The sequence below is a fragment of the Rhipicephalus microplus genome, chromosome 1 (genome assembly GCF_043290135.1).
Source record: "Rhipicephalus microplus isolate Deutch F79 chromosome 1, USDA_Rmic, whole genome shotgun sequence".
Classification (NCBI taxonomy): domain Eukaryota; kingdom Metazoa; phylum Arthropoda; class Arachnida; order Ixodida; family Ixodidae; genus Rhipicephalus; species Rhipicephalus microplus.
Genome location: NC_134700.1, coordinates 170322106 through 170459047, shown reverse-complemented (window position 1 = coordinate 170459047; position 136942 = coordinate 170322106). Strand labels below are relative to the sequence as shown.

The 136942-nt window shown below is 46.9% G+C and overlaps 4 protein-coding genes across 4 annotated transcripts; 3 read left to right on the top strand and 1 right to left on the bottom strand.

Annotated features, from left to right (window-relative positions):
- Window positions 1-18235: 18235 nt before the first annotated feature.
- On the bottom strand, window positions 18236-66580 carry LOC119178423 (uncharacterized). The gene is made up of 3 exons (XM_037429623.2): window positions 66309-66580; window positions 25945-26267; window positions 18236-19176 (listed from the first exon to the last, which is right to left on the bottom strand). The coding sequence occupies exons 1-3, from the start codon at window positions 66547-66549 to the stop codon at window positions 18754-18756; spliced, it is 987 nt and encodes a 328-aa protein (XP_037285520.2). The 5' UTR covers window positions 66550-66580; the 3' UTR covers window positions 18236-18753.
- Window positions 66581-77171: 10591 nt separating this feature from the next.
- Window positions 77172-86507, top strand: LOC142766062 (uncharacterized). The gene is made up of 5 exons (XM_075867881.1): window positions 77172-77376; window positions 78942-79124; window positions 80632-81010; window positions 84532-84958; window positions 86499-86507. Exons 2-5 carry the CDS (start codon window positions 78962-78964, stop codon window positions 86505-86507), a joined length of 978 nt encoding a protein of 325 aa, XP_075723996.1. The 5' UTR covers window positions 77172-77376; window positions 78942-78961.
- A 713-nt stretch (window positions 86508-87220) lies between these two features.
- LOC142768996 (uncharacterized) lies at window positions 87221-95583 on the top strand. Its single transcript, XM_075871721.1, has 4 exons — window positions 87221-87727; window positions 90036-90193; window positions 92627-92960; window positions 94868-95583. Exons 1-4 carry the CDS (start codon window positions 87540-87542, stop codon window positions 95250-95252), a joined length of 1065 nt encoding a protein of 354 aa, XP_075727836.1. The 5' UTR covers window positions 87221-87539; the 3' UTR covers window positions 95253-95583.
- A 445-nt stretch (window positions 95584-96028) lies between these two features.
- Window positions 96029-103233, top strand: LOC119178561 (uncharacterized). Its single transcript, XM_037429769.2, has 3 exons — window positions 96029-96093; window positions 100076-100298; window positions 102826-103233. Exons 1-3 carry the CDS (start codon window positions 96029-96031, stop codon window positions 103108-103110), a joined length of 573 nt encoding a protein of 190 aa, XP_037285666.2. The 3' UTR covers window positions 103111-103233.
- Window positions 103234-136942: the final 33709 nt, after the last annotated feature.

Here is a 136942-nt window from a genome sequence, read left to right as displayed (position 1 = left end):
CCGTTCTCTGTCATGAACACAAAGGCGACGATGGCCGTCTTCGAGGTCGACCGCACAAGCCTCGGAGGGCAAGTCGCTCTCTCTTTCGGCGTTGCGGGAATCTCGGTCAACGTACCGCGTGTCATTTATGACATCGGCCTCACTGTCAATAAGCTGAAAACTAGCATTGACGCGCCGATTAATTTCACGCCGAAATTTGCGATCCGCGCTCTCAGCCATCTTGAACAGCACAGAGCACAGTAGAATGGTGGCTAGACCAAAGAACACCCACCACCAGAACACGTTGTTAGGCTAGTCAGTTGGTTTGTACATACATACATGAATAAGCAGTAAAGATATACAGCGCGAGGCTGAAAATCAACTGTCCTCTCTTTTTTTATTTATTTACCTTTGCGGCTTACAACTTCAATATGAAAATTTAACAGAAGACACTCACCTGGCATGCTTACGATTCTTTGAGGGCTTCTGCGAGAAGCTTCCTCTATGGCGAGAAGTGTTGTATTGGAATGTTGACTCGACCAATGACTCGACTTGACTTACTGCAGGCCCATAATGATGATGATGATAGTTGCGTCACTTTAAAATGGGTAAACAGTGTCGTAGACATCCAGATTTAAAAGCACCTTGACTGCGCATGGTGACCGCATTAAGGTACTGCTTTTTTTTTTGTTAGCACCACCACAACTTCAGTCGCCCATTCGTTTTCCCACAGCGTTCTAGTTCCAATGCTGCTCTATTCACGATAACCTAGGCCAGCCCAGTCGTCAGCATGGTCAGTTGTCGTCTGCTCGATGGGACCGTGCGGCATTGCAACACTGGACACTCGAGAATAACGTGCTCGCTATTCACAGTTTTCACGCCTGCATTCATTTTGGAGCCGACACCGTTTATACTCGCACCAAACTTGGTCTGCCGCACGTGCGTTCATTGGGGAAACGGGTCAGACCACAGTCAGTGCGATATAATTCCGTATGCACGTCGGCGGTAGATCACGACCAACGAAAACGTGCAGGCAGAAAGTTTGGCCTACGATCACTTACAAAGTAAATAAATAAATAATAAATAAAAGAACACGTCTTTCTCGTGTTGGCTTGAAGTGCTTCCTCGTGTAACTATCTCATTTTAATGATCGAGAAGTACTTTACTATTATGACTCGAAAGTAGGCATACGAAATCCCGTGGACTTATTCGTTAACAGCCAGAAAATTAACCAAACACGAATTGCGAAAGCTGCATGCACCTACGAAACATGCATATCCTCAAAACGTCCTCGAGCAGACGATATCAGGACAATTCTTCGTCCTTAAAAAGGTCTCAAAGGGGCATTTTGGGGATAATCCTGCAAGTGTCGACTAGAGGACCAAATGAGGACGTCCTGAAACTGCCGAGGACGTTTGTACCATATGAGGACGACCTCAGGTCGTCGAGTGTTGTCTGGGACTTGACTTTTTTTTTCTTTGTTTTTTTAGCGACATAACGTGTTCATTCCACACAGCGGTGCCTGTCTTGTCTTCCTGCATCTTCTTTGTATGGGCGCTCCGAGAGTACAGTTTGCATAAGCACTTCTGTATGATCCTTGATAGCTTACAGTATTAATGAATAAATTATTTATTTAATTAACAATGCGTGCTGAAAGAGTTTAAATACTGACGTTGCGTGTGTGCGTGTGCAAACGCCTGCCGTTTCCCCTATTATCATCCTGTGTAAAAATAATTAATTTTTGCGAAATAATGCAGTGCTGACAGAAGCACTTCAAATTGTACGCTTTATGGCAGAATTCACTGAGGACTGCCACTAGTTGCTTCGCAGTGGTCGTAAAGGATAAAAAACAACAATAATTGCGTAATGATTTGAGACAGGACGAAAAGAAAACTTCAAGGACAGGAAAAACGAAAAAAATTTTGAACTGCACACATTCTTATAAGGGTCATCACACCAGCATAGAAGGCGTACCTAAACAAGGAAAAGATTGTAGAAAGAAGGAACCTGCGTGGCTTTGTAATGGTTCGGGTGCTTGAACGGTCGGTAATCGAATTCAGGCCGCAGTGGCCCCATTTTGATGGAGATGAAATGTAGAAGTTCTTAAACTTGGGTGCAAGTTACATAAAAACGCCTGTTCAAAATTTCCGAAGTCCTCCAATGTATACCACGTCTCTCATGATCATACGGTGATTCCGGAACGTACACACACTCTTCAAACTTCATTGGGTACGACACCGCCGCTGCACAAAGCTAAATTCCCTCAAATGAATATTACAAAAAAAAAACAAGGATTTATTCTGCAGAGAAACACGTGTAATGTATATTTCTTGATAAAGTTCTCATCGCAAATAGTGAAACCAAATATTAAGGGCAGATACAGTACCAACCAAGAGCAGCAAGCAATGTTTACGAAGTGAAATACGCGGTTCATGTACACGAGAATCAAGCATACAGCAGTCAGCGTGTCTTTTGCTTACACAAAATCGGTGCCGGCACAAGTTACGCATGCGGAATACCGGCTGGAAACTTACGCTGTGAATGGATGATCTGTTTTTCGGATGCCAATTGTCGTGTTTGATTTTCACTGTTGAAAAGACCTTCATTTCGGGTCTCTCGGGAAACGATACATCTTCCAGAGTTTCTGCAATGATTAGTGCCCTGCGGCACGCAATACCCGCTATGTTGACGGTAGCGAGCGCATTGAACCGGAGAAAAGCGAGCGCCTGCACAATTATTCGGGCGCAGCGAACACGCAGAAGTGACTGAGCGGAGTCAAAATGGCGGCCATGCAGTCGCTAAGGCCGAGGAGGCGGCACCTGTCCTTGCAAAGGCTGACACGACTCTAAGCGGGGGCACGCGCATCGAGGCACTCTATACCTAAGCGATTCTTAAGATTGTGTTCAAATAAAAAAAATCACAGCATATCCACGCAGTGAATGATGATGAGTGGGGCGAAGCGTCCGTCTGCCCGTCCGTGCTTCCGTCAGTCCGCGCGACCACCCATGCATCCATTCACGCATCCGTCTGTCTGTCAGTGCGTCCATCCGTCCATACGTCCACGCGTCCGTCCATATGTCCATCCGTTCGTCCGTGCGTCCATCTAGTGAACACTCCAAGTACCGCCATCTCGCATCTACTGTGGCACATACCCGCACCACGCGTTCACTAATCCATCCGTCCATCTGCTAGTCTGTCTGTCCGTCCGTCCATGCGTCCATCTGGTGAACACTCCAATTACCGCCATCTCCCATCTCGAATCTCGGTGGCTACATACGCCAATGACGGAGGATGGGCAGACCCACGCCTTAAGGAGCTTCGCCTCTAATATGCAGATCCCAAAGGCTGTGCTTTTGCAATGATATGAGCGCTGAAACCGAAATTACTTCGTCGTAACATTCACTCTTAAATCTATTTTTCCCCTTTTGCTAACACAAGTGACAAATCTGGGGAGTTCAGTTCGCTGTTACTCGACGATCTGCCAACAATATTAACCTTTTTTTTTTTGTATAATGCCAATTCATGTACCAGCGATATTCATATACTGTTGGGTTCGAGTAGGCGGCCTTTAAGGGATACCGAACAAAATTTTTGCCGCCAATATTGTTACGTTATTGTCAGACTGCGGTCAGAGGCCGGAGAACGGTGCCGCAGCGGCCTTGGTATCTCGTGGGACGCGCTTCCAGGGGACGTTGGTGTTCGTGCAAAGCCAGACAGGCGGGATCTCGGTGAGCGGTCGTACTTTGGCGGCTGCCAGTAGTTGCAGTACCTGGCAATGTGGCCTTCGACGCCACAGTTGTAGCAGACGGGCAGGGGTCGTTCGCCGAACCACTGCTGAGAGCCGCTCCGCTGTGTAAGGTCGCCTACCCGAACGGAGTGGATCAGCTTGCTGAATGGGAACTGCCCGCCTTTGTGGAGCGGGGCCGGTACGAAGGCGTCGGTCATACCGCTGGTCAGGCGCGAATGAGTCTCAGCGTGGCCAAGCAGTTCCAGCTTCACTAAAGGCCGTCACACAAACCGATGGTGGCAGAGGAGCGAACGGCACCGGGTAGTAGGATGAACAGGTAGGCGGATGATGGATGGTGTCGTCGGCCAGTGTGTCTTGTCACTGTAGCTCTTCACGCACTATTGCCCTGATAGTAGCGGCAAGGTCGGCAGGTGGGCTTACGTCGACGCTGGCGGCCGTTGTGACATTTGCCAGCCTACCGAATTTCGGGGCAATACGACGGGTCTTCAGCTTCTCGAAAGTACGGCAGTGACGTTGGACGGCGGATACGGAAGTGAGGTCTTCCCTGTCTATCAAATTGTAGACGTCCTCTGCTAAACCCTTCAGAAACTGTCCGACCATGTCCTCTTCAGACATATACGGGTCAATGCTCTTGCAGAGCATCATAACCTCCTCTATGTAGGTGGTACACGTTTCTCCAGGAGTCTGGGCTCTTTGAGCCAACGTGCGTTCTGCGCTTTTCTTTTTCGAATCAGAGTCGCCGAAGCATTTCTTGAGTTCTTCGGCGAAACGATCCCACGTTGTTAAGGAATCTTCGTGGTTTTCGTACCACATCAAGGCAGTTTCCGTGAGAAACAGCGCGACATTTCCCAGTTGGTCGGTGGGATTCCAGCCGTTGTACCGGCTCACCCTTTTGTAATGTGTCAGCCACGCATCCACATCTTCCCCTGCTCTTCCCGCGAACGGGCGGGTTTACATATGGGGATACCGAGGTGCAGCCGGCACTGACCTTTGCGTGGTTCAGGAGCCGTGACCTTCGCTCTCGGTCATGATGGTTGTTGTCGGTGGCAGACCAGCAAGACGACGGCTCCGGCGAAGTTCAAACAGCTGTGGCTCCGTGGTTCGTCGACGTGCTGTACCCAGCACCTCCACCACTCTGTTACGTTTAGTAATGTATTTATTACGCTGTGGCGTACTGGTAGACTTCAAGGGGTCGTGCACCGGAGGCTTATCTCGTTTGTTTGTTTGTTTGTTTCCTTGGGATGATGGCTCATACCCACTCAGGTGGATTGGCCAAGAAAGTGTAGTGCAGTTTTTCTGCGATCATTTTAACTATGTGTAATGAATTTGTATTATAATAAGACTAATGTAAAAAACAACATAAAAAAGAGCTGACGAGAAAAAAAAATAGAAAAGTTAAGTTGAGGAAATTTGAGATTTAAGGTGTTATGATTACCACTCAGCTGCATTTACTTCACTTTGCCCTGGGGAGTAATAAATAATAATTTTTTGATTGAAGATCACAAAGTTATACGCTTGGTTGCCTGAATATAATCGCAAACGGCATTGAAGGCATCGCTGTGGCAATGTCCCAAACTGAGGCACCAAAGCTTAGCGCCGTTTCCGCCGTCAATCCAACGCCTATTTTCAGAAATGGATTAACTAGTAACCTTTTTCGAAGTATAGCGTATTGGCGACAATATGAAAAATAATGTTCTAGTGATTCTATTTCTCCGCAGAATGCGCAGAGGGGTGATGTTGTCTGACCAGCTCTGTGTAGATACAGGTTTAGGGGGGGGGGGGGGACACGACATCGAAATTCTCGCTAGCCAAACGTCCTCTTCTCTAATCTGCCTGTTCCCCGCTACCCACAGGCTCATACCCAAATCACATATGCAGTAACAATATTTTCAGCCAAATCGATGGATTGGATCCTGAAATTCGTAGAGACAACCTTCATTCCAAGCAGAAACTACGGGAAAATAATGAATTTAATGGGGCTGGCTGCAGTGCCACGCGGCGCAGGAGACGCTGCCTTTTCACAAACTGTCGCGTCTAGTGGCAGCGCCGTTAAGTAGAGGACATGACGTTGGTGACGTCCAACTCACCAAAAATTGGCAAGCCAACAATGCCAGTCATTACCAAGGCATTGAGCGAAAAAGAAAAGAAAAATTATAATTCAGATGACCCGAGAACATGATGTGCTTTTTCAAACGACGTGTTAAAAGTGGCATGCCTACCCCCCACCTCCTCCCTCTCTATCCATTCACTACTTAGCACACATTTCAGTTTAGTTTTAAAGCTCCAGCCTGCATGTATTGAAGAAAACATGATAAAACGAAAATGGTAATGGAGCGGGAGTGGCTAATTGGTGCTTTACAAATTAGCACATCAAGGGAGGATGAGAGGTTTTGACCAATATATGTCTAGCTGGCAGTGCCACGGCCGCTCGATCCCCCCCCCCCCCCCTTCAGGAAAGCAATGGCAGTGATTCTTTTTCTTTTTATTGATATTGACGCGTGTCTACATGTGGACGAAAACAACGATGGGGGATTCAGTGGACAGGAGGTAGTGGGCCTCTAGCTTCACTCGAGACCGAAGAAGACGATCTTGTGGCTCAGCTGTTGAAAGCACGCTGCTTTCGTTGCCTCAAGGTGTACCTCTGTTTTATTCGCGTTGTACCGCGACAATATTATTATTTTGTATGCAAAAAAGCCATTTGACTGTTATGGGCAAGCGAATGAGCGATCTGTCAACTGATTGATTAATTGATTGATTGTTTGTTTATTATAGTGGACGAAAGCTATCTTGCACGTCCACGCATCGTACGACAGAAAATGTGACAGAAGAAATGGACCCTGTCGGTCGCTTGTTGTCGTCTCGCTTCACACGAAATATGCCCAGTTAGTTATTACATGAACCCACATAAAATAGAAAGCACAGTAGTCATGAAGACCATTATGATCGTTTTTGGCTGTTTCACCATAAAATTATTGTTCCAAATTATTTATTGCCTACATCAAACTGGCATATTATGCCTACTGTTTTTTATCAATGCTAATGATGCGTTCAAAAGTTTGTTCCGGCAAGTCCAGTTGCCATTTATATTATACTTTTTTTGCGACACCAATGCTCATTTTGATGATGAACAATTGTAAAAAAACGTGATTGAGCCCTCTTTTTAGCAATCGGTATAACACGAAAGTGAAACGTGTCTTCGCAGGGGCAGTCGAGCATTCGTGTGCATTATTTCGCCACAGGGACGAAGCCACGAATGCTGCAGTAACAAATTGCAATGTCACGCAAAGAACGGCATGCAGCTCGAAACTTGCGGCGCCTACCTCAAGCAGAAAAAACACCCGAAATGAGCGCGCGCAGTATGATCGTGGGCAAACGACTTCCACAATTCTTACTTCGTGTGTAAGTGCGAGCAGCGTGCTCTTTTCGGAAACGCGGCCGCGGCAGCGAGAGAATTAACATCCGTGCTCTCTTTCACTGATCTAACTTCAACGCAACCTTGCGGTAGAAGCAGAAGAGGTACAAAGCACCCGAATCCCGAGATAAGCGCGCGCGTGAGTGAGCCACCACGCTAGAGAACACCTAGACGCACTTTGACCATTCCATGTGAAGGCGAGCGCGCACAGCGGCATGCGGGGTGGCCGGGCACGAAAACATTTATAGAGTGTGTGCGCCCAACGCACCCCCGTCGTGCCATCTCACTACTGATTACTAAAGTGCGCTGAAGTTTCCGAGCTCTGAGGACCCCCAGTGGTACATGGCGTATATAAATGGCTCGCCGGTAACATTTTGGAGAAGGGTTGCTCGGTGGTGTAGTGGTCAGCGCCTTGGAGTGCGAGGTCGCTGGTTCGACGCCTCGTTGCGGAACTTTTCCTTGTCGTTTTTTCATCGTAATCTGTCGGTAAAAATATTTTACAACCTCTTATCCGCGACGGAAATACGTCTCAGAGTCGTGGAGCACTTTGGTGTTATAAAAATACGTTCTTTATATTTGGCATATAACATGGTTCACGCGCATCACGAAAGAAGCTCACTCTCCGGTCACACATTTCCACCCTCGGCTGTTAACACGCCGCCCACAGATCTCTCGCCAGTGAATCTTTTTTTTATTGAAATAGAAAATAAACGAAGGAGTTTTTGTTACCGTTACTTGGCGATGGCTACCCCTTTCCACTTGATTCGTACAAATAAAGAAAAAAAAACAATAGCACAAATACGTATATACAGTCCTATATTGGTGAGAGCATAAGTTCACCTATGGGCAGAACAAACACGTAGACGCCACGCTCACTTTTAAGTTTTGTCCGCTCAGTAGTCGTCACAAATCTTCGTTTCTTCAAAGAAGTGTTGCAGCACCTTCATTGCTTTGTCATTTGTTTTGGATGGCCACGGACCTAGTATTTTATTCAACGCAGATGGCCGCTCGGGATCTAACTTATGGAGTTCCTGTTCTAGTCACCTTCGGTGTGTGTCGTGTTTCGCACAGTTTGTTTTCAAACTTTGTTTTCTTCGTCCCCCCCCCTCCCCCATAAATATAGGTGCAGTCATGAGCTAAACAAACATCACTCGTCTAGAGCATTTTCTTCTTGAGGGAACCCCAGGGATCAACATGTTTTTGGTGCACAACCACAAAACAAACTCAATATTTAGAATAGTCATCCAGATTTTGGTCATTTTAGAGGTACGTTTACATTGTTAGAATCCTGCAGTGCCAAAGTGCTTTCATAAGTCACCCATGCATAAGAGGGGAAAAAGGTATTTGAAATGGTAGTGTTGGGCATTTGAAACGTAGCCTCCTTCGTGTATGTTTTAGTCCCCATCCGGAGCCTATATAGACCATAAGATGCTAACACCATCTCATGTAGCCACCACCCCGTTCACATCAGACATCAAAAGCAAAAATTGAGCTCTATCAGCAGAATATAAAATGCCATTGTAGTTCACCGCCTCACTGAAGCCGATATTGATGTTGATGTTCGTGACTGCCTAAAACATGAGCGCGATCTTTTGTACTCTCCTGCTTGGGCGTGCAATATGCACATCCAGTCAGAGACCTTAGAGGCACGCCAGCGAGAAACTTGAAGTTGACGTGGAATGAGCAGGGGCATTGAAGGATGCGTGCAGTTTTGGATTGGTGTGCAAAGATAAGTTAACAGAGGAGATAAAGCGGAGACCAAATATCTCTTATTCAATGTCTTTCATCTCAGACTCAGTGCTGAAGACAGGTCGTGAAGAAAATGATTGCTGACAGTGAAATAGAAAGCGCCACCACACGTCACGACGCGTGCAAGTGGCCGCTGCTTGGCCACGGTGTAGTGAAGCCGTGGCTTTCATGATTGCCACGATGGATATGGTTGCAGACTTTGAACCTCGTAGCGAAGACCTCAACATGGAAGTTGGATGGCATTTCAGTGAGTCTGCGTTGATCCCCGTGCTCTCGGAGCGGCAGCAGCTCTTTCTGCGAACGAAGCGTGGCTCCGTCGATTTCGTCGACGGCATACGCGAGGCGTCCGATGGCCGTATGCTGTTCGTGTACTCGCGTATTTGATTTTTCGTTTTTAATAATGGCGTTTTCGTTTTGGAGAACTCCAGCACAGGTGCCGTGCCAGGAAGAGAGTCGCGTCCATGCAGAGCAGAGCCATGCAGGGCTACTCAATCTGCCCCTGGAACGCCGTATACGCAACCGAAGAGCAGATGGGAGGGTACCAGTGAGAATTAAGAAGTGTAACGTGAGATCAAAACCATCGAAGTCCTATAGCTTGCTGCAGCAATGGCAGAACACATGTGAAGTCCGACGCAGAATTGCTGTGAGGCTTGCTCGTATAAACGACGTCAACATTACTGGAGTCAGACTACACCTGAATTCTGTTATTGTCGTCGTGCTCACCGGCAGCAGGAATAAAAGAAAGTGAAACGAATGAGGAATATATCAAGACGAATTGCTCTCGACAAATCACGGCTTGTCTGCGTTTGTGACCATTGCAAAAAACGTCAAGAGAAATTAGTACTGTCGGCGTCAAATGAAACGCTAACAGCGGCAAGCATTAGCAATGGTCTATAGTGTGCCCCATACAGTCATCACCGTACACACTGTCACCCTTTATGAAAGGGAGCACTTGAGCGCATGGCCTGCGCTGGGCGGCTGCTGCCTACAGAGCCATCTTAAACCGAAGCAAAAGTAAGGACGTTGGCTTTTGGCGTCATCTATTGGCAAACAAAACAAATGAGTTATGGCTTCTGGACAAGCGCTGCAAGATACTGTAGGCAGCCGTTGTAGAGAGTAGGTCACGCGATCAAGTGTTACCTTTCATAAAGAACGACAGTGTACATGTGCAGCGATGCCAAATAAGGTTGATGCGCGCCGATCAATGGTGATTACCAGATGGTGCGCACTGCAAGATTTTAAATACCACTGTTCACATTTCATTGGGTGCCGGAATACCTATCCTTTAGTTTTTCGCAATTGTCTGTCTTGTTAAAGCCCAGTTCACATCAATAATAGCATCTATGTGATCACAATAGGATAATTTGCCACTGCAGTTCCACTTTCTGTATCTATTTAGTGATATAGTGTGCACAAGGCCCACCACTGGAGACACGGGCGCTGCAGTCAACATATGCCACCGCATCATGACCACGTGATGTCACTTTGCTATAAAGAAGGGCCACCGGAGGCCGGAGCGCATTAATTTTCCTGCGTTTCCCTCTTCAATCAGCCTAGTTTCACAACCAGTTAATGTGCACTGACATAAAGAAGCAACAAGAGCTTGGAAAGCATGGTCAAAGTCTTGCTGTGGCTGCGTGCCACAATTAGTGCACCACACATGTGATCCATCTTATCCTTAACACTTTTACTTAAAGGATAAACGAGCATCTAGGCGCATGGCTGATAAGGCTAGCTTAAAAGGATCAATGATGAGCCGAAGTCACGCGCATGTGTTTGCTAGAAGCACTTACGAGAAGGTGATTTTCTTTGCACACTAGGAACGCAAATGTCAATTTGGTGAGTTCAGATGTGACACCTCCCTCTCCACGTGAAGACGGAAACACCACCTAGTAAGTCTTCTAAAAAATTACTCGCGGACGTCATTCGTTATAGTCAACTCCATCCTATACACACGCTGATCCGGGGGGAAATGCCGTGGGGAAATTACCGATAAACAGAAAAAAAAAATGAGGAGAGATGACGCACTTTGACGGAAGAAAGCAGTATGTGAATGAGTTTCTGCCTTGAAGAAAAAGATAAATATGAAACATTACAAGAAAGCCTGCATTTTTTTTTTCGTCCTTTCATCCTGAAGTCTGTTCATGAAAGCTCGCCGTAAGCTTAGAGACTGACTTATCTGATGGATGGTAAAGAGCTTCTCGATTGCAACTCTTCAGCAACAAGACCGTGGGAAGTTCTTTCCCTTTCGAATTTTTACTAGAAATATATGTTCGTGTTGAAGACCCAGGGTGGTTTGGGTTAAAGCAGAATAAACTGAACCTTTCAAGTGATAAGTTAGAAGGAGGTTAGGGTGGTTCAACCTCCCACCACGTCAATTGTACATTTGTGCTTGTGTATACATGTATATGCGCACGCATACAAACGCATGTCAGATCCCAAATAAAGTGAACACAGAACCAGAAGAAAGTTTTTGTCCATGACTCTAGGTACGTTCATTCATGATTAAAATCCTGCTTATTTGGAAACAGGCTTACATCGACCTGTTTATCTCATTGTTTCACTCGGGTTTGATTATTAGCGAGAATTCACGGGCTCCTTGCTTATATGAGTCGCAGCTTCCCAGAAGCCACAGGCTTATAAATGATCGTGTTTCGTTTATTAAAAGGAAGAAGAAATATTTAACTTGTAAAAGGAGTATCTAGCCACCAGGGTGGTACCAGGGTAGAAGAAAGCGAGACAGGGGTGTTGGAACAGTGTGGCGACTTGCCCCCATTAGTTTTGAACCTGTGTTGCAAGGTATACTTTATGCTTGGATGCTAACCAACTATAGCTCACATCTCTGTCATTATATAGCTTAGGGATGCAGTGTGGCAGTATTTATAAAAAAAAAAAACCTCTGAACGTTAGGTGGCACCAACAAGATCACACCATGTACAAATACACGTTGACAAAACATCATTTAGCAGTACGAGAGAAGAGGAGAGACTGAAAATGCTTTCTTAAAGATGATGCTAGCACGTTCCAGCTGCCATGGACGTTCGCAGATTATCAAGCCTGAAAACCACGCACACTCATTTATGTCGAAAATGTCGGAGCAAAATGTATACGTATGCAAACACAAATCGCACGTAACTTGTTGCAATAATTTATTGTCCATTATTTCACAACCTCACACCACGTGTAAGCATGCATTTATACCATCATACTCGGTACGAACAAGTACGCCCGTGTAAGTTTATGTTGACATGAACACACGTCGACGCTTCTTTGACAAAAGTGGCTTATGACGAAGCCATGGAAGTTAATTACAGGGTTATCTTATAAAAACCTAAATATCTTCATCTTGCAACCAACCGTTCGCATCTTTCAGAACATCACTGAAAAAAAAAAATGGCACGTCTAAGCTTGCGAACGGAAACGATCGGGAAAGTCGGTTTAAGGCATGCACAGGCAAAATGCAACTCGCACATGTTTTCTCGCTTTAATTAACATTTCTGACATAGCTACGCTCATCCAGCGAGAAATATATGTTCGTACGTTCATAATGCTTTCGTAACAGCACGAAACATACCGATATCGTTACACTATATATGTGCACGAAACAACAGTTTTGGTCACTTTTATTATCGGCATCACCCGCGTCATACACAACACTGCATGTACAATGATATTATAGGGTCACAAATGATCTTTGTTATTTTTTTACCATTTCAATAGAAAATTTGGCAGTCTTGAACGCGCACACGTTCACACCCTTTCAGTTGATCATAGTATTCACGAAATCTTAAGCTGGCGTGGTTCTTAAGAGAAAATATTGAGCCAATCCGGAGTTGAAATATATTTTTAACAGAAGCGCAAGTACAATCGTAAAGAACACTTGCGAACTGACACATTTGTGAAATGATCCTGGCGCTTTCTGGTACACGAATATGAACTCTACGAGAGACCAGTCTGACCGGTGAGCGATCAAGACGTACCTCAAGATAGTTCCTCGCTTTCGCGAGATCGTATATACATTCTCTTTCAAACAGTCAACAGCTTCAGCTTATAGCAGTCTCCTTTACCACTCACCGCATTAGGCCAAACAACCATCTTATCGAATACCGAGACATTTCATGAGTAAATTGTTCACGAAAGCTTCTTCCTTTCACCCATGGAGAAAGACAATATTTTTTCTCAAGTTCGAGTTCCTGGCGTGAAAGCTGAACATTTCGAGGAAAACCAGATTGCGGTAGAGTTCTGCTATAGAGTGGTACATAATACGGATATGTAACGGTATAGGTAGATTTTACATTCGATTCGCGTTTAGTTATCATAAAAATTTGCGGGGATCACAGTAAACGTGGGTATGTCTTGCAGTACAGTAAACACGTACTGCATATGCGGCGTGAAGGGACGTGCATCGTCGGTATTCGTTTTTGTTCATCGGCGCAGCCCCGATGTGGACAGTATAGACCATAGCGTAGAAAGTCTCGGTGACTGCATTACTGCGTGACAGAGGGTTTGGTGGGGGACGCGAAAAATAACATGGCGAAAAATTATCTTCATGCATGAGCGGGCACCTCACTGCCCCATTTTCAAGGGTGGTTATTGAGCTTGCCGAGTTCAACTTCTGCTTTCAGCTACTCGCGGACGACGAATTCTTCCTGTGTTGCGTTCAGGCGATGAACTCGACTTGCGGATTGTATCGCCGATACAGTTGTTTACTTGTCATTTAATCTAGATCTGTCTGAATTTGCGTCATTTTTTCTTGGAGAAGCCACGATCTTGTCGCGCAAGTAGGTATATATACCTGATTGCGCGATCATTGCGGACAAGTGATCGAATCAAATGAGATCAAATCAATAATGAAATGAGATCATTGCAGACAGGTGGCTCCTCTGTACGCAATAATATCATTTAAATGGAATTTTTCATTTTATTATCTCTTATTAACGCAGCTGGAATGTTTTACGATACAACTGCTATGTTTTCCAATACAACTGCTACATCTTATGATAATATCCCGGTCATGTCGGCCGCACTTCAACGGAGGCTAATTTCTAGGGCTCTGTGTGCTTTTAGACTTAGATGTACGTTAAAGAACCTCAGGTGGTCGAAACTGTAGGAGCCCTCCGCTACAGAGTACCCCATGGTCATATCGCGGTTCGGGGACTTGAAGCCCCAGCAATTATCATTTTTATTACAGCGGCATATGCCACATGCAACAGAGTTCGGCTGCGATAGAACGGTGCTGGCGCGTAATAAAAATGACAAAAGGCTGGCGATGTCTGAACACTGCTTTGATAGAGTTTCACTGGCGTTAAAACGCAGTAACGAGGAGTGCAAACGCGAACGTGCACTATGTATATGGCGTCTCGATAGAAGCATCGGGCTGAGGTAAATAAAGGTAAACACAAGGCGCCGGAGGGGGGGGGGGTGGTTAACCCGTGGACAAGCCGTTGCTCGCTAGCCACAGCACGCTCTCAACTGTTGTCGTTCCGATAGCATGGAGCGAGGTTCTGAGGACGCGGTTTATACCATACAGACAGTACATGACAAAAATTTAGTTCGGAAGCGACAGATGCTGTGGTTCGTTTTCGCAAGCAGCTGCTGACGATACCCGAGACCATTACTATGTTTCGTTTGAAAATTTATGTTCTAGACAGCGGACTTGTTGACACCCCTGCGTGGCTTCCATGTGGGAGATAGAAAAAAAAAAACAAGAAAATAAAAACCCAAGAGAACGCTGCCAGCAGTGATTCTTCCGACTCCGTTTTGGCCGCACTGCAGGAATAATAGCGTGAAAAGAGCACGTACGAATTTCAATATTGAACAGTTTTTTTTTTTGTTTTGGTTTGAAATGACAGTTTAATAAAAACTATAATAGGGCGAGGAAAGAAGTACTATTGAAAGACAGCTCATTGAAGGGTCTGCGTGCATAACATAAAAAATAATGCTACATAACAAGAATTTTTTTTCCTTCGATGTGATGCGTTGCGTAAAGGACTAAATAGTACCGCATTCCCAATAATTGAGCAGCTTAATTATACCCTCTGTGATATTCAAACACCAACTTGGCTGCATTCCTCACTTCGAGACAATTTAAGAAGTCCTCATACAAACCTGTATTTAACGCGGGCGCCTATACGTTAGAATTCTTTGTAAGGGTAAACTGCGTGGCCATTTCTGATGCTGTACACATTGATATAGTGATGATAATGGGCTAGAGGTACATCAGGCCTAAAGTGTAGTCATTAAAACAATTCTTTTCAGGCGAAAATGCTGTAGGCCCGTGTGCTCAGATTTGGGTGCGTGTTAAAGAACCCCAGGTGGTCGAAATTTGCGCAGCCCTCTACTACGGCGTCTTTCATAATCATATCGTGGTTTTTGGACGTTAAACCCCACATACCAATCAACAATTCTTTTTCCCATCATTTTCACAAAGGGCACAAAATACAACATTGGAGATAAACTGACTACGTTATGCCTTACAGATAGGTGAGTTGGTTACCGGCGCTGTGTGGAGTAAAGGAGGACGAAAAGACCGGTGCATTTGTGTGATTTCTGCGTTCGTCCTATATACATAACGTTGGGCTCAACATTTATCGCAAGAATTTCGTGGTTCCCACACAAGTTTTACTTCATTACTACCCTTATCTAAATAGTGCAGTTTGAGGTTAAGAGTAGGTCCGCCGCGGTGGTGTAGCGGTTCTCGGCCGCTGATCCGGAGGGAACGCGTTCGATCATGTAGCCGCGGTGGTCTCATATTGATGGAGGTGAAATGGCAGAGACCAGTGTGGTGCGACGCCAGCAGTGCACGTTAGAGAACACCAGCTGGTCAAAATTTCCGGAGCCCTCCACTGCGGCGTCTCTCGTAATCATACCCTCATTTTGGGACGTAAAACCCCAGATATTATTATTATTGAGGTTAGGAGTGGCCATGTTTGCCACGAGAGCTGTCCCCAAGGTGCATATTGTAGAGGTCCGAAAAGAGCGCCACAGGTTGTTTCGCGCTAGTAAACAGTCAAATCAGCATAATATATCGCGTATTCATCAGGTGGGACTCTTGCCATGCAATTTTGATTTCAACAAAAAAATGAGCAAATACATTCATCTGCTTTCGTACTACGTATTCACCAATCACCTAGTAGAGCTTAGTTCAAGGCTGTGTTCTGCACAGGGTTGTTCGTTCTCAGACGAGCTGCAAATGTCGATAGATGCGGCCGCACCGCCATCTATGCATTTCATGCGTGAACCATCAGTTGGTATCATAAGCGTGCGCAGAGTTCCCCTTCAAAAGGTGGGGTGTGGGCAAGGTACATCGTCGGTGTATCCCTTTCCCTATTGAGTCAATGTATGGGGCAAATTTTGCGCCCCCTCCCCCCCTTCACAGGTGACTAGGAGGCCTCCCCCCCCCCCCCCCCGTGCGCACTGCTGTGGTTCGTATATTGATCTCCCCACCTGAGACATCACTAATCTATGCTTGCAATTATTCACCTTCTTCAGTTAAATATTCTTTCAGTGGAGGCTCGGCTGTTAATACTAGCGGAAAGACATAATAAGCACTTTCAGCTGACATACGAGCAGTGTTTCAGGCTATGTTCATTATGTATACATTAGACACGCAAAAAAACGAAATAAATAAAAGTAGGTATATTACTGTGAGTGTTCATCCCTTTCTCTTCTCGAGTGTTATTCATGTGGAACACACGGGGATTTTCTCATAGAAGAAAAGTACCGCGACGCTCAGCCCGGGTACTTGTCATGAGAACACAGCGTTTTTTGTAGGCATTGAACACTTTGCGCCGAAACGCAGCGCGCACCGTCTCACACGTGGGCAGCGCTTGAAAAAGGGCTTGCTCCAGACGTCATTTCCTTGCAGTGTATCAATTTATCAGCGTTGTAAGTGCGCCATTCTATTCAAATCAACCTGCCAGCCTTTCCCTCTTAAATATATACACGAAACGTTGGCAGACGTAGTCAGTTGTGTATGTGGCGGCAAATTACTGCCATACATGTGCTAGCCATACACGCACGAGGAATACATAAGCTTAATATAATCGAATCAGCTCGATCAACTGTAGGCTTACTGTTCTAGTAGCATGGGGTTGGGAGGTAGAACGATAACACGGAGGGGTAGCTAGGTGGATTACTCCATCTGGAAGTGTTTTCTCAACGCGCATCAGACGAGAGTGGATGTGAGCGGCAGAGCAGAGCTTTCACAGGTCCCCTAGCACGGCATCTTTTTGCTTCAGAGCATCTTAAATACTAAGTTCTGTCTTGCGACGACATAAATATATCAATAATTATCTCCTTAAATATATTTCTCTACCTCCTATCTATGACTTGTTGCTGAAAAGACTGTCCCTTTCACCGCAATACAAGTATAGCGCTACGGCCCACTTTCCCATTTCGAATGCTTATCGGTGAACCCACCATCTCAATTGACACGGCTATATACTGTATCAAAAGCTCCCCGCACTGGCTCATGCTTGAATGATATACAATAATATTTCGCTTAAAAGGACACTAAAGGCAAATGACTACGTCAGAGGAAAAGCTTAATGCATGATGTCTAAAACAGCAATTATGTAAACAGCAGTGCCTTAATTACCAAGAATTTAAGCTAAATATTTCACATGACGTGTGTCACGAGTGGTACATTTGCGAAACGACCCAGAAGATGTGAGCGCGTCTGACTACAAATAATCACTAGTAATAAAACTAGCGGCAATATAAACAACTTTCCGTGCATCGAGAGACGCAATAAAATGCTGTTGCTCATTTCCGTTTGATTTATATACAAAAAAAGAAACAATAGCCTGGCATTACTCTGGGGAATAACGCGAGTGGTTTAAAAGTTGTTTTCGGCTGGTTAGGCTGGATAGGTAGTGCCATCTAGAGGAACCCAACTCAACCAAGCAAGCAGAACCTTGGCTTCCGAGATGACAAGAAGCAGTTGAATGGCCGTTGTTGCTACTGTTGCTCTCACTACTTTCGCTCTGCTGCTTCTGGTGTCGGTAGCCGCGTAGTAAAGGCGGGCAACGTTGGGCACGGTAACAGTGACGTCTAAAAGGCCGATTTCAGGCGGGTGATTTGAAGTGCGCTAACGCGATGCGAATCATTAAAACGTGATTTTTTTTTAAATATAAGCACTTCATTGGCACAAAAAGTTAAACTACAAACTTTCTGGACCATCATTTCAACAATCAACGTAGACTTAATATTTGCTTTTAGTGTCCCTTTAGTACTTTCCTCTCACTTCATTCGACTATTTTGCGCAGGCAAGAATAGGTTTTGCCGCACTCACATCAGTAAAACTAAAGCGCCGATTACACTAAATGGTAGCGTAGTTGTCGATATTAAAACGATCAATAATTATTTATTTGGTATAGCGTTTCAACGGAAGTCGTTGGTGTAACCGTACCAGATATGTCGATCCGGGATATACATTAGCATCTTTTTTTTAGTATGCACGAGCTTTGTTAAACACAAAACAGGGATGCAGTAAACTATCCGCACAATATGCGCAGAATATATATGAACCAAATGCGCAAATATGCAATGACGAAGGATCACAAGGAGCGCGAACAGCGGGGCGAAGTAAGCTGACCGCACACGATCACGTCATTACCAGGGTAACAAAGAGTCGAATACTTGTCCGAACATACGTGCTCTTCCAATCGCTCCGCAAGGGTGTACGATCGATACGTTCTGGAGCTTGAGTAATACGCTCAGACTTTCTTTGCCGCAGTGACTGAGACCAACGGCTTTGAGAGGAAACGTGCCTTGGGCAACGTTACACGGCGAACTAAGCGGCATTGCGCCACGTTCCGCCGACCCCGCCAACAGACGTACGCGTGACGAACGCGACTTCGTCTTAGAAGGCCGAGAAGTTGAGGTCGTGCTGCGCGAATATCTGCTCGAAGCGGGCCGGCACGATGGCCTTGCGGTAGCACCGGGGCACGCGCATGTGTGACTCGAGGCCCAGGTCTTCGGCCAAGCCGACGCCGTCAGGGTTGCAGTCGACCACCATCATGGTGAGGCTGACGCGCGTCAGCGGGTTGCCGTCCACCAGAGCACGCAGCAGAACGTCGGCTGCCCGGCGATCCTCGGCGTACAGGGGCCCCATCATGGCACCGCCCAGGATGTTGGTGCCTATCTTGCCGAAGCCACACACCACCTCGCTGCCGTCGGGCCGCCGCCGTACCACGGCTCGAGCAAACCCGTCCGTGTCGTAGACGGTGTAGGTGACCGCCTTCTCGCGGTTGTAACAGTGTACCAGGGCGTCGTAAGCAATAACCTGCGACACATAAAAACCACGAAGAAAGAGGTATTTCTTTCCACAAAAATAAGCTTTTAGCACCTATAGCATTTGGAAATATTGTACTAAAAAAAAAAAGGTTCATCACACTAGAACAAAATTGATATGTGGGTACATATGTATCCCTCCCCCTTATTACTTCGGGCTCTTAAGGCACAATGAATGATATGAAATTTCGCTGTCAAAAGATAACTTGCATTCGCCGCTCCTCTGTCTGTTTGTAAGATAGACAAAATAAAGTTGATCAATTAATTTATTGATTTATGGCCACAAACGTTAGCCTATAGGTCATGGCGTTTGGAAATCCTGTATTTTTAGCTTTTTTTGAAGAATTCGTCACATTTGAACAAAACTGACCGTGGGGGCATATCTGGTTCACAAGGTAATTTGCGCATAGTTTTTATTTTTGTATTTTTGTTATTTGAAGGTTTCATAACAAAACTAAAACTGATTGTGTGGGCATTTCTGACTGTAAAAATAAACCTTTAGCGTTTTTAGCGTTTGGAAACCACCTTCAAATCGCACTCACTCACATCATACTCGCCCTGCAGTAGATGTTAGGACATGTCTTCATGCCGCCGCCGTAACTAATCAGCGTTACACTGAAGCACACACAGGTGGTGGCGGCGGCGGTTCCCCGCAGCACGCATATGAGTGTCAACTACGGTGGCTGCTATGAGGGTGCAAGCCACCTGCCTGAAGGCAGATGGAGCGTAGCTGGTTTTAAGGAGGCAGCAGGTCTGCAGCCACTCTTAACAGGAGCGCGTGGCAGTTTGGGCTAGTTGGTATGACATGACGATAGTTCTAGCGCGAGAACAGAACGACGACACAGAGACAAGAAGGACACGAAGGAGACGAGCGCTCGTGTCCTTCTTGTCCTTCTTGTTTAACAGGAGCTTCAGGTTTGCGTTTTCCTGGTCCACATGGAGCTGGGAAGATGCCCTCGTGTGTGGCCGAGGCTTAGTAGAGCTCTGTTGCAGCTTGGGACCAGCAGGTGGCTTCCGCTGTGTGCGCCTGACTGGCGTGAATGGGTAGAGTTAACTGCCACGTTAAATAGAGCTCCCACCACGGCAATGTAGCTGTTGCCTGTGGTCTGTTTTAGCTGAGGATCACCCGTCTCACTACGGGTTGCCCGAAAGGCTGCTTGAGCCTCGTGATGAGGCAGGTAGGTGGGAGCTGGCGCTTCGATGATGGTCAGGCGCTGCTCGCTTTGCCAGAGCTGGCAGTCAGCGAAGCCAGCTGAATGTGGCCTGTCGCAGTGCAGGTAAACTTACTTTACCGGTACAGTTGGCACCTTTTCCATGACGGCCACCACACCGCAGGCACGACTCTGGTCCTCGGCAAGCGGCAGGGATGCCCATAGCGTCCGCACCGCAGGCGCTGAAGCAGGTGATGTCAGGGTGGCCTCGCTTCGAATACCATGCAAAAAGGGCAGAACCGAGCGAGAGAGACGGGAGACGAGAATCGCGAGTACTGAGGTCCCTTGTCACCTGCCTGCCATCATTGGTATCTCGGACATCACTTCTGCGAGGAGGTTATCGTCGGCGTAGTCGCCGTCGACGCCTTGCACCACCCCACTGCTTTGTGAACGGTGAGCAGGAGGGTGGGCAGTCACGGTTATTCCTGCGAGCTCCGAAGTAGCTACGAGGTAATCCATTCATTCTGCAAGAGATGCGTCTGCTGCTACAATGTTCGTTTTCGTATTTATTCGCACCTCCTTGGCTCCGGGCCGCACAGAGAAAGCTTGCGCAAGGGCAAGGCGGGAGGTGCGGGGAAAGAAAGCACTGTCGTTTGCCGGTCAGAAAAGAACAATGCCTGAATCTAGCGACGACAACGCAGAGGGCAGTATGGTGTGTGCAGTGGCAAGTACTCCTGCAGGAGTGGCCTGAATAGCTGTGGCAGGCCTGGGAACCGTGGGCAGGTGTAGCCGTAGGTGCATTGGCAGGACGAGGACCAGTGTGCGCAGCGGGTCCCGGAGACGTCACGGCTCGCTGACAGCGCTTCTTCGACCTGTAGAGGTCGGTCTAAAACTCGGACTCGTCGGTAACATCCGTGTCGTGAGCGACGGTGTGCTCATTCGCAAGCGTGGCACATGACGGTGTGGTAAGCGACGAAGCCGTGAGACGTTCAGTCACTACTGCTTGTTTTCCGCGAGGCACCCTCGTCGTCGCTTCCCGACTCACTGGACGCGAGCGCTTTCGCATAGATGTAGTGTCTGGGCCGGCAAGTTTAGGTTCTGCGTCTAATGGGAGTGGTACGTCCTGCGAGTCGGTGACGTGCGTGCACGGGAAGCTCAACACAGCGCAAGATACGACAAAATTTGGCACGAGTGACGAAGAAGTCAGGAGCTTCCCAACTGTGCCGAGAATTCTGGGTTGAGCTGTATGAAGCGCATCCAGTGTAAACGAAGAGGCGGTGTGAACCAGTATAAACGAAGACGCCACTGAAAACGCCAGGTCTCGTGCAATTGCCTCGGCGTCGGCAGCAGACACCGGTGGGCGAAGTGCTGTAGGTTTTAGATGCGGAGCATCTAATACTCGAGGCTTGTAGTGCGGCGCCGTCCGCAAGCTTCCTCCTCCTTCTTCCACCATCTGTGCATCCCTTCCTCCTCTACACACCGCGTGCGCTTCACTCCTCCACCATCTGTGCACCCTTCCTCCTCTACACACCGCGTGCGCTTCTCCTCTTCACGAACATTCGCTAGCTGTATAATGCAGCGCGCATGCGCCGTCGCGCTTCGAGAACATCGGCAGCTGACGCGCGCGCATGCGCCGTTGCGCTTCTCCCCCTTCTCGAACATTCGACAGCTGACAGTGCATGCGCCGTCACGCTGTATATATACTCAAGGTCGGCGCTCGCTCGCTCAGTTGCCGCTCGTTGGTTGGTTTGTACGGCGCGTCGACGTCCAAGGTCGCGGTGAAATGAATTCCAACGAATCCACAAACACAATGATCGACGTCCCTTCGACCAGCACCGCCCTTTCGCATACGTGTGTACGTGTTCACTCCCCCCTCCTACAACCACGTTAACCAATTTAGCCATCGACCCAAGTAAGTCGCAATTTAACACCCCATTTCACAACCACGTTAACCAATTTAGCCATCGACCCAAGTAAGTCGCACTTTAACACCCCGTTAACTAATTATATGCTCCGCATCCTCCTCAGTGTTCCCCCGAGGGAAGCTGCGGGCAATTTTTTCACTGACGAGCTGGCACAGTCTCTGCGCCTGTTTATGACGCGACCATGCTGCGTCGCAGTTCCACAGTCTTTAACCCCAGATGTGCGCGCTGTACTAGCACTGCAGGTTTAGTGCATATGGTCTGGACCTGCCCTTCCTACAATGATCCAAGTAGAAACGTAGAATCTTGGGAGGTTTTATTACACAGCCACGACGCAGAAGAACAACGTCATCATCTCGCGCTGACCGCCGCCGAGTCCCAATGGATTCCGGCCGATGACTAGGAGCATGATCGGGGGCAGAGGCCGAAGCCTCCTTTCCCTGCCATTCTGGACGGGTTCAAATAAACGTTACTTCTCTATCTCTCTCCACAGCATGCGGGTGCACGCGATCGGATTCGCCAAACTATTGTGCGACGGCGTGCGAGGCTGCGAGCCAGAGAACGTGACGGTGTTCGACTGGCGTAGCTGAGAACACTGTCGCAGGACACAGGTCACCGAAAGCTGTGACAGGATTCCTAATGTAATATCCGTGAGGAGCACTCTCGTTTCCGAAACTTGAACAGGAAAAAATTCCTCCACCTTCCCGAAGGGAATCGTGAGGAAATGCGAATGCATTGCATAACCTCCATAACGCCGTTTCTCGACGTGGGAACACAGAGAGCGTTAGTAGAATAATGTTTTCTTTCTTTTTCTTACACCGTGTAGACAATAGCGCCTTTCGCCGCACTTGGTGCTTTTCTGCAGTGAGAAACGCGGTATGCATTTCCAGCTCTAGAAGCAAGCGCGCACGGTTAAAAATACCACGAAGGGAACAAAACAGCGTTCTCAGCTTGGCGTTGGCATTTCACAGCAGCGTCTCGAGCACACATTGTCGAATGTTCTTGAGAGGCGCCCAGGCAGCGTTCTCAGCTCGGCGTTGGCGTTTCACAGCGGCGTCTCGAGCACACATTGTCGAATGTTGTTGAGAGGCGCCCAGCCTGCGAACGGTCGAGAATGAGCAACACCGACTAAATTCCAAGGCCGAAAGGCTGCCGCAGTGACGTCAGAGGGTGGAGGCCCAGTTACGCCGCGAACGCTGCGGAAAGCCGGTGTTTCGTTCGCCTTTTAGGAGAACAAACGCTCCCGCTCTCGCAGCTGCTGCGGCTTGATTGGGCCGAATAAAAGATGTGGAAAAAAAGTCTTACTGAGCATGCTCAGTTGGGTAACTGGGCCTCCACCCTCTGACGTCACTGCGGCAGCCTTTCGGCCTTGGAATTTAGTCGGTGTTGGAATGAGGCGCTAGCGGACGAGAAAGTGAGGTGCAGGAAGGAGAGGGAGCGAGTGGTGAGAGAAGGAGCGGCGAAGCCCTGCACTTACCCTCTGCTACAGTTTTCGCACCCTTGCTTCGGTTGCTAGGGGCGAGTATATGCGCGCGCGCCCGCAGCTGTTGCTATAGGCGAGGGAGTGCCGCGGATGCCGCGGATAACGCCGGATGCCTGACATAGCCCGACTAAAAAATGCATTCGCATTTAAAAGTTCAAGAACGCGAGGAGCACTGCGCGGTAAAGCCCCTATGACCGAGAAGCTGTAGCATTTCTTGCGTACTCCAAAGCTCCGACCAACATATTGATTCAGACATGAAAATAAAGCAATGACGTGCTGCTTCACGAAGGCTTTCAAATAGTTCTCGGCTTTTTCGGGGGGACGGTGCGAAGCAAACAGGCGCCCTCGGCAGCCATTGTCTTCAACACCTGCATGACCCTAACCCTGCACATTAAACTGTGGTGGGCTTGACGCCCTTCTTAGATAACTTGGGAGATGACCACCCTCCTGCCACCCCTCTCCCCTTTCGCGCAACCCGACACATTACATAATCTATACAGATATCTTTTGAGTCATACATACAAACAAGGTAGTCATCGAAATATTAACAATCTACGTTATCTCACACAAATTCAAAGAAACGCTCCAAGTTACGGCACCAGACACCTAGTGGATTAGTTAGTACCAACACCCTTTTCAAACTACGGAAAACAAATACTTCACTACACAATAACTGCACTATTAAACAACTATAAATTGGTACAGTTGCATCTTTTTACGTCCTTCCTCACAGAATAACTGAAAATTATGCAGGTTTAGGCATAGATTCGTGTTGTAATGTATATACCTGTTTCATTTAGTTGCCTGTCAAGATGAAAGCGTGTGCTGGAACAGGGCAAGTATACGTTATATATATTTGTGGTTTTGTGTTTGTAAGATCAAGTATAAGTGAATTTGTTCATTGAATGCGAGGCATTTTTTGCGTACTGTAGACACTTTGAGCTTCTGTCTGCGTATCTATCTTTCTAGCCGCTTACGTCTCACTCCCTCAACTTAGATAAACCAAAATTAGTATGGGAGGTTAAATGGTTTGACGAATAGGACTAACTGGTCATGACATGAATAATGTCATAATTCTTTCACGTATGTCGTCAAACACTTTTCCAAAATCAGAGGCACACACCAGGGGGCGGGTATGTGTCACTGGTATGCGTCACAGGTGTTTGACAGTTTATATCCACACAGAAACGGCGAGGACACACATGGGTAATATTAATGCTTCCTTAAGAAAAAGCGGACATCCGCAGCATTGACTTGACGAATGCAATCAAAGCATTCCAGCAGCAATCAAAGCCTAGCATTGTGGGCATTATGCGTGGCAATCAAGTATCCTACCGCAGAGTCCCTCAGGTCTTGGAACTGTGTTTAGAAAAAGTTGTTATCGATTTAGAGTACGAGGTATACTCGACTATGTGAAAGCATAAAGCCGTCCCGAGAAAGCACCTTACAAATAGACCCTATAATTCGCGTGAAACGTCAATTGTGGTTGCAGCGCTGGCTTTCCACTTTTATAAACATTACATAAGCACTTCTGCGATACGGCCGTCCGGTCAGGTTGCACTCAGATGTCATCCGCAACGTTTATTTATGTAGCAGTGTCCAGGGCTACGATCCTCGCGAGCAGCAGCGCTTTATAGCAGCTTATACCGCTTCTGCTGTTGTTAATATTCGTGTTGCTATTGGCATCGTTACGCAAGCGCAAACAACTGGTTATATAAACATCTGGAATTGTTCAACATATGTCAGTGCGTGCAATATTGCTACAAATATTTAGCGTCATTTCGTAACGTGTCACTCAGTAAAAAATTGCAACATGGTCACCTTCTCTCCGTATGCTTCGAATAACGTCGATTCCCAAGGTACGTGGGATCTGCCGAAATTTTTTTTTTTATGTGTAACATTGCCTCACTTCTAAACAAAATCCAACTAGTCAAGCTGCCCGAGCACAGATTTTTTTACACACGTATTTCGTAATCTGTATTACGTAAAAGGCAAATAAACAATTCCACTAAGGTTGCACGGCGGGCTTGTTGGTTATTCATGTCGCTCGAGGTATAGCGCATCCAGGACGGGACAGAGAAGAAGACACAGAACTAATGCCGTGTATGTGTTCTGTGTCCTCTTCTCGGTCCCGTCCTGGATGCGGTATACCTCGAACAACATAAACAATTCCATTTCATTTCATCTCGCATGTTAGAATATACCTGGGGCAACAGGTTGGCGGTGACCGGTACAGCGCGCAGCTCCTCCGTGGGCCGCGCCAGCTTGTCGGTGCTGACGGCAGTGCCGCTGTAGACCAGCGTGTTCCAAGTGTCGAGGTGGCCAAAGCCCGCATGGTCCCGGTACGTGCTGAGGTGCTTGGGCACGGCGTTGAGGCCCGCGTTGCAGTCTCCCAGGCGCCTGGCCATGGCGCGCCAGAGCCGGATGCCTATGCCGCGCCCCTGTAGGTGCTTGCGCACCGCGTACATGCCGACGAAGAATAGCGTCTCGTGCTGGCGGACGCAGGCGCACGTGGCCACCACCCGACCTGCGCAGAGGGACGTGTAATTGGGAGACAAGGTTGTCTTGCATTCTGAGGGAAAAAATACACGAGCACAGAGAGAAGCAACACAAGGTCAAGACGGAGTGTAAATCATTCATAACAATACCGGTTTTAACAATATATGGCACATAACAATAAACACTGCTGCACCGTCCAATTTTGTTTGTTTTCTATGGTGGAAAAAGCCCGTTACTACATCTTCCCCGTGCTGAAATATTGGTTCTAACATTGAATTGCGGCTCTTGTGTGTTCATGCCACAAGTTAATGCAATGCAAAATCTTTGAAAAGGAAGAGAGAAACGAGAAATTCATGTTGTTGAACGCCCGCCTACAACGCCAACTTCGCCGAGCCTGCCTTTAAATTGGCACTAGGCTTTTCTGCATAGCGCAGTACCACTGCGAGAAATCTAACATTTAAATAACACCATGGCACGTGTTTAGCGGCAGCTCCTATTATTACATTTTTAAATGCGAAGCGTTTCTTAGTGAACTTCGGCGACTTTGAGCGTATCTATCTATCTATCTATCTATCTATCTATCTATCTATCTATCTATCTATCTATCTATCTATCTATCTATCTATCTATCTATCTATCTATCTATCTATCTATCTATCTATCTATCTATCTATCTATCTATCTATCTATCTATCTATCTATCTATCTATCTATCTATCTATCTATCTATCTATCTATCTATCTATCTATCTATCTATCTATCTATCTATCTATCTATCTATCTATCTATCTATCTATCTATCTATCTATCTATCTATCTATCTATCTATCTATCTATCTATCTATCTATCTATCTATCTATCTATCTATCTATCTATCTATCTATCTATCTATCTATCTATCTATCTATCTATCTATCTATCTATCTATCTAGCCAACTACGACTTTTAGCTCTCCTGGCCGTTTCGATAATGGTATCGATACCAAACTTGGTATGGCATAACATGACTGTATGAAGAACATATTTGTCTAGTAATAACATGAAAGTCATGACATGTATGTCATGAAAGTGATGATTTATGTTTCATGGTACTGCAGCTCTTGCGGTGGTTTCGTTCACATGGCATGTTGCAAAACTGGTATGGTATGGCATAATTTCACGGTGAACACAAGTGACAGACTCTAACATGAAAATCATGACATGCGTGTCATATAACAACATGACTACATGCCACGCTCATGATAAGCTCGCGGCCGTTTCGCTAGCGTCACAGAGACCAAATTTCGTATTACAGTGAGAGATAGAGAGAGATAAATAGAGAGGAAAGGCAGGGAGGTTAACCAAGCTTGGCTCGGTTGGCTACCCTACACTTGGGGTGGGCGAAAAGGAGAATAATAGAACGGAAAGAGATAGAAAACAAGAGGAGTAAGAAAGAGGAGCATGAATAGTCAGCTCGAGACTACATGGCGCGGTCTCGCACAGTTCTTTCACAAGCGGTCGTAAAGTCTGGTGGTCCTTAAAAAGTACAAGAGGGATTTCGTGGCTTTGCGCGTATGGGAAGGCGTCGGCCAAGGTCCCAGGATCTTCTCTTCTGTAAGCGGCCGTGAATCCAGCTGACAGAGCTTGGCTTCCACAATACGTCGTTCGGTCTGGTATGCTGGGCAATGACATAAAATGTGCTCAAGCGTTTCCTCGCAGGCGCAGATGTTGCATGACGAAGTGCTCGCCATTCCAAGGAGACGAGAGTACGAATTCGTAAATGCCACGCCCAACCACATGCGACACAGTTAAGTTTCAGCGCATCGTGGTAGCCCGGATGGCAAACGAAGTTGCAAGTTAGGGTCGATCGAATACAGGTGCATGTTGGAGAAACTCTGCGTATTCCATTGTAGGAGAGAAATACGGCGAGCAAGTGATTGTAGTAGCCTTGCAGCGTCCGTTCTCAAGAGTGGTATGGGCTTGCGCTGGTCTTGTTCATGAGCCGATCAAGCAGCTTCATCCGCGCGGTCATTGCCGACGATTCCGCAATGACTCGGCAACCACTGAAATACAATATCGTGACCTTCCTTGAGCGCTTCGTGGTAGTCGTGCCTTATCTATACTGATTGTTCATGTAACCCGTGCTGCATAACAAACCGTAGTGACTGTAAGGCTGACCTGGAGTCGCAAAAGATGGCCCATTGGTTAGGTTGCTGCCGAAGAATGTACTTTATTGCACCTTCAAGGGCGGCGAGATCTGCTGCTGTCGACGTCGTGGTGTAAGAAAACTTGTACTGAAGCAACACATTTTCAGATGGAACAACCACTGCTCCTGTAGAGCTGTTGGAATTAGTGGAGCCATCGGTGTAAACATGTATGCGGTCGAAGTACCTTTCGTCCAACAGACGCAAAGTCAATTGCTTCAGGGCTAGCGTTGAAATGCGTGCCTTCTTAAAGATTCCAGGAACTGATAAGCGCATGTCAGGTTGACGAAGGCTCCACAGCGCAGCTGCTGGATGCATTGCAAGTTTGAAGCCAGGCGGTAGTATGTCTTGATGTTTGGTCACAATACCGCAGTACGAAGAATGGGGCCTCCGAGCTGTCAAACACGCTAAATGATGTGACAGTAGCCGTGATAAATGCCGAATGTGCGCTCTCAGCGTCTCGACAATGATATGCGTCGTTACCGGTTGTTCTTGTATTACAGTACGTGATGAATGACGAAGGTATGTGACTTGTGCAAACATGATAATCATGAGATGCACGTTATGTAACAACATGACTACATGCCACGCTCATGATGCGCTGGCGGCCATTTCGCTAGCTTCACAAGTACCAAACTCGGTATTACGCGACGCGAACGGGCGACATAGGTAAATGACACATCGAAACATGATATTCACGACATGCGGGTCATGCAACAACATGACTACATGGCACACTGATGATGCGCTTGCGGCCGTTCCGCTAGCTTCACGTATGCCAAATTTGGTATCATGTGACGCCAGTGAATGACGAAGGTATGTGACCGGTGCAAACATGATATTCATGAGATGCGTGTCATGTGAGAACATGACTACATGCCCCAGTCAAGGCGCCAATACATTTCCACGTGACGCGGTGCGCGCCGCGCGTTCAGCGCCGTTCATTTCATCGCGTCACGCCAGGCGCCGATCCTCGCAGGCGCGCGCCGTGCTACGTTGCTTTGACGCATGCGCGTTTCAGCGCGTCCGGCATCCTGCCGTAACGAAAAGAGGGAGGCGCAGTGTTGTCTGGGTAACGCATCGGCGCGAAATGAAGCATGTCGCATTTCGCGCCGGTCGCGCCTGGCATCAGACTAAAGAGTGCTCGCGTTTTGCTAACGTAGCGTCGCTGTGCCCAGCGTGCGCGCATGTCAACTCTACATTGGAATATATTGGGCATTTCATGATGTGCGCGCGGCCATTTTGCTAGCTCCACATATGCCAAATTTGATATTACGTGACGTCAATAGATGACAAAATATATGACTTAACAAACATGATAATCCTGACACGCGTGTCATGTAAGAACTTGAGATTATACCACGCTCATAGTGGGCTCACGGCCGTTTCGCTAGCTCCACATGTACTACATTTGGGATAGCATGACGTGCATAGATGACGAAGGTAAACGACACATCCAAGCATCATAATCATGGCATGGAAGTCATGCACGGCATCATTTACCTCCACCTCGTAACGTTGTGCTGATTATAAAGTGACATGTCAACATTTCTCATTCGTGCTTCGCATATCATCGATTCTCACTGTACGTGAATCTGCCTATTTTGGGCATACGATTTAAGTAAAATGTTGAAGCTTGCGAGAGTTTCAGCATTACAAAATTCATCTGTTGTCATACAATGGCTCTATAAGGCTTGGGGTGGTCACGTAAAAGCTTGCTCAGAAGTATGTCGAAAAAATTGCCAGCAAGCTTGTTTTCATTATGACTGACGTCTGTTGGCATATCTAATCCGATATGATAGTCTACTCACAACGCATTGCATCTTTCAATTTAGCTTGTTTTCGTGTAACGCGTTTACAGCCACTATCAGTTGCAGCAACAAAATTTTCGTGGTAATTCAGCATGGTTACAAGTGGGTTCGACCGTACGTGTATGGCAACTCATTTTCCTAAAACAAGCCTTCAATCTGTGCAAAGTAATCAGAGCTCTTCCTCTTGTGCTGCTTCTCTTGGCCCCGTGTTTTCTGTGCAGAATCGCGAAGAAGACTTTTTTCTAACTAGAACGACTCGCAGTCTTCCTTAAGGTTGCCTTACGTGGTGACTAGACACCGAATGAATACTGAAGGCTTCAACATAGACGTGTGGTTGGGACACAAGGTTGCTTTATCTAGCAAGAGGACCCTGAATGTATATTGAGGGCTTTATCACAGATTTGTAATCTACCTTTATCACGATACCACCACGTATTCGCCCTCTGACAGTTGGTGAAGTCGCAGATGTCTTTTTCATATGTTTTTATTGGGACAACTAGAGCTTTCTTTTCCAATAATAGAGTACACAGCATTTTAAATCGTCAAAGATTTGGTCTAAGCACCGTATGGGTATCGGAGGCTTTCATTCTGATAATACCAATTTCCCGGCAGCTAACAAAACGCTTCCGAAACGACAGAACACAGAAAAATGTAAAAATGCGGATTGGGACATTCTTTGGTTTCGCTCACTCATCTGCTGGTTCTCATTGTGTGTTTTGTATAACAAAGAAAAAAATCAATGAGCTCCGCTTCACGGATGCCGATGAAGCAGCGAAATCAGGCGAAATTGGTTGCATCGCCTTCGCCAGGCTTACGCACTTCTTTGTCTTGGAAGTATTTCAGATATGTTCAATCCCTTCTCTATATTGTGAGGGCTCGGTGAGCTACGGGCATAAAGGCTGAGGCGTGGTAAAACGAGAAGAACGCACTTTATTCGAACGCACTCAAAACTTGCTGTCTGCGCCACAGGTAGGAGCCATACACCGGCCCTCACTTGAGCCTGGAGTGAGCTGCTGGAGGGGCGCTACTGATTAGCTAGGCCGCTACGCAACCGCGCGTGCAGGCACTGACAATATAACACACGCTTTCTTAAAGGGACTGTCTACCACTCGGAAAAAAAAATTTCTGATTGTAGCACAAATGAAAAGATTGTTCGTCACATAAATGGCAACTAGCAGTGCTTGCGTACCAGAAAAAAAGGTATATAATTTTAACTTAATGTTGAAAGTTGATGAAAAGTGACCGCTAGCGTCACCCTACAGCGAATGTGGTCAATCTTGACAGTCTATTGAATGGTAGGACAGTAAATCTTCACAGGAAAATTTAGTTTGCTTAGGAACAAGCACATAAAACTTGAAATTGTATTTTATACACTTTAAGCTGCTTTAGGTTGCGCCAGAGTCTAATTTTTGCTTTTTCCCCCCACGTGTTCAAATAGCCGCCCGGTAGCACTGCCGGCGGTGTGCTTGTTCACTTGCCTGCATGCCTGCCTGCAAACGGTGGAAAAAACGCGAGCCTGGCGTCTGCCACCGCCAATGAGAACAACAAAAACTTGTGTACCTGCCTAAAACGACAACTAAGGTATTCGTTTTATTAGTAAACAAAACTTGATGAAGCCTGCAAAAAGCGAGCGTGCAGTTTCAGTTATCGGCATTCATCCCACCAGCGAAAGGAGAGAGAACGTGGACAGAAAAATTCTGTTTTAAAAACTTCTACACACTTTCCAGAGAAACCATTTCAAGGTTAGATAATTCACATGATACGCTTTTTATTGCGACACAAAACACGAGAACAATCAAGGATGGTAGACAGTCCCTTTAACCTTTGAAGTTGGAGTACAGTCACTACATATATAACCAGAAAGTATCACGTGACAGTGGTGTAGCTATGGTAACGCGCATGCCATTTGTTGGTCTAAGTGTTGCCTTGTTTCTCTGAGGGGCGAAGCTCCTTAAGGGTGAGGCTGTTCCGTTGACGGTGTAAGCGTTTGCCGTAGCCGGAATGACGATGACGCTTATGACGATGAAAGAGATTATAATGATGATCGCGGACAACGAAAGGCTTGTGCAGTATATGACGTCCCGATATGCTTTTATGTGCATTTTGTATGACTGCAAACAACGAACAACCACCAGGGTGACGTGTACAGACCTCGTCTTTGCCAGCTTCGGTCTAGATCCGACGCCGATAAAGCAGTAATAAGGAAGACAAAACGAAATTCACGACTCAACATGACATACCATTCATGACCTCCTTGTCACTAACTTACACGCGGGAGTGATATATGACACGGGCGATTTACGGTAACGCCAAACAGTCCCACTGTTTCGCTCATTCATCTTCATTGACTTCGTGGATATGCCGTGTATTTTTTTAGTTAGACTTGTATGAACGTATATTTACTCAATTACTGGGGCATAGAAGTTTACGATGACGATAGTTTTCTGATGGGCCGCATACACTTCTGTGGGCCACAAGTTTTGTTGGGCTCATTGTTGCCTTCATTTTTAATGGTCAAGTGGTGAGTATAGCGGGTTTGCCCGATGTCTGTGGTTCATACCCGCTTATCATTCCCACAAGCGTTACCGCGAATCCTGGGCATTAAAGGCTCGACGAAGAACAGTTTTTTTAACGAGCTCTTTAATGAGCCCTCTTTATTTGAAATAACGTTGTTTTTCGTGATCACTATACCCTAATTAGATACTCTGGAGTTCAGCGAAATTCTGGAATTTTGACACAGTGTCATTGTGTTCGTGGACACTAGAGACTGAATGAATACTGAGACCTTCAGTATGGTATGCAAGTGGAACAGTGCTGGTGATTGGGGAATGCACTCAACTCATTTTGGTAAACGTTTTAAGGTCCGTTTGGTTCACCTGCACCAATCGGAACCGGTTCACGGCTGTGAACTCGAAGTTCAGAGACTGTGCCGCGCGAGTTCAGTTGTGCAAGCACAGCGCGACACCCGAAACGAATGACTATGTGCCGACAAGGTGCAGGCCTTATTTCTGTTCACTTAATTTACACCGTTCCACTAACACTGACCGATGGCAAACCGCACATGCGGACAGTTTATGAGGCGCAAACATCTTGGCAAGGAGGAGGAGGAGGAAGGGAAGAAATGAAAGGCAGGGAGGTCAACCAGACGCACGTCCGGTTTGCTACCCTGCACTGGGGGAAGGGGTGAGGGGATTAAAGGAGAAGAGAGAGAGAAGTGAAGGGCAACGTGTATGTTGGTGGGACCTTGTCCATTGCACGCTTATAAGCGGTCGCGTAGTCCGGTCGTCTTCAGAAAACTTAGCAGTGCCCGCGTCGCTTTGCTGGCCAGCGACGCGTAGAGCCATGAGCCAAGTGTCTTCTCTTCGGAAAAAGGTCTACTGTCTAGTGTCTCCAACGTTTCGCGTAGCAAATTGCGTTCGCTCGCAAAACGTTCACATGAACACAGTAGATGTTCTATTGTCTCGTCAGTGTCGCACGATTCACATCGGGAGCTATCCGCCATTCCTATGCGAAAGGAGTACGCCTTTGTAAAAGCTACTCCTAACCACAGGCGGCACAGTAAAGTTGCATCCTGGCGGGAGAGGTCCGATGGAACTTGAAGCTTTCTCGATGGGTCCAATTTGTGTAGGCGGCGGTTCCTGACACTGGGGTCACTCAGCCAAGTTTCCGACATGGTGTTAGCGAACGAGTGAAGGCCCCTTGCAGCGTCGGTTCTCGACAATAGAATTGGGGTTGTCTGGGCGTCCGCGTGGGCGGATCGGGCAGCATTATCAGCAAGGTCATTACCGATCTTGGCAAAACACACCGCATTAGTATAGAGGTGGTGACGGCACCTACGCCTAACCACTGCGTTGTATGCTCAGCTGCACGCACGGCTGCACCAAGCCGGCACCGTCAGCGTTGGGGGTGCAGGAAAATCGTTAACCAGTGCTGCACCTCTCCTGCACCTTTTCAAACGAATGGCAGGGTTCAAGGCATGGTTCAGAGGTCGCCAATGCTGCACCGCTGAAACTAATGGAAAGGTGCCGCACCTCGTGAACTGATTCATGTGGTGCAGGCGAATCGAACGGACCTTTGGTAGATCTCATACAATATGTCAACTGCACTTAGCCACGCTCTATATCTGCGTAAGCAAGATGGTGAAAACAGTGAACTCGGCGATAAGAGACTGATGTATCATCGCAGCTCATTACTGTTGTTCATCATTCGAAAATTTGCGATGTTTCCAGAATATGTATCGTGATTTAGATGATGTTATTATTATGCATAATTAAACTTAGGTGTTTTAAGAAGCCCGGTTGATACATATCAAGTGTCCGCAGGCGCTTGATGTGTTTTACGTCACTAATCTATACTAATGCTTTATTCTAAAAATGTAAAAAGCTGGATTTCAAATGAAAACAAGTCGAATACTTTCGGCAACGTTCATTTGTTTCTTGCACGTGGTCACGCTGAGTTGTGTCCTAGCTAATCAGTAATTGATCACAGTCGATTTCATTACGTTCTGTACCGACGTGCTTCCTCAGCGCTAAGAAACGGGGATAGTGAATAGGTTGTAGCCGACCATATCAATTGAGGGAAATGGAGCACAGGGAAGTTTATTGCATACTAGTAACAGCAGTTCAGGCGAGTAAACCTGGTCCGGGTAAAAAAATGACTTGAGTTGAACGTGCAATGATTTGATTTGATTTGGGGGGTTTAACGTCCCAAAACCACTGTATGATTAAGAGAGACGCCGTAGTGGAGGGCTCCGGAAATTTCGACCACCTGGAGTTCTTTAACGTGCACCCAAATCTGAGTACACGGGCCTACAACATTTCCGCCTCCATCGGAAATGCAGCTGCCACAGCCGGGATTTGATCCCGCGACCTGCGGGTCAGCAGCCGAGTACCTTAGCCGCTAGATAACCGTGGCGGGGCTACGTGCAAACAAGAGATCACAGGCACAATGCAAAATTCTATCACAGATCACTGAAGGAAGCAAAGTGAAAAGGGAACACAAAAAGTCGCCATAAGCTTGCACAGAATCACATACTATTTGTGAAGAAAAGCAACAATCGCACTCAAGATATGTGTTTAGCAAAAGTGTTCAACAATTTAGAGTACTTGGTACTCTACTATGGGAAAGCAGACACCCATCCCAGTCCGAAACGTGCACGCTGAACTCTATGAACAGCTCTACGTTGTTTGCAAATGGCACCGAGTGTGTTTAGAAAAAAGTGTTCAACGATTCAGAGTACATAGTTCTTTACTACGGGAGAGCAAAGCCGTCTCAGAAAGAACTTAGTGCTGATGGCAACACCTTGTGTTTAGAAAAAAGTGTTTAACTATTTTGGGTACTTAGAAAAAGTTGGTATAACAATTTAGAATACTACTATGTACTCTACTATGGGAGAGCATAAAGCCATCCCGTGGGCCTCACACTTGGTTCGGCAAAGACGGTCAGCGCTATGTGTTAAGAAAAGGTTTTTGAATATTTAGAGTACATGGTACTCTACTATGGGAGAGCATGAATCCGTCCCATGAGAGGCCTCACGATATTGTGTTTAGAAAAAGTAACTAACAATTCAGAGTACTTCTTACTCTACTATGGGATAGCTGAAAGCCGTTTTGAAAATGTTATGGCGCAGGAGCATCGTGGTGTAAAAAAAAGTCGGAGCCTCTTTGTTAGCCCTTTAAGGATTTAGAGTGCCTAGTACTCTACTATGGCAGAGCTAGGAATAAATCCCTGATTTCCTGGGCTTAGCATCAACAGCTCGTGATGTTTAGAAGAAGTTTATTTACACTATGTACACAAACAAAGGTTTCATAACATTCCCGTAAAAGGGCACATACACCGGCACATCTATGCACCACGACAACACTATGTTGCAAGGAAGACATCATTGCTCTAATATACATGGCAATGTTGGCATACGTGTACACAAGAACTCATGCGATATCATGATACAATGAATGATATAACAATACAATAGATGCAATGAAACACGATTAGTTACAAAGGAAATCATGAGTAACTACTCAACAGGCGCTGCTTAGCACCACGTCGGTCAAAAAATTAGTTTTGAATTTTCGCGTTCAACATTGACAAAAGGGCACGACCAATGCCGCGGAAACTCGTGCTCTCCGAGAAAGAAAAAAAGAACGCGAGGATCTCTCGTCTCATTCGGCCCATTATCGGCCACAAAGCACGCCGGCGGCAGTTCGCAGCCGCGGCTTAGCATCGGTTTCGCCAAAGGCTGAACAGCCCCGCAACTATTAAAGGAGCCGAGAAGCGCCCGCGAGGGAATCGACGGTTGGACACAATCGTTCGCACAGCAAGCCCTCAAAAATCAGCATGGACCGCACGCCAAAAAAGGCAGGAGACCACATATTCAATTATCACAAGTCCATTGGTCTCGACCATGACGCAGTTGGGGCAAGTGGAAGTGTGAACCACCTGCCACCGCTGCAACCGATCTCGAGAGGGAAGCAAGCCCCAGCCCAACTGCCAGATAAAGTCCCGGAGATGTCCTGGCAACACTGCTGCAGTTACTGGTTTCCAAGGGTCGTTCATTATAGATTGACGATGCTGGGGAACAAAGGGTCGTAGCAGGGTGGCCATTGTGTCCACCACTTTAGATTCGGCCACCTCTAACTCTGGGCACGTAGCCTCCAACCATCCGTGAAATGCCAGAAGGGCTCGATACAAAGATGGCAGTTAAGTTGATTGCGGACCCTGGTTAATTTTGCTAGCCGGCTGGAAGACGCGTAGTGATGACCCCATATGTTAATGAGCCAGTGTCTGAGCGAGCGTGCCATCATTGCTTAATTGATTTGATTGATATGTGGGGTTTAACGTCCCAAAACCCCTATATGACTATGAGAGACGCCGTAGTGGAGGGCTCCGGGAATTTCGACCACCTGGGGTTCTTTAACGTGCACCCAAATCTGAGCACACGGGCCTACAACATTTCCGCCTCCATCGGAAATGCAGCCGCCGTAGCCGGGATCCGAACCCGCGACCTGCCATCATTGCTTAGTATTCGCAATAGAGTGCGGATGCGCAACTAGAAGCCGTGACAAAAACGTCGGGGAACGCAAAACCGCCTCTATCTCGTGGTTGAGCTAACGTCGGACGAGATAATAGTTCTGTGCCACCAGCCCCCCCCCCCCCCCAAAAAAAAAAAAAGAACTGACGCAGCTGGGGAGCGATGGTTTTACAGAATGGCAAAGGTACCAAAATATTCCGAGGTAAACCGATTTAGCTAACTATCGGCGTTCCAAGAGGGGGAAATCGAAGTGTCTGGCTTCTTTTACGTCACTTTGAAAAGTTCGTACAACGGATAACCAGATGCCGTCGTGTACACCAAATGCAGTGAAGTAACGCGTAGTATTGCAATGCTAGGAAACCACTGTAAAGGCGACGTGATGCTGATACGACCGTTGGGGTTGTGAATAAAGAGATACTGGCTTTTAAAGAAGTTTAACCTAGCACCGGATGCCCCGCCGCGGTGGTCTAGTGGCTAAGGTACTCGGATGTGGACCCCCAGGGCGCGGGTTCGAATCCCGGCTGCGGCGGCTGCATTTCCGATGGAGGCGGAAATGTTGTAGGCCCGTGTGCTCAGATTTGGGTGCACGTTAAAGAACCCCAGGTGGTCTAAATTTCCGGAGCCCTCCACTACGGCGTCTCTCATAATCACATAGTGGTTTTGGGACGTTAAACCCCACATATCAATCAATCAAACCTAGCACCGGAGATAATGCCGAAATGAAGGAAAGTATTAAGAGCATGCTGCAGTGACTGTTCATTACGAGCGTATAAAGTGACATCATCTGCACATGCAGAGACCATTACTTGAGTGTTACCACGTAGGGGTAAGCCTTGAATCTGCAGCTCACGTTCAACGGCCTTTAAGAAGGGCTCTAATGCTAGGATGAACAAAACTGGGGAGAGGGGACACCCTTGACGAACCCCACGCATTACTTGAAAGGGGTGACTCTCATGGGAATCTATGTAAAGGCTGCTTTCTGAATTAGTGTACATTGCGTGAATTAGGTCGATGAACTTATCCGGAAATCTGAATGCATGCAAACCATTTAGTAAGTAGCCATGTTCTATGAAGTCAGAACCCTTTTCCTGATCTAAGGAAACCAACAGTCCTTGTGCACATCGGCTAGTGGTGTACTGAATGATGTCTCGCGTTAACCACGTATGGGTATGTATTTCTCGGCCAGGAACGAAACATACTTGGTGGGGAGCGAATAATCGTGCAAGAGACGGTCTGATTCGGCGCACCAGAACGCTGGCCAAGAGCTTGTAATCTACATTAGGCAGGGTAATAGGGCGCCAATCTTCTGGTCGCGTGGATATTTGGTCTTTCTTGGGGACTAGTGTTATACGGCCTCTGTGCAAAGAGGTCTGAAGGGTAATATCTCGGAAACACTTGCGAAACCCGTGACATAAATTGGACAATGATAGGCCAGAACTGTACATGAAACTCTGCAGGGAATCCGTCAGCCTAGGCCCGGGGGCCAAACCCTTCTTCATTGCGTCCAATGCACCCTTTATTTCTTCGTCGGATGGTGGTGATAGCAGAACGTCGTATGACTTATTCGGATCACGTGGTAAGTCTTTCAACACGGGATGCAAGGAAAGGGATCCTGGGTAACTGGCACCCGCAACAGGCTGAGCTATTGTCTGAAAGTGTTGAGTGAACGCATGGAAGTCACGTGTACCCGCAGAAGCTGGTGCAGTAAGGCTTAGCGAGTGGACAAGCGAGGCCAAGCTGCAGCGGAGAGCGAAGAAGCACGCATAGTACGCTGGTATCGTTGAAAAAGCTCTTCTTGCCATGCCCGCATAACGAGGGGAGGGCTGGGATCACGGTAAGCAATGCGTATTTTTTGGATTAACATTGGAGCATCTTTGTGTTTAAAAATATTTAACGATTTCGACTACTTCGTACTCTACTGGTTTAAGAGAGTTTTATTTCCGTATATGTCTTACATAGCTTATGTGCACACAGACAGATGGACAATGATGATCATGTGCATGTACAGTGCAAGCTGTTATATACAGCGAAAATAACTTTATTGTGTATGCAGTGATGTGTTTTTAGAAAAAGTTGTTAACAATGCAAAAATCACTATTGGACATACGGGCGCGAAGTGTGCAAAAAGAATAACAGGTACGATATTTGTGCAATGCCATATATAACAAAAGAGCGGTTTCTGTCGCTAGTCTGAAAAAGAAAACTCAAGCGCCCCAACAAACTTGGTCTAATACTCTAGCATTATTGCTGATGCAAAAAGATAGTTTTATTCCCAAAACAATGAACTCTTATTTTTCAATATGTAAAGCATAAGTATTAGCATACAAAAAATGCTTGTACTTTGAATGAAAATCAGCTGGTACATCCCTGACACAGGTGTGAAGTCCGGAGAACCGCAGTTGTGTCTGCAAAGACTGCGAAAGCACTTGATGCCTCTTCAAACGCAAAAATTAAACGTCGGCGCAAACACGAACGACGCAAGAAAAGTTGCGTATTCACACATGACATCATCATGACACTACAGTACCCCTTAACGTAATTAAACTGCATTGCTCTAATTTTGGGATCTCTGCGAGGCCCACAGGACGGCTTCATGCTCTCCCGTAGTAGAGTACATAGTACTCCAAATCGTTACCTACTTTTTTTAAACACATCAGTTACGCTGTTATGACGCCACTGCATCAAGTCACCGCTTCGCAAAAGGTGGGCCAATGCAGAAGGCAGTGCAACTCTATTCGATGTGAAGAAAACTTCAGGGGAAAAGAGGAATGAGTGAGATTCAACTCAATCGACCGAAAAGAAAAAGAAGTGAAAGAAGATGATTTTCGCCTTCTACTCGTCTGAGGCGAATGCATCAGGGGCCGTGTGATGTCTCGGCTGCCACTGAATTCCGGACGTGGGACCGGGCGTGGTTCGACCACCGTGGAATGATGGATAGTACACGGATTTGACAAGTCTTCGTGCTTGTGGGCTTTGAACGCACTTGTGGCTTTGATTATTGATGTGTTTCTCTTTTGTTTCGATTGAAAGAACGGACCATTGGAAGCTTCGTGAGCCTTTGTGAATTGGTGAGCCTGAGAAAGTCAAGGTGGCGAAGCATGTTTCCTGAACCTCCACCGATATTCGTCTTGCGGCAAAGCGAATTCCGACCACAAGGAACCAAACGAAGCCACAAGAACGAATATTAGACAAATTCCTGTACTACCCATGTACATGTATTTGTACATGGGTAGTACTACGCCAGGATTTCTCACAATACTTACCAGAGGAAAGTTCTGCGCTAGCGTCTATGGGAGCTGCAATGCACGGTGCTTCAGACGATCGGAAGAAGATGGGTAGTTGACAAACTTGTCTAATATTTGTTCTTTCGGCTCCGATTGACTTCGCGTAGCCTGCAGCCGCTTTGTTGCAATATGAAAATCAGCAAATTTTCCGAAGCTCTACTTGACTACATTAGCCTTTTAGTTCCACCAATACAAAACAGTACGCGAAGTTCACAATGATCCATTCTTTTAACCATAACACAACTACAGGCTGCAATAAACAAAGCCACAACTGCTTTCGAAGCCGTAAGCACGAAGACTAAGCAAATCTGTGTACTACTCATCATTCTCATGGTGACTGAACGATTACAGTGCCAGAGTTCCCTCTAGTGTTTTTATATAAAAACCTGTTGCCTTAGTCTGGTAAATGCGAAGAAGAATGACCGCGCCACGATGACGTCTACACGCTTTACATAGCAACCGATCACATAGCAGTACACCTGCTTCGCTCCCAATGATGCACCAATACTGCGCCACCGGCCCATCTGCCGGACACTGTGAGCAACCGCTTGGTCGCGCCATGCATGACGCCACAGCCAAGTGCGCATAAGTGCCTTGGTTTTGTGAAAAGCTGCAGCACGACGGCGGTGCGCGGCGTATGGTGACGTAGGTTCGCATAAAGGAAGATTAAAAAAATGCAATCTTCCTTAGTTCACAATGCCGATGAGGAAGCTGCTTACTGGGAACCGCGGCGCGTTGCCAAGTGAGACCTCTGGACTCGACTCGTTCTAGTAGTCCCCGACTAACCATGGCCTATGGGGTGGAAAGCCGTTGTGCTAACCTCAGCTGGAAGTCGGCATTACTTAACATCGCTTCGCATAACTTCACTTAGGACAAGCTAGAAACTGATATTAAGGCAGCAATAGGGGCTAGTTAATTGGCACGTCTTCATGCCTGTGATGCGCTGCAAGGTGAGACATGGACCAAAAAAAAATTACCGCATATTTGCGGACTGAATGATGATGAGCGGGGCGAAGCGTCCGTCCGTCCGCGTGCATTCGTTTGTCCGTCCAACCGTTGGTTGATCTGTCTGTCCGTGCGTCTGTCCGTCTGTGCGTCTGTCCGCCTACTGAACACTCCAAGTACCACGATGTCGCATTATATACAAGTAGCGCATCTAGCAGATATTACAAGAACTAAACGAGAGGTGGCTACCTACTACATTACACCGAGGACGAACGACCCATGGCTTAAGGAGCTTCGCCCCTAACAGTCTATCCCCTTTGGCATATACCCACTCTCTTGGGTATGTGCCAACGGTGGTTACAAACGATAACATTAAGCACGATAACACAGAGTCTAAAACCAAGGAGGTCACACCCAGCGAGTTTAACATAACCTTTTCTGGACAGATAGTACTCAACGTGCGTCCTTCTGTCAGTTTAAATGCGAAGCATTTTTTAGCGAACTTCTTCGACTTTGAGCGTATCTATCTATCTATCTATCTATCTATCTATCTATCTATCTATCTATCTATCTATCTATCTATCTATCTATCTATCTATCTATCTATCTATCTATCTATCTATCTATCTATCTATCTATCTATCTATCTATCTATCTATCTATCTATCTATCTATCTATCTATCTATCTATCTATCTATCTATCTATCTATCTATCTATCTATCTATCTATCTATCTATCTATCTATCTATCTATCTATCTATCTATCTATCTATCTATCTATCTATCTATCTATCTATCTATCCATCTATCTATCTATCTATCTATTGTTACGCTTCATTTTACGCGAACCCCTTTGGGCCCAAATGCAAGACCACGGACAGCGTGCGAGCGCTCCCGGGCCTGTAAACGTATCGGGGGTAGAGGCGCAGAAGTGTATGCCCAGACGCCGAGGAACCTGAAACGCTGCTGCCGCGAAGGTCGTCATGTGCTGTGCACGAGAACGCGGTGAGCTCATGGCTCATTCGCACCTGGCTCTTGAGTGTGGGAACGCCGGTGGTGTGATCCGTGGCGCGATCAGTCGTGTGATCGATGGCGTGACCAGTGGCGTGGTAGGTGGTGTGAACGCAAGGTGATCCATATTTGGTCATGTCTGGAGGCGCCTGACGTCACACAAGCGTCTGGAACCCTTTGAAAACGCGCAGGGAGAGACTGGGTGAAGCAGTCTGGATTGAGACTCTGCCGGAACTCTGCTCCTCGGCTTCTTACCTTTGTTTGTAAACTTGAATGTCCACTTTGGTCTAACTATGTAGTATTAAACTCTTTTGATTTGCTGTTCTGCGCCGTCTCGCCGGTACTTCCTTTCTCGTCGGTCCTGATGCAAGTTACGAGCACAACCTGCTGACGGCGGCGGTCAAGAGACACCCCATAACAACTGGTGGCAGCGGTGGGATGCTGCAGTCATTTCGACGACTCGAGGGCTGAGCTGCGACACGGATCCACGAGCCGTCTCGTCTGCCAGGCCGCAACCAGATGCAGTGTTTGCGAGGGTCTACGCGGAATTCTTGGCTGTTGAGTGGTGAGTGCGGGGCTTTGTCTACTGAGTTTTGCCAGGCTTTTTCAGTGGGGAAGCGTAACTGGTAATTCGAACTATTGTTGTCGCCAAAGTGGGCTGCGGCAAGATAGTTGTGTACAGTAGGAAAGGTCGCACTGAACACAGCCATGAATTTGAAGTTGCTGCGTAAAGCGGAGTTATTACAGCTTGCAAAGGAGTTGCGTTTGGATGTTTCTGACGCGCTCCGGAAACCAGAATTGATCGAGGCTATTAGCGCTCTGGAGGCTGAGGAAGATGAGCTGACGGAATGCCTTGAGATAATTTGAGAAAGGGAAGCCGTAAAAAGACAGGCAGAGGAGCGTAGAGAACAGCAAGAGAAAGAGCGTGAGGAAAGGGAGCTCGAATTAAAACGACTCGAGTTTCAACGTTCGAGAGAGCGCGAGGAACGCGATCACGCGCTCGAGTTAAAGCGACTCGAGGTTGAAATAGAGCGCGTGCGAACGGCAGGGCAGAGAAGCGAGGCAAACAGTGCAGGGGTGCACATATCGCTCAAAATGACAGAACTAATTCGCCCTTATAAACTCGGAGAGGACATTGGGTTGTTCTTGGTGAACTTTGAGCGGACGTGTGAGAAGCAGGGGTTCTCCCGTGAGTCGTGGCCACAGCGCTTGCTCACACTCTTACCTGGCGAGGCAGCAGAAGTAATCGCTCGTTTATCCACTGAGGAGGTCGACGATTACGATAAAGTAAAATCCAGTTTGCTTAGGAAGTACAGGCTGTCCGCGGAGGCATTCCGGCGGAAATTTCGTGAATTGGAGAAAGGAAGGAGTGAGTCATACACTGAATTTGCCTATAAACTGAAGTCAAACATGGTGGAATGGCTAAAGGAGGAGAAGGCCTACGGTGACCACGCAAAGGTTATTGAGTGTTTTTTACTAGAGCAATTCTGCAACCGGTTACCAGAGAACATTAGGCATTGGGTGCAAGACAGGCCAGATGTTAGCTCTGTAGCCAGAGCCGCAGAGCTAGCAGAGGAATTCGTCACACGTCGGGCTCGCGAAGGCAGTGACAGTGGTCGAAAAGGGGGTCCCGATTTTGGGTTCAAGCCAAAGAGAGGGCCTGTGAAAACGAAGGAAGAGCCTGAAATTGGGAATGCCCGAACCGTAAATACGTCGGAGTCGGAACGGAACACCGAACCTGCGTTAGAACAGCAAAGGAAGCTAGAAGCGAGGAAACCGTTCCTTTGCTATAACTGCCATAAACCCGGTCACATTGCGGCGCACTGTAAGAAACCAAAAGTTGTGTTTCTATCCATCAGTGGTAGGGACGAGAATATCGAGCTTCTCGAACCTTACCTGCGCGACCTTGAAGTGAACTGGAAGCCATGCCGCGTACTGCGCGATTCTGCGGCTACGATGGACGTAGTTCACAGCTCGTACGTTGAACCGCAAATGTTCACGGGTGAGTGTGCTTGGATCAAGCAGGCTGTAGAGTCGTGTAGTGCATGCCTTCCCGTCGCAAAGGTAACTATCAAAGGTCCTTTCGGCACGCTCGAGACGGAAGCTGCCGTGTCGCCGGCACTCCCTCCGCAATACCCTTACCTGTTTTTGAATAGATCTGACAAGATGCTGCGCGAGAGAGGGCAGCTGTTTGGGGAGGCAAATGTGATGGCGCTAACGCGTTCGAAAGCACGGGAACTCGCTGCGAAGGCAGTTTCCGAGTCCCCTTTAGCTGAAATCGGCCTGACGCAGGACTCCCCAGCAGAGGTCGAACTTGCGCCAGCGTTACAACAGCAGGGGGTCCAATCCGTGGAGGATGAAGCTACGGCACGGGCACCATCAGAAATATTGGAAGAGCATTCCAGAGATTTACTTGTAGCGCCTACGTCGGAAAGCTTACAGTGACTGTTAATGGTAGACAGCATGGCCTTGAGGAATCAACAAGATAAAGACCCGAGCTTGCGAAACATCCAGAGCAGGGTAAATGAAAAGATAGCCCCGAAAAACATAAGTTATTATGAGAAGGATGGCATACTGTACAGGAAGTATGTTGACAAAAAGGGTGTAATGTTTGATCAGCTGGTCGTGCCTCAAGCTTATCGAGAGGATTTACTGCGCTTGTCGCATGGAAGTTCTTGGGCAGGTCATTTAGGCGTCAAGAAAACGAAGGGACGGTTGTTGCAGGAGTATTATTGGCCAGGCTGTTTCCGCGACGCAGAGCGATTTGTAAGGACATGCGACACGTGTCAGCGTGTAGGTAAGCCGGGTGACAAGTCGAGGGCGCTGATGAAGCTGGTGCCTATCATCACAGAGCCGTTTCGGCGGCTCGTAGTGGACACTGTAGGCCCACTGCCGGCGACATCGTCGGGGTACCGCCACGTGCTGACCGCGGTATGCCCAGCGACTAAGTTCCCCGAAGCGGTTCCACTTAAAGAACTTAGCTCTGTGGAAATAGTTAACGCGCTCCTTTCCATATTCGCACGAGTTGGCTATCCCGCCGAAATACAGTCGGATCAAGGCTCTGTGTTTACTAGTGCTCTTACCACTACGTTTTTGGAAAGGTGCGGAGTAAAACTAATTCATAGTTCAGTCTACCACCCTCAGTCTAACTCCGTGGAGAAGCTCCACTCCGTTCTGAAGCGAGTGTTGAGGGCGTTATGCTACGAAAGGAAGACGGACTGGGAGCTATGTTTGCCGGCTACCATGTTCGCGTTAAGGACTGCCCCGCATGAAGCAACGGGGTTTTCGCCAGCCGAGCTCGTGTACGGCCGCTCGTTGCGATCTCCTCTTCGCTTGCTTCGAGAATCGTGGGAAGGCCGAGCCGAAGACCCAGTAGTGGTCGAGTACGTTTTGAAGCTACTGGAGCGTTTAAGAAGCGCTCAACGGCTATCAGAGCAAGCCATGGCTAAAGCGCAACATAGGTCAAAGGTGTACTATGACCGCACAGCCAGAACCCGTCGATTCGATGTCGGGGACAAAGTAATGATACTGCGACCGTCGCAGAAAAACAAGTTAGAAGTGCAGTGGGAAGGTCCCGCCAACGTAGTTGAAAAGCTTTCTGACACAAGTGCTTATTTGGGCCGGTTGGTACATGGTCAACGAAGTGAAAAAACAGCGCGTAACACAGGACACAGGACAGAGAAGAGCCTCGTCCGTCTCTTCTCTGTCCTGTGTCCTGTGTTACGCGCTGTTTTTTCACTTTTCTGACACAAACTACGTGATACGCCTGCCCGGAAAGCGAAAGATACAGCAAGTGTATCATTGCAATCTGCTCAAGCTATACCGAGAACGGGAAGCAGTGGTATGCATGATGGTGAACATCCCCGAGGAGATTCCAGTTGAACTTCCAGGGCTTGCATCAGTCATAAACGGTGAGGATGGTGAACCACTAATCAAAGAATTAATATCGAAAGCGCAGTTAAAGCCGGAGCAAAAGATCGAGCTCCGGGATCTTCTGAAAGAATTTCAGGACTTATTTGTAGATAGGCCTGGAAGAACCTCAGTTGTTACTCATGACATCGAGCTGACATCCTCAGAACCCGTGCGTAGCAAAGCTTACCGAGTGTCACCGCGCCAACGAGAGATTACGGATTCCGAGGTGAAGATGTTGGAATTAGGCGTGATCGAGCCTTGTGAGAGCGATTACACTTCGCCCTTAATCTTAGTTGAGGTGCCGGGAAAAGATTCACGCCCTTGCGTGGATTATCGCAAGCTAAACTCGATCACCAAAGATCAGATTTACCCTATACCAAACATTGAAGAGCGCATTGAGAGGGTTAGTGGAGCTCGATATATTTCCACGCTGGATCTCGTTCGAGGCTACTGGCAGGTTCCTCTCACCGAAAGGGCTAGCAGATATGCAGCGTTCATATCGCCGTTGCGTTGGGAACGTTCCGCCCTAAGGTATTAAGCTTCGGTTTGAAAAATGCACCATACTGTTTTTCAAGCCTTATGGACAAGGTGTTACGAGGACTAGGGGAATTCGCTTTACCTTACTTAGACGATGTGGCGATATATTCGTCCTCTTGGTCGGAACACATGCAACATCTGCGAGTGGTTCTAACGCGTTTGAGTGAAGCGGGACTAACTGTGAAGGCACCTAAATGCCAACTCGCTCAAGCTGAGGTGATCTACCTAGGTCACATAATCGGACAAGGACGCCTCCGACCTTCTGAGCTCAAGGTGGCTGCCATACGCGATTTCCCGCAACCACGCTCAAAGACAGATATCCGCTCATTTCTGGGGGTTGCAGGTTACTATCAACGTTACATCCCGAGATATTCGGAATTAGCTAGCGCTTTAACTGACGCGCTCCGGAAAACTGAGCCACAAACTGTCATCTGGGATGACCGTAAAGAGGAGGCTTTCAAAGCATTAAAAGCCGCCTTAACAAGTCAACCTGTGCTGAAATCGCCTGATTATTCGAAAGAGTTCATAGTTCAGTGTGATGCTAGTGAGCGAGGCATGGGAGTAGTGTTGTGCCAACGAGGAGAGGACGGTGAACACCCAGTTTTTTATGCCAGTCGTAAGCTGACTGTGCGAGAACAAACGTATAGCGCAACCGAGAAAGAATGTGCGTGTCTCGTATGGGCAGTGCAAAAGTTGTCGTGCTACCTTGCAGGCTCGAGGTTCATAATAGAGACAGACCACTGTCCTCTCAGATGGCTGCAGTCCACTTCTTCCAAAAATGGTCACCTCCTGCGCTGGAGCCTCGTTTTGCAGCAGTATTCATACGAAATACGGTACAAAAAGGGGAGTCTCAATGACAATGCCGATGGTTTAAGCCGAAGCCTCTCGGTCATGAATTGGCCTCGATTGTTTTTCTTCCTAACATAGATTTTTGTGTTATTATTTCTTCCGTAGTTTTGGAAGACCTGTGCGTCGTTAGGTGGGCAACGAAATTAGGGGTGTGTTTAGTACTTTGTACGAGTAATAAGATTGAGACTTTTGTGTTTAAGGTAAGCCTGGCGGGGCTCAGTGGATACGTGTCTCGCGCTTGCTTCTTCAGTGGCTTTGTTATCCCGTGTTTTCCCGTGGATTGTTTGTTCACTCGACCGGCTCTACCATGGCGAGGATCTTGCCCTCCCAGAGAGAGGACTTCGTTGTCATCTGGCATCTCTTCGGACACCACGTCGGTTCCAAACTCTTGGCAGGAACGCCGGAAGAACCTGTGGTTTCCCTTCTTGCTGATGAAAGACCTGAAGCGGTGGGGTGTGATGATCTCACCACCCGGAGCTGCCTGGCGACCAGCCCCACCGACGAGCCCCTGCGGGGTCGCCCCGGAAAGGAGCTCATACCATTGTCTTTGGCCACTTTTGACTGTCGCCATTTGCTGGATTCCATTGTATGGTTCGCCTCCAGCCTCCGGCGAACCTCGACAACATCAGGGAAATCTGGCGGAACTACCTTACGAGACGGAACAGGGCCTAGAGCCAGGTATCACGTACCGTGCTCCAGGTTAAGAAGGCTACGAGCTTCGACGACTGATCCCTGTTGACAGTGGATGCTGTCCCCTGCCATTCGGGATCTCCTTCCGCGAGGGGGCAGTCTGTTACGCTTCATTTTACGCGAACCCCTTTGGGCCCAAATGCAAGACCACGGACAGCGTGCGAACGCTCCCGGGCCTGTAAACGTATCGGGGGTAGAGGCGCAGAAGTGTATGCCCAGACGCCGAGGAACCTGAGACGCTGCTGCCGCGAAGGTCGTCATGTGCTGTGCGCGAGAACGCGGTGAGCTCATGGCTCATTCGCACCTGGCTCTTGAGTGTGGGAACGCCGGTGGTGTGATCCGTGGCGCGATCAGTCGCGTGATCGGTGGCGTGACCAGTGGCGTGGTAGGCGGTGCGAACACAAGGTGATCCATATTTGGTCATGTCTGGAGGCGCCTGACGTCACACAAGCGTCTGGAACCCTTTAAAAACGCGCAGGGAGAGACTGGGTGAAGCAGTCTGGATTGAGACTCTGCCGGAACTCTGCTCCTCGGCTTCTTACCTTTGTTTGTAAACTTGAATGTCCACTTTGGTCTAACTATGTAGTATTAAACTCTTTTGATTTGCTGTTCTGCGCCGTCTCGCCGGTACTTCCTTTCTCGTCGGTCCTGATGCAAGTTACGAGCACAACCTGCTGACGGCGGCGGTCAAGACACACCCCATAACACTATCTATCTATCTATCTATCTATCTATCTATCTATCTATCTATCTATCTATCTATCTATCTATCTATCTATCTATCTATCTATCTATCTATCTATCTATCTATCTATCTATCTATCTATCTATCTATCTATCTATCTATCTATCTATCTATCTATCTATCTATCTATCTATCTATCTATCTATCTATCTATCTATCTATCTATCTATCTGCCTACGACTTTTAGCTCTTCTGGCCGTTTTGATAACGGTACCAAACTTGGAATGGCATGACATGACTGTATGAAGAACGTATTTGACTAGTCATAACATGAAAATCATGACTTATGTGTCATGAATGTCATGATTTACATTTCGTGATCATGCAGCTCTTGCGGAGGTTTCATTCACATGGCATGTTGCAAAACTGGTGTGGTATGACATGATTGCATGACGAACACAAGCGACCGACCCTAACATGCAAATCATGGCATGCGTGTCATGTAACAGCATGACTACATGCCACGCTCATGATGCGATGGCGGCGGTTTCGCTAGTTTCACTTATACCGAATTTGGTACTACGGGACATGAATGTATGACGAAGGTATGATACTGGTGCAAACATAATAAACACGAGATGCGTGTCATGTAACAACATGACTACATTCTAGACTCATGATGCGCTCGCAGCCGTTTCGCTAGCTCTACATGTACCAAACTCGGTATTACACAATGCGAACGGACGGTATAGGTAAATGACACATCCAAACATAATAATCATGACATGCGTGCCATGTAACATCATGACTACATGCCACACTCATGATGCACTCGCGGCCGTTTCCCTAGCTTCACATGTGCCAAATTTTGTATTACGTGACGTCAATGGATGACGAAGGCATGTGCCTGGTGCAAACATGATAATCACGAGATGTGTGTCATATGAGAACTTGATTATATGTATACATACCACAGTAAAGGTGCCAATACATTTCGACGTGACGCGGTGCGCGTGCTCGCCGGCATTCATTTCGTCGCGACACGCTGGCGTTCCCACGCCAGGCGCTGGTCTTGCCATATACTCGCAGGCGCGCGCCGCGCTGCGTTGCTTTGACGCATGCACGTTTCAGTGCGTCCGGCATCCCTTCGTCCCCAAAAGAGGGATACGTAATGTTGTCCGGGTAGCGTATCGGCGCGAAATGCAGCATGTCGCATTTCGCGCCGGTTGCTGACGGACGCTGGTCGCACCTGGCATCAGACTATAGAGTGCTCGCGTTTTGCTAACGTCGCGTCACTGTGCCCAGCGTGCGCGTGCGTCAACGCTACATTGGAGTATAATGAGCCCTTCATGATGCGCTCGCGGCCATTTTGCTAACTGCACATATACGAAGTTTGGTGTTTCGTGACGTCAACGGTTGATGAAAGTATATGACTGGTGCAAACATCATAATGCTGACAACATACCACGCTCATGGCATGCTCGCGGTCGTATTGTTATAGCTCCACATATACTAAATTTGGTATCATGTGACGTGAATAAAAGACAAATGTAAACCACCGATCCAAATATGATAATTGTGACACGTAAGTCATGTACGGCATCATTTACCTCCGCCACGTCACATTGTGCTGATTTTAGAGATATCAACCTTCCTCATTCGTGCATTGCATATTATCGATCACACTGTAAGTGGAATCTGCCAATTTTTTTTCAGTAAGCATCGAACTCAAGGCACATTTTATTGGAGATTAAGCCACCAATACTCGTCTGTGGAGCTTAGTTCATCAGAGACAACTATCTTTGTATTTATGATTAACGCGTGCGGGTTTCCTCCTCCTTTCAAAAAAAGTGTGCGCATGCCGCTCCTCTATTTCAGCCGTGCAAGTATATAGCTACCTACTGCTGCTACATACATACATACATACATACATACATACATACATACATACATACATACATACATACATACATACATACATACATACATACATACATACATACATACATACATACATACATACATACATACATACATACATACATACATCGCGGACGCACGATCCCCAGCTTAAGGAGCTTCGTCCCTAAAACGAGAAACAACACAGGCTGATACGCGCCTACCTGTGTTGCTTCTCGTTTTTTTCTCGTTCATGCCTCACCTTTCAGCGCATCCCAGTTATGAATATCATGATACCATGTGTCTTCAGCATCGCGCCAGCAATTCAAGCTGCGCTTGGCTTTTAAAATATTTTAATGGCGATAGTCTTTCTTGGGATACTTCAACACTGAAATTTTGGTCTGTCTGTCTGTCTGTCTGTCTGTCTGTCTGTCTGTCTGTCTGTCTGTCTGTCTGTCTGTCTGTCTGTCTGTCTGTCTGTCTGTCATTCGAAACGATTCAGCCACTCAGTTTAGCTTTTTTTAAACACCCTTCCATCTTAATCTGGTGGCTGCGTTTTTACTTGTGAACATTGTCGGTCATATTAAGCATATCTGAGGCGCAACATCAACATGTAAGTACTAGGTAGTAGGTTTCTTTAACAAAAAATGCATAGATATGTCATGCTAAAGACCGTAGTATTTCTTATGCTGCGCCGACAATGGGTTGCTATGAACGAAAAAGCTGGTTAGTGTCCACGAAAAAGTGGTTTCGTTTCCCAACATTACTGCCAAATGGCATCTTTATCTCAAGCAGCGCCTTTAGACAGAAGAATATCATCTTTAGACGACATTTGCAGCAAAGCACGCAGTTAGATGGCAAGCTTTTTTTGGATGTGAAGCAGCTCTTTGACTCACGTGTGTGATGCCATACGTACGTGCGTCTGTACGAACGCGCCGCAACGCGTTCCCCTCGCCATAATCGTTGGAGCGGTGCCAAATAGGTCACACCGCAGCTGCGCGTGGACGTCACGCTTTCCTAGCCCATTTTCGTCGCAGGTGCGTGCTGACGTAAATCTCTCTCACTCACCCACAGCACGCTCGCCGCAGCTCCGGCAGCTGCCGGCTCCTCCACTCGCTCGCAACACACTTCTCTCTCTTCGCCCTCTTCACCGCCCGCAATGCTCGACTGCACGTCACGTGGAACCACTTTTTCGACTCGTTTATATGCGATAAAACTTACAGAAACCCAACCCGCCTCCCATGTCTTTGAGTTTCAAACAATCGTTTACTCGAGTAAACGCTACACCGAGTTTCGTTTCAAACCGTTCCTGCACCCGCGTCGACGCCGTTTCAACCAGGTCAACGCCGTGCACACCGCTGCAGCTTCGCATCTCATCAGGGTTCCCTTCGAGAAGATGGTTCATAATTTTTTGCCGCAAGAGCACCGAGACGAACACCTTACTGTCTTCCAGAATACACTGTCTAGCGTTGCAAGAGTTGTCGGATGACCCTTTAAAAGGTTAAAAAAATAATATTAAAGACATGAAATGGGTTAAGCTAAGCCTTCGATATGCAAAAGTAGGTATAACGTATGTCAGAACTTAAAATACGCTTCAGGAATGCGAACATCTGGAGTTCTGATGCCACCACCTCCAAAGCTCACGCCGGCTCGCGCTCCTCCTTCCTGGTGCGCCATTTGTACGCTGAGTGGCACAGCGTTCGCTTCACGTACATGGTGCAATTGCTCTTTACACTGTAGATACTTGGCGCTAAATGTCATTTCCTCAAAACAAGTTCACATGAACTGCGTGTGGGGTATGTATTATTGCATGGATGCGTGTGCAGATGTGCGCGTCTCTTGAGGAAATGTCAAATTGGGCCAAGTATCTCAAATATGAAGAGTTACCAACTAGTCCAAACCTAGTTCTCAAATCTACTTCACTCGCCTGGTGTCGGTCTCTCTCCACCAATTTCTTATATAAGAGCACTTTCCTTACGTCAGGTGTGCTGTTGTGTGCTGTGGTACAGTTAACTAGAAGGGCATGCTCCTTGGCGTCGAACGCGTGGCGCCACTGACGCCTTTTTGAGCGCAAGCATTGCTCGTAGATGCTACATTGATCTCAATGGTTGGTACGCTTCGCGGACAGCAGTGTGAGGATTCTTCGTTTCTTCACGTCACGTCTATCCTCTAGCGCTGCTTCACACCATGTTTCTCGACGGTCGAAAGCAATGTAATACGCGACCCCAGGTAACATCGGCGGCCATGCCTCCACCGTTGCAGCTGCCGCCTAGCGGCTTGGAATGTTTCAAGCCGGCAATGTCATCTTACCCAAGTTTACCCAAGAACCGGTGCACAACAGTTAGAGTGTACAATCTAACCCAGGTAAATGTATTACTAAGTTACATGACTTGTATGCGTTTGAAAAAGAGGGACGATTTTCTAAATTTTGTCAGACCATGCATGCCATGACCATGTAGCGTTTTTTCAACACGTATAACCTCGCTGTATTTTTTTCGCTGAGCGACAAGTAACTCCGACAAAAAGTGCTTGCTTAAGGTTATAGTAACCGGAACTAACGGAAGACAATTCGGCTTTTCCACGATGCCGTGGCGCATGCGCTCATTCCTAGCGGAAAAGTCGCGAAGTGACTCCTGGTCTTGGAGGCCTTCGTTCTATAGTGACTCTAGTTCTCCCCTCCCCAACAAAACCTCCCCAAAACGCCAGAGCACCGCACAGGAAAATAAAAAAGGCAGATTGGGAAATATACAATGCAGAGCCTCGTATATTAACTCTGTGCTTCCCAAGTTCCCGTTCCCTGACGTACCCTGGATTTCACAGCGAACCCACGTCTTGATCCTTCTTTGCTATCCAGTGGTTCACTAACAGAGTGTAGATCACTAACAGAGTGTAACAGACACACATTTTTATTGCGCATTCACCCGATAACGAACGAAACAATGGCCGGATTGTTTCAAGGCATGCGCTGTCAATTTCTAAACCTCGTTCGAGCTTTTATGCTCCTGCAGTTCGATATTACAAGCCTGTGAAGTGATAACCTAGTACCCTGCTTGTTCTTTTTGGTTTTTCTTTGCCGTTCGCTATTACTCGGCCTTTGCTCAAACATAAGGGAAGAAATGAAAATACTACGAAAGCATGGACGAAATAATAATTTCTACCCGTTCAGCGGTATCCTCATACTGGTGCGGGGCACCGGCATAAAACGAAGCACCCTTTCGCTGGGCTCCGCACTCATTTCCGCTGCTGCTGACCGTCGGCGGACGACGTTCAAGGAGAGAGGGTAGGGGAGAAGAGCTTCCCTGCAGACATACCGCGTTCCATATTCTGCGAATTAATCTTCGACTGGGAAAAGAGGAACGGGAGCCCGAGGGAACGGCTTTGGGAGAGGGCCCCGCATTCCTTCGGTGGACAACCTTCATAGTTCGCGATGGACCGATAAAGGGTGCAGTAAAAGAAAAGATAAAAGGAGATGCGCGGATAAAAAATATATATTAAAACGGGTCAACTGACGGAGCTAACTTTGTTCAGGGCCATATTGGAGTTCGCGCACGCGCCATGGAACGGTGTTATGAACAGGCACGCACGACTAGGAAGACAGTGAAAGAATGAACAAAGGGAAGATGCACAATAAATGTGGGGGAAAGGAGAACACCGGCTGAGTGACTGCGTTCACAACGGACACCAGCAGTGCATAAGCGAGCGCAAACTGTTGATGCCGTGGCCTTCCCCGTATGCCCGCGTAAACAGGCACACACACACACAAAAGAAAAGAGCGTGGGATGTGAAGGAGAGGGCACTCGAAGCTTTGAGGATATGTGCCACGCTCAGGGGAGGACGTTTGGGACCTGCCTGTGCATGCGTCATGGTGGCGCAGCCAGCCTTTCCAACCTGTCCTCGAGTCTCGCCTCCGTTTCGTCAGCGCGGACCCTCCAGCCAGGAATGTTGGCCTGCTAGGGCACGTACCCGTCGTCGTTCTTCTTACCCTCTCTCACATCTCCCGGATCACTTTCGGGCAGCTTTCCCGTGGGCCACGCCATAATATAGTATTCGGTGTAAAGTACAGGGCATCGATTATATGGCTCACGCCTTTCTCCGAAGGCGTCACGCCCTCCCCGAGTTTTTTGTGTGCCCGATTTCGATTTCCGTCTTTTCTTTTGTTTCTTCGTTCTTCGTCTCGTCGTTTTGCTTACACTTCCTAACAATATTATCCCATTCTATGGAACGGGCAGCCCGTAGAGTTCAACCGTTCGCCCTTTCATCACACTTTCCACCACGCCACCTCTTCTAGGGAACGGCGTTTAATTTGGCCTCCCTTACCCCAAGGTCTTTGTCATTGCGCTCTTTCGAGGGAGGGGGGCGCTCCTTATTCGGCTTCGGCTTCAATCTTCACAGCGCCCAGCACGCAGCAACACACCTCAAAAGCGAGCCAGAACCGACCACGGGACTCCTCAGGGAGATTCAACTTTCTCCCTCTTTCTCACCCTGCACTTCCTTTTCTCGAATTCGCCCTCAGTTTCCCCTCTGCCCTTCCCTTCCAATGCTTCGTGCTCCCGACCTGACCGTGCAACCGACATCGGCATCGTCTTACACTATACAGCTGGCCTCGCTTCTCAGCTCCAGTTCCCGCGTGGCACTGGCTCGGTCTGTGGGGACTCGAATTGCAGTTGACAGCAGAGGTCGGCGCATGCGTGGTACGGTTTCGGGGCTTGCCCGGCAGCCAGGTTAGAAGCACAGAGAAGAAAAAAAACGGCTTTCTTTCTTCAGTTGGTGACTTCTTCACCGAGATCTCTCGGTAGTTCAGACAGCGTGCAGTCTCCCGACTACCTACCTGTTAGACCGCACGCTTTCGAAATCGTCAGTGCCAACCAATGTAAAGGAACGAAATAAAAGACAGGAGAAAGGCCCTCTCCGTCCTCTTCAATTTTATTTTTTTACATGCGCTCTGTAATTGCACAAAGGCGCCGAGGACAGTCTGTCGGATCATTTTATTTAGTTTTTTTGTTATTTAAAAATGTGTTAAAGAGTGCAAGCAGGGCAAAGAATAGGGAGACTGCGTGAAAGGCACGCTTGACAGTTATTAGTCTAAAAAAACTTGCCGTGGCAATCTAGGTATTGTAAGTGCCGTAGAAAAAAAAACACTTATCGATCACGCTGAATATGAAATATTTGTTACATTAGCGCACGATTTCAATACAGATGTAAGCCTATACACAAATAACAGGAACAAGCAAGCGCTTCAGAAACAATTAATATATCACAGAGTATGTTGGCCAGTACATTGACAGGTAGTGTGTAAGAATAGTGGTAGTTCAATAAGGACAATAGTCGATTATGTAGTAGAGAAGGCGAAACCGCAGTATATTGTAGACGTTGGGTTTAATGAAGAAAACCAAACAAAATTAGGACATATGAGCATTAAGTAAAAAATTGATTATTAAAGCTGCCACCAAATTAGGTTGGTTAGTGCTGAGACATGATGTACTTTGTAAGGTGATTTCTTTGCTGGATCACCCGTGGCATGCGGTAGAGCGTTATTGATTAAACGCACACGTATTTTCGCAAATGAGCGTGATCACAAAGTAGAGTATACTAAAGGAAGCGGTGATGTCTTACGGCTTCCAATGAAGTTGTGAAACTGTGATACTAAAGCTGGGTCGCGTGATGTGTCTCTGAGGGCTGATGTGGATGATGGCGATGTTGGTAATCATGTTGTTGATGAACGTGGTGGTCCATGACGCGAGGGCCATGCCCAAATAATAAAGGGCTGCAAGAAAACATCTATTAAATTTATGTTATGAGTTATGATTTCTTTACAGCCTCCTTCGATCAAGAAACGATAATGTGGATACCGGATGGTACAAAAAAATGTGCGCTCAGAACGAACTATAGTTTATTAGTCTTGTTCAGTATGCAAAACATATTCACGTAGGTTTCGACGTAGGCACGACTTCTCACACGGAATCGTTAGCATGCACGCATGGATATTTTATATGAGGAAACATTCAGATTCGTGTTTAACAGCTGCGTACTTTTACTCCTCGAATCTCTAGATTATCTTGCTTCCAATTTGCTGATTGCAGTAGACACTGCAATTCTTTCAACTTGAGTTTGCTACTCAACTACTCATACATTCAAATTCTGATTGAAACACTTCATAGTCACCGCCGATATGATAGTCTTCATCAATGTACTATGTTTCCGCATGAATATGTAATGAAAACGAAATAGAGGAGCACGTATGATACTCTATAAGAACTGCACACGTCAATAGTTGTGTACAGCTGCATGTAGTACAACAGCACGAGTCTGGCTTTCCAATTGGTACGATTATGCATGACCCATGATCTAAATGGTTGAGAAGGCGTTACTCATTCCGCATCAGTGCGGATGATAGAACAAAGATGCCAAGCTCAGTAAAGTGTTCGAAAGCATGGAGAGACGTGTGTTTCACTGAGTGTATTTTCTAGGAGGGGGCACATATTTAAGCACGAAGGTTTTGTAAAGCGAACTCGTCATCAACGTGTGAAGTTTTACGTCACCGGGTGCCACAAAGCAGATCATTACTTGCATGTGAACAGCCTCGGCTATCAAATATTGTGGAGAATGGTTTCCCTATGGCATCGTATGCTAACAGCAGTAGGTCAAGGGATCAATTCAGGTTAAATTGGGGCCCCGCGGGGCACTGTAAAACAACCCACGGACTCCGTAATTTACGGACGATTTATACAAGAATGCGCCAACTAAGGAATGACAAGACAAATTACAGGCTCACTGTTTATAGAATATCGAGTTCTGATGACTGATTAATTGGCTTATGTACGCCTCGGTAAACCAGTGGCTATAGGGTGCTCGGCTCCTGATTTGAAAATCGCGGGTTCCATCCCGGCTGCGGTGGTCGCATTTTGATGTAGGCGAAATAGTATAGGAGCCCGTGTACTGGTTGATGTACGTTCACGTTAAGGGACACCATATGGCTGGCCAAAATTTCCGCAGAACTTCACTACGGCGTTTCTCATAATCATATCGTAGTTTGGGGACGTAAAACGACACATATTTTACTATTATTAGTTCGCTTACCTACAGTGCTCTGAACTAACAACAGCAACCACGTAACCAGTCTCTCATAACAATGACTACTGAATTCAATAGATGATCAGCAAAAAAAGCAAACATTGAAAATAAAAAAAACATTCGACAAAAAGATACTTATGGCAAACAATACTTTGTGTATAAGCACTCCCATGTTTTTATTATTAAAGGTTGAGAATTTATTTTGTTGATGGTGCTTAACTACGGAACAGAAACCGGGAGGCTTACAAAGAGGGTTGAACATAAATATAGAGTAACGCAGTGACTCACGAAAAAAGAAAAAAAGGCATCTTTGCACGAGGAGTGCCCAGCCCGAACGAATTTCGAAGCCTCCTCTCTTTTCTTTTTTGTCTCTCTTTTTTTTTAATTTCATGCTTTTTTTTCTGTATACATATTGCGAATTTTCTTCCTATATATTCAATTTCCTTCTGTTTTTCGCTTGCTTTCTCTTCTCTTTTCTACTTTTATACCTGATTTCCCACGTTTTATGCGCCAGGCCACAGCAGTATACAACACGGTCCCCTAAAGAGAATAGCACAGAATATCATCAAGTCATTCGAAGAGCAAGAGGAATAAGACTTATCCTTGGCTAAAGCGCGTGCTCAATGGGCTACAAAGGTTTGGTCTTGCCTGCGTTACGCTAAGCGATCATACCTCGGGCCCCTCAACGGCTCCATATTTAAGATGATAGGTGTGAGCTTAACGACCAGGAAGATAGCAGAGTGGTCGAGAAAAAAAATAGGCATTTGTAAGGCACGTCGAACAACTGCGAATAACAGCATGAATTCCTAAAGAAAGCTATAGCGTGCGAGAAGTACGCAGAAAGTCGCATGAGCAGATGAGGTGGCGAAGTTTGTGCGTATAGCGTAGCCACAGCGAGTGTGGGACCGAGTGGGTTGGTGTTACATGAGACAGGATTTCGCCCTGCAGTGTTGTTGTTGTTGTTGTTGCTGCTGCTGCTGCTGCTGCTGCTGCTGATGATGATGATTTTCGCGGCGTATTAGGTTTAGGATAGTAGAAAAAAAAATCACACGCTGGAGTCCTGCTGCCACATTGCATGTGGCATGTAACCGCGTAGCTTTGGTGTGTCTGCAATATATGTGAGACATGAAATTGTCCACAAGTCCAAGCTACGGAACAGCGAAAACGAAAGGTGGCTTTAGTTTTGTAAGCAGGTTACGGTGTAACCCCATCCAGCAGGTATGTTACTTTCGAGATGTAGGTATGTGACTTTCGAAATGTGAGCAGCCATAGGTGAGCATGCGCTCTCGTTTATGGCTGCAATAGCAACTCACGTGCGACCGAGTGATTGTTTGAAATGCGGGTATTCGTAGAAAGCAAACCGTCTACACTAATGCCCGCGGGCTATGTATATCGACGCTTACTTCGCTAAGCTATGCCAGTTTGCACTCATCTTAAACATCATGAAATAGGTTATCGTCATATAGCCGCCGTCGATGCCATTTGCACTAGCGAGGTGATGAAAAATGTAAAAAAAAAAGCGATATCGATTCTCAGCGTGTAGATATCTGAAAGTGTTTTGGCGCGAAAAAGCCTTTTCCGTCGTACTTGCGACGTGAAACGTAGCCATTGCATCCCTAATTCAAATGCATGATCGAGGACGTCGCTTGTTGCAGTACAAATCGATAGATGCAAATGAGGCGTAGAAATGCGCAGGCTGAATAGTCGTTAATGAGATGCTAATGACTTTCCGCTGATCGCAGACGATGTTTCGCTACGCCTTGCTGCTTTAGACTCAAGGCAAGCCCTAGTTTCATTTCTATATCATTTAGCTCATGTTCGTCTCTCACTCGCATGAAACTTCCCTTTTGTTTCACTGCGACGAGCCCCCTCAGCCAAAACGGTCATTGTTAGGTCTCAATAAGCCTCCCTTGACACATAACAAAGACGTTGAGCTTGAGCGAGTGATAACACTTTCAATGAAAACTCTAGCTTAATTTATGCACTTGCGTGCGTTGCATTCGGTATAACAGACTGTGTGCTGTCAGCGTGCTGTCAGCGTGCTATAGCGAGAATGTTTCCGCAAGACATGAAAGGTTGCATCAATTTAATGCCTCTTTCAGCACACGGTAAATGCACTGCATGACTGGCACGGCATAGCCTAAATCAGCGATTCGAAAATTCTAGGAACGCAAATGTTTCCTGCACTAAAAAAACAAAAAAAAAACCAACGTGCATCGACACATCAAAACGCAATGCTAGCTACTCGGGGAATTCATGCACAAAACTACCGTAACATCCTAGCGGATAATGATATTCTGGTTGTTCCCCACTGCAAAAAACAGTCATTCCTAGGCAGTTGACATAACTTGTTGGCCTTCTAGTAAGCAAGCGTTACCACTGTCCACTAACTTTCACAGTTGTCAGTACTACATATGTCTGTTTGCAGTTGACGGCTTAACATTTTATGAAAGTTTTAACGATAATGAACGACTACTTCCATTTCGATCGCACTTTTTCGCACCAGTTTTTCACCGTACTGCAGTATATAATGGCCGAGGAAGAAAATGCCGCAAAAATAACCAAAACGCGGCCAAGTTTGTATGTGTTCATGTTAATGACTGAGGGCTCCCAGATCTGGATGAACGTTTGTCCTTCATGATCACCCATCGTCCTTTGACGCTTAGTTCTGAATATGATGAAAGTGGGGTTGCAAATTAAATAACACAAAAATAAGAAACTTTTAGGGCAAAATGCCTGCATTCCATGACGCATATTATACAGCAGATTGAAAAATTGAGAGCACTAAGAAAACCAAAAGACACGGGTTAACAACCTCTGATCGTCCTCTCGAAATGAGTCATTTCATTAGATTTATCTAATGTAACATCTGCCTGAGTAAAATGTTTAGCAATTACTTGGTGAGCGAGGAAGAACAAAGCGACCACGCCTGCACGCCAGGCCGGCTGTTCTTATTCTGTCTTCTACCTCCTCTTTCTCTAGCTGTGTACGGGCCCGTGCCCCAGTGGCGTTGTAATCTTTACAGAGTAAAGCGGCACCAGGTAATGTTACAGATAGGCGTCTGGGTGCTGCTAGGTGCGTAATTTTTCCTTCGTGAGTGTTAAAATTTCTACTTATCAGTGTGAAAAGTAACACGTTAATTCATAGTCAATCATTTGTTAATTATTTCAGATAACCAAAGTTTATGGTATCTTGCGGATTGAGCCATTAATTTGTGCAAACAATAATTGCCGTAAATAAAAAAACTGATACTTCATCATCATCATCATAATCATCATCATCAGCCTGACTACGTCCACTGCAGGACAAAGGCCTCTTTCATGTTCCGCCAGTCAACTCGGTCCTGTGCTTTCTGCTGCCAATTTACACCCGCAACCTTCTTAATATCATCTGCCCACCTAACCTTCTGCCTCCCCCTAACCCGCTTGCCTTCTCTGGGAATGTAGTTAGTTACTCTTATTGACCAGCGGTTATCCTGTCTACGCGCTACATGCCCTTCTTTCAGTGTTAGTTAAACATGCGTAACTATGGCTAACTCTGATTGTCACCCACCACCACTCATTCTCTTCTTATGCTCAGCCCGACGTGTGATCAGAGTAAATATGCACATTATATAAATCAAGCGAGCCAGAAATTCATCGTAATGTGCCCCATTTTTTCGGTTAATTAAGCCACACATTCTTTCAGTTTGGTCCATGCAGCTTTATTGAGTTGGTGTAGCTATATTTATCCACTTTTTGGTATCAGTAATAAACAAGACGGCAAAATAACTGTTATGTTAGTAATATTGAACATGAGCAAGGTTTTCTGGTGTTTTCCTTCTTCCTGGTGCGTATAGTGAGTGCAATGAATCTGTTTGCTTAGAACATGAAAAACATCAGCGTTGATTCGGCGCAAGGAGATTGCGGTCTTCATCGTGAGGCCTGAGTTTTTTTTCCTTCTCCTTAACTGTTAAGATATACAAATATAGTGACAACATCACCTAACTAAAGTGAATATCAATAGTTATATTAGTAACGATGCTTGCTCAAGTCTCCACGCACGAAGACACCCAAAATACTGTCAGCTGTTGTTTTACGTAGAGCTGGCTTTTCCACACAAAGTCTCTTATTGCGGTGAAGCGAGAAAGGACGACTGCTTCACGTCATCTTTAGCCTCACCATGTCTATTATCGCACTTGACAATCAAAGTAAAGAAAAAAATGTTTATTGTTGTAATATCCATAGTATGGATACTCTAGATGCATTAACGCCGTTGAAGTCAGCGTCAGTGTCACTGTGATGCGTCATATAACGTACAATGCCATAAAATTGACACGCACGTTGTATATGTTTATGTGCTACTGAAAGCATGAGAAGGAAGCTTCTAATCGTGGCTCAAACCTACAGGAAACACGCAGGACGCCTTTCGTTGCCCGAAATGTTTATGGTGGTCCCGGATGGGCTATGTGTGGCTCAGGCAGCAACTGAGTAATTTCATAAGCCGGGCACGGTCACGTACGTCCCATCTTGACAGGAATCAGCGGACGGTTCACGCATTTGTACGTGCTTTCTCACCACTGAGCTTGTGGTGAAGCAACAGACAGCAGGAAGGCAGTGCTTTTTTCTGCCAGAGTTCTGTTCATACACCAGGTCGGATAATTGACGAGTTGTTACCAGCAGGGATAACTACGCATGATACTTCAAATGTTTACACTCGCATAACTTGCCACGCCATTGTGGGGAAAATAAAGCTCTCTAAAGCTTCACTTGGAGAATGTGACAGAACCCTACAGAAACGTACATCCGAAAATTGTATAGCCAAATACAACTGTGTGGTAATTGGTTAATAGGCAATGTATTTACATATGTCGGAACACTGAGTGTTTTTGTGGTGTAAGAAATAAACTCAACTAAATATGTGTAGACGGAAAAACAACAAGACTAGTGCATAGCTGTTCAATTACAAGAGAACTCTAACTGTGACATTTGTGCTTGTACCACACATTATTATGGCAATAATTCACGTATTGTGAAGCACGTACACTGGATGCGTGTGTTTATAAAGCATAAAAGTTACTTTCACTGCATTTCCAAGCAAATGAAGTTATTTTGACTGTATCTACAAGCAGATGCATGACTGTGTGTTGGAACATCCGTTTTCCACGCAAACGACCAGGTTTCAGCCCCCACTCAGACCCAGAAGATTTCTTTCAATATTTTATTTGCATATTTCTCAATTTTTTGATCACGCAAAGATAATTTTTCACTCACAACGAATTCCCGCGAAGCGAGCTCTCTGTGTTTTTTGTTGCTCGTCGTTGCCTTTGCGTCTCGTCAACAAATAACCTGAGCGTCTGCAGAGAAATCTTGCGCCTCCAAAAGAGGGAAAACGACGATGCCGACCCAGTATGCACTGAAATTTCGCAAAGGTTTCCGTTCCTTTGCTTATGCGGACATATGCTTTATTTGCGATCCTACTCCTAGTGGCTCAGCCAAGCGTGAGGAAGAGATGAGTATTTTAAGGAAAAAAAGATCTGACAGTCGGCATGATCTAGAACTCTTAAAGCACAATGTCTCACAGCTTGTCGTGGCAGCACTGACACTATGACAACTGATGAAACCTTGGGGTTTCCTCTCCAGCAAGTGACCCTGATGGACGTCTCGAGGAGTGAAATTGCGTTTCCGACACGTGCTGACTGACAGACGGGACAGGGCTGTCCACAACGTGACACCATCGCCGAGAGAATGGCTCCGAGCTCGGTGCATTTGCACCGATTCGAGGTTGTGCCTGCCTCGGTATGGTATTTTAGCTTCTTCTGTTGCTCTGAGCGCTAAAAAGCGATGGCAGCAGGAAACAGGAACTGCGACCTTGACACATGTGCAGGAGGAGTCAACTTCCGAACCCTACAGGCGTAAATTTTCTTTGCCTTTTTTGTTTTGTTCATTTACACCCTGTCCGCTTCCAACGACCCCAATGTCTCTCCAACCTTGCTATCACAACGCTCGAGTAACACTCTCAACGGCGGTGCCAGAGAAAGGTACACATATAAATTCTGTAAGGAACTCGGGGAGCAGAAGAAAATCGGGAAGCAGGAAGTGATTTAGGAAGGTAACAGCAGCTTTTTTCTTCCTGTCACGTGTTCTTTTTCTACGCATCGATTGTCGGTGTGCAGGAAGTGAAGAAGAATAAACGGAACCGGCAAGAAGGAAACGAGCTGCGAACACACAATGTCAATACCGAAGTGGGAAACAATCACTCATCCGCTGCGCGTGGATTCCTCCGCTCCCACTGTGAGGTTTATTCGGCTGACCGAGCAAGTCTACAGTTTGTTTGCCACTACGTTTTCTGCCGCGATGACTTCTAGTTTACAGCGCCATTTTTTTTGCAGCTGTAAGTGTTCAACATATAACGGCTAAGGGAGGAGACATCACAAGGAGAGATGAGAATAGTGGAAGAAAGAAAGTATCACAGGCAGTTGCACATCAATCAGTCAGTGGAGATTTACGCTAGCAAAGCTGCACTCTTTGGGTTGTGTTGGGAGACGGAAAAATTGCTGGAGAGTGCTTTCTATTACATTTAGGTATCCGCTTCAACTGAAACCACTTGAAGGCCGCAAATGAATAGCTAAATGCCTTGTTCCGTCCAAGATTTTGTTTGTACGCATAGTAACTGAAAATTCTGCTCATAACATCTCATAATTCATTTGTACTGTACGGAAAATTACTCAAGCTTTCAAAACTCGTAATGACAAATATTTAGAAATGTTTTTGAAAGATATTTTGAAACAATATAAGGAAACATTACCACATGCTCAAAAATATGCTTCGAGTGTATTCCAGATGTAATGTCCCTAATTGGTCACCCTAACTAGCCAGACGCTGTTTTTTCTCTGTCTTTTTAGCATGCTGGATAATAGCACGATGAATGATCCGTTGCATCCTGTTTTCCCGGAGATGAAGGAAAAGACGCACACTCGAAAAAGAAGACAAGTGGTGGTCAAATAATAGTGATTTCCAATATATGTCCTGTAGTGCCAAGCCGCTTCTGATAATATTGCTTCTCCAGAGAACACGTGAGATGTTGCTTCTATTTTCTTAATTGTATTATTCTCCCTGTTAAGATATATATATATATATATATATATATATATATATATATATATATATATATATATATATATATATATATATATATATATATATATGTGTGTGTGTGTGTGTGTGTGTGTGTGTGTGTGTGTGTGGGTGTGTGTGTGTGTGTGCGTAGGGGGGTGCAATACTTTAGTAAGAGAGGCTAATAATTTGTTCCGTCATGTCTATAATAAAGGTAAATTTCGTCATAGAGAAGGTAGCAGCGATAAAATTGAAGTATCAAACTTACTAACTATGAGGCATTCTCAGTAATACGTAAAACTTTTTTTTTCCTATCCGAACAATTGCGCGGATTATTTCCGCGTTCTTCTTCGATTCCTCCCAACATTCATAACTTATTGCGCATGTTTGGAGACATTGATGTAGTGACATCAGGTGCTAGAGAAACAATGTGTTGGCGTAAATGACGTTATAACCGCGAAAACTCAAGTGCACTCCAGGAAGTGCATTCTCACCGTCGACTATCATCTGGCAGAAGGTTTCTCGCCGCTCTAGCTTTATTGCACGTTGGGAGCACTGTCAATTAGAAGTGCAAGAGAAATGTCGTATTTTTTCTTTCGTATCTTTTTTACATGTAACCGGATGTATTCAAGGGCTCTTCATTCTCGTGTGATGAGAAGGAATAGATTGTGAGTTTATATCTCGCCACTAAGGAATAATTAATAAGTTTATATTGAAATGAAGGAATGAATGAAACTGGGTTGTACACGCGAACACCTTTCAAGACGACAGTAGGTACTTTTCTGTTTGCGACGCAACACGAGTGTCTTGGATGCTGCAGATGTCATCAAATATGAAGTGCGTGAATGCGATTCCCTTTACAAAGTGCCCGACGAGCCGACAAAACGCCGGTATTTCACAGTCGGCGACAGCCACCACCGATGCCACAAACACGTGCCAGTGCCGGCGCGCGCGCGCGTGACGCGCGTTGAAACTCCCATCATCTCGCTTCTGTGTAGTACTCGATCTTCATCGGTTACCCATATCTTCCGACGCTGCTTCCTAGGATCTTTTTAGACATCTCACCTGTCCTCGTGTCGACGGTGACGAAGAAGCCCTCCGGGTCGACCTGGTAGAAGGTGCTCACGTTGTTCTCGCTCTCCTCCAGGCCCTGCTCCTTCCAGATGTCCATGGCCTGCTTGAGCTCGTCTGGTCGCATGTGCCGAATCAGCAGGTGCTCTTCCTGTTGATCGTCGTCACCGGTGGCCTGGTGCCGGCGTGTCTCCGTTCCCGCCGTTGCTGTTGCTGCCGCTGCCGCGTCGGCCATCTCGACGAGCACTCGAGCGCTTCCTAGGGCCTCTCGGTGCTGTTTGCCGCCGATCCAGGGCCGCGCGTTCGTCTTCTATCTTCCCAATGCCGCTCTCTCTCTTCCTCCGTCTCCCTCTCGTTCCGTGCACTCCACTTCGTCACCTTTTTCATCTTCGACAGCAGTCTTTCTACCCTCCTCCATGCGCGGGTCGTCTGGAAAGAGACAGAGAGAGTGAGGAAAGAAAAAAGAGTGGGGAAAGTGGATGGCCGAAGCTCGCACTCCTTGTCGTCGAGCGATGCATCGCTCGCTCCTCACCAGTGGTGGCGGGTTTTCGCCAGCGCGCGAGAAAAGCGATCGATCTGCCTGCCTTCCGCCGCCGGAGTCAAAGCTGCCTTGCCACTACAGCGCCTGCGGCTGCAGCTTCTTCTTGTGCTGCTGTCTGGGTGTATTATCTTCTGCCGGCCGCGCGCTCCGCTTGACGATCGCGTACCTTCCTCTCTCTCGGGCACGCCGCCACCTTCGCTGAGTGACGGACCAGGAGAGTACGTCGCTCGCACACCGAACGTGGCTTGGAGAGGCGCAGGAGCACGCGCTCTCTGTGAGGTCACTTGCCCGCTCGTTCCCTTTTGCGAGGGCTTGTACTTGCCTCGTGTAATAGAATTGAGGGACCGTTGTTGAAAGTGCGTAATCTCTTTAAGTAAGTGCGGGACAACAGGGTTTGCTGGGTTCTCAGGGATGAGCCTTCTTGAGTGCAACTGGTGTGCATAAAGCTTTGAAGAGCGTTATAAGACGGCTGACTTCTTTCTGCAAACACAATTTCTCGTTGTAATCTTTCATATTCAGTTCATACTTTGCTGAGTATTTTTTTTTTGTTCTTAACGGGGATGGAGTGGGGAATCGAGGAGAAAAAGTGATGACATGAGACCCGGCGCAGATTTGCAGAATACAAAAAATTGGGGGCCCTAAAGCTTCGCCTGCAGTAGTTGAACGCGATAGCGATATTTTGTGCCTAGTACGTATTTCAAACACTTAGTGCATGAAACCTTTTCGAATTTGCTATGCCCCCCCCCCCCCCTTCGTTGTCTTAAGGGAAGAGGCGCAGTAGCGTGTGCTTTTTGTAGTGGGGTACTAGTTTTCAACCACGAAAATATAATGATAATCACATGTTCTGTGCCCCGCTGGCAATGGGTGCTTGTACCACCCTATATTACGGCAGTATTTCTTGTTGCAATGTGAAGCATATATACAGGACGCGTATGTTTATAAAGCATGAAAGCTAGCTGCACTGTATTTCCAAACAGAGGTTGTTCTTTTCACTGTATTCACAAGCACACACGTGGCCGTTTGGTCGAACATCCATTTGCCAAGCAAGCGACCGGGGCTCGATCCCCACTCGGACCCAAACGTCTCCGGGTAGGCCGCCACTCTGATGCGGGATTTTCGTTATCGTTTATATTCGAATCGTCCTTGATTTTTTCGGTCACGCATAAGGTAATAATTTTTCACTCGCAACCAATGAAGCCAGTGCCAGACTTTCTGCGGAACGAGCTCTTCCATGTTACTGCATTAAAATTAAAGCGGTGTTTTGATGGGCTCGACCAGCGATACAAACTTATGAGGAAGCATTCTTACTCGCATTACCAGGTTTGTCCTTCTCCCCTGAATTGTGTGGAGAAGCGCATTGAGATTATATGTGCACGTTTTCTTATGTAAATGTGGGGAAATTACATTCGTCATATCGGCGGTTCCAAAAGGTGGCTACATTGGTCGTGACACAAAGGTTACACGTGGTAGTGTAGCCACAGGGTGCAAAACACTCAGCATTCAAAGAGAAATTTTGCAGCACCCTGTAGTCACAGTCTTTTTTTTTAACGTTAAAGAACATTAGCCAGCACGAATAATCATTTGTTACATTCATTCGTGTGATAACTGGATGGTCGTAATGCTAGGGGCGAAACACTCGTGGAGCCTCACATGCTTCACAATGCAACATGAAATACTGCCATAATATAGGGTGGTACAAGCACCCATTGCCAGTGGGGGTCAGAACATGTGATTATCATATTTTCGTAGTTGAAAACCGGTACCCCACTACAAAAAGCGCACGCTACTGCGCCTCTTCCCTTAAGACAACAAGGGGGGGGGGGGGCATAGCAAATTGCGTGGATAATAAGACATTGTTTGACAGCCACTGTTCAGTTCATAGGATAACGGGGCTGGTAAGAGGCCTTGACGCGTCGTGAAAGTATAGAATGCAATAACGAAGCTCACTGGATTCGACAAAACGTTCTACCAAATCAACAGCTTATTGAATTTGGCACCAGAGAACTTAACTAAACAGTCTGTGTAAACAAAAAAAAAATACATGTGAACCTAAACCACTCCAATGAGTCATTCATATGAGATTGTAATGCAGCCTGAAAACCTCAAAACACAGTCTCCGAGAGCCGGAACACGAATTTTGCATCGCAGCTGCGATACTCTTGAGAGCTTCACTTTGTATACAGCACTGCATGAGCATCCAGCAGCGCTTCTCGCTGAACTCTAAAGGCACTCGAAGCTCCACCTTGAAATCCACTAGCATAACCAATAAGCACACGAGCACAGATGACACGCAGTAAGCATGGGCAGAAGTATCGAACAATATTATGCCCTGAGCTTGGCGCCCGCGAAGGCAAACTGTGACTGAAAATACTTTGTCGGTTAGACATCGAAATATATAATCGAACAATGCATAGATAACTAACAACGCGTTCTTTGCAGCAATATAAAAATCTCACTTGGTCCAACCAGTTTTTTTCTTTATCCTGATAGACTTCCTGTGTGATATTTGCGCCTCACTTCTTTTACTTTGTCTTCAAGTGTTAACTAGATGAAAAAAATGGCTCATATCTGCAGACAGCCCACTGGGTTGATAAAATTGAACAGCACCGTATATGATCATAAGGTTGTGCCCTCCCGTGATATTCTTTGCATGGCACCTAGGCGATCTTCTTTATTTTGTCAAATGTCGGCGAGGTTCAAAAACACTGCTGCCATTAAGATTGGAACATACTTCATCCCGTGCTTCTTTACATTTTTTTCCAGAGTGCGCACTTTGGCTTGAAATACGCGGGAAACAGCCTTGTCCAGGAAATGTCGGAGATGTCTCGCATTATCACGAGGAATGCTATTATCTGCAAACACAAAGATTTAAAAATTTCGCCTTCCTCGTGGGCCGCATTGATTCAGAAGCAAGTGATACAGACACTATGGAATTGCAGAGTTTGAAGCACCAGACAGTAAGGATACTTGGGAAGTATCCAGGATAAAATAAGGTAGGTGTGTAGACAAGGATACCAAAGAGGATAAAGACAACACCAGGACTTGTTGTCTCGATCATTTTCTCTTGGGTCTGCATCTGCGGAGCTTATGCTATGCGGGACAACTTGACGCCACGTCAGCCAGTGGACAGATAAAAAAAAATATCACTAGCACATCAGTGAGTGAGTGGACACACGTCGGCATAGCGTCCCTTATTGAATTGCTTTGCAAAGTCTTCTCCCTCATATTATGGCGTAGTTTGCTGCTTTGTATGGATGTCTTTCCAAACGCAAACCCCTCAAACGCAAACATTGGCTTTTCTGTACAACATTGTAGCTTAGCGGCTGAGCTCCTCGAGTACGGAAGCGTACCATAGGAAAATAAATAAGGAATGTAAAGGTGAAGCTTCATCCTATGCATGCGTCAGAATATAAAACAGATTGGTTTCTTAGGGGAAGCATTAGCTCGTGGCTAACTCCGCTGCCTCATACGTAAATATATGCAAATGTGTTAGTCGTTTCTCTTTCTTTCTATAGGAATCCTCTGTGCCACTCTTGAATAATGAAGGGTAAAACATTTAGGAGAAAAGCTTCAATTATAGTGCCTGTAGAAGCAGATTGTCAATATAAAGCTCCTCACTTTTAAAAAAAAGTTCTAGACTATCAAGATGAAAACAAAAAAAAAAAAAACGCGGGAAGTTCGTCCCGAGTTCGCTTGGTACAACGAAGCTGGTTGACTCACTCATGCAGTTTGTCGTACTAAAGCACGGGAATCACCACGCCGGTGGTGATTGAATCCGGCGTGCTTAACTGAAAAAACGGCAGCCGAGAAATGGCGACAGGCGGATCCGGAATGCGCGCAAAATCTGCCACTCTGAATGCGTTGAACTCACTGTCCTGGAGCTACAGTGTAAGAAACTGTGGTGATTGATATGACAACAGCTCCGTGGCGGCTTGGATATATTTAGCACAGGTGGAGCCTAGCTGCGATGATTGCTATGGCAACGCACAGTAAGATTTTTTTTGTTAACGGACGTCTTATTACCATCTTGACAGCTTCACTGTTAAAAGAGAAGCTCCTAAAACAGAGAAGCTCTCTGCCGTTACACTTTTGTAAATGTGCGCCAAGAGTAGATGTTACAATTAGTAAACAGAATTGGTAAACAGAACCCGTTGTGTAAACTAAGAGGGAATACTTATTACATGAATTTAGAACTTCGGTGAGTCTATTCAGTTGTTAACATGAAGATGAAAAACTCGTGCTGGCATTTTAGCAACCAATTTTGTAAATGTGTGCAATGTATGTGTGCCTCGTTTTTGGTAGATAATTAGGTGCACTATACAGCATTCTGATATTATTCTTTATTTACGATTTCTCAGTCTGAAGCAGTTTATATTTCAATATTGACTGCACAAATTTTCAAGATGTCCCTACTCTAAGCCCTAAACTAGAAAACTTCCTTTAAAATCTCATATTACAAGTCACACTGTGGTACACTGCCCAGTTGCTTTTGAGAGAATACCTTTTCGCGTTCACAAACATGCACGTATACGCAAGAAATCCTAGTTTTAGGTCGTTTGATGCTATTCACTGCATGCCCATATGAAATATTCGAAATCCCAGGCATAAATGATTTGAAGAAATTAAATGCTTTAGTGTGACTTTTCTTTATTATATTTTCAACAGGATTAATTTTTATTAAATGAGAGGGTCGAATTCATCTTTAGGGAATATTTATTAGTTTAGAAATACAAAGGAAAATATATTGCAACGCACTTTGTATCCGTCGTTATTGTGTAAATATCTTTGGCTCTGCTCTAAACTCTTGAACAGCCTCGTATACTTTCCCGTCTCCGTGCCCGAGAGTCTGTGCACCCATGGATAGTCAGTTTGTTGGAGTTGAATCTAATCTGAGGATGCGCAATTGCATTTCTACAAATCACTTCCTTAATGCGTAAATCCTGCGACAACAGATCAAAAAGTGTTTCTTGTTTCATCTCTCACAATAAGAACAGAATAGAGAAGGTGCCAAACGGACACTGTATAAGTAAAAATTCAATGATGGTACATGACAGCGCTGTCTAGTAATTGTAACTTCAGAGCCTCTATTATGAGATAATGTATTTTCCAGAGAATCAATAGGTGATGAAAATCAGCGAAATTGTTTAGAGCCGGTTCAGAGAATTCTCGCATCATCGTTTGCCTTCGAAATTTATAGCCGCTATGGTAAAAGCTAATCAAAAGAAAAAAATAATAGCTCATACATCTAGCGACGTCTTCAACAGTGCCTTAAACTTTTCATTTAGATAGCCCTGTATGCCCATGTACCCATGATAAGCGAACATACGCTATGTTATCGGATATTAATGTTTTGATTTCATTCAATACTTTTTTATGAAAAGCTGTGGACGCAATGCACGAGGATGAAATTTAGATAGTGAAGATTATTGATGTTGTCCGTTTACAAGGGCCGGTACTACCACTTGAGGTTGGGCAATAAAATGGGGTAAAATCTGGAAGGTGGGAAAAAGTAAAGTTCGTTCGAGAATAGAGCAGTATACCTCGATTCCACTCTTTTCTTCTCTCTGCATGCGAAGTGACAAATTGTGAAAAAACTAAAATAAGAATTATATATTGAAATAGCTTCTTTTAGAAATAAATTTCTTTAGTAAACTTGCACCCTCACGCAATAAATGCTTGTACAATACGAAGCACACATGTTCGAAAAGCATATTGTTCAATTTACTGATATGCGGCTGTTACACACCCTTTAGAAAAACACGCTACACGCTAACTAGTTGTCCAATTGCAGAAAGTTCTGAATTCTTTTTATCAAGCCCCGTAAAATACTAACCTATGACAAGGAAACGTTCATCGAAAAGGGCCAGCCTTGTTCGGAACACAAGATTAGGGAAGCGGCTTGTCCACGTCCACCTTGCAATTTTAAAGCTAAGCAGCGCTCTCTATTGAAGCCCCACTGCTATCCTTTGTTGTCAGAGTTTAGGGGACCAAACTGAATTTCAAGCTTGAGTTGCCCCGAATGAGGCCGCATGTACCGTTGCGGAAGAGGAGTGGCACCGGTTGAGCGACCTCGAACAAACATGTTATGTAATCCTTGTAGTGCCTGTGCAGTATCAGAAAATAAAAGTTAGTGGTAAGCAGGGCAGCCCCAGCAAGTTGGCGGAAGTAGAAACTTACGCATTTTTGTAGAGCAGTTCTGAGAAGTAAGGTAGAGTAGAGAAGGACCCCCCAAAAATGGCAAGCACCCACCCTAGAGAAGTGGCAAAAATTCTTTAGTCAAGTGAGATTTTGCATCTTTAGAGATTACAGAAGTGAAATTGCAACAAACAATGATAGTATTACAAATATATCAATAGGAAGCACGCACATAATAACGAAGAGGAGAAGTGAAATAAAAAATAAAGCAATTTAGAGAAGTACAAAAATAGGAGAAAAGATCGACTCTATCATTGAAATATCTTTGAACCCTCATGCGGGGAGGAGACGGGAACAGCCTAAAATATTCAACGGTGCTGATATTTCCATACACTTTTCTGACTATTCATGTTTGTTTGATTTTGGGCGAGTTAGCCAGTATAGTTAGTCAGCCACCGCCACTGTCGTTCAATTGGTATAGCATAAAGCGTGGAATCGGCGTATACATGAGGAAGGTAGTGGCCAGATTCCCTACCAGGTTGGCCAATCCTTCCCTGGTGGTCCACCGGTCATTAAGGATCACAGACTGTATTTCAAGGAAACTTAAGCGGGTTAGGGGCAGACATTAAGTATGGTGGGCTGATGAGATAAGGAAGTCTGTACGTATAAAGTGGCAGCAGCAAGCATTGGACCGAGTTGACAGGCGGAACATGGGAGAGGCCTTCGTTCAGCAGCGGGCGTAGTCAGGCTGATGACAATGATGATGAAGCATGGAAATTTGGGAAAGTTCGTAAAACATAAGTGAGTGTAAGAACAGTGCATCAGACAAAGACTGACGAAGATAACACATGAAGCACGGTGCGTGTTATCTTCATCAGTCTTTGTCTTGTGCGCTGTTCTTACATTCAATGGTATAGCATCGGATACGTTATTCAAAGGTTGCAGATTCGGACCCTGCATATGGCAAGTTGATTTATCGTCCACTTTAATTTCTTTCTATTTATTTCATAAGAAGTATAGTGCAGGTAAAATATGCAAATATTCCCGTATAGCTTAGCCTCTTTGTTTCCTGCTTTCATAAAGAACCAAAAAAGCCATTCAACCGTTTGTTCTTCCCATTCTGAAGTGATTCAAAGGGCGATCGCCAACTCACAGTTCAGGTCAGCCCTTTTTAAGTCTGGTCCAAGCTAGTTAGCGCAAAGCCAGTCTCCAAAAAGCATGGTTGCAACAAGCAGGTTTCACCCGTACACCCCTTCAAGCTGTCGCAGAAATGTTGTCAAGCAAGTTTCCCAAAGAACACATGGTAGAGGTTCCAGCCGTTTCTCCGATTAAGAATGCGTGCATATGTGCATAAATTGTCACAAACCTTAAATGAAGTAGCAGCTAAACATAGGGTCGATCTCGTTTTTTTTCTGCACATGCAAATTATCCAATTGATGCAGATGTGTGATACGTGCCCAACTAAAAAAAATGCCGCATAATAGCATGGATATCGGTATGCCTGGTGATCTGAATCTGTTGTGTACCGAATTCCAGCTGGGGTTGCGTTTGCTTGCGGCAGATCAGTCAGTGTCCTAATGATGGGCTATCAGGCTATGTTAGCACTGCGGGTGCTTGAAGCCAGGAGAATGGTCGAACATCGCTTTATATTGCAGAACTTGCGGTTGATAGCCATGGCTGATGAATATAGATGTGGTAGGCTGTGGAAATGACAGATTATAGCGAGAGATATTAGAAGCCGTTATAACTTAAAATCGTGAACACGGCATGTGCACTGGCGTGGCTTCACTTGCTCTTTAAAGCAGGAAAGTGCAAGCCATGAGTGGGCACATTTTAGGTGTTTCTTTACCACTTATACTTTTCTGATTTTGTATTTTTTGTTTCTCTTTTATTTTAATTTAATTTATTGTCAGCTGTATCTGGTAAACTGCGTACCTACACCTCACCTTTTTTTTAGCATCACCTTTTTTTTTCGCACACTTTTGTCACGGGTTATAGTTGTCAGGGGATATTTCTCACCAGCCTTTGTTGATGTTCTTATTTTTGCTGTTGTGAGAGGGTCTTGTGCTTACGCGCGTATTGCTTACCTGCTGTGATGCTTTACAATAAGTGTTCACAGTTGTTTGTGGCAGCCTCTCAGTTTGTTTCCCTTTTCTGCCAAGTGCAGTGAGCAGGAAGGCCACGTATAGAAAAATGAGTCTTTACGTCTACTGATATGTTCTCTCAAGAACGACCTTTACTTCTGTTCTCCTTAGAAGTAAATACAGTCATAGAAAGACGCTAAAACAACGTTACTATTGCGTAAAGGACAACGATTGTGTAAGTCCTCAAAGGGGCCCAGCAACACTTCTTCAGCGTGGTGAGAAAACGCTGCCGATAGGTATTCGAGGCTCTTGAGAACACGTGAGTGAAACTCTATAGCACTGCTGGCGGCCTGGAATTCAAAATTAATTCTCAAATTAACTTAAAAATTGCTCTCTTTTCTCTCTATGAACGATGCCATAAACACAAATGGCTGCGCAATATGCTCGAATTCAAGGCCATTGGCTGTTTTGAGCATTTTGAGTGGCATAGTTACCGTGGCCGACGTGGGAGGCCGCCACGTGTCCCGACCCACACTCGCAATCACACTCAAAATAAGCCATGCGTTAGAATAAAAAAAAGGTGCTCAAGATGATGACGTGCACATGACGTAACTTCTTCCACCGTGTCATCCATCGTCGCTTAGCTTTCAGTGCGCTCGTCAGAACGAGAGAAGAGAGAAAGGAATCACAGCGTGCGATAACTGTTTTAACACCACTCTTACTTCACGGATTCTAACAATGTTACCTCAGTTGATTCGTAAGACATTAAACTTTTTTTTCAGTGAAGCCATTCAATGGTTGCTTGGAGAAGTGCTGCAGGGTCCCGCGCAAGGCTTCCGAACCCGCCAGGGGTGATGCTACGGAGGAAGACCAGAAGCTCGCAACATTCGCTGAAGGGAGCGGTTATAAGCAATTGAAGAAGACCACTCACCGGGAGAAGCCTCATGTCGCAAATGAGGAAAAAAAGGCATGCGGGTAAAAAAGGCTCGTGAGACAGCTGAGAGCAAGGATACAGAGAACCCAAAGAAGGCCTAGCACAACTTTGTTGATTAACAGCACAGCCTTTCCTGCTACGTGATGTGATGAGCAGGTACTGTCACACAAAGAATCTCGTATTTTTGAAAAGTGCACTGTTGAGCTAGATAATGGACCACATTTTTTTGTAGATGCAGTACAAGACTCTTGCCTACAAAGGCAATAGGAACAGACAGGGCAAGTAATTTATTGGAGCTCGTTCGGTATAGAAGGGCAGCTTGCACAAGCGTCTCCATAACACATGCGTGACGACGAAATAAACGGTTAGTGTTTTCTTGCGCAATATTTTACCCAATGGTCTGTGCCCTAGAACACTACTGTACCTTTATTCGTACATTTGTTTATCGGTTAGCATATTTCAGCAAGCACAGGACCGAGTTGACTGGCGGAACATGTGGGAGGCCTTCGTCCTGCAGTGGACGTAGTCAGGATGATGATGATGATGATGTTTAAGAGCATCTAGTATCTTTACCATTGCCACTTCATAAGGAACAAGTTCAAAACACTGTTATTTGAAGTTTCACTTTTTTGTAATCATTTTGTAAAAAAAAGTTATGTTTGCCTTTGTATTCTGTCTCCATCAGTAGAGGATTGTACTGGAGACAAAGCAGACAATGTTCTGTCTTGCCAATCAGGAACATCGTCGTCTGTAACAAAACCTAATTATAAATTAGAATTAGTTAGGTAAATGGTAATAATTGATCCTCTTCTATTTGCTCACAGTATTTACGTTCAGATTGCTTCTATTTCTATTTCTTGATGTTGTTAGTGGCAAGTTGCTGTAGAGGGAAGCCATCAATCCAAATACAAGCTAACCAAACCATAACGAAACTCTATAAACTAGAGTGCCTCGATGCTTGCTCCTACTATGAACCAACCGACCACGCCACCCGGGATTCAGTATTTTATTTTTGAGTTTATATATCTCTTTTTGCGTATAACTTTTGTCTCCTACATCTGCGTCGGCAGATTTCTGTATCTTCTTTAATGTGTGCGTGCCATATTATTTAATACCGGCACTCATCATCATCCATCTCGCCCAGTGTCGCTCGGTCGCTGTGCGTAGCAGTCTGCCCGAAATGTCGCCGTGGCTGTGCGGGGAGGTGAGTTGGTGACGAAATGGGAGGAATCGGCGAGTGTCGGCCCAGCCGCACGCGGCCGTCTCCGAGCTCAACGACACGTCCACGGCCGTCACGACTGTCTTCAACGGGTGTGTTGAAGTGAGCGCCCCGTATTTCGGGTCTTTTCATCGTCGCCCTCGCTAAAGGTATGAATGAAAGAAGGAAGTCTAAGGGCCTGTTTCTTTACCTGACACAACTTTTTTTCTTGAAAACTAGCGGACAATGCAGTGAAGGAAGGTATAAGGGGTGTTGATTGTACTGTTTTAGTGTATTTGTAGTAACCTGCATAAAGGCGTGGAGAAAGTAGAGTGAATGGAAGGACGACTTGCCGCCGGCCGGAACTGAACTCCAGCACTCGGATAACGCGCGCCCATGCTTTACGAGTTGACCAACGGTAGTGGCCGCCCACTTGTTCATTTCACCCTTGATTTATGTGCGTGCAGACCTGAGAGCCTTGTTATAAGGGTGAAGGTTCGGCCTTTACCATCGGCAAACTTTCTTTCCGTCATCTTTACTTTCTTCACGTCTACGTTGCGCTTACTTTAATACACCTAAAGCAGTGCAATCAGCATCCTCTATACTTTACTGGTCCTCATTATCGTTGAATGTATAGATTAGAACCTGAATGAAAGCGTATTTGTGCTAACACGCTTCTAGCTGGCACCGTAGTTGGATAGGGAAGAAAATGTCAGCACTAACATACCTCAAAGAAAGAGTAAATTCGTAATTAACACATATATACCTAACACCATTACGTTTAGCTAATGTTTAGCAAAGTGAAATTTGTGGAATAACAAGATACCGTCACTCGGACTCTTCTGTGTGGCCCGTCCACAGTACGTATCGCTTGTTCGTTATATTGGTTGTACGCAAACTTATGTTAACACAAGGAGGATACAAGATTGGGGCTTGAGTGTATCGACGAATGGCGAACAAAGAAAATATTTCAAAATCGTTGTTTGTATATTCCAAGACGACCAGTGCTCGCGACATAGCAACGTACTTTTTATTATCAAATGTTTCAGGGCCTGTAGACAAATAAAAAATTTGTATGTTTTTATCGCTTCGGACAGCAGCCTGAAATTCAGATTTCCAGCATGGTCGAGCAACACGTATAGGGAATGCCAAGTCAATACCGCCATAAAATCGGTGGAAGTTTAAAGTTTTATAAGACCTAGTGGTCCCTAAATTTTTCACGCTGATGTATGTACGTGCTGCATTTGTCGTTGCACTGGCCAACACTGATTCGTGGTGATATGTAGCTTATTTCCTGAGTAAATATTAAAAACTCTGCTGTGGTTATGTCTTCAGACTGCAATTCGTCTTCCGTGAAAGTTTCCTTGTCAAAGTTTTTTTCTGCTAAAGGCACAAAGTGCTGTCTCGTGAAAAAAAGATTGGAACACTGTAACATGTCCAAAAAAAACTTATAACATAAATTAAAGCAGCTTTTTGTTATGACATTACATGTAGATTTTGAAGAACCTTCCTGATGAACTGACAATATCTGTGAACTCTAACTGACACAGCAAGTAGTTCTGAATAACTAAAGCGTTTTTGTTCCATGAAAGAAAATTGGCCCCGTATCTGAATGTTACAGTGCAAATGTCGTCGAAAAAAACCTGCAGCATTGTTTATGGGAGACGCACCGGGTGAGCGTATTAGGCTCGGCGGCAGGTCGCTACCGAAGCTTAGAAGCGACCAACTAGTGCAGGTGTTCAGTCGGCCGAGGGGATGTTAGCCAACACCTCCGCTCGCATCAGAACGGCGAGGCCCGAGGACATCCCGGGGCTGCTCGACATCAAGAGGATGCTGAGACAGTTGTGCGGGGAAGCCACTCCACAGGCGCTTCAAACCCTCGACCCGCGAGGCTTTTTGGTCGCAGTCACGGACGCAGGCAAGCGGAGATATTCTGTAGTGCTTCGATAACAGTTGCACGGGATTGTTGCAAATTCAATACGTAATGGCAACAAGAAATCTTTCAGAAAGTAAATTATCGATCAAAGTTTTGTGCCTATTGAAAAATTATTTATTTATTTATTTTTTATATACATATACTGCAGGCCCGTCCATGCAGGAGTGACTACAAATGATATAAGCAGACAATAAATACAGATACACAGTATATCTTGGCACAGCTTAAAAAATAATACATAACAAATTAACAAATCAAAGGAGATATTCCTCAGCAACACACACACACACACACACACACACACACACACACACACACACACACACACACACACACACACACGCACACGCACACACACACACACACACACACACACACACACACACACAGTTTATAAGTAGCGCATGGTGCATTATTCAAGGCTGACTAAAACTGTGTCTAGCGTTTGTAGAAGTTATAATGACGCAATTTGTAAGTATTTATTGTGTAAGTGCATATATCTTTACTGGTTCAATAACCCTGATTTTGAGGTCGCAATAATTTAGCGCATCAGTTTCAAACTACAGTGAACGATAGTCCGCTTTCAAGGACAAAATGATGCAACCCGAAAACCTGTGTCTTTCTTTTTGTGGACTCATGGAAATGTTCCTGTAGTGATTCATTTTTCTGCCTCAGTTTGCCACTTCTTTCTTTAAAAACGTAAATGAATAGCCCGTTTCTAATAGTTCAGAAGTAACTTAGCCTCCAAATCCAACTCAGTGGGTGTCGCACTTGGAATTCATAAAACACCTGGTAGCGTTGAAACTTGTTGACATTTGTGATGGAACTGGTCATAACTTCCAACTGGAAGAAACAGTTGGCCAAGGTTTGCTGTGCTGAAATAGGCCAAATGTAAAATTGATTGATTGAGTTGTGGGGTTTAACTTCCCAAAACAACCATATGATTATGAGAGACGCCGTAGAGGAGGGCTCTGGAAATTTTGACCACACGGGTTTCTTTAACGTGCACCAAAATCAAAATGTGAAATAGAAGGATAAGAAACAAGCTCATAATTTGATAGGAAAACTCCGTATCACCTTCATAAAATATAACTCTCAAAATGTACAAACCTACAGTGTAGAGGTCAGCGTTCCTTTTTATGTCTTTTTCTCGTGCTTTGACCTATCATAGTTTTCAGCGCTACGTACAGTGTCATTCATTAAAATTTTCAACACGGGGTCCTGTGGCCTTACAAGCTTAAAAATTGAGCATGGCTTCAACTAGCTTTTATTTCCCAAAACTAGACGATGTGCTGTCCCTTGGGCATAATACCCGACAATAAATTATAAAGTTATGGAAATAAGGGCAACTTGAGGCATTGCGCTTTCTTTGTGCTCATGGGGGCACTCGCTTCTGGTTCGCAAGTGATATTGAGTGCCACAGTACCCGCTAGTCTTTATACAGCAACTATAAAGCCCTCCCATAAGCCCTCTCACCCGGCCCACGCAGGCGAATTGTACGGCGGCTGCTCCATCAGCATCCTCTCCGAGAGTGTGGCCATGGTGGGCTTCTGGTGCGTGCGACCCGAGCTTCGACACAGCACGCTGCCTGAGCAGCTGTTGCGTGCTGCGCTCAGAAGGGCCGGCGAAAGAAACGTGGTGCTTCGCAGCGACGGCTGCACCGTACGGCAGCTGCAGCACGCCGAGCTCTTCCCGTGCGTCGGTCGCTGGCTGTTCCACAAGGTGGGACCCGAGCTTCCACGCCTGGATGCGCTGCCCGCGAAAGTCGAAGGCGTGCGCGTCATGGACTTCAATCCCTACACGCACACCGACCCCGTTGGCTGGTACGCTACGGACGTGCTCAAGATACCCATGAAAGAGTACCTAAGGTGAGCTTCGGGATAACGTGTGCTTGTACACACGAACCACCTCAGGCCAAACGTATAGATGGTATGTATAGATGGTATAGATGGTATTTGTATAGATTGTATATATGTATAAGTGGTAGAGCCACGTATATATGGTATGGGCGCTACTCCTCGCGTCAGTTTTTCTCCGAGTCTCTTCTTTGCATGAGTGAAAAGTGAACCACTGAGCGCTTCGTGGAGAGAAAGCTAAACACTTCTGCATAGAAGAACCGCCATTTCGATGCTGATGCCGCCACCACGGTAAACACGCAGGCTAACGCAACTGCCGTGGAGACGCCGGCGTTCAAGCTACGAAAACTCGACGGTTGAAAGAATGGTGTTGGGGCACAATACTTCGCACGTAGCCGGATTGGTCTGAGCTGAACCGTGAACCAATTTTAGAACGAAAGTTCTACAGCATGCCTACGGAAGAACTGGTATTTGGGCAAGTTGAAATTGGTAATGCATATTCAAATGGGCAGCGTGAAAATAAGGATGTGTCGAACTTATCGTGTCCCTGTTTTGGCGCTGCTCTTTTTCAAAATTCATGCGTTTTTTTTCAAGGTCACTCAACCAGTCGCAATGATTTTGAGCCACTGGTGTTCAGGTGTGGTAGACATGACATTACGCCACGTGATACGCTGCGGAGATGCGTTGAAGCTGCGGTTTCACGAGAATAGGCAAAGGTAGACAACCCGCTATTCTACTCACCCCCACCCCTCCCTCTGTTTTATTTGTTTTTTACTGTCTTCCCCTCCTTGAGAGGCAACATGTTTCATGTTCTATAGTTTCTTAGCAGCACCAGTGTATTACTGAAGTCTAAGTGAAATTGCGTGTAGCATTTGTATAGGTTATACTGACGCAATTTATAAGTATTTTCTGTATAAGTGCCGCTACTGTTAGCGTACACAGTTTTAATATACTTGTCTTTGTGAAAACTGAAGCAATAAAATAAGACTTTGGAGCGTATCACGGCAGTTCGACCCCTGCTGAATTTGAAAAGAGCTGTGGGAGTTCTTAGAAGGATATGAGTAGCAATTTTCGTCAAAAAGCAGAGGCTACGGCTGCAGGGCTTCGTGAGATGATGAGTGAACATGGGGAGGCCATTCCCGGTATCCTGCGTTATCTGCAACAGCAGCGCTGCTTAAGCGTGGCTTACTCGTTTATATGCGGCATAGGAACATCACTAGTTAGTCACGGATGGCATGGTTGTTCATACAAAAGGCTGTTCTTGACGTAGCATTCGGCGGTTAGTCGTTATTCTAGACGTCGTATTCCATCTGCAGAACTTTCATATCCAATTGTAATGGGATTCATACTAATACAGATAGAAATATTACGGTGCCTCAGTGACAGCAACGTACTTAATAAAAAGAGGGAACCGTTTTCTACCCTTTTTTAAAACTTTACCGAACAGACCACGAACATAAGACACACAACAATTGATACTAATAGTAACAAAACAATTTTGCAGTGAACCAAAAGAACTCACACACATAAGCAAATTAGTACAAGCATAGTAAAAAAATTGGGGGACCTTTAAGCTTCGCCTTTGAGAGTTGAACGCGATAGCGAAATCCGGCCCCTAGTGCACCGTTCAACCTCTAAGTGCATACTTATTCATATGTTGTGGTACATACACATGCACGCACAAAAACACGCACTCAGTAGATTGGACCAGCGCGCGCTATTACCGCCGAATGGACTCGTTTTCGTCGTTACACCCATCGAACTAAATGCGTTAAAGGGGCCCTGAAACACTTTTTCATGTAACCATAGAATGAATTCACTAGAGCTTATTATCTCACAAATTTAACGCCGCAAAATTTCAAGAATCCGTCCAGTGCGAGTTGAGTTACAAAGGTTTGTCGCATGCTGCAATTGCATTGTCTCTTCTCTCGTCCCGACGAAAGCGCTAGAAGCTAAGCAGGGACGGGTGGCAGGGCAAAGAAACTACCGCGCCTTGTGACCTTGAGCACTTTTTTTCTTCGAATGCGCGGCCTTCTGAGTGTGATCGCGCGAGCACGCGTGGAAAAGTAGTGGTCTCACGCGGCTATCTCGGTAATTTGATTTTTCGGTCACAGACGCACAGACGATTTTTCGCTCACAACCAACAGGACCGACGCCGGCGGCCGGTTTTCTGGGACACGAGCTTTTTAACGCTATCGTGTTAAAACAGTCTCATAGGTGTGCGCAGCTACTGCCGCGAGAAACGACTAGGCAAAAGATGCGAGCACGGTGATGCTGTCGTCGGATGAATTTGGCGAAGAGAAGGGTGACGCTCAGGTGCACCGACGAAGCAGGTAGGTGCTGAAGTCAAGGCAGGCAGTCTTCTCGGACGCGTGGACCAGAGACCACAGCCAAGCACTCTGGCCTACGTCCGACATTGGACCTGGGGGCTGTGGTAGCTTTCCGCCGATTCCGTGGACCGTCAAAGCTTGAGATCGAGTGAATCAGGCTGCTCCGACTCTTGGCCTCCGCCAGGCACTCGGGACAAACTCCGACCATGATGCTGGCGCACCGCCTCCCCCCTGCTTTCGCCCGAACACCTTGGCAACCACGTGACACTGCATTCCACGCGCCCTGTTCCCTCTTTTGTGGACTCCTGTCCGCACGTGGGTCTTCTTCTCCTCCCTTTCCGACACTCGCCACGTTACCACCGTTGCACACCAGCACAGCCGATATCGTCGTCTCCTATTCCACATCACGCCGGAGCACTGCAGATCTTTCGTGCGCACACCACATCACACTGATACACTTGCTCGCGCTTTAGTCATATGAACAGTTTTCTCTCTTTTCGGATTGGTGAGACGCGGGAACCTACCACCGGCGTGCAGCACGGCTCCGCCAAATGAACCGAAGATGACCAAGGTTTCCACGCGTACACTTGCGACTCGCTTGTGTGGGCGAAGCAAGACGAACTTTTATTTCACGTATTCCATAGCTACTGCTGCAACAACCACCGAAAAGGTTACGTTATGATCGACAATAATGTCGGTTGCTGACCACAAAGTCTTTCCGCATTCTAAATATTTTCAACTTCCCTTTAAGTACTTTAAAAAAACTTGACAATGGGCTAGTTTGTTAAAATTTATCAACGTTTTTTGCACAAACTTTACAAAAAGAACTGAAGACCATGACGAAACACGAAAGTATCCCAATGCGCTGCTTCTTAGCAAAACACAGCAGGTGAATGAGGTAACACATAACCCACATGACCTACGTCACTATGTTATACCGTGACGTCACCACTTGCGTTCATAATAGTGTCATGCTGTTATGTCATCGCATGATGACATACAACATTTCGGAACGTCATTAGATGATATCATCGTTTAGTAAAAGGGGAGTCGACCTCGGAGCAGAAAGCCTGAAGGTGCGAGGAGGGGAGGAACAGTGCAGTTACCTGAGAACTTCGATGCATTTCAATGCATGTATGTCATTTAATGCATGTTCAGATGGAGTAACACGTCGTAGAATTTCCTTTCTTTTCCCGCCCGCAGTGCCTTGTCCAAACAGCCGGGCATCGTGTTCAAGGTGGCAGTCGAAGGCAGAGCGGTCTGCGGCCTGGGCACCATCGAGCGCGACGTGGGCGGCTGTGCCATCGTCCGCCACCTAACGGCCAACAGCTTGCGTGTGGCGCAGCTTCTGGTGCGAACACTGATCGTCGAATTCCCCCCGGCAACCTCGGTGGGTGTATGCATGGTGGCCAGCGGCAAGCGCTTCTCCAACGAAGCCGGTCCTTCCGGAGGAAGCAAGCCAGCCTTCTTCTACGAGCCGTTGGGACTGCAATACGTCTCCACCATGCTCATGGCGTTTACGCAGCGGGAGCCCCATATCGATTACAAACGCGTCTTTGCACTGTATGCAGTATGCTCTCTATTGGTGGTCGTCACAACTATCTCTGGGGCTATGATTCGGCTGTTAAATGTATGTTCGTTAGAGATATTAGAGAGTATGAGTACTGCGTACCTGGCGGGCTTGCGCCCCGTTTCGTGTAGTGCACATGCGCATACCGTGATAATACCGCGACGAGCACGTGTCATGATATGTTCGCCGCCGCGATGTACACGCCCGTGCGTAGGTATCAAGTGGCCGTGCTGCCCGTAGCTCTCGTTTGATTGGGACAGTGCCAGAAAGTTTCGCAAAAGGGTGACGTCGAGCATAAAGTTTTCTGAAACTAACTAGAGGGGACACTGGCTGATGATGACATGGGGGGTTTAACGTCCCAAAACCACCATGTGATTATGAGAGACGTCGTAGTGAAGGGCTCAGAAAATTTGGACCACCTGGGGTTCCTTAACGTGCACCCAAATCTGAGCACACGGGCCTACAGCATTTTCGACTCCACCGCAAATTCAGCCGCCGCAGCCGGGATTCGATCCCGCGACCAGCGGGTCAGCAGCCGAGGGGACACTGGCGCTGCGATCGTGCAGGGATTGTGGGAATTATGAGTATGACATGGTTTTGCCTAGTCTTGATGCTTGCGAGAGGTGAACGCACTTATGACTTCATTTATTGCGGTGTTTTGGTTTTGTTTTGAACAAAAAAAAAACAAGCTGTTTTTTTGTGACCTTGTGACCCGCTTTGAACCTTGTGACCCGCTTTGTGACCCGCTTTGAAGTGGCAAGTCTAATAAAATATTAAGGTGGTGAAGCGTAACTGCCGAACATTTGCCGATTGCTGCTTCGTGGCAAAGCAGCTTCAAGTCACGCGAAGCCAGAACGAACGTAAAGTACGATGAATAGACAAATCCGTGTCATACCCATAATTCCCATACTCGCTGAAGCGCTATATGTTGTAGCTTCCTAGATACTACTACTGCTCCTCCTCCTCCTCTTCCTACTATTACTACTGCTGCTGCTGCTGCTAGTGGTAGTAGTAGTAGTAGTAGTAGTAGTAGTAGTAGTAGTAGTAGTAGTAGTAGTAGTAGTAGTAGTAGTAGTAGCAGACACTACTACTGCTCCTCCTCCTCCTCCTCCTCCTCCTACTACTACTACTACTACTAGCAGCAGCAGCAGCAGTAGTAATAGTAGGAAGAGGAGGAGGAGGAGCAGTAGTAATAAGAGGAAGAGGAGCTGTAGTAGTGTCTGCTGCTGCTGCTACTACTACTACTGCTACTGCTGCTACTTATACAATTAAACTACTACTACTACTACTACCACTACTACTGCTACAACTACTGCTACTTCAACTACTACTATTATTACTACTACTACAACTACATCTACTAATTCTACTTCTAACGACGACGACCCTGGATTGACCAAGGCACTTTGTGTCTAGTTCTGGCCTGGTGCCATCTATTGGTAGTGTGCTAAGAGCAGGAAAATGTTGTTTTATTTATTGACTTGGCGTATTTCACTAGCCACAAGGCAAAAACGTTTCAAAATTTCGTTCAAAAACCTAAATATAATATTTAGAATTCTCAACCTATTCATTCCCCTTGAGGCGCTTTTTCTGGGTACAGCAACAGTAACGTCTGCTTAGTAATACATGAATTTCTATGGCACAAGAAAAAAAAGTCTTTAATTTATTCCCAACCAAAATTCTTGCACTTCATTACCCCTCTCTCTATTGTTGCTTGTTTCACATATCATTCCGACCTTTATAGCTATATAAAGTACACATTCTTTAATTTTTGGTAATACACTAAGCGACTGATATATTCCTCATCGTTCGTCTCTATTCAAAATTTCCCCCGTCGTTTCATGGCCAATCCCCCCTATATAGTGAGTATCGGGTATAAAGCAAGCAACTATAACTATATAGGTACCCAAAATCGGGCACCTGGCTTAGGGTAAGCTAAGTACCCAGGTCAAGCAGCAAAGAAATTAAGGCTGCCACAAGAAATATTTTAAAAAGAAAGCTCTGTTCAATGTACGCAGCAATCTTCGTAAACGTAGGTCCTAAACGAAACATGGTACAGCTGCAAAAATTGGAGCGAAAGAGGCGTCACGTCGAACGAGAACGACACAGACATTCTTCAACGCCGCGCTTCGGTGGATGTTTTTCGATTCACCGAGAGCACAATCTAGTTTCTTCAAGATTTCTTGTTACTTCATTATTTCATTCTTTTTGATGAAATGTTCCTTGATAATAATAATTCGAATTTCAGTAATTCACGTACTTCTTAAATAGCAAACTGCAGTGAGAACGTGCCTAGTGAAAGAAAACGAAACGAGGCGCCACGTGAGAGATCACGTGCACGAGGGCTCGGCTGCAGACGCCGAACTCGGCGTTTACGTCGGGACCACCGTATTTTTCTAAATCTACGAACGGGGCAGGTTCGTTTAACCAGCCCACAGCTTGACAAAGCTGGCCCACAACGCTCCATATTAGCGTCCCACCAGGAACAAGATCTGCGCGAGGTGACTCGACGAGATTCCTCGCGTCCACGACACCGGACGGCTTCAGTGACGTGGACTGCATATTTCGACGGGTCAGTGCCGCCTGAGGAGACGAGAACCTCGCGCCAGGGCTCGCCTGTTCTTCCTTCGGGTCTCTTCGAATGAATCGTGTAGAACGAATCGCGGACATGTTCGATTGCTGCTACCGTGGCCTCAAGGCCAAAGAGTCATCGGACAATGTGGTCTCGAAGCGGACCTTCCTAATGAGAGGCACTGGCTCGAAGCCGTCCATCGGTCAGCTCTCTGCCGCCACGGTCGAGCACCCAACAACAGAGGAGTCCGAGGAAAAGTGAGTGCCGAGGAGCGTGGTTCGATTGGCTTTGTTATGATTCGAGTAGTAGTGCGGACTGAGGCAATAGTGATCTTACGTATACCCTATATTGAAGGCAAACATCATATACAGTAGTTCCGATCGCATAGGATAGGGTCTCAGCCTAAAGGAAAGATAGTTGCCTGAACTGTAGTTCAATTGGCTTCGTTATGATTCGAGCAATCGAACTGCAGCGCTTGTAATTGTATTCCACGTGCTAGAATTCTTTGTATTAAAAAATCGGCATAATATGCATTACTTTAAACGGCACAAATACGGATGTATTAGCGTTTGCACTTAATAGCAGTTAGCTTTACGGTGGGTGGAGGGTTGATGACGGAACGCAACCTTATCCAGAATACTTCGTTCTTGCGACTTTTGCTTCTCCACCGCAGTCTCTGTGTCAAACACTAATCAAGGTTTCCCCGAAATGACTTGAAGCAATCATTCGCTGAAATGTTACTTTCTAACACCTGCATGTCATCCGTGTTAGACCACCAATATTTTAAATAAAGTGCCTCGTTATTTATAGTAGATGAGCGCAGAACACCCACTACAAAACATTTGCTTCAAACGTAAACCTATTGGACGTGTTTATTTAAGCGTATATCGCAACCCCTTTGGTAAGGTAAAGAATATTTGGAGGACCTATTAATCATATGAAGCCAATTCACCAAATTAGCCAGGTTACCTTTATTATGGACATAATGTTAACAATTTTTGTCTTAAAGATATGAGACGTAAGGATGGCAAATATTGTAGCGGTGTAGTGTGCGCTCTTGAGGAACGAATAAATAGGCAAATATTTATATTTTGCAATGTACAGATGGCTCTTTGAAGAAATAGTCTCTGTTTAATTAATGTTTCGAAGAAAGTTGTTACAGTAAGTTCATGTCGGCAGTTTCGCGAAATTGGATAATGCATGACAAAACACTTAACCCACTGTGTTACGGCACAATTAGCTGGGTAATAGTGACCTATTGTATTCAAAAAGTAGCGAAATGGCACTAAAAGTAGCAACGTTTTCAAAAGTACTGCATGCAAAAGACGTCGATATGCAAGCTACCAGGGTTGCGCGCGTGCATGTGTGTGCAAGTGTGTTAAATATTGCTTCGGGTTGCCCGAGATAAACTCGATAGCGAAGACGACGACGTTTGATCACTCGTGCAAACTGGGCTCCATCTTGGACGCCCGCTTGTAAACCCGCTGCAAATATATTCTCAGACGCCTTTCTCCACGTAACAATATGTACAAGCACTTGGGGTTGATAACTCTGTAAAGCGAAAATAACCCTCCTCTTGTGATGCCTTTACCAGGGCCTTTACATTGATGAAGCAACAGCCCATGAATTAGTTTACGTAAAACACGCGCACGCGATATGAATGCCAGTGTTTCAGCTCGTAGCTCAGCGGTGCACCATCGTAGCTCTGCCGTCGCTTTCCGAAGAGCTACGGGAAATCAACAAGAAAGGTGGCGCAAGTGTTCTTCTCGTTCTTTGAAGTTTGCGGCTGTGTGCTAGAAAGGCAGCTCGGACGTCAGCATGACGTAACGTGACAGGAAAATTGATTTTAGCACCAATCCAATATTCTTGGAAGAAATATTACCTGAAAATAAGTAGGCTATACAGTCACCCACGTTCTTTTGTCCTTCCATTTGCATGACTTTAAATATCCGTGCATCGCTCAAGCAAGAATATTTCTAAGTCAGTTGCATGCTCGTTACCTTTCTGTCGAGGCTACGCAACGCTAATGCTGGCTTATTCATACAATAGACACTATCTAGCCCAGTAAAGCAATAATCTCAATCTAGCTGCCCTGCAACAAATGGACAGTTTGCGATAATGTGCAAGTCGGCTTTCCCGTAAGGCTTGTTTTCCAACCAAAAACTCTCGTTAACAAGCTGCTTTTTTCGCTCATTGTGCAGCGATGGCACGCGAGCACACGAGTACAACACAATGAGCGAGAAAAGCTGTCTGTGAACGAGAGTTTTTGGTTAGAAAACAAACCTTAATGGAAAGCCGCCTTGCAGATAATTGCAATTGATATGTGGGGTTTAACGTCCCAAAACCACCATATGATTATGAGAGACGCCGCAGTGGCGGGCTCCGGAAATTTACACCACCTGGGGTTCTTTAACGTGCACCCAAATCTGAGCACATGGGCCTACAACATTTCCGCCTCCTTTAGAATGCAGAATATTGCAAACTGTTCATTCAGCAGCATCTGTAAAGGGGCTCGTAACTATTCCGCGGTGCTTTTTTTTTTTCATTTTGGACAACGGCACTCAGACTTCAACGGAACTTCGTCATTCGGGCAATGCGACCTGAAGAGCTGGAGGCGGCCTATAAAATTCGACTCCAAACCAATTACCTCTTCTCCAAGAACACTCTCGAGACGTCGTGGAAGATGCAGCCCGACAGCTTCCTGGTGGCCGTCAGCGATGACGGTAAGCATCTGCACGCAGCCATGCGTCTGTAAAACCTCTGCATCTCGGACGGACTTCGAGATCGAGTTAACACCGTTTCTCACTGTTTCGTCTAAAACGCAGACACAAACACATGTCATATTAAAAAAAAAAAAGAGAGAAGTACAAGAAAGCTAGTGAATTGTGCGCATTCTTTTCTTTATGTGCCGTCTCTCTGCTGTTGCCTCGTACTTCAACGAGGGAAGCAAGACATATATCGCCAATATGACTGAACTGTCCTACACGGCCAGAACCACAAAGAGTTTCATAGTAGTACACGAAATGGAAATGTAGTGCTGGTGTCTATGAGAACGCTAAGTCATTTCAAACCAGCATGGGAATGATGAAGCAGAAAGTTGGTCGTCTTCATGTAGTATGCAGACACTATGTCGCAAGTCGAACTTCACGCAGCTCAGCAAAAGTTGCTCCAGTCTAACTTCGCCACCTTGACTCTTGAGGCTGGCATCAGTTGAAAGCCAGCACGTGAAGTTCACAGCAAACCATTATTTTATCCGCAACGAAAGCCAAAATGCATTACTGGTAGGTGGCAGCACCATGTCGTTATAACGAAGCGTAGCAAACACCCACCTTTTTGTCGTTCATAGCGTCGCATTGTCCGCGCAGAGTAATAAGCAGTGCTGTTTTTAGAATTACGTATCAATACATTTTAGAAATAAAGAAACACACTACATGATACGTGCGTATTGATGTTTACCTCAAGTATGCATAATACTTGCTTTTTGAGTGAGAATGTTCACTAGTATGAACGTATACCCCACAGATAGAGATAGCTGGACGCTGAGGAAGTGCTGTAGCTTTCATCGAGTGGCTGAATCGTGCGAAAAACAGACAGATAGACAGAATTACTGCGTCGATGCATCCCGCGCAGACTATCGTCCTTGAAGCTTGTACCGCTCATAATTCCCGGGGTGGCTGAATGATGGCAGGCCCATGGTTTCCTCTATAGTATCCACGGGGATACTATAGAAACTCTGTGGCCAGGACAACACGCTGACGTGGTTGCTGGAAATCATACAAGCTATAGGTGCCAGTTGAAAATATTTTTCTCGTTTTGCGCTGTCCACACTAGGGTTCTCAAACACGTGGGCCACGTTTAGGCTCACATGACTCTCCCATATGTTTAAAAAAAGTTCCTAATTACTATGTGCATCAGAATTGGAATTCTTTCAAGTGCCCCCGTGTAAAGAAACGTTCTTTGACTTGAACTCACCTTGCCACCGCCTTCGATGCAGCACAAACGCGTTCTACACGCGCTGCATTGAAGGCAGGGGCGAGCCAAGTTTAAGTCAAGGACGGTGTTCCTAAATGCGGTGTTAAACTTCGTCACTGCGGCTGAGGTGATTTCGAGAGCCGTGGTCCACAGAATTCCTCCCCCATTCCCACTTTCAGTGGTACTGCATGTGTATGCCTTTCATTCCTACAATGAGAGCAAATGGGTAATCCTGATGAAAGCAATGTAGGCACATGTACTCGAAGCAGCTGCGTGTCGCGGTGTGCCAAGGGTGATGCCACAATATGTTACCTTAAACGCAAAACAACATCACGATCATCGTGGATCGAACTGAAGTGACGAGCTGAAGTACCGCCCGTGCGTTTTCGCAGTTCGACCGTGGTCTAAGAAAACCGAAAAGAGTGCAGTGATCGACTATACTCGCGGACTACTTTTTTTGGCAATGAAGGGAACCCTATACGGAGCCAAACTAGGCATGTACCACCGCTGAAGAATATTGAGTCTCACTATCTCGTCCGTATTTTCTGCGTAAAATTATCAAAAACAACATTACCTTCTTTTATAAGGATGTTGCTTATAAGCCGACACCGCACACAGCAATGACATATCCATAATACATTTATTTCATGCAGTGTCACTTCGCTTTTTTGCACGTGTAAGAACAACGCACGCGCTACGTACACCTCACAGTAAAAATGGCGTCTTCGTCTTCGGGGAAGCACTCGTCGCCATCCCGCTATGTTGACGACTCGCTGAAAGAGCTTGTGACACATTCCACTCGCAAATGGCTGTCTAAGCAGACGTAGCTAATGCCATGCAGTGTTCATTATTCGAACACGACCGCCATTCGAAGCGCGAGCCGAACCGCACTGCTTCATACCCGAACATGTGCAGCAGCTCTTCCCCCGTAACTTTCCCTTCGTTGCCAAGGAATGTTCGCGAGTATAGTGATCCTGCGGAGGGTGCATGGATTCGCTTAAACCTTAAAGCCCACAGCAATGTTCAATGTTCAAAGCTGTACTCGAGAATTCCAGGGTTAAGTTGGGTATAGTAGTTTGCGTTTCCGAGGCAATCACACGCATGAACTGCGCGTTTCGGGGGTCACCAGCGGCCACATTTTAAGAGACTACGTCAAAACTCAGGCATCGGGGAACCTATCCCAGGTGAAGTGTTCGGCACCATATCGATGGTGAGGTACAGCGAAGACGTGGTGTTCCTGGGCCTGCTGGATGTGAGGGAGGATATGCGCCACAGGCGCATCGGCACCGAGCTTCTCAAGGCGGGCCTCGACAAGGCAGGCAGCAAGAACAAGTTCATGCGCTGCATCCTGCCACTGGAGCCCCTGTTCAACCGCATGAACTTGTTCATGGTGCGCTCTACCGTGCTGCTCGGACGCAACGAGCCCGTCAAGGTGGACGCGTCCAAGATGACGGTGATGGACACGCGTGGAGTGAGCGTCAAGCCCTTTGAGAAGGCCTTTTGGGACCGACTGCGAAAGTGAGTAAAAAAAATTAAATCGGGAGTGGTTCTCTGTAAGACTTATGGCCGGATACAACTTTATAAGTCCGTGACCCCTCTTCAAAAGCGGCTGCACACAAGCCTGCACCAACGGGCAAACACTAAACAATGATGTCATAAGCCGGATGACCGGGGTACCCCACCTTCAGTGTATACATTGCCATGTGCATGAACAAGGCTATTTGATGCGAATCAGCTCTTTGCCTCACGGCTGTGTCGCCATACGTACGTGCGTTCGTATGAATGCACCGCAACGCGTTCCCCTCGCTGCAGGTGTTAGAGCGGTGCCAAGTAGGTCATGCCGCAGCTGTGCGTTGACGTCACACTCCCCTCGCACGTCGCACGTTTCTTTTGCAGGTAAGCGCTGACGTCACTCTCTCTCTCACCCGCAGTACGCTCGCCGCAGCACCCCACCCGCAGCTGCTGATTCCTGCACCCGCTCGCAACACACCTTCATCTTGCTTCACCCTCTCCACCACCTTTAACGCTCAACCGCACGTCGACTGGAAACACTCTTTCGGCTCGTTGATCTCCAACGAAACTTACACGAAACCCAACCGGCCTCTCGTGTCTTTGCGTTTCAAACGAACATTTACTTATGTAAGCGCTACCCCGAGTTTTCCTTCAAACCGTTTGTCCAGCACACGCGTCCACTCCTGTTTCAACCGGGTCAACGCCTTGAGCACCGCTGCTGCTTCGCAGCCCAGCAGGGTTTCCTTCTGGGAGATGGTCCATAACGTTTTTTCATTAGAGGTGCGAGTTGGGCTCTTGGTTTGAACCATTTTCAGACGTGACAAATTTGCACAAAAAATACAATCAACAAAATAAAAAACATGTCCTGTCTGTTTTTTTTTGTTCTTCTTTTCCGTTATTTTCCTCTCCTTGTCCGTTCTCAATTTTTTCTAATTTGTTACTTTAGAAGTCTACTTCTTTAATCATTTCTTATTTCTTACTTCAGAAGTCTACTTCTTTATTCACGGATGCCACGCTGGGGTCGCTTAGGTCCAGCACGAGAGATTTTTCGACACGGAGGAAATAGTTATATTCAGAGACATATTAAACTACTTAATCTTCACTATCGGTGTTCGACTAGAAAATCACTTCGTTGGAATTGCGAATAGAAGTAGTGTAGTGAGAAACTGGCAGTAGGGATGCCGAGGTGTATGAATAAACAGCAACTTTTGAAAGTAGTTGACGAGAAGCGAAAATCCCCCCCCCCCCTCAAAAAAGAAAACTTGTCTCTAGATGAAATATACTCTAATCGCGCCAAGAAAGAAGCCTGAAAGTGAAGGGTAATGAAGCATGATTGTAGCACAATATCTTGACCCAGGACTGATGCACCCGGACCACCACATGCCGCGAATGTGGTGGTTCACGGGATAACGGACAAATTTAGTTGACAGTCTGCAACAGCTTTGCGCACGCAGCCTGCCGCAGGCTGCATTCGCACAGCTGCTACGGACTGTCAACTAAATCTGTGCAATGATGCGGAGGTATAGGAGCAACACATACGCATGCGCGCAGATTTCATGGCAAGCTGAACGCCTTCACAGCATTTGAGCTCCAGTAGCACATACACAGCTGTGACCACTCACCCACAAATACATGTGCGCACTGTCCAAAGGCTTTCTCTTATTCCTTTTACTCTCTTTTCTTGATATGCAACGTTCTTATTCTAATATACTTTGAACATTCTTCCTTTTAACACCTTTTCTGTATGCAACAGACAGTGAATATAATGCAAGAGATATTTGTAATGCACGACTGAAATCATCATGGCTCGTTACACGGGCGATGCATAAGTTAAACAGCTATCACTGAATTCAATGATGCAATCTGGAGACAATCAATTCGCTCAAACTTAACTTGCTTGACTGATGACGCAGGTACGACGACGTCCTGACGACCGTGGACAGGTCGGAGCTGCTCCAGGCCTTCATGGAGGAGGAAGGCGCCATCAGCGACGTGGCGCTGAGAGAAGACGGCTCCGTGGCTGGCTACAGCATCGTGCAGCTGATGTCAGACGGCTCGTGGTGCTTTTACATGCTAGCCGCGGACACTCAAGACTTGGCGCGCATGCTCATAGGCAACTTCCTGCAACGCTGCCCGACGGCCAATGACAAGGGCGTGGTGCTCGTGAGCCCGCTCTGGCCCACCGAGGAAGAGTCTTTCCTCGTGCGAACCCTCGGCTGGAGCGTCTCCAAACACTCAGTCTGCCGCTTCAGCGACAACGAACTCAAGTTCGACTATAGTAGAATATTTTCTATGTAGACGTGCGTGATGCGGCGCCTACGTCGCCTCGGTTCAAGCTGACGCGCCCATCGCGCTCGAGACGAAAAGAATTTTCGAAACAATCCCCCAAAGTTGCATACGTGACGCACACCCGATGGATTAGTAGACGTATGGAGAGTTGTCTCAAACACAACCGAAAGAGCGATCTTTACATTGCAAATACTCTTAGCGGCTATCATTGATTGGACGTGAGAGCACTATCTTAAAATTTGAACTTGTGTGATTTGCACCGTGTAATCTTATTGACCCGATACCAGAATTCTTCTTCCATGCCGGATAATTTGAAATAAAGGAAACTTTTCGGAAAGCATTCAGTCTTCGTTGTCTTGCGTTTGCTTGGAAATAGGCGCCTACACGTAGCATGCAGCTGCTTCGAGCATAAAAGTAACGTTGTACCTCAGTAAGTAGAAACACTCCAAGTGAGCGGGATATTCAAGTCGTGCAGTCGGAGTCTTGTTCTTTTTTCTCTTTCTCGGCAAGGCATTGCAGCCAATGTGATCGGACGCTCAACCCCGCGCTTTACTGCAGAACATTGTAATCAGTGGTGTCGCCTTGACAGACCCACGAATGACACACATGTCGCCTCGCGCACGCTGTTTTCTGTAGACGAGGTGTTGGGCAGTCTGTCCTGGCGCCAGTTCGCCGATGACCTGATTATACTGGATCAGCTGACCGTAGACCGCGGCCACCATGGCGAAGGTGTTGGTCCAGAGCTAACAGCCGCTTTCGTCGACTTGCTCTCCTCACAAAACATCATGGTGCGCCTACCAGAGCACATCGAGCAGCAGTTCGTGCTAGAGATGCCCCCTTTCCCCTACAGGCGAGTGGAACTGGCAGTGATGTCCTGTAGTCGCACGTGATTATTACGAACGTAGAATAAGGATCAAACTCTTAATTTAGACTACGACTTCCTGCAAAGACGCCAACAACACAGTGGGGAGGAGTATCAAGCAATCTGTACGCTATAATTGACACTGTGAGAGTTATTGCTTCTAGAAAGTCCTGAAGTATTCGTAGGATGACCGCCACTCCAGATAATCTCTAATGAAGAAAGCTTGCCAGTGGTACTTATACGTTAACACGCATACCATGGTTGATCTGTTTTTGCTGCTCACGCCTGCTAATCCGCAATTCTCGGCTGAGAGTTATACCGAAATTGTAACTGCAAATGCGCACTACTCCAGCTAGTGTCACTAACTTGCCAATACTGAAAAGTAATGAAAAAAAATTGAGCACAATTTTTATATTTAGGAACAATGTATTCCTTATGAATCGGGACGTAACATAACGTAAAGATTTCGGAAAGGACATATGGACTTTAGTGTACGTACAAGCACATCCTCTGAAATGAATGAAAACTAAAAACTTCAACTGCCTATTCAACCTCCATGTTCAAATTTGAACATAACGCTGAAGGATGCTTCTTATGTATAGTGACGCGAGATGGTGGAAATTCTACATCTACCGTAATTGTTCTATTTCAGAATATAGAGTACACGTTCATCCCGTAGAGTAACGGGATGAACGAGTCTGATAAGTAACGTCCACATCGAATCTTAAAATGTGCAGCATTCGCTTCTTGCCGTCCTTGTTTATCACCCTGTTTCAACACAAGTTCAGAATGACGGCAAGCAGAATTGCTTTTGTCTTGGACTTAACAGTCTTAAGGCAGAACATTGCCGACAATTTTTTCGTGCTCGCTGGAGGTTACGGAAGGACAGAAAGTGCGAATCGGCTACAAACCTTGTGCGAGTGAAAGGCCTAGCTCTGACAGCATTAACACAATAGCTTCTTGCATTTCGGAGCTTTTTTGCAATGCCTTTTCACAAACATGGTAAGTTGCCGTGCCATAGTCAGAGCCTCACGTAGGGTTCTCTATTAGCAGGCCGAGTTTCAACTTGGTGCTCTTCCCCCCTCCCCCCTCATCATTATCACCATTAGCCCGACTACACCCACTGCAGGGAAGATACCTCTCACATGTTCCGCATTAACCCGGTTCAGTGCTTTCTTCTGCCACGTTATGCCTGTGAACTTTTTAATCTCATCTGCCCACATAGCATTCTGTCTCCCGTTCGTGCGTTTGCCTTCTCTTGGAGTACATGCAGTTACCCTTAATGACCAGCGGTTATCCTGCCGATGCGGTTCGTGCTCGACCCATGTCCATTTCTTTTTGATTTTAACTATTATATCCTTGAACCCCGTTTGTTCCCTGATCCAGTCTGCTCTCGTCTCGTCTCCTAAGGTTACACCTATCATTTTTCTTTCCGTTGCTCGCTGCGGCATCCTCAATTTGAGCTGAACTCCCTTTGTCAGCCTCCACATTTCTGCTTCCTGCAGGCAAGTACTGGTAAGGCATAGTTGTTATACACCTTCGTCTTGAAAAAAAAAGAAGACAGTGGTAGACTGGTTGTGTCGGGGTCGCAGTGTCTGTGACACCAACGAACAAGAAGCCGCAGCGCACCGACGCTGTCATGATTTACGATAGTAGTAAAATCCCACCCTCACCCTCCCTTCTCATTTATTGGTCAATTCCGACCGGAAACAAGCTTGTTATTGGATGCAAGACTAAAAATCAGCCATGACATGCTTTTCGCAATGACCTGCTTTTTGTCCCTGCTTCAGCTGGCTAAAAGAACGTAAGGGTCCCCAGCGGCCATATTAACGTGGTAGCGCTGAAGAGCTCGTTACGTGGAAATTGCGGTGTCGGTGGTGGCGTCAGTGGTTGTGAGAGAAAAATAGGTGCTATTCATGAGCCGGATATATATAAAAAAAGGTAGCTTTACACTGTGGGTGGCCAGCATGAAGAAAGTGTTTTATCTCTGTTTTTCAGTTTTTGTCCTCCTTTTATTCATACTGCTTTCTTTTCATTGCTTTTTTACATTTTTTGCCTCTTATAGCTTTGATCCTCTCTCTATCAAACTTGCTTTTAATTTCACAGCGAAAGCTGTAATCAGATCACAACAAGTGTAGCGTGCACTGTAGTTGGCCATTGCCGATGTCCGTAACCCCTATCGCACCAAATTAAAAGTAACAGCAACGACACAATGAGATTCGAACCAAGGCCCAAAGCTTGAGTACGCGTCCGCTATATGGGATCCCGTGCAGCAAAATTTAATTAACGCGTTAGAATCTGTTCAGAACCGCTCAGTTCGGTTCATTTGTTCTAATTATTCCCGTACTGCTAGCATATCAGAAATGAAATCTAACCTTGACCTACCCAATTTAACTGTCCGGAGGAAACTGGCGCGACTGCATTTTTTTCATAAGATATTTTTTCACAATCCATCAATGAAGCGAGACCTCATTTCACAACCATCATACCACTCATCGCGCATTGATCATCAGCATAAGGTTGCCATTCCGTTTTGCCGCACCAAATTCTTTTCAGCAGCCTTCTTACCGAAAACAGCAGCCGATTGGAACCACCTTCCCTCTTCCGTTGTATCAATAACAGACCCTTTGTTATTCAAGACTGCAATTTCTCAGCAATGCTTGTAACTATACGCAGTTTCCATTATCTATCTTTGTCTTGTATGTGCTTGAATTCTTATACATTTTTAGTTGACTTATGTTGCCTTCCTGATTTGCGCATCTGATACTTGTTTCTTTATTTTGTCTTTTTTTCTTGTGTGTTATATATGTTGTACCCACCCCCTCTGTAATGCCCTACGGGCCCTGAGGGTATTCTAATAAAATAAAATAAAAAATAAAAGGTCCCCTTAATGCCAACCCAGTATTCTACCACTGAGACATGCCACTCCCTTGAAACGTTGTCACAAACTGACCCTAGGCAGGCTTCTTGTCAGGAAAGGAATCTAGTTAGTATGAGTGACAAACCGTTTTAGAACAGCAAAGGAACAACTAGGCGCCGTACAATGCAAATTGGTAACGAGTGGGTCATCGAATGCTCCAGCCCATTACAAGAGCCCGAGCCATAATTCTTCATCGTCGTCAGCCACAGCATAAAAAGTGCACCAAATTCATTACACGTTGGTGCTGGACACCACGCTTCTCCGAAGAGTAAAGGAAGATGGCATTATGAATGCTTATATTGTGTCGTATAAGCTACTACAAGCTGTCTTGGCCAATTCCGAGGTGGGTACGTGCCAGTGCTCGTAGACAATAAAACTGATAATGCTTCCCTACAACGCAAACGTTATGATGATTTATGGCGTAGTGGGTAGGTACGCTGGTGTTCTTGTAGCAGTTAACTAAAGAATGTTTAAAAAAGGTTCTGTAGCTGAAAAAAAAAAACGCCTGTAGTCATATTAACTGATAGGACTCCGCTAATACTGAAGCTAAGGACACAGTAGCATCATTATCAAGAGCGCAGAATGTGGGTTGCAAGTACGTAAAACCTAAGGCATACCCCGGCACACTAGTTTCCCAGTTAGGTCAATAATCGAAAGAAAAAATGGGTCACGAATTGCCCCTTTTCCATATTTATCATCAAAGTCTTGTTTCAACGTTGTGAACGTGAATATGGTTATAGATTCAACATTTCTTCACCGAACCAGATGTGTGAACCTACGCGTCATGTACCATGAATACGTACCTAAAGTGTACCTTACCTTTTCTTTTACCGGGGTGCTAGAACAAATACGCATACGTCTTATTCAATCAGTTTTTTTACTATTTTACTAATAATTTCTATTTGCTTTGCACTGGTGCTTCGAGAGAACTGCCACCCATGGTTCCCGTTCTTTGAATATTCGCGAAAATTGAGAGGTTCTGACGCTCAAGAGGTGCTTCTGCCGAGATTATATTGTCTTTCTTTTTTTGTTGTCGTTCTTTCGTTAAAGGCATTCGACACTACTGCTGAGCACGAGTCCGGCATCGCCGCAACTCGAGCGCCTTCAAGCGGATGCTGCCGGAGTGACCGTGAAGCGGTTCGAGAGCCAGTACTTGGAAAAGCTGCTGCAGTATGACATGGACGTGTTCCACTGCGATCGCGCGTCACTCGTCAAACGCCTCGTAGAGGGCGCGTACAGCGTTAGCCTTCTGGCCTTCAACGACGACATGGAGGTCAGTGCGCGCAGTGAGGTCAGGCTCTGAACTAAATATTCAGAGCTGTATAGGAATGATGCGTAATACATGGTTTCTCGTATAAACTGAGAATTAGATATATGTCCATCCTTGCGGTTTCAAAAATTTTTAACGGCTCAACTTAATATACCAAAGATTTCGCGGAGAAAACTTGAATAGGAATATTCTGTGCTACTTGACAACCAACCGTAATGTACACAGAGCCAATCCCTTTCGAACGCGCACAAATTTTGCTGGATAGAGCAAACACATGGTAGGATAAGAGAGCATATGTTCTGCTCCTTATATTGTCACCTTACTATGGGACGGAGGAAGTCGGGCTTCTTTGGGCTCGAGTCGTAACTGCGGTGGCTGTCCCCTCAACATAAAATTGGTCGCGTTTACCACTGGTTACTACGTGTCCACGCAACGGCGTTTCAGTGATGGAAGCAGATGCATATGCCATCCGACATGAACATACCAAGGCTTACGGTCGGAACGCTCGCGACTGCCCTTGCAAGCCGTCTTTCCGACAGTGCCGCAACGAACACAGGCCTTACAGCAGACATCTAATGCACACACGAAGTATTTTTATTGGCTTCGTTTTCTGTCTTTTCGTTTTCTCTGTAACTCTCAATGAAATCTTGTATTTTTATACATAGGAGGCAACAGAAAGAAAGGGTTGTTGTTGGCCCTGAGGTGCAAGTGAGGCTGAGCGGCTATTCTCAAGGTTGTGTACTGAATGTTTTCCCAGATTAGACGCCATACCAATGCTAGCAATCATCTGTCACACCAAGTCTGATCACTGCCTTATCAGCACCAATATTGTGCGTTAGAAACTGCCACCATGCGTATCAACATTACTTCAGCATTGCTAGAAATCTTGCGGGAACGGAAAACCTCCCAAGAATGGGCATGTCACCACAGATACTGGCCCAAACGTTTCCTGCAGTAAACTTGTTGGAATATCTATGCTCCTTCTTCATGTGGGGATACGTACAAGAAAAAAATTTAGCCAGCTACACTTTATGGAATCCGTAGAAACAGCGAATATTATGCCCCCCGTCACTTGGCTATTGTTTGTTTAATGCTTACGTTGGGGGTGCTTCTTCCTCGCGATTACAAGCCATCTTGGCCACTCTAAAAAGCCCGCCCGCCCACCCGTCTGTCTGTCTGTCTGTCTGTCTGTCTGTCTGTCTGTCTGTCTGTCTGTCTGTCTGTCTGTCTGTCTGTCTGTCTGTCTGTCTGTCTGTCTGTCTGTCTGTCTGTCTTAAGCACTAGCTCAACGTCCAGCCATCTCGATCTAGTGGCAGCGTTCATACTTGTCAATATTGCTGATCAAAAAGCAAACATTATGCATATATGAGGTGCAACGTCAAACGTAGGTATTAGTCGGTGTTCCCTTACTAGAAAGGACGTGCGTAATTCTCAAGACGTCAGTATTTCGTACGCTGCGCTGAAAATACGATGCTATATGCACGAAAAAATTGGGTATTTCTTACGAAAGTTATGGCACGAGAACAGAAAAACGACACAGGGACAAGAAGGACACGAAGGACACGAGCACTCATGTCCTTCGTGTCCTTCTTGTCTCCGTGTCATCGTTCTGTTCTCACGCTATAACTATCGTCATGTCATACCAACTAGCCCTAGCTGCCACACTTGTATGGTATTTCTTACACTGCGCTGAAAATGCGATGCCGAGCATGGAGCACTCTGCAGACGATATGGTGCTGCCACCTGGCAGTGGCCTTGGGTTCTGCACAAGTTCATGTTTCCCGACCCCACTGCCAGATGGCATCATCTCACGTGGCGCCTCCTTTATTTTATCAACGCCAACCAGATGCGGCCGATGTAACATAGAGGAGGCGCTGTCTGAGGCAAGGCAAAAACATAAATGGCCGCTTGGCCGAAAGAGGACCATCGTCTTTCGACTATATTTGCAGCGAAACACGCAGACACACGGTCAATTTCTTATAGTTCACTGAGCCATTTACTGAAATACTGCTCGCAAGCAGCTGGGTTCTGATGCTCTTGCCACCAAGCCTCACCACTCGCCTCTCTTGGCGTACTTCTCATTGGTTTGCCCTTTCGGCCGAGCCACACCCTCATCCCTCTTGGTGAACTTACAATTTGTCTTTCTTTCAACCAAACTCCATTCACGTCCTTCTCGACAAAGCCCTGCATTCGCTCTTTTCCACCAGGATTCTTTGGACATGGCACATCTCTAAACCCAGGCCTCTCTATTTCCTACGCAGTCTCAATCACTGCTGCAGTAGGCCACGTGACCAGCGTTACGCCGTTTGTTCTAGTAAAGGGTCGACTCCAGACAGCGTCGCTGTTAACGTCCATCTAATCGCATAAACGATTCTAAACTATTATATATATATATATATATATATATATATATATATATATATATATATATATATATATATATATATATATATATATATATATATATATATATATATATATATATATATATAATTCCATTTTGGTAACCATAAGGTATGTGTGTGTGCAGCTCTTGGGCTACGGCGTGGTCCAGGAGATGACCGACGGCACCGGAGACGTCTCCGTACTACTTGCCGATGAAGAAGCGATCGCGGTCACCCTGTTGCGAGCGTTGGCACTTAACCCGGCCACGCCGAGACTGCTCAAGCTCACCTCTCCCGCTCCTTCCGAACAGCGTGACCACTGCTTCGCGGTGCGCGTCGGCTTCAGCGTGCGCCAGGCCTACGTTTGCCGCTTTACGCGTTGGAAGCAGATCATCGACGTCTCACGAGTATTCTCGTTCGGCGCCCTTTAGACTTTATTTTGTACCCGAAACATGGCGTCATCAGTGTGCACCAGAAACACTTGTAAACACCTGGGAGAACTTCGTGCTAATTTCTGGCATGTTTTTTTGCTATGCATTCAAACGCATTAGTAACGCCTTCTCAGAGACGCTGGCAATGATACCGGTAAACAGTTCTTTTAGATATCACAAAAATATTCAATGTTTCGCAATGAATGGTCTTCACTTATAAAATCTATGAGCGTACTCAATGCTCCTGCGGCAATGCCTTACAAGTTTCTCTTTCGGGCAAAAATATACAGCCTGCCATTAGTATTTACAAGGTTTAATTTTCTTGGGAAAAAACCTAGGTCGATCTCTTCGTCACAAGAATAGGCATAACGCGAACCTGAACTGTGTATTCATAGGAGTATAGTTTAATGTACATTGTACATAGATGTGAGAACTTGTACTATGTCTATTGTTGTTTGGCCTCAATGGCGCTGTTTGGCATGCATTCACCCGTTCACGTTTTAACCTCGTTGCTGATCTTCATACAGACGATTAAAGCCAAAGATTATGATTTAATTCTTGTGGCAGTTGAAAAGGTCTACACGCACTGGGGCACATCATATGCCAAATTCCGCCTGTTCGCATGCGCATACCATGTGCACGATCACATGAACGCGAGAGGCAGAGTGCGTAGCTTGAACCGCGAACGCGAAAAGGCGTTGCACTTCTGGCTCACTGGCGTGTACCTCTTGCTGCACCGAAGGCTGAAGCTACTGAATGGCTCCCTGTCGGTACTCCTTAATTGATTGAGATGTGGGGTCTAACGTCCCAAAACCACCATATGATTATGAGAGACGCCGTAGGGGAAGGCTCCGGAGATTTCGACCACCTGGGGTTCTTTAGCGTGCACCCAAATCTGAGCACACGGGCCTACAACATTTCCGCCTCCATCGGAAATGCAGCCGCCGAAGCTGGGATTCGGTCCCGCAACCTGCAGGTCAGCAGCCGAGTACCTTAGTCACTAGACCACCGCGGCGGGGCCGTCGGTGCTCCTTAGTGTCATGAGGCAGTCATGACAGGTGCCGCGCACGAGCTGCCTTTCATCCTCTCTGCTTATTTGTGTTACTGCTGTTAAACCATTAGTAAGAAATAAACATCAACCTACCTGCCCAACTTGGTGTTCTTCATGATGGAGCACTTCGCTTCTCCGCTCCACGATGAAGACACCGCCCCCTTCAACCAAGGTTTTCCTGAAAGGGAGAAGGTGTGAGAGACGTAAGCCGGATCTATGGAGCACCATGCATGAGTTTCAGTAGCGCTGTCCATAGAACACCCGGTGTTTTTAATCGCGGAACTAGACAGTTCGATTCACAGGGTATACAAGTGGAGAAGAGAGAGAGGAAACCTTATTAGAACTTGGCCGGCAGCTTGGTCTTGGTGGCCTCAGATGGCGGCGCTGAGTCCCTGAACTCGGGCGGCATCTTCGGCCTGCCGGACAGCCCAGAGCTGGTCGTTGAGCTCCGAGCTTCTGAGCGCCGCCTCCCAGCGGCGGCGTCGCCGACGGAGAAGGTCCCCCGCGGCTCCCGCAGACGGGCGGCGGCGGGAACGAGTGAGCTCGAGGCTTCCCGTTGCCTGGTATTGGCAGCCGCCATAGGCGCATCGCGAACGGCGGCCGTTTCTCGACCATTGTTATCGGCGCATTCCCAGAGCATGTGGCGCAGCGTTGCTCTGTGCCCGCATGCTTTACATAGATCGGTAATGTGTAAGTGCGGGTAGCAGTGGCGTAAGACGACCGGGCTGGGGTAAGAGTGGGTTTGTAGTAAGCGATAGCTTACGGCATCGTGTCTGTTTAATTTGTCATGCGGTGGCGGGAACTTTCGCCTTTCCAGTCTGTAGTGTTGCGTAATATCTCGGAACGTGATGAGACGATCACCCCACGACCATTGTGGTATGTGTTGTCGCTGCGTGTCTGTCAAAGTGTCTCGATCCGGCAGATCAGAAGCCCCGTTCTCGGGAGCGGAGGCGGCGGCCACGGAATGTGCCGCGGCTCGGCGAGTGAGACCTCGAGCCGCGGCGTGGGCCGCCTCGTTGCCCGGAAGCGGGACATCGGTGTGTGCCGGGGTCCAAAGGAGGAAGACTGTTAAATTTTGTTGTGGCGATCGCGACGCTGAGTCACCATCACCGCACCTCTTAAGGATGCGGGCCGCTTCCCGCGAGACGCGGCTGCGCGCGAAGCCGCGGATTGCTGCCTGCGAGTCGCTGATTACGATCGTAGCGTTCGGCACCGTGGCGATTGCTAGGGCTATCGCGGCTTCTTCGGCCGCCTCCGTATGTCCCGTGGTCACCGTGGCACTCGCGAGGCATTTGCCCGCACGGTCAACGACCGCAGCGGCGTGTGCGTGTCTCCCGTCCCCATATCTCGCGGCATCTACGTACACAACTTCGTCGCTAGTGCCGTACTTCTTTTGAAGGTCACTAGCTCGCTGGTTACGGCGCCCGACGTGGTGCGTCGGGTGCATATTCTTAGGAAGCGGCGGAACAATTAGGCGGTCGCGAACCGAGGCAGGAACATCCGCTTTTTCTCCCTGCTGAGTGTGGTACCGGATGCCAAGTGACTCGAGGATGTGTCGACCCGTCTTAGACCCCGACAAGCGTTCGTTTTGCGAAACGACATGGGCCTCAATTAACTCGTCGAGTGAGTTGTGCAGTCCAAGTTCTAGTAACTTTTCAGTGCTCGCATTCAGTGGAACTCCAATTGCTCTCTTGAAAGCCTTTCGTATTATACATTCGATCTTGTTTTTTTCTGAGCCTAGCAATTTGAGGTAGGGGGCAACGTATGTTATACGGCTTATTGCGTACGCCTGCACTAGACGGATCGCGCAGTGTTCGCGCATACCAATACGTCTGTTCGTGATACGACGTAGGAGTCGGATCGTGTCGTCTACCGAACGACGTAGTCTTCGCACCGTCTCACCATTATGGCCGTTTGCCTGCAGGTGTAACCCCAGAATTCTAATTTTGTCTACGTGTGGAATGGGAGTGCCATCTGCCAATAGAACTCTTATTTTGTAGCACTCCCTTTCCTCGTCGCGCGGGGTTTTGCGACCTCTACTTGTAGGTTTGTAGATTAGAAGTTCCGACTTGGTTGCCGAGCATTCGAGGCCCGTTCCTCGCAAGTACTCCTGAACTTCGTCTACACCTGCCTGGAGCGTACGCTCGACGTGACCATCACAACCTCCGCCGGGAACCCAGAGGGTGATGTCATCCGCGTAGATACTGTGATACAATCCTTGTATGCCTAATAATTTCTCGGGTAGCCCCAATAGAACTAAATTAAAGAGTAATGGCGAAATTACGGAGCCTTGTGGCGTGCCCCTCGAGCCCATCTCAAATTCTTGCAGTTCCACATCTCCAACGACGACGCGTACGCGTCTGCCGGCAAGGAAGTCACGTATGTAATTATATGTTTTTTTGTCCTAGTCCTAATGTTTGAACTTTGTTTAAAATTGCTTCGTGTTTGACGCTGTCGAAGGCCTTTTTAATATCTAGGCCAAGGATCGCCTTGGTTGAGCTGGTAATGTCATCAACAATGTGGTGCTTCAGCTGAAGCAACGCGTCTTGTGCGGAGAGATTGCGGCGGAATCCTAGCATGGTGTGCGGAAATACATCGCGGACTTCGAGAAAGTCAGTCACGCGTTTGAGGACTGCGTGCTCCAGAACTTTTCCTACACAAGACGTGAGCGAAATTGGCCTTAGATTATCAAGCGCAACCTGCTTGCCCGGTTTAGGAATCATGATAACTCGAGCTCTTTTCCACGCTTCAGGAAGGGAACCGCGTTGCCAGCACTCGTTGATATAAGTCACAAATCGGGAGATTGACTCGTCATCTAAGTTGCGGAGAGCCTTGTTCGAAACCCGGTCCAGGCCGGGCGCAGATCGGGTGTTTAGTTCAAAAAGGACTGCCCGAATTTCCGCTTCGCTAAATTCGGCGTCTAGTTGCTCATTAGCAACGCCGTCATAATCTGGGTGTTGGACGCTCTCTGCCGACTTAAAGTAACGGTCACGTATTGCACCGAGCAGGTCATCGCCTTTATGATCGTTCACAAGTCTCCGAGTTCTATGGCCTTGAGCGGCACGAGTATCTTCCGGATCCAATAGGTGCCGGAAAAGGCGCCAAGCACTCGCCCCGCGCATCTGTCGCTCGAGGCCGTTGCACAGGTCTTCCCATTGTGACCTACAGACTTGGAACGCATGTTCCTCAATTTCTCTGTCTAACCGTGCTATGCGTTTCCTCAACGCCCGGTTATGTCTTTGGCGTTTCCACCTCTTGAGTAGGGCTTGCTTTGCTTCCCACATGTGTAGGAGCCTGCTGTCGATTACTTCGAGCTTCGCTTCGGGCGGGATGTGGCACGTTACCGCGTCTACGTCCCGATTGAGCGTCGCGGTCCACTCGTCTATATCCGTGATCGGCTCGTCGCCCCGCCCGCCTTCTGCTCTCTTTTTGCGGAACGCGTCCCACTGCACTAATTTGAGTTTACGGCCTGTGCTTTCAGAGTATGTTCTACGAACGCTCGGGCCCGTGTCTACCGTAATCTCTATCAGAGAGTGGTCACTCCCTAAGTCCTCCTGCGTGTTTTGCCAAGACGCCGCTATGACATTCGACACGAACGCGAGGTCCGGTAGCGTGTCTGCACTCACGCTGTTACCCCGGCGCGTCGGATCGGCGGGGTTCGCGATCAGTTCAAGCCGTTGGTCTTGCGAGTCTTCCCAAAGGTGTTTGCCCTTGAGCGTTTCACGCGTGTATCCCCAAGCCCCATGGGGCGCATTAAAATCACCCCCAACTAGCAGAGGTGCGCCGTTGGCGGCCGTGCTTGCTCTCCGGAGCATCTCCCCAAATCGGTGCTGTAGCGTGGGTTTACTGTAGACGTTAAGTACAAACAGGCCTCGGCCGCGCTTAGGAATTAATTCTACAAAAACATGCGGTATCCTTACGCACTCAAGTTCGCGCTGCGCCACCGTGATGTTACGTCTAACTAGCACGGCGGCGACCGGCGCCGGACGCGGCGGGGGCGACGGCAGCGACCGCGGTCGCGCCGACGACGAGAGCGGATCGCCCCGCCCTCGGCGACCCGCGGCCGCCCCCGGCGTCCCACCACGCGCCGAGCGCTGTGTAGCACGTTTTTCTTTCCGCCTGTTGTCCGCCGCGGCCGCATTTATGGCTTTGTAACCAGCTAGTTTTGCCGGATAATTTGTTTCCTGCAAAAGGATAATGTCCGGTTTCGTCTCACGGCTTCGAATAAATTGCTCGAGATTTCCCCGCTTCCTCCTATATCCCCGGCAGTTCCACTGCCAGATCGTGTACTGTTGTTTGTGAGTGTTAGTGTGAGTGTGCGCGTGTCTAGCCATGGTGATGCTTGTGTTTAATTTAGCCCATCACCGTCGAGGCGACTGGGGTGCGGCTGAATCTGCGGCTCGGCGTCTGGCAGCGCGTTCTGCTGCTGCTGACTCTGTTGCTGTCTAGCGTAGGGCTTACTCACCGTTCTAATCGGTCTGCCCGCAGATGGCGGGAGTCGCGCTTCAATGTTTTCTATGCGCGCCGTGTGCGCGGTGAGCATTTGTGTCATTTGTTCAGAGAGCTTAGCTATCGCACTATTGAACATGTCATTCATCTGTGCCACCTGTTTAGCAAAACGTTCATCGAGGCTGGTCTCGATAGTATCGATTCGTTTCTGTAGCTTATCATAACGGCCAAATCGCTGTGTGGATTCGTGCCTGGCAGGATGTAGTGCTATCCTTTTCGCGATACACGGGCGGTCTTCGCGTCCGCCTGCCCCCTCTCCCGAACTGCTCTCGTCATCCGTGTCCATCCCCGCCGCCTCGGGTCTCCACGGAGTCGAAGACCGAGGCGTCGGTGGTGGCGGCGCCGTCGACTGTTGCTGCGGTTGTTGCATTCGTGGAGCCTCTCCTTTCAATTTGGAATTTTCCGCTCTAAGGGCGGCGTTCTCGCGTTTCAGCTCTGAAATTATCGATTGTAATGGTCCTAGGCGTTGTTCTAGCGCTCGCTCTACCGCTAGCTTGAGCTCGCTCCCACCGCCGCCACCGACGGCGGGACCGCCAGGACGTCCCGCCGAAACAACGCCGCCGGCGCGAAAGGCGGCTACATCCGCCCATCTCACCTGCTGCCATGTGCCCATGGGTCCTTGTTGTTGCGGCTGCCGCCACGTCTGATGCTGCTGACTTTGTTGGGTGCCTTGGTTGACAGCTGCGGCGCCCGGAACGGCGCCACCGCGCGTCTTCGACATGCTTCTCGGCCTTGGTGTCCGGCTGCGAGAGCGGGACCGGGATTTACCGCCGCCGCCTCTCGCGTCTCGGCTTGTCGAGCGTCCTCTTCGGGTGGCGTTGGATGAATGACTGTCAAACGCCGGATAATGATTGTAGTAACCTCCGTTGCCTTCGGTGCTAATGCCGCTGTTGTAGACGCTGTCGGACGCTGCGGCCGCTTGCTCTTCTTCACGCCGATTTCGCTCTAGGCGGCGACGCTTGACTATGTAAGGAGTCTTGTATCTCGCCTTGCAGACGCGGTCACCCGTGAGATGATCCTTGCCACACAGTTGACACCGCGGCTCGCTGCGATGGTCAGACGGTGGGTTACTGCTTCCGCAGCCACGGCAAATCTTGTCGGCAGGGTTGGGACACACGTCGGAGCGATGGCCCAGCCTCCCGCACGCGTAGCACACGTCGATGTGCTTTCTGTAGAGGGAGCATCTCACAAGCATAGGTCCATAGTATACGTGTCTGGGAACATGGAAACCGTCGAACAATACGATGATGTTGTCCGTGGTGCCCATTCGCTTGGCATACAGCACGCCGGGGTTGCGCTGCGTCACTAGGTTGTTAACGATGTCCTCCGGGCTCTCGTCTTTGGAAATGTTCCTAATCAGGCCCTTGGAAGTGTTCTCCGGGGCGGCCTGATAGGCGTTCGCCTCGAACTCTCGGTTCCCGATGCAAAGCTTGCTGATGGCTCCGTAGCGTTTGGCTCTGTCCGCGGACGGAGTGCTGAGCACCACGACGTTCTGTTTAACGTTGAGGCAGATGCTGTCCTCTCTAGCCGCTTCTCTACCGATACCTGCCGCGTTACGAAGGCAGCAGTAAATGCGATCTATCTTGTATTCAGCCCCGTTGAATCCGCCGCGGGGGCGCACAATGATCCTGTAGTCATCGGGCGGTAGCTCTGGCATTCGGCTCGCCTTAGCGAGGTGCTGCAAGTAACGAGCACACTTCTTTTTATTCTGCGCCGCTGTGGCAGTATCCGGGGCAATCCCTGTAGTCTCCGCGGCAGCCGCCTGTTGCTGCGTCTACGTCTTCTGGTCTTGCGCTGACTCGGACGTGCCGTCGGCCTGTTTCGTTCTCTTTACGCTGCACCATCTTGCTCCCTCGCCGAAATCTTCCGGCCGAATGTCCTCTCCTTCTACCTCTACGACATCCATTTAGCCCTGGCAAAGGCCTTGTACGCTGCCGTCGGGGATCGGGAGCTCCGAGGAGGTCCGGCGACACGTTAGGCTTGCAGGCCCCACCGCCGCAGCGGCCGGCCTATGGCGTCGTGCGCAGAGACGCTGGACTTGGCGTTCTTGCTTTCGTGGTGGAATAAAAGGCGCCAATAAGTGGCTAAAAAGTGGTCTCACCTGGCAAAACTTGGTGTCAGGGAAGTCCTTGAAACTGCCGCCGATTGATGGTGAGAAGCGTTTTCCACGATAAATTCGACAATCCACCAAAAACATAGGAAAGTTGCGGAGCCGACGCGCAACACGTCCGCACTCCGTGGCCCCCTAGCGGTGTCTACAAGTGGAGAAAACATTTTCTTTTGGTATTTCTTTACAATCTGTTCGCGTGCATTTTATGGGTGCCACTTCTGTGATGTAAATGGTGTCAACGAAGTATTGGCAGATCCCGGTATTATATACTGCCATGCTAAAAAAAAGGGCTGTATCCCCCTAGACCGAGTTCCCCCTAAATACACGGGTTCGTATTCGAACTGTGACATCACGGCTTACGTATAATTATCCTAGCGCATCCAACACATACCACACACCTGAGCTTCGGGAGTGAACCTTAGCCAGCCCCGCCCTCGAAGATCAGCGTCAGCTGGTGGAGAGGGCTGTTGACGCGCCGAAAGTCTATGGTTTTCTGGAAGGGAGAGACCCCCCCCCTTCCACCCGACGACGACACTAAAAGAATAACGAAATAAATATGCTTATTTTCTCTCTATCCAACAAAATCGAAGCATTCCTTCATTGTCACGTCATTTTGCACCGCTCAAAAGACAAAGACTTAGGAGCCAAGTATTACGTCTTAATAAAGCAGAAACTGATATTTTTTGTCGAGGTGATGACCCGTAGGCCTTTGTAACCGATTGCAGCCATGTTGTAGTGTGCTAATTAAGCATTGTGCCCTCATCTTCATAATTTGATGCTCTGTGAGAGTACCAAAGTGGTTGTTCGGATGTGTTTAGAAAAAAGTGGTTAACAATTTAGAATACGTGTTTCTCTTTGGGAGAGCCATCTCGCGGGCCTCACACTTGATGAGGCCGTATGTATCGTTTGCTAGTTTCACTTGGCGTTCTAATTAATCGCGCGTCTAAACAATTTATTTAGGTGAACTCATTTTCCCAAGCCATGAGTCGTGGATAGACAGCCCGCGACATGCCACGTACCTGTTGAGACTTAATAGGGTTTCGGGTTCGCGATTGTTGTTGTCAGTGATCCATAACTTCGTTTTGCGCCAAATGCAGGTAGACAGTAGAATTTGATTTGTGCCTATATAGTTGGTACACAACGTTTCAGCTGAAAAAATGCAGCACAAAACGTATAACACACCGCAGACAAGAGATGAGCATTGCAGTGTTCTCAGAGTAGATAGAACACCGATGCGCTTGCGTGCGCCTCGTCCTTAATTTGATTTGGCGCAAAACATAGCTACGGATTTATACAAGACGTAAGCCGCTGCTTTATCCGTCATTCCAAAGATGTCATCGATTTATTCGGCTTTCGACGAAGCCGCGTGCCAGTGGACGGGCGCTTTAATAAAGCGGCGGATTTTCATTCGGTTGCCCGTGCTTGTTTTTGCTTTTTTCGCTTTCAGGCATTGCCGTGAAACGCTCGAAGTCTAACGAGAAGCGTGCCGACCGGAAAGGAAGATGGGATACGAGGGAGCGGCATATATTACACCCCGAATAGACGGCCGCGTATGCGCGCGAGATATACTTTTTTTTTCTATATAAATTAGGAGGCGTTGAGCAACGGGCCCCTTCAAAGAGGAGCAGACAGGGCCTACATCGCGCCGGGAAAGAGGACATGCGGCGGCGGTGGCGGAGGCAAGACGTCTTCCCTCGGATTCCCCTTCCCTTTGCTATTCGTGCTTCTAACGCTCCACAGGTTCGTTTTCTTATGAAACGCCGTGGTATAAGGGTATATTAGTTTCCCCAAAGTTCCGTGCCCGGAGGGGGACAAGGGACGGAGAAGTGGTGGCTAGGGATGAGTTCCCTGGCCTTACAGCACTCTCCTTATCCGCCTTTTTTCTCACTCGCTGACAGCATGTTGCTTTTTTTTTCCTCTTGTCATCGTGCTTTTTCTCGAGCTCAGGAGATCAGTGATCGCGTCCGGCAGCTCACTCGGCTTCCCACGGCCGAGACCCTAACCGTTTACGCAATAAATGTATATAGCGAGCCTTGTCCCTAATATGCGCGTGTGCGCAACGGTGATGAGCTTTTCATTGCGTAATGGTCGAGCACATTGAGCCCGAGTCTATAAAGCGCACCGCGGTGTAATCCCTCATCGGGCCCTCCATATTACGCCAGAGGATTACACGGACTTAGGTGTTAATTTGTCACCGCGATATCGCCGAGGAGCGGCTTATGCAGTTTAAGATCCTCGCTCACTCTTCTTCCACGCTCACCGTCGTCTCGCCATCTAGCGGTCGGTCTTTTCTTCCCGATGTCGTGGACCATGAGAGCCCCTTGCGCTAGCTTTGCTCAGAGAGAGCGCTGTAAGGGACCCACGTATGTTAGTGCAGCTGCGTGTGTTCTTGCTCATCACGGTTCTTTTCTGCCAACATCTAATGTGCTGGCACATTCGTTCTTTTTTGAATACGCAAGTAAGTGTTCGTGGGTGCGCAGTTAAGAAGCGAGTGAGAGAGTTAGTGTGTGTGTGTGTGTGTGTGAGTGTGTGCGTGTGTGTGCATGTGCGTGTGTGCGTGTGCGTGTGTGTGTGTGCGTGTGTGTGTGTGTGCATGTGCGTGTGTGTGTGTGTGCGTGTGTGTGTGTGTGTGTGTGTGTTCTACTTCATACGAATACGTGCGTGTGTTCATGAACACCATGTACGGTTGTACAAATATAATTTCACATAATTTTTTGTCACTCACGCTACTACGCATCATGCGCGCCAGTGCGCTTGGATTATTGCCCATGATGTTAAAGTGGGCGAAGTTTCCATTACAAAAAGCATGTACAAAATTTAAAATTTCGTGCTTTCATCACTCCGTGTAAACATACGTTTGCCAACTATGTCAAGCACACACCTAAAACTATTAGGGATGGTTGTTTAACTGTTAATTCGTGAGTTATGCTGAACCGCATCATCATTTGTACAATAAATTCCCATTTTTGGAGTAGTTCTGTCCAGTAATCAAGTGAAATTTTTGGCAGGCAATTTAAACAGGCTGATGCAGTTTCAGCTTCCCGAGAAATACGTTGAGCCCGGGTGCAATCTATTTCTATGGAAAGTGGAACAAAGATGAAGATTACGGCTTTGAAAGGGTCCAATAAATCATAATTACCTTATTAAATACAAAACTAAAATTGCTGCTAATGAGTAGACAAGCGATTGCAAGTCGTGAAGTGATATGCCTTGCAAGCCGTGCAGTGAAAGTGGAGCAACCTGACGCTGGCAAAACAAGCTCAGAGACGTCGTCAGAAACAATTCAAATGCATGCAGAAAAAAATAAAAGGAGCAGACTTTTAGACAAAGCGTCGCCATCCTCAGCCAGTCTCTCCCACCGAGGAAACAAGTAGAAAAGCGTCAGCAGTTTAAACTCCTATACAATAATAAAAATACCACAGGTATAATGTCCCAAAACCACAATATATGACTATAAGGAACGCCGTAGTGGAGGGCTTCCGAAATGGTACATATGGTGTTCTCAACGCGCACATACACTGCACGGAGGCTGTCGTCACGTAGCAACGCATCATCATTACCCTCCTCGTTCTACACAGAGAGTCGCCTATACACAGATGCATGTATAGCATGTCGGATGGTTTTAGGGGTGAAGCTCTTTATAGCGGCACCTGTTTGTCCCTCGTAGTCGTAGTCGTAGTCGTAGTGTGTAACCAGTCTTACGTTTTGACCTGCAAGGTGGTGCCACTGGGAGATTTCTCCTGTGCGTGGTTGAACAATAAAAAATTCGTAGCGTGCGCGTTAACTAAAAGCCGAATCCTCCTGTCTCTCATTCCCCATTAGCAGCCATTGGCATGTACATTGAGCACTATCTGACAAGAAAGGGCTGCTACGTCATACTCGCCGGGCGTAACCTCCTTCGTTTTAGAAAGGTTTAGCGAGCGTCGGGCTGCAGTGCCATGAATACAGTGAACTAGTATGTACCATGAACTCGAGGTGGTTAAAGGTGGGAAGTAGATACGAAGCGCAAGCCGTAAGAAAGTATGCGTGTGCCCCCTCTCGTTTAGTCCTTGGAATGTCCGCTGGATGGCGGTGCTTCTATATCGGGAATATATGATGAAAAGATGCGAGATGGTGGTACTTGGAGTGTTGAATAGATGGACGAACGGACACACAGACAGATGCATGGAAGGACTCACGGATGGCTGCACCGACGGATGAACGCATGGATGGACGCACAGATGGACGTGCGTACGCACGAACAGACGCACGTACGGACGGGCGAATGGACGCCCGGATGGTCACACAGACGGACGCATGGACGGACGGAAGCAAGAACGAATAGACGGATGGATGCTTCGCCCCACTTTCCATCATTCACTCCGTGGATATGCTGCCATTTTTTGTTTTCCGTGAGCGTATGTCAAAAGCATGTACACAAAAATGTGAAAGGTGTGGGGTATAACTGCCGGGTGGGTTGACAAGTTAGCTTTGACAAGAACCGGCAAAATGACATTTAGTTGGGCTAGTTGGGCTACACGCAAGGCTCCAAAGGTAAAGAAAACCGGAGGACAGGAAAGAGCGTCGCTGTGCTATTTCATGTCCTCTCTTTCAAGTCTTCTTTTTCTTTAAATAGAGTTGTACAAGGACCAGCAAGGTTGCTTGAGGCTTCCACTGAGGGCTTAATAGTACAGTGGTGCAGAAAGCACGACGGCGAATGCTTTGTATCCATGAGTTATTCGTACCAATATATTCCGCATGTGTTGTGGATAGCTCGCCGTGACTCAGTGCAAATGATAAGCAGAAAATATCTGCGAGCAGCTTGAAGACGGGCAAGTAGCGTGGTCAATCTTTCACTCCTGGCGGCAATATCGACACACGTACAGACGATCTTTACCTCGCGGCATATTTGCTGATTGCAACAAGGAGCTAAGCCTGAAATAGCAAAATGAAAAGCCGATGCAAAAAGGCATCGATTACGCTATCACGTTCTATATACCCTTGAAGGCGAACATGGAGAAGCCGAAGCTCGAGCAGGCTCCTTGTGTTTTAACTTATTTTGGCTAAATGATTATGCCATCTGGTGTTGGGTAATGTAGTGTACAGTGTTGCCATGAGCACCACTCTACGATGGGAGAAACAGCCTCCTCAACAGCCGCACTATCGTGACGGTACAAAGAATTATCGCACAGGGCGGAACTCGAACCGTATGCCCACGCAGAATACAATGTGATTTGGTGGCTTGCCCTTGTAACTTAGTAACGCGTAAATTAGGGTGGCTTGAGGCGTAAATGCTGTGCGCCCATCGCACGCGTGCATTGAAAGTTTTTCATCGATGCCTCCATTGCTATGTTGCGATGAGTGCTCTCATCCTAGTGAGCAATTCGTAGCAGACGTTTGAAAGGTCATATTAGAGTCTTTTTTGTTATTATGCAGCCGTTTGGCTAAAGGATAAAATAGAACTTTAATTTGTCTCGTCCGCAGTACATCCTACCATGTAGACTAGGAATAAAATATTTCCATTGGAGAATAACTCTTTAATCAAACCGTATTGATTAAGGGGGCTTTTAAGAATGGCAGAAGTTTCACTGCTCCTGTTAATTGGCTCCATTAGCTATAGACATGCAGACACCTGACGATTTTGAGAATGATTCATAGCGATTTCATTGATATGTGGGGTTTAACGTCCCAAAACCACCATTTGATTATGAGAGACGCCGTAGTGGAGGGCTCCGGAAATTTCGACCACCTGGGGTTCTTTAACGTGCACCCAAATCTGAGCACACGGGCCTACAACATTTCCGCCTTTCATAGCGATATCAAAGCAGAGTAAAATTCTGAAACAATTTCCTGTAAAGGGCGACCCACCTGGCTCCAGCTGGTTCTATTTAAGCACCCTATAGGCATGATAAACGCTTGCAGCTAACGGGCGCCGTCTTCGCCCAATTATTAAACCAAAATAGTGATCTATTGTAAGCGGGGTCCTTTCCAAAACCACTGACGCCAGAGGCGGGCTCCACAACAACTCAGTTTGACTGTTCTGCAGAATTTAGGCTCCACAAGTATGCTATGCCTCACACTACAAACAAAAGGAAAATCTCTCCTGCGCTTAACTTAGCACAACTTTGCCTATATTTTGATGAAATGATACAAACAACCCACATAGTCCAGCACACATAGCAAAGCTTAGTGCTCGCTTGTCCTTCATCCTCACGCATTATTCTCTCCTAACTTCTGCCTGTCTCGCTCGGGCCCATGACAAATTTTAGTTAGACAATGTCAACTGTGGTGTGCCCGATAAAGAGCATTATGCCACAAAACTTTTTTTCGATAGGTTCATAACGAGCTGAGAAAACTGGTATTTTGAAGCGGTGCGGAAGAACGATGCGAGAAGGCGAGCTCGGAACCCTCGCCACGAGTAGCTTTCGTAAGCCAAATCTCTTCCCTATACCCTCCGGCATCCTAGGAAACGTCACATGTGATTGACGTTCTCGAAAAAAATGGCAGCATATCCACGGAGTGAATGATGGAGAGTGGGGCGAAGAATTCGTTCGTCCATTCGTTCTTGCTGCCGTCCGTCCATGTATCCGTCAGTGTGACCGTCCATGCGTCCATCAGACCGTCCGTGCGTGCGTCTGTTCGTGCTTCCGTCCCTGCGTTCGTCCATGCAGCCGCCCCTGCGTCCGTTCATGCGTCCATCCATGCATCTGTCATGTGTCCGTTCGTCCATTTATTCAACACTCCAAGTACCACCATCTCGCATCTTTTCATCATATATTCCCCATGTAGAAGCACCGCCATCCAGCGGACATTCCAAGGACTAAGCGAGAGGTGGCACACGCACACTTTCTTACGGCTTGCGCTTCGGGTCCACTTCCCACCTTTAACCACCTCGAGTTCATGGTATATACTGGTTCACTGTATTCATGGCACTGCGGCCGAACGCTCGCTAAACCTTTCGAAAACCAAGGAGGTTACGCCCAGCGAGTATGACGTAGCAAACTTTTTCAGTAAGATAGTGCTCAATGTACATGCCAATGGCTGCTAATGGGAAATGAGAGGCGGAGAATTCGGTTTTTACTTTCTTACGGCTTCCGCTTCGTATCTACTTCCCATACTTAACCACCTCGAGTTCATTCATGGTATATACAAGTTCATTGTATTCATGGCACTGCGGCTCAACGCTCGCTAAACCTTTCTAAAGCTAAAGAGGTTACACCCAGCGAGTATAACGTAGCAACCCTTTCTTGTCAGATAGTGCTCAATGTATATGCCGATGGCTGTTAATGGTGATTGCAGCCTGCACGTTAACTAAAAGCCGAATGTTCCTGTCTCTCATTCCCCATTAGCAGCCATTGACATGTACATTGAGCACTATTTTTTTTTGTTCAACAACGCACAGAAGAAGTCTCTCACCGGCACCACCTTGGAGGTCAAAATGTTATACTTGTTACAGACTACGAAGGACGAACGGGTGCCGCTATAAGGAGCTTCGCCCCTAAAAGTTCAATCTCCATTTGAAAGAAATTTATGTAGCGCGAGGCGAAAAAACGAACACAGGAAAGAATAGACTGAGAAGACAGTCTATTAGCGCTCTGTCTTCTCAGTCTATTCTTTCCTGTGTTCGTTTTTTCGCCTCGCTCTACATACATTTCTTTCAAATGTTTCACCAACAAGCCCACATCGCCACTGTTTTCAACCTCCAGCACGCGCACGGCGCCGTTTTGTTGACTAGCGTTATTTTGTGATCCAGTGTTTGTTTCTGCGTGATGGATGCCTCTTTGCGCACTCGTTTGAAGACCCTGGTTTAGACGCACTAGAATAGACGACTATATTGAGCGTTCGAACGTGGCCATTATTTTGTTTCCAGGGCTGGCGTCTGCTCGATGCGCTAACCGAGAATGCATGCAAAACGCTGGCATATTAGCTCCACATCTCGTTGCGATTCGCGGGAAAAAATAAAAAAAGACGTGAACACTCTCTTTTTGTGTCTCAAGTTTTATTGATATAATCAAGCAATAAATTACACAAAATATACATGTAGTGTGGAATAATTTTCGCCATGTCATGGGCAACTGTTGGCCACGTCAGTGCATAGTCGTCTACGTAGAGGACCGCCGTCGCAGCGCTGTCTTCTACGTAGGGCAATTCTTACGTCTACGTCATGCCCCCTTTCTCTGGGCACGCCCACGAAAAAAAGCTAATCTTGAAATTTAACCCATTTCCACGAGAGAGACGCTCTAGATGCCGACCAGTGCGGACGCGCGAAGATCGGCTCCTGCTTTCGCGAATGCTTTCCTGTGGTATTCAAAAATTTTTCGCCGAGTTTTTAGTCCCATCGTGTGCCTAATTTCTCAAGAAATCAGCAGATACAACTTTTGTGCTGGTGAGTGGACTTTTAAACCATTTTGGGGACATTTTTACACGGCAACGCCACCGGGGGATTTAAGCCTAACCAAGGAGGCGATTGTCGCCGATGCGCCGACCCGGCGCCAACGTGACTCAACACTCTGCGCGTTCCAGGACCTGCGACTGAGAATGGAATACCAAGTAGATGGAGAGGACATCTCTCCAGAGGATTTCACGGAAGACATGGGTTGGAAGGAAGCCGAAACGAGACGCTCAAGGACTAAGCTAGCCGCGGTTAGCGTTCCTGCTGCCAAGGGTTCGACCAAGGCTGGCGTTGCGGAAGACGCTCGAGCCAGTCGTAGTAGGTATGACACCAAGCATACAGCCGTGCGAGCTGGACGCATGCCGCCACTACCCAAGAACTTCAGCAAAATTCTGCTACGACCACGTGGAGGATTAAATATCTCGAGAATTGTTACTGGAGCCTTGGCAGACGCGATAGTACTGGCGGCTGGCGTGAAAGAGGAGGAGGCCATACAGGACATCATCTGTTCCAACTTGCAGCAGAACATTATGGTGGCAAGCACTCCGGACCAAGACAGAGCTTCAAGATACCTCAAGGTCAAGCAAATTGACATTGGAGGCAAAGTTTTTGAGGTTAGCGCGTACGCCACGGCACCCCATGATACTTGTAAAGGAGGGATTCGCGGGATCTTCGTGAGCGATACTTTGACCCGAAAAATTGTGAACGCGAACAACTCGCACGCGCTGCAGACCAAGAGAATCAAGGACACCGGGACAATCATCATAGCGTTCGAAGGACACAAGGTGCCCAGATTCGTGAGATATGGACCTTCACTTTTGCAGTGCTCCCTTTACCGCAAGAACATCGATATTTGTTACGTCTGTGGAGAGCTGGGACATCAGTCTGACGTCTGTCCGAACCCAGCTGAAACCATCTGCAGAGGCTACGAGATCAAGAACCCAGATAGCCTGCACCAGTGCAATCCAAGATGCAGGCTGTGCGACGGTCACCATCCCACGGCAGACAAGGAGTGCAAGAACAGGTTCTTAGTGCCATACGTCGTCAGACGCATACATTGGGAAAGATCGCGAGCAGCCGCAGAAGCCCGGGACGCGTCAATCACATCGAGTCCATACATCAACGACAAGCAGCTTATTCCAGCCTACGGGACCCAGAGAATCCAGACTACAAAAGAAAAGGAAAGGCGGCTCCACTCCAGGGGGAGGTCGCGTTTCAGAAGTTCTAGACCCAAGGCCCGCTCCCAATCACGGGGGCGCTCCAGTTCTAAAGGTCACCATCAGGGTCGGGATCAGCCTGGGTGGCACCCGAATGGCCAGCTGCCTGGCGTTCAGTTCGAGATCACGGCTTCCAACCCGGGGAGGACGCCTGCAGTTACATCGAAAGCCAGCTGGGCTGAGCGAGTGCGCAACGGCGCGGCAGAGGTGATGACAGGTAAGCTGCCAGAGCATGATAGAATTGCACAGCTAGAGCAAGAAAACGCGAGACTTACAAAATCGAATGAGAGGCTATCAGCCGAGTTAAAGGAAATAAAAATTCTTCTCACTAAGCTAACCAGCGCGCAGTCTTCCCAGACAATGCCTTAGCCAGTTGATGTCCCTGTGGCTGAAGACGTGGGGGACTGGAGAACCACAAAAAGAGGGCAGTCATGGCAGAACACGTGGAAGCCAACCAAACGACTGTGTCAGATATGAAAGAGGTCTTTGACATGCTCAGCAAAGTAGTAGCCAATCTTAGCGAGCAGATGGGTAGGCTACAGTCAAGCGTGGTGGCACTGGAAGAGCATATAACTTTGCGCATTACAAAGGTCGAAGCATATCTGCACAACACAGCAAGGCCTCCTCATGCACCAAACTCACCTCTTCGGCCACCAATACTAGTGGTACCAAACCTGTCGACAGGTGCAGCATCAGGCTCTGGCCGCCCATGTAATAACCATAATGGCAGCGCTACGTGAAGCATTTCGTACCTGGCAATGGAACTGTAGAGGTTACCTTTGAAGGAAGGCAACCCCACAGCAGTATATCAGGAGCAGCCAAGAAAAGCCTCATATTATATTATTACAAGAGACCCTTTCACCGCAAGCAACGTTGCCTGGATTCCGGCCTGTAATAGGGGATACTGAAGGGAGGGGAGTCTGCACCTTTGTATGCAACAAACTAACGCACGTCACCCACGACCTCAAGATAGAAGCAGGCCGGTTGGAACACGTCATGGTAGAGGTCATGCCAGCTACCAGCAACCGTCAGAGCATTTTCATTCCTAATATATACAGCAGTCCAAAGGAACAAAAGCAAGGGTTCAAGATAGTTCTATAGAAAGCTGTTAATATCGGTGGGGAATATCTACTCTTAATAGCAGGTGATTTCAACGCCCCTCATCATACATGGGGTTACAAGTACAACACTGGGAAAGGAAACCGACTTTGGCAAAGTACCAGTGAACTTGATCTCACCCTAATCACAGACCCCAGCCTAACAACAAGGATTGGTACATCTTGCTGAAGGGATTCAATGCCGAACCTTACATTTGTAAGGAACATCAAGAAGGCCCAGTGGATGAACCTTGCTGTAGACCCAGGGAGTGACCACTGAATTGTTGCCACTACTTTCTCCGTGGAGCGTAAAAAGCAGAGAGAATTCCACTTCTCAGACTGGGATAAGTTCAGGAAGACAAGGATGGAAAGGGAACAAGATGGCTACAGACAAGGCTTGGAGCAGTGGGTCAAACAGATTAAAGAGGACATCAAATCCGTTTCCTCCACCATTAGCACAGATTTTTCGGTTGAAAGAATGGATAGCCGGCTCGCTCATCTTCTTGAGGCAAAGCAAGCACTACTGAACCGTTGGAAGGGTCAGCGCCTGAACCGAAGACTGAGGAAGAAGATAGCTGAGGTAAACAGATCAGTCGAAGAACAATGTCGCGCACTATTTAGGCATCAATTGGACAAAATCTGCAACTCGGTCGATGGTCAGATGCGCAATGGCAAGACATGGAATATGTTAAAACATCTCCTCAACGAAAACACCACCAAAACAAATCAAAAGCATGTTATCGCTCGAATTTTGCATAAAGAGATAGGGCGCACTACAGAACAGCAAGTTGTGACACGGCTCGTGCATAAGTACCTCCCAATCAAAAGAGGATTGGCACCACCAAGTAGACAGTACCAGGGCACGCCCATTCCAGGTCATGAGGGCGACTTGAACATCGAGGAGATCAGAAGAGCGTTGCATATTCTCAACGGCAGGTCGGCCTCTGGCCCTGACGATATATCAAACAAGGCCCTTCGTAACCTTGATGCCGATTCAATTGACACCCTGAAGGATATGAACAATGCAGCTTGGAAAGAACGCAGGGTGCCAGATCAGTGGAAGCTGGCCAGCACGATCCTTATTCCTAAGCCAGAAAAGCCCCTAACTGCCTCTAACTTGGACAACATGAGGCCAATATCCTTGACATCATGTATCGGCAAGGTTGCAGAACATGCCATACTGCACAGGATAAACAAGTACTTGGAAGATAACGACATATTTTTCACACAATATGGTTGGATTCAGGGCAGTGCTATCCACACAAGATGCATTGAAGCTTGTCAAACACCAGGTCATCGACAATGAAACCAGAGACGTGAGAGCCATTCTGTGCCTAGATCTAGAAAAAGCGTTTGACAACATCCCTCACTCATTCATACTCGACGCAATTTCCAAGCTTGGTCTCAGGAAAGCCTTCTCTGCCTGCGTATGGTCATTTCTTACAGATCGGAAAGCCGTGATGAAAATTGCAGATATCGAGATCGCAGCAATCGAGCTAGAAGCATGGGGCACGCCGCAAGAGGCAGTGATTTCACCAATGCTGTTCAACATTGCCATAATTGGACTGTGGAAGAAATTATCGAGCATTGAAGGATTGAAGCACAGCATCTACGCAGATGGCATTACCATCTGGTGCACAGGTGGAAGCGAGGGGCAGATTGAGAGCGCTCTGCAAGAGGCGATTGACGCCGTAGAAGAGTACCTTCGTCCTTCCGGGCTCAAGTTCTCCTCGAGTAAGTCAGAACTTTTACTGCATTGGACTGCACGCCGTGGACCGAAGCCCAGGGGAAGGAAGCCGTTAAACCAGATAGACATCCACCTCCATACAAATTAAGGAGATGCCATCCAGAGGGTCGACTCCAGTCCTGGGCAAGCTGCTAGAGTCTACCCGCGACAAGAGCAAATCAATAGCCAATTCAACTTGGAAAACAGACATTGCGGTGCACCTCATACGCAGAGTGGCCAACAAAAGAAATGGGATCAAGGAAGACAACCTCATCAGGTTGATGCATGCGTTTGTTCTAAGTCACTTCACATACGAGGCAGCAATGCACAATTGGTCAAGGGCAGGGTCCGAGACACTGAATGTGCTCCTCAATAAAGCTATCAAGAAGGTCCTGGGCCTACCCATACATACCAGCACCGAGCGTCTGCTTGAGCTTGGCATTCACAACACGCTGGAAGAAATAGCAGAAGCCCAAGAGAGAGCACAGTTTGCAAGGTTATCTACAACAAGGTCGGGGAGAATGATCCTGCTGGAGCTGGGCCAACACCTAATGGCAATCAGACGCAATTACAATGATATCCCTGACAACATCAGGGAGAATATCATGGTATCTCCTATACCAAGAAACATGCATCCAGAACACAACGTCGGAAGAAGAGTAGCGAGGGCCAGGGCTATACTTCGTCAAGTCTCAAACGAAGAACGAGGGGTCGTATTTGTTGACGCGGCTTCCTACGCCAATGGGAAAGCGTTTGTGGCAGTGGTGGTCGATGGGGCTGGCCATGTCGTCAACTCAGTGACGGTCAGGGCGAAAGACCCAATCATTGCGGAACAGGTGGCCATCGCCTTAGCACTCAAGATGCATAACATTGATGCGTGGAAGCTTGGGCAAGTTGGTAAAACATAACTGAATGCAGGAACAGCGCAACCTAGAAGTAGTTACTTCGTAGCTATGGAAGCGAAAGAAACAAGGACAGAAAAGAGCACGAGAAAACACAGCGCTCTTTTCTGTCTTTGTTTCTTTCGCTTCCATAGTTACGAAGTAACTACTTCTAGGTGTCGCTGTTCCTGCATTCGGATAACATTGAAGTCGTCTACAGTGATTCCATGGCAGCATTACGGGCGTTCGCCAAAGGGACGGTCTCTGAACAAACGCTGAGAATACTGCAAGGCAAGAACATAACGCACCATCTTCTGAGTTGGTTTCCAGCTCACCTTGAACAAATCAATGATTCCCCTCCCAATCTCAATGAAACAGCACACGAGGCGGCGCGAGACCTCTCCAACCGCGCCTCCCCGGAAATACGTTGAACCGGTGAAGGGGATAACCGGGAAATTCTTACAACATATAATGAGCTCTTTTAACATTTCTATCTGTCTAGAAGAATTTTCCTTCCACCTCACAAAAATCTAACTCGGCCCCAAGCTTTTACATTAAGGCTTTTGCAAGCGCGGATGTACCCTACTTTGAAAATGTTACACACCATATACCCTGACCTATACCCAAGTAATCTTTGCCCCCTTTGTGGGGAAATATCTTCATTAGAACACATGCTCTGGCAGTGCACCAAGTTCGCTCATTTATCGAACATCACCTCTGCCAGATGGGAGGCGGCAATCCGCAGCTCGTCCTTGGCAGATCAGCTCTGGGCTGTCCACCAAGCCCGCGAGGCGGCTGAGGAGCTTGGCATCTCAGTCCCCACGTGGGAGCTGCCCGCAACACAGTGATCTGTGTTTTGGAGGACCAAGTAAATGTTTATCCAATCCAATCCAACCCATTTCCACGGCGTGTTGCGTTGCAAATTTTGGCACACGTGATCGTGAAGGCCCGATGTATGCATTGCGCTCGCCAGCTCAAAATTGTCAAACCTGGTGAGTGGCCCTTTAAGAGACGCTAAAGTGCCACAATGACTTGGTATAGATTAATAAACTTCACTCTGAGAACTTTAATGCAATAAGATTTACTACTATAAGGTCAACATTAGGGAGCAAATGAAGGTTGAACTTGAATTTTAAATTTTTGTTCCGAAATCTACGCACGTGATGCCAGAAATTTCCAAACATATTTTTCGCCTTTTTTGCCTTGAAATTTTGTAAAACTTCGTATGGTAGATCTAGGGCGCCCACAGATGACAACGTAATTCAGTTTTGTTGATCAGGGAGCTGCGTATACCCAGTGGACGCCTTCAAAATCGTGTACGTCACGATGTTTGGTCCTGGGACCTCAAGGTGGCGTCTCCAACCGCCTTTTCTTCATTTCTGCGTGTTTTCTCCCTTACAAAGCGTAATAAAAGTGGTGTTGTGGAGATTGTGAAATTTTCATATACTAATAGGCAAAAAATAATGGTCTTTCTATTTAGTGTCCCTTTAACACACGATGCATGTGCATTAATATATTTCCTCAAGATACCACGTGAACAAATTAATGATGTGATGAATTGTGCCGAAGAGATGGGTAATGTTCGGAGATAGCATCACATTGCCATTTTAAAGGCGGAGCTGATTAAGACGGTCGTTAGTCTATGAGTTGGTAACAGAAAATGGTCATGATCATTAATCGGCCTGTCCTCTCCACGTCCTATAAATATCGTCGTATTCCGCTTCATCCTATACTTCGCGCCCTTAAAACATTTGCCAGTTTTGTAGGCACGAGATGCTGTAACTCTGGCGGGCCAGACAATAAGTACAGAAAGGGGAAAAGACGCCGAGACGAGGTTCAGGAGAGGAATAGACGCTATTTCTGCAGCCTTAGTTGAGAGGTGAGCTTAATAGAGGTGTGAAGAGGATAAGAGAAGAAGAAGAAAAAAGGTAAAGAAAGTGAGTAACTCAAAGTGCAACATTCCTTTCCGGCCAGAGATTTGATCCAGGGAAGCGTCTTAACTATACTCAGCTATCCAGGCGCGCTAACAGAGCACAGTGTAAACTTGTTTTGTACACTATTACGAAGGGAGGGCGAAACAAATTAGGAAGAGTAAGGCATAGCATATAGAGAAAGAAATAAGCAAACTAAAGCAGTTCCACTTTGATATTAGCCAAAATGCCGAGAAGCGATACTTTTGAACATCTCCTTATCATTTTCTTGTGATATGTGCGTATAAGTGTGTCTTTGCATATCTATGTCCAAGTGTTCTATTTTCCGTGCACTGCTTTGTATCTTTTACTTTAAGATGCGTGCTCAAGTTTCACTCAAGGGCTAAGGAGTATCCGGCGTCATAATTGTGCGCCAACATCTCCTTATGTATCATATTGCCACGTTCCATTCCTCAAGTTTTGTTATCGCCCCAAATACACTACACAATTCTCAGCACAAACAGTGCCTGCGGTTTTCGAGAAGCTTCAGGACTGTAGTAGATCATTTAGATAAGAACACGCCCACTCCGCGAACTGTACAGATTATTCTGGAACCTACGTCACCGCCAGCGATAATGCTAGAACATACGATGGCAAGAGTATAAATGCCGACGCACTTCGCCGCTTGTCAGTAGTTGATCGGGCACTGCGCCGTGTCGTCCTTGAAACAGACAGAAATTAGGTGCCTTTTTCCTCTTCATTTACAACCACTCACACACACACAGTAGTTGATCGATGGCCGACGCTCCGTTCACTGCTATCTGTGCAAGACTGCTACTGCAATCGGACTTTCCGTTTACCGGGCACAGGTTCGCCCAAACAAACAGTTAAATCCCAACATAAAGTCTCCTGTCTTCGGCCACGTCACGACCCCGTGACATCTGGCGGAGGTGCTGGGTACACGGCTTGACGGGGGCGTCCGGTACATGAACGAAGCAGCAAGTGGGAAACGCCGCAAGAACACGCTTTCCAGGAGCTTAAACATCGCCTCCTGACGCCTCCGTTACTTGCCCATTTCGACAAATTCGCCTAGACAGAAATACACACTGACTCAAGCAGCGTAGGTCTCGGCGCCATTCTTGTGCAGAGGACTGACGGACTTGAAAGGATTATTAGCTACGCCAGCCGATCGCTGTCCAAAGCAGAAGCCAAATATTCCACAACAGAAAAGGAGTGCCTCTCCATCTTCTCAGCTACGTCGAAATTTTGCCCCTACCTCTACGGCAGAACCTTCAAAGTTGTGAGCGACCACCACGCCTATTGTTGGCTAGCTACCTTGAAGGACCCTTCAGGTCGCCTCACACGATGGAGCCTGAGACTTGAAGAATACGAAATTACCGTCGTTTACAAGTCCGGCAAGAATCACTCCGTCGCCGACTGTCTCTCTCGTGCGCCTGTCGACCAACCACCACCCGACGACCCGGATGACGACTACTTCTTAGAAACGATAACTACCGACGACTTCGCTGAACGACAGCGGGCTGACCCGGAACTTAAGGCCCTAATAGAATACCTCGAAGGCAGGACCGCCAAAGTCCCGAAGGTATTCAAGTGCGCACTTGCGTCGTTCTTCTGGCGAAACGGTCTTCTCCAAAAGAAAATCTTTTCACCGCTCCGAGTCAAGTACCTCCTTGTGGTGCCTTCAGCTCTGCGGCCAGAACTCCTGAAGGCTCTGCACGACGATTCGACGGCAGGGCACCTCGGTGTTTGCCGCACGCTCGCGAGGATACAAGAAAAGTACTTCCGGCCACGTCTTACCACCGACGTCACTCATTATGTGAGGACATGCCGGGACTGTCAGCGACGCAAGACACCACCGACAAGGCAAGCGGAACTTCTGCTGCTAATTGAACCACCTCGCCGACCATTCCACGAGATTGGTATGGACCTACTGGGGCCGTTCCCGATGTCGGCTTTCGAAAACAAGTGGATCGCGGTAGCTACCGACTACCTCACCCGCTACGCCGAGACAAAAGCCCTGCGCAAAGGCAGTGCATCTGAGGTAGCTAAGTTCTTCGTCGAAAATATCGTCCTACGTCACGGCGCCCCGGAGGTCCTCATCACCGACAGAGGAACAACATTTACTGCTCACTTAACTCAAGCGATCTTGGCATACAGCCAGACAAACCACTGCCAGACGACAGCGTACCACCCACAGACCAACGGCCTCACCGAGCAGCTAAGCAAGACGATCGCCAACATGCTGGCAACGTACGTCGATGTCGAACACAAGACGTGGGACACCATACTTCGTACGTGACCTTCGCATACAACACGGTGGTGCAGGAGACGACGCAGATATCTCCATACAAATTGGTCTACGGAAGGAGCCCGGCAACGACGCTCAATGCGACGTTACCCAACGTCACCAACGAAGAAAACCTCGATGTGAGTGAGTACCTTCAACGTGCCGAAGAAGCCCGACAACTCACGCGTCTCCGTATCAAGAATCAACAGACGACCAACAGCCGCCGTTACAATCTTCGACGACGCTTCGTGGAATACCAGCCCGGTGAACGTGTTTGGGTGTGGACGCCGATACGCTGATACGCCGACCTGGACTAAGTGAGAAGCTTATGCGACTGTATTTTGGACCATACAGGGTGGTTCAACGTCTCGGCCTACCTGATTACGAGGTTGTGCCCGACGGCATCACGAACTCTCAATGACGCCGGTCGCAACCGGAGGTCGTCCATGTCGCGCGACTCAAGCCGTTTCATGTGGGTTAACAAACTGAAACAGTGTTTTTGTTTTATTGCTGTATCGTAATTTATTCATTGTACTTTCTTGCATTATTAATGTACCTTCATCTTTAGTCAAAGCATCGAGACGATGCCTTTTTCAGAGGGGGGCAATGCCACGTTTCATTCCTAAAGTTTTGTTATCGCCCCAAATACACTACACAATTCTCAGCGCAAACTGCGCCTGCAGTTTTTGAGCAGCTTCAGGACTGTAGTAGATCATTTAGATAAGATCACGCCCACTCCGCGAACCGTACAAATTATTCTGGAACCTACGTCACCGCCAACAATAACGCTATAGAACATTCGATGGCAAGGATATAAATGCCGACGCACTTCACCGCTTGTCAGTAGTGTATCGACGGCCGACGTTCCATTCACTGATATACATGTTCGCCATTGTATAATGACGCACTCCAATATATTATATCAGTATGAATCGCCAGTACCCATCCGCTATTTTGTACCATGTCCGTAATCACAATACATGCCCTATTCATTTGAGCAACAATATACGGCCACAGCGCCTCCGTCAATATTCCTGATAAGTTTTAAAAAAATCAACTATGTGCAATTTTATGAGAAGTGTATGTGTATATTGACTACATGTTATTCGTTGAATAAAAATTCCCTTTGTGCTATCTGTGCAAAACTGTACTGCAATCAGACTTTCTGCTTACCGGGCACAGGTTCGCCTAAATAAACAGTTAAAGCCCAACATAAAGTCTCCTGTCTTCCGCCACGTCACGACACCATTAAAATAATGATACGGGTAAGTTATTAATTAAATTAATTACGATGCACCGTGCTTGGCGAACAAGATGGCAACAGTTCATGAACAACCAGCCACCAACGTCGTCTTTCTATTACTTGCAGCCAGGTTGTGCCGGCTGTTTTGTATCATAACCCCCCCCCCCCCCCCCCCCCGCGGTAGAAGCACCGTCTTGGTGCTTGAGCAACTGGGATGCGGTAGAAGGAGGGTGATAAGGCTTGAGTCGAGCTATGTGCACGATGTCACTCGAAGGTGACGATGATGACGTTGAATCGGCTGGAACGATCTCGTATGTAACGTCAGTCACCTCGCGAACGACGTGGTATGGTCCAGTGTAGCGTGACAACAGTAATAAAAAAAGGCAGGGAGAAAATTGCGAAGGAAAAGAATTATAGAGTGAGAGAATGAGATAAAAAAGTAGGCGATAAGTACAGACAGAGGGAAAAAAAAGAAAGAAAAAAAATTGGAAAGATTGAGTAAGGCAAAGAAATAAAAAGAGACAGAAAGAAATACAAATGACGAAATGTGAAATTATATTGCACGAAGTATATAGAGAACTTAAGAAAAGAAAGCAGTCAGTCCAGGAGCAATGACCGAAGAAATTTGCAGAACTTACCTACACCACCGTTTCCACCGTCTTCAATGCACCTCTGGTGCGGGTCACGCTAACTATAAAATGTACAATGTTTCTTAACGCAGCAAAGGCATTTTAACACTTCCTACCAATGCATGCATCCATCCATTCATACACCAGCCCAAGGATCTGTAGTCAGGTTACCCCTCACTCACCTCACTCCGCCCACCTCATGGAAAGAGACGCCATGCATGCGCCCTCGAGATAACATGCTTGTGTCCATATCAATGCATGATTTCGTATTTTGGGTACTGTATGAAAATTCTTCTTTACTATAGATGCAAAGCAATAATGTACAGTTGACTCTGCAAGTAAACGTACCATATACAGGCACGAGCTTTAGTGTAGCAGAAGTGACGCTTAGGCCCCTTGCTGACATTTGCTTTCCTTTGACAATGATTCACACGAAATAGTGCGCCGATTTTCACATTAAGCTCAATAGGGTAGCATTATGAAAAAGTATACTATACTGAAATAATGTCTATTGGTTTGAATATACCATTATACATGACGTATATTTCCAGTATGTATATAAATCATCCCACCAAGAAAATATTTTGTTCTCGTAATCCGAAGAAGCAGTCATTACTGGGTTTGAACGTAAGAGAGCGAAATTTCTGTGTGGTGATGTGGGATGCTGGTGAAAAAAAAAACATGAAAACTTCAGAGAATTTTGTGTGATGTAGGCGTCAGTGTTGGTGTTGTAGGTCTTGAGCAAGGAGGTTTAATTTTTTTATATCCTATACGCCTGTGTTATCAAAGCCTATACCCGACGCACGTGTGTAAATTGGGTAGGGAAAGGGCCACACTACGGAATATGCTTTGGGAGTGTGTCGGAAAAGTTCATGTCACTTCCGCCACTCACTTCGCGACGCATGTTAGGAAAGGACGAACTCCGAGGCGAATTGCTGCTGCTAAAACCCACCGCGCGATGGCAGGGGCCTGCCACCACCGTGGCGGTGGTCACTGCTGCAGATCGGCTGCGTCAGCTTCACTGCCGACCAGCTTTGGGCCATCCGGCCAGCTGAAGATGCCGTCCGGCTTCAAGGACTTCGAGTGGTCACCTGAGGCACCAACATCATCATCTACGGAGGGTGAGGAAGGGACAGGGATTAATCCCATCTTCCCCCACCTGGCCCAAAGGAAACTTTCACCTTTCAATTAAAGTACATTCATCTCAACCTGTTTGTTTTTAGGCGAAAAGTTGGCGTTATTCCTGAGCAGAAGTCATGCTAAGTAAAACAATGGGTCCACACCTAATCGAACCCACGCCTGTGGTATGGTAACGTGAACCTAGCGATCAACTTCAGGTGGACAGCCAGGCTTGAGCTCTGTTGCACCGAGTTGTCGCCAACCGCAGTGGGTCTGTGTATTGGCACACCAAGTGTGACGAGGTCGCATTGCGAATATATGTTTCTCAAAATGGGCACGATGAACCATATGGTCCGCGGTACAATTACGATCAACGAGCTCATGCAGATTCAGAAGCTATAGTTACATCACGAAACCAGTGCAATGTAAATATTTCACGGCAGGCTGAACCACCAGGTAGGTCTGACTTAGGCGGAAGAATAAAAACTTGTGTGACGTGTAAGATGCTTTTAACACGAAAGCGTTTTATGTCGGGGTCCACCGAGACAGAAGTCATGTATTTCCGTGATAGATATGACGGCAATAAAATGCAGGCAGGCGCATGGAAAAGAAGAAAAAAAACTTTAAACAAATTTCTCGGCTGATGAGGCGGCAATCCGCAGCTCGTCCTTGGCAGATCAGCTCTGGGCTGTCCACGAAGCCCGTGAGACGGCTTATAGGAGCTTGGCATACTAGTCCCCACGTGGGAGCTGCCCGCAACAGAGTGATCTGTGTTTTGGAGGACCAAATAAAAGTTTATCCAATCCAATCCAATCGCACGTACCACTCCTTGGCCGCGAGGATAAGCGACCGGCACTCTACCGAAAAAACTACCGAGGCAGACGCACGTCACTCGACAATTCTCTCTGGAATGCTGCTCTCTTAGCGGTGCTAGGCGGATCTAAGGTTCCTAGATGAAACAATTTTCATCTAGGGATTACAGGCGGGTCTGGGTGTTGCCGCCATCTGGTAGCGGGGAAGTGAAGTAATGCGACATGAATCTTACTAGCGCCCATAGTTAACAATTTGGTGACGACGCAGTTAAGGCATGCCTCATGGCTGTGTGCTGGCGCGCTATAGCTCGAAGTCTTCGTTTAAAACGTCTTGGTGCCAGCGAAAAAAAAAAAGCTTGTCGAGCTAGCATCAGGCAGTAGCCATACAGGCGCAGTTACGTTCCTTGCCTTTTGTTTCGGGTAAGCGTGTGACGGCTTCTCTAAGAAGTATAGTGTAGCTTCCACATGCACAAACGGCGTTTCGCCGTCGACTGCTTCGAGTGCAATAGCACCGACTAATAAAACTGCTGCGGTAAGCACTACACAAGGTATAGGTGTGGACAGGTGAATGCCGTGCTTTGGTGAAATCAGAGAGAAACCAGCGGGCGTGGACGCCTGCCCATGTTCTCGGCACAGGCTAGGCACCAATGTGTCTCCTCTTGCTAAAGCACTGTGTGATAGCGTATGCGTGAAAACAAGCGAATGTGGCCCTATTATTCGGAAGCGCACAACATGCCGTTTTTTTCTTTAAAGAGCCATGCACTCACATGGCCACATAAGAGATATTAGTTAGACAGTGGCACTCGTGTGTCCAATGAAGAGCATTATTCCACAAAAAATTTGTTATCGGTTCATTACGAGGTGAGAAAACTGATATTTTGAAGCCGCGCGAGAGGATGATGCGAGGAGGCAAGCTCGAAACCCTTGCTGCTCCAAATCTCCTCCCTACCCTCTCCGACATCCGAGCAAAGGGTCACGTGCGTATGACGTCCCCGAGCAAGCCCGACCCCTGTGAACATGAGAGGGGTTGTTTTGTTGCCTATTGGCTTCTGCTCGAGTTCGTGCATGCGACATAATGGCAGAGGCTGGAGGTGAAAGACGTCCTCTCGTGTTGTTCCGGTAAGCTACCTTCGAATCTGCAAGTATGTATTCCGCAGTGGAGTGCGTCACAACTAGGGCTACTGTAGTTTTCACTGCAATAGATACATCTAATATTTCAGTGATAGGTCGTCAGGTACCTTACTTTGGTGAATTACTGGTATTTGTAGGAAGTTCTACACAGAATAAGAATGTAAAATCACTACCGTTACCTCGTCGTCTCCATTCTCCTCGCAGGCCAGTGATATTGTACATGTAGCACGCCTGAAGCCATACCATTCTCCTGGAGATGTTGACGTCTAGAAGAGCCGAGACGGCGCATCTACTACCGGGGATTATGATACATGCATATTACCGGCAGCGTGTGCGGCCTACGAAGATAATGAATATTTCTCTCTGCTCAACCTCTGAGCTTAGCCGGTCAGCGTAGTGACCACCGTTGTAAATAAGTAGTAAGTGGCATACACTGCAAGTAACTTGTCATTCTTGTAACAATATATGGCATATACGGTTACAACCAAGGAATCATATGGTGGTTTTGGGACGTTAAAACCCACATATCAATCAGTGTACAACAAAGGAGTGGAAAGATAAAGTTAGGGATAGGATGGAAAGCACAAAGGAAGAAGATAACTTACGGTAGTATTTGGCGCGAAATAAACACGAGAGACGGACGAATGCACTTGTCCGTGTCGTGTTTATTCCGTGCCAACAGCTACCGTAGGTATGAACCGACTCGCCCAACAAGTCACTCTACTGAAGAGGATAAAGCATATAGCCTATAGAAAAGTCTGTCGTCACACATGGTGTCATCATTGGCAGATTCAGAGTGGCCGGCGTACTCTGCGCCGAAGCACTCCACTCTGTCGTAGGGCAACAGAAGAAAGTCCACCAATGAAACACATGCGCGCCCTCTGGACCAATGGCACGGTCAGAATGGAATGCAATGCGCGTTCTCTCTTCTTGCGTGAGTGGGCACGCGTATATGGGCGCACGGACGCTACGCTAGCAAAACGTGAGTTCCGATGGGAGGAGCCACTGATGTGACCGGCGTCCGTTGGCATGCCCAAAGTTGGTTGATTTGTGTGGTTTAACGTCTCAAAACCACCATATATGAGAGACGCCGTAGTGGAGGGCTCCGGAAATTTCGACCACATAGGGTTCTTTAAAGTGCACCCAAATCTGAGCACACGAGCCTACAGAATTTCCGCCTCCATCGGAAATGCAGCCGCCGCAGCCGGCATTCGATCTCGCGACCTGCGAGTCAGCAGCCGAGTACCTTAGTCACTAGACCGCCGTGGCGGGGCAGGCACGCCCAAAGTAGGCACCGTTTCAAGGCACGGGGTGCAATTGCGCCTTCCGGTCGAATCAGCCGATTTTCGCGGAGTAGAAAAAGTGGCTCCGTGGAGCGGATCTTGCGACGAAGTTGCTCCAAATCTGCCAACGGAACACAAAGGGAGCACCTTTAATCTGCCAATGAAATAGACTCGCTCTGCATAGATCATAAGAAAGTATTACCGGAAGTGCTCCGAATCTGCCAATGGATGACACCAACAGGCAATATTATGAATAGTGTCCCCTCGTAAAGGCGACCCACCATGTGTTAGGGCATTGCCTTCAGACTTTTAATTAACAAAGTTTTTCCGTACCAAAACAATTCATTACATTAATGAGTCATTCACTGCTACAGACTCTTTTACTGCTCACAAACACAGACCCTTGATTAAGACACATTACGACATTACGACATTAAGACATTAAGACACAGACACATTAAGGTTGCTTACACTTTCGTCTCATCTCTCTAGCGATCTACGCTTCAGCTCTTTTTTTTTCGCCTGCTTTTTATCTGTGTGTGTATATATATGTATGTATATATGTGTGTGTGTGCGTATGCATTTTATATATGTGTATATATATTTTTCTTGCTGCTGTACCTTCACACACGTCAATGTTTATTACGTGTCACCATTGGATGCTTTATTATGTATCTGTATTTCTTTTATGTTCAACTCAGTGTTAATGGACTGTCGCCTTTCTGCATTTTGAAAACGTTATCTCCCCCCTACACTAATGCCCCTCGTGGGCGCTGTAGGTACTGTAAATAAATAAAATAAATAAATAAATAAATCCGGTTTCGTTCAGCGATGTGCCTGAATAGCATCGGTGGGCAAGAACGGCGTTAGAAAATAGCCCGCTGATTTTCTGCACTCCTCCTTCCCCATTCCGCAAAATATGTTCAAATAAATGTTTTTTTTAGGCACACAAAAAATACGAAATAATTTCTTGAAGATTACACACGTTATTTTTATCTGAAACATTAATAAGAGACCTTGGTTACTCTCGAAAAAAAAAAACGTCAAAACATCTATTGAGTTCTGACGTTACGAGCTGGTAAATTAGGAGACGACCGGAAGATCTTTCGGGTCAAAGCGCTTGCAATCTCGAAACCATTTATTGGTACTAGTGCTTCCTTTGTTGGATTTTCTTAAGATCGTTGAAAAACTCGTAGCAGACAATTAAGCAGCCCCGTGCCAGACATTTCCTTTATACTGCAGCCATTTGGTTAAAGGATTAAATGGAAACACAATTTGTTTTTTTTACGTAGTGAATCCTGCTATGCAGGTTAAGAATATATCTGCTTCGACAGGAGCAGACGTCTCTCATTCAACCGGATCGGTCATGGCAGCTCTTCAGGATGACTAAAGTTAGCCTTGCTCATACGTCTGGCTCTGTCGGCAGGAACGATGAACAATCCGCTTTGCGCTGAGGATGTCGTGAGGCCCATGGTATGGCTTTCTGCTCTCCCATAGTAGAGCACCACTACTCTAAATCGTTAACAACTTTTTTTTAATCCAGGCTCGGCCAGAGCGTAATTTTTATCGATACGGCCTCATGAAGTATGAGGCCACTTTTCCCATTGTAGAGCCCAGGCCCTTCTAAACCCAGGGTTTACATCATAACTACTTTTAAATGCGAAGAAATTTTTAGCGAAATTCTGCGACTTTGAGCGTTTCCGTCCATCCGCCCCCCTAAGCACCCACCCACCCACCCATCCGTCCGTCCGTCCGTCCGTCCGTCCGTCCGTCCATCCATCCATCCATCCGTCCGTCCATCCATCCATCCATCCATCCATCCATCCATCCATCCATCCATCCATCCATCCATCCATCCATCCATCCATCCATCCTTCCACCCTCCCAGTTTTAGTTTCTACTGTACCCTGACGTCACGACGTGGTGTGAGCAGCGCCCCCAGCGTTCGTATGTGCATGCGCAAGTTATCGTGACATAACCACGAGCGCCCGTGGCTCAGTTCTTGTCTGCTGCGTGCCACACGTGTAGCATCTTGTGCACTGTCAATGATCGACGAACTTTGGTCTAGCAACTCTGATGACAGTAACGACTTTGGTAAAAAAAAAAAGATGCTGAGCTGTCCGACCCTGCCAACCATTTCGCTTTCGACCCACTAGTGAGCTCCTCGGAAGAGGAGGCGCCAAACAACAATAACGCCATGCAAGACGCACCTCAATATCGCCAACACGCTTCATGTTGCTGCCCTGCCGTCCCCTTTAGGACAGCCTGTCAAAGCTTCATCACGTGCTGTTGCAGCAGGGTGACACGTTGGGACGGCGTCACTTCTGAGGCGCAGATTTTTAGGGGCGAAGCTCCTTATAGTGGCACTCGTTTGTCCCCCGTAGTATGTAACAAGTATAACACTTTGACCTCCAAGGTTTTGCCGGTGAGATACT

Bases quoted from the DNA above. Each gene is read 5' to 3' on its own strand.
- LOC119178423 (XM_037429623.2), bottom strand. From the start codon at position 66,549: ATGGCCGACGCGGCAGCGGCAGCAACAGCAACGGCGGGAACGGAGACA. The intron at 26,268-66,308 runs GTGAGATGTCTA...CCCTCTGCGCAG, and splicing joins CACCGTCGACACGAGGACAG to GTCGGGTGGTGGCCACGTGC. The intron at 19,177-25,944 runs GTATATTCTAAC...TATGTGTCGCAG, and splicing joins CCGCCAACCTGTTGCCCCAG to GTTATTGCTTACGACGCCCT.
- LOC142766062 (XM_075867881.1), top strand. From the start codon at position 78,962: ATGTTAGCCAACACCTCCGCTCGCATCAGAACGGCGAGGCCCGAGGAC. The intron at 79,125-80,631 runs GCAAGCGGAGAT...CGGCCCACGCAG, and splicing joins GGTCGCAGTCACGGACGCAG to GCGAATTGTACGGCGGCTGC. The intron at 81,011-84,531 runs GTGAGCTTCGGG...TCCCGCCCGCAG, and splicing joins CCCATGAAAGAGTACCTAAG to TGCCTTGTCCAAACAGCCGG.
- LOC142768996 (XM_075871721.1), top strand. From the start codon at position 87,540: ATGAATCGTGTAGAACGAATCGCGGACATGTTCGATTGCTGCTACCGT. The intron at 87,728-90,035 runs GTGAGTGCCGAG...AACGGCACTCAG, and splicing joins ACAGAGGAGTCCGAGGAAAA to ACTTCAACGGAACTTCGTCA. The intron at 92,961-94,867 runs GTGAGTAAAAAA...CTGATGACGCAG, and splicing joins TTTTGGGACCGACTGCGAAA to GTACGACGACGTCCTGACGA.
- LOC119178561 (XM_037429769.2), top strand. From the start codon at position 96,029: ATGGTGCGCCTACCAGAGCACATCGAGCAGCAGTTCGTGCTAGAGATG. The intron at 96,094-100,075 runs GCGAGTGGAACT...CTTTCGTTAAAG, and splicing joins ATGCCCCCTTTCCCCTACAG to GCATTCGACACTACTGCTGA. The intron at 100,299-102,825 runs GTCAGTGCGCGC...GTGTGTGTGCAG, and splicing joins CCTTCAACGACGACATGGAG to CTCTTGGGCTACGGCGTGGT.